This window comes from Scyliorhinus torazame, chromosome 1, assembly GCF_047496885.1.
Source record: "Scyliorhinus torazame isolate Kashiwa2021f chromosome 1, sScyTor2.1, whole genome shotgun sequence".
Lineage (NCBI taxonomy): Eukaryota > Metazoa > Chordata > Chondrichthyes > Carcharhiniformes > Scyliorhinidae > Scyliorhinus > Scyliorhinus torazame.
The window spans coordinates 225,496,241-225,640,419 of NC_092707.1; the positions used below are offsets into that span (position 1 = coordinate 225,496,241).

The following is a 144,179-nucleotide window of genomic DNA, read 5'->3' on the forward strand; positions in this document are numbered from 1 at the left end:
TATACATTCACTAACACCACCCGGGCCCCCTGCAGCTTGCCACTCACCATTATATACCTGCCCCCCCTTGTCCACCACGATGCTCCCCGCCTCAAACGCCACTCGTTTACTGACCAAAATAGCCACTCCTCTGATCTTTGAGTCTAAACCCGAGTGAAGCACCTGTCCCACCCATCCTTTCCTTAGCCTCGTCTGGTCCGCGAGCTTTAAGTGCGTCTCTTGCAACGTGGCCACGTCCGCCTTCAACCCCTTCAAATGCGAGAACACGCGGGACCGCTTGACCGGCCCATTCAGGCCCCTCACGTTCCACGTGATCAGCCTGGTCAGGGGGGTAACCACCCCCCCATCCCGCCGACTAGCCATCTCCCTTTCTCGGCCAGCCGCGTGCCCCCGCCTCCCTCCTCCAGCTCTCCCCCCAGCGGCCCCCTCGCCCGACTCTCCATCCATACCCGTCACCTGGCTCCCCTTCAGTCAGCAAAGCAGCATCCCTTCCCCCCCCCCCAACCCCCCGCATCCCCCCCTCCCCTGCCCCAAGCATCCGCTTAGCTCTGGTTTCCCCCCCATTGTGCTTCCGTGAGTCAGCTCACCCATGCTGACCCTGGCCGCTCCCGCCTCTATATATCAACCCTTAACTTGTTGCCTCATTCGGCTGCCCTCCCCCCTCCCCCGCAGGGTAGAGGGGCAAACGCCATCTGCGACCTCCCCGTGCACCGGACAGCCCGTCCCGGGCGTTTCCCACCCCCTAGCACCGCACGCCTGGAAAACAAAACACCTGGAAAACAAGCAAAACAAACAACAGAACCCCCAACCAAACTAGGGCAGACATGCCCATAAACTTATGCTTTACCTGCCGTCCTCCCCTCGGTCCCTCCCCACCCGCACATTTCACCCCCATACAACAGTCCCTTAGTTCAGGTCCAGCTTCCCCTGCCTGATGAACGACCACGCCTCGTCTGGGGTATCAAAATAGTGGTGCCTGTCCTGGTATGTTACCCACAGTCTCGCCGGGTGCAGGAGCCCAAACTTCACCCCTTTACTGTGGAGGACCGCCTTCTCCCGGTTAAAACCTGCACGCCTCCTCGCCAGCTCAGCTCCCAGGTCCTGGTAAATTCGGATCTCGCCGTTCTCCCACTTGCTGCTCCGCTCTTTCTTTGCCCACCGCAGGACTCGCTCCCGGTCTGCCAAGTGCTGAAACCGTACCACCATTGCCCTCGGTGGCTCGTTTACCCCCGGCATTCTGGTAAGAACCCTGTGCGCCCCATCCAGCTCCAAGGGCCGCGGGAAGGCCCCCGCGCCCATCAGCGTCCCCAACATTGTGGCCACGTACGTGCTCGCGTCCGCCCCCTCCGCTCCTTCAGGAAGGCCCAGGATCCGCAGATTGTGGCTCCGAGTCCTGCACTCAAGGTTAGCCAGCCTCTCATGCCATCTCTTATGGGGCGCCTCATGCGCCTCTACTTTCACTGCCGGACCCAGGACCTCGTCGTCGTTTTCCGCCACCTTCCTCCTCACCTCCTTGATCTCCTTCTCCTGCGCCTTCTGGGTCACCACAATTCTCTCCATGGAGGCCAGCATCTCCATTTTCTGCTCCATGAAGCAGTTTTTCAGGAGCTCCTGCTGTTCTCTGGCCCACTGGGCCCACACCTCCCAAATCCTCTCAGGCCGCCATTTTGCCCTCCCGGACCTTCTCGACCTTCTTCCCCGGGGTCGCGCGTCTGCCAGCTCCGCTCCTGATCCTCTCCATCCACCAGCGTGGGGGGGGGGGGCTCTCTCCCATGTCTGTTCCCACGCCGGTCCCGCCTGTTAACTGCCGCCACCCGCCGCTCCTTTTAGCGGCCCGAAACACCGATCCCGGTGGTAGCTGCCGTTCGCGTGATCTAGCAGGTCATGGCCGCTACCGGAAGTCGGATCTTGTCATTCTTGATCTTGCCCCTCTGTGTGTTATTAAACATGAGGGCAACCGACCCTCGGTCAGTGAGGAGAGTGAATCGTCTGCCGGCCAGGTAATGCCTCCAGTGTCGCACAGCTTCCACAATGGCTTGGGCTTCCATTTAGGCGGAGGAGTGTCGAATTTCAGAGGCCTGGAGGTACGGGAGAAGAAAGCCATGGGCCTGCCCCCTGGTTAAGGATAGCGGCTAGGGCAAAGTCAGATGCATCGCACTCTACCTGGAACGAGATGGACTCGTCTACTGTGTGCATTGCGGTTCGGCAATATCTGCCTTGATGCGGTTGAAGGCCAGGCGGGCCTCAGCCGTCAGGGGAAAAATGGTGGATTTAATGAGTGGGCGGGCCTTGTCCGCATAATTGGGTACCCACTGGGCATAATAGGAGAAGAACCCCAGGCATCTCTTCAGGGCCTTGGGGCAATGTGGGAGGAGAAGTTCCAGGAGGGGGCGCATGCGGTCAGGGTCGGGCCCTAGGACCCTGTTTTCCACCACATAGCCAAGGATGGCTAGGCGGGTTGTGCGGAAAACGCATTTCTCTTTATTATATCTGAGGTTAAGGAGCGTAGCGGTGTGGAGGAAATGTCGGAGGTTAGCGTCATGGTCCTGCTAGACATGGCCACAGATGGTGACATTATCCAGATACGGGAACGTACTGGTAAACCATTCAGTCCATCACTCGTTGGAAGACCGAGACCCCATTGGTGACGCCGAACGGGACCTTGAGGAAGTGGTAGAGGCGGCCATCTGCCTCGAAGACAGTGTATTGGCGGTCCTCTGGGCGGATAGGTAGCTGGTGGTACTGTTGACTTCAAGTCAACAGTGGAGAAGATTCGATACTGCGCAATCTGATTGACCATATCAGATATGCAGGGAAGGGGGTATGCATCGAGCCGCGTGTACCGGTTGATCGTCTTACTGTAGTCGATGACCATCCAGTGCTTCTCCCCAGTCTTGACGACCACTTGAGCTCTCCAGGGGCTGGTACTGGCCTCAATGATCCCTTCCCGCAGGAGTCGCTGGACCACTGACCTGATAAAGGCTTTGTCCCGGGCACTGTATCGTCTGCTCCTGGTGGCGACAGGCTTACAGTCCGGGGTGAGGTTAGCGAAGAGCGAGGGTGGAGCGACCTTAAGGGTCTACTGCGTGCATTGCGGTTCGGCAATATCTGCAAGGCTACAGACAGTGAGGGGGGGCAGGGGTCCACCGAACTTCAAGGTAAGGCTTTGGAGGCGGCACTGAAAATCAAGACCCAGTAATAGGGCAGCGCAGAGATGAGGGAGGACATAGAGCTTGAAATTAGCGTACTCTATGCCCTGTACCGAAAGGGTTGCGACACAGTACCCCCGGATCTCCACGGAATGTGATCGGGAAGCCAGGGAGATTTTCTGGGTCACAGGTAAAATTGGGAGGGAGCAGCGCCTTACCGTATCTGGGTGGATGAAGCTGTCAGTGCTCCCGGAGTCGAAGAGGCAGGTCGTCTTGTGTCCGTTGATCCGGACGGCCATCATGGATTTAGTGAGCTGATGAGGTTGAGACTGGTCGAGGGTGATGGAGGCGAGCTTCGGAAGGTGGGTGGGTTGGTTGAGAGTAGCAGAGGCCAGCGTATGACTGGGTGAGCAGGGGTTCCGGGAGGCGGCGGGGTGATTCCAAGATGGCGGTCCCCACAGGTTGCTCGTGCCGGGTGGCGGTGAAGATGGCGGCCCCCACGAGACGCACATGGTGGGTGGCGTCGAAGATGGTGGCCCCCACGGTTCGCACGTGGCGGGTGGCATCGAAGATGGTGGCCCCCACGGGTGGCACCTGGCGGGTGGCGTCGAAGATGGCGGCCCCCACGGGTCGCACGTGGCGGTTGGCATCAAAGATGGCAGCCCACACGGGATGCACGTGGCGGATGACGTGGTAGATGGGAGCAGTCCAAACAGGCAACACTGCTGCTGCTGGGTCTGGAAACTTTAGGAACAGGTCGGGCCTGGCAGACTTTGGCGAAGTGGCTCTTCCTTCCGCACCTGTTGCAGATCGCACTCCGTGCTGGGCAGCGTTGTCTGGGGTGTTTACCCAGGCCACAGAAGTAGCATCTCGGGCCTCCGGAGTTGGCGGATTGATGCGCGGCACAAGCTTGCGACGCACCCGGGTCGGGTGATGGCAGCGCCCACGACGTCCACGAGGGTGCCGCGTGATCGGAGGTGAAAGCATCCATGTTATGGAAGGTCACTTCCAGCAAATTCGAGAGCTGCACTGTCTCTTGGAGGCCGAGTGTACCCCCTTCTAGCAGGCGCTGGCGGATGTAGTTAGATTTTATGCCAGCGACATAGGCGTCCCTGATCAGCAGCTCCGTGTGCTGGACAGCCGATACCGCCTGACAAATACAGTTCCGGCCGAGTACCCGCCGGGATTCTGCCTGCGATTCTCCGGGGCGTTGACACCTCGTGACAAGGAGATGTCTAGCGTACACCTCATTTACTGCCTTTACATACTGCCCCTTCAGCAGCGTTATCGCCTCCGCGTACGAGGCAGCGTCCATGATAAGGAGGAAAACCTGTGGGCTTACCCGGGCGTTGAGGACTCGAAGCTTGTGGATGTCGGCGACGGCGTCGGTGGGAGATTCGAGGTAAGCTTCGAAGCATCTTAGCCAGTGCTCGAATGTCGCAGTGGCGTCGGCTGCTTGTGGGTTCAGTTCCAAGCGATCAGGCTTGCGTGATGCATCCATCTTAAGCGTTTAGCTTATTAAATTGATGTGCCATCAATTACAACAAAGACGAGTTGTGGAACGAAACTGTGGCTTTAATAAGCTAAACGAGAAACTGCTGGTAACTGATCCCGAACTGGGGCAGGGCCAGAGGTCGGCCACCTTTATACAGAGCCTGAGGGGAGGAGCCACAGGCGGAGCCAGCAGAGACAACAAACAATATATACAATACAGTAACAGTGGTTTACCACAATATATATAATACAGTAACAGTGGTTTACCACACAAGGCTTCCATAATTCCCCCTCCATTTTCCACAGACAGCTAGCTGCTGGTCTTTCCACATTCTCCCGCCCCGAATGCATCATTCAGTACGTAGAAGACCTGCTCCTGCAAACCGATAACAGAGAAGAGCACGCGGCTATATTGGCCGAATTACTGACCCTGCTCCAGTCCATCAGGTGTAAGGGAAACCCCAAAAAGGCACAGATATTGAGGGAAAAGGTACTTTATTTAGGCACCACTATTACCCACGGCAAACGTGAAATTGAACAAAAACGCATTGACTCCATTGTGAAATTGCTCCTGCCCCGTAATGTAAGTGCACTCCGCTCATTTCTAGGTTTAATGGGATACTGCAGAAATTATATCGATAGTTTTGCCACCAAGGCCGCCCCATTCTCAGAGCTTCTGAAAAAGAACACCCCATGGAATTGGCTTCCCCAGCACACAGACGCCATAAACAATTTAAAACACGCCCTAGGTGCAGCTCCCGCTTTACAAGTTCCCGACCCCGACTTGCCCTATGCCACAGAGGTAGCAACCACCGACCGAACCCTCTCAGCAGTGCTCCTACAGGAACGCCATGACCAATTAGGCCCGGTAGCCTATGCCTCTAGAGTTTTAGCCCCGTAGAACAAGGATTTTCTGCCTGTGAACGACACTTGCTTGCAGCCTTCTGGGCAGTCCAGTACTTTGCCTACATTACAGGCCTCAACCCAGTCATGATATTAACCGAGCACACCCCTGTCATGATATTCAAACACACACATCATGACAGACACACCAACAGACAAATCAGAACACACAACACCACAACCAATCACAGACAAAGACAGGGACAGTATAAAAGGACAAACATGACACCTGGTGGACGGTAGATCTGGGGACAAGGACAACGACAAGACCTGTTTTAACATCACAGACAGGGAGTCCCCACGTGCAGAGTATCAAGACAAAACTGTAGATAGTAAGTTTAAATAAAACAGCGTTGTACCAAATACAACTGTGTTGGCTCATCTGTGTGTCAGAACGCCCAACACCACATGGTACAGGAGTGGATCGATACCTGCCGACTAACCTGCCATTCTGGACATGGACCTCACCGATAAACCGCAGCCGCTGCAAGTCGCGGGGAACCTTGGTACCAATTGGAAGCTCTTCAAGCAGCGATTCGACCTGTACATCCGAGCCAATGAGAAACAGAGTGCCTCGGATGAAACAAAGATTGCACTGCTCCTCTTCTACGCAGGTCAGCACGCCGTCGATGTTTTCAACTCACTGGTGTTCGAAGAGGGTGAAAACCAATCCAAGTATGACACGGTCATCCTCAAACTGGACCAGCACTTTAATGTTGAAGTGAATGAAAGTTTTGAAAGATATCTCTTTCAGCAACGCCTGAAAGGTAAGGAGGAGCTTTTTGACGCACCTCCAAATTCTAGCGCAGTCCTGCGGTTACGGCAACACCTCAGAGTCCATGATCAGGGACCAGATTGTTTTGGGCGTTGCCTCCAGTGGCCTACGCCAGCAGCTTCTTATAATCAAAAGCCTCACCTTAGCGTCTGCAGTGGAAGCCTGTGTCCTCCACGAGAATGCAACCAGCCGTTTTGCCCGATTTCAGGCGTCCGAATTGGCACGGAGGGGGTCCCCAGCCGTCGAATCGGCAAGCCAGGCCGCCCACGACGCCGAACGCATCCAGGCCATCGATTATCTCCCGACCCGCGGCCCCGACGAGAGTGGCCGCTTCCCGCGCTTTTCGCGGTCTCCCGCGCTTGTGCGCGCCAAAACCAACGGCAACATCGAGGGACGCACCACGCAGGCGCGCCCAATGCAAGATCGCACTGCGCGTGCGCAGTGGCACAATGAACGCCGTGACGTCATGACGTGCGGCAACTGTGGAGCTGTACACTTAAAAGGGCAATGTCCTGCTAAAAACTGACAGTGCCTCTGATGTGGCAAGATGGGCCACTATGCTGCCTACTGTCGTGCGGCTCAACCCATGGATCTCCGACAACCTCGCAGACACGTCAGGACCGTCCAGCCCACGCATCAAGACTTCCAGCTAAATGATGCAGATGACCAGGATGCCTTCCGGGTTTCCGTCATCGATGTTAACAGGGTCAATGCCATCAATCCGGCCGATGAGTGGAGTGCCACCTTAACGGTCAACCGATCGCACGTCACCTTCCGTCTGGACACCAGCGCATCCGCCAACCTGATTGCATATTCTGAATTCCAGGCCATGAAGGTCAAACCACCCATCACGCCATCCCGGCTCAAGATGGTTGATTATAACGGGAACGTCATCCCGTCCATGGGTTCTTGCCAGCTACAGATAACTCACAAAACGCACACGGCCACACTCCCCTTCGAAGTCGTTGGCTCATCAAAAGATTCGTTACTGGGCGCACAGGCGTGTAAGGTCCTTCACCTGGTACAGCGCATTATGTCTCTCTCTCCAGATGAGATATCCGACTTCCCGGATGCTGAGTTCCACGCAAATCTCCATTCCCTCCTTGCTCACAACCAGGAGGTATTTGAAGGCATGGGGACATCGCCATACACTTACAAGATTCGCCTCAAACCGGACGCCATCCCGGTCGTTCACGCACCTCGCAGGGTTCCTGCGCCACTCAAAGACCGCCTCAAGTTGCAGCTGCAGGCTCTTCAGGACCAAGGGGTCCTATCCAGGGTCACGGAGCCCACGCCATGGGTCAGCTCCATGGTCTGTGTAAAAAAGCCCTCTGGCGAGCTCCGCATATGCATAGATCCTAAAGATCTAAATAACAACATTATGCGGGAACACTATCCCATCCCGAAACGAGAAGAAATCATCAGCGAGATGGCCCAAGCCAAAATATTTATCAAACTGGATGCGTCCAAAGGATTTTGGCAGATCCAATTGGACCCGGCCAGCCGAAGGCTGTGCACGTTTAACACCCCTTTTGGCAGATTCTGCTACAACCGGATGCCATTTGGCATCATCTCAGCATCTGAGGTTTTCCACCGAATCATGGAGCAGATGATGGAAGGCATCGAAGGGGTACGTGTATATGTGGACGATATCATCATTTGGTCCACCACTCCGCAGGAACACATGCATCGTCTACGACGCGTCTTCGCCCGCATACGACAAAATGGCCTGCGTCTCAACCGTGCCAAGTGTGCCTTTGGCCAGACTGAGCTGAAGTTCCTCAGGGACCACATCTCACAATCAGGGGTCCGTCCCGATGCAGACAAAATTAGCGCCATCACAGCCATGCCACGGCCGGCTGACAAGAAGGCTGTCCTAAGATTCTTGGGCATGGTCAACTTCCTTGGGAAGTTCATTCCCAACCTTGCTTCTCATACAACGGCTATGCGCCATCTCGTGAAGAAATCAACAGAATTCCAATGGCAACAATCGCACCAGCTGGAATGGGAGGAGCTCAAGCACAAACTGGTCACGGCACCAGTGTTGGCGTTCTTTGACACAGCTCGCCCCACAAAAATCTCAACGGATGCCAACCAATCTGGTATTGGAGCAGTACTCTTGCAGAAAGATAGCACGTCGTCATGGGCCCCGGTTGCATATGCCTCACGAGCCATGACCCCTACGGAACAGCGCTACGCGCAAATAGAAAAAGAATGCCTGGGCTTGTTAACTGGATTGGACAAGTTCCACGACCATGTGTATGGTCTTCCACGATTCACGGTCGAAACTGACCACCGCCCCCTGGTCAACATAATAAACATAATAAACGACATGACCCCTCGCCTCCAGCGCATCTTACTTAAACTCAGGAGGTATGATTTCGAACTGATCTACACTCCGGGGAAGGATCTCATCGTGGCGGACACGCTCTCCCGAGCAGTGAGCACACCACCAGATGCGGAGGGGTTCATGCGTCAAATTGAGGCACACGTTACTCTGACAGCAGCAAATCTGCCGGCTGACGACCCAAGTCTGGCCCGCATACGCGCAGAGACGGCGACTGACCCCCTTCTACAGCGAGTGATGCGCCACATGGCAGAAGGGTGGCTCAAAGGGCAGTGCCCGCAGTTTTATAATGTGCGAGATGACCTTACCAACATTGACGGGGTCCTTATGAAGTTAGACAGGATTGTCATTCCGCACAGCATGCGCCAGATGATTCTTAATCAACTACACGAAGGCCACTTGGGAGTCGAGAAATGCAGACAGAGGGCCTGAGAGGCGGTATATTGGCCGGGTATTAATGAAGACATAGCCAACATGGTGCTCAATTGCACAACCTGTCAGAAGTTTCAGCCGGCGCAACCTCCGGAGACGCTTCTACCACACAAGATGGTGGCGTCCCCCTGGGCGAAGGTGGGTGTTGACCTATTTCACGCGCTCAGCGTGAAATATCATCATTATTATAGATTACCTTTCCAACTACCCGGAAGTCATGCCTCTACATGATCTGACGTCGTCCGCAGTCATTGGAGCCTGCAAGGAAACATTTGCTCGCCATGGCATTCCAATGACTGTCATGTCGGACAATGGACCCTGTTTCGCCAACCATGAATGGTCGTCCTTTGCCGCAGCATATGGTTTCACTCATGTGACGTCCAGCCCTCTACATCCACAGTCGAATGGGAAGGCAGAGAAGGGCGTTCACATTGCCAAGCGGCTCCTCTGCAAGGCGGCTGCTGCCGGATCGGACTTTAACCTCGCCTTGCTGGCCTATCGATCGGCCCCGCTAGCCACGGGTCTCTCGCCAGCACAGCTCCTGATGGGTCGCTCCCTCAGGACGACGGTACCATCCATCCTGGCACCAACAACGGACCATGAGACGGTTCTTCGTAAGATGCAAATGCAGCGTGATCGCCAGAAGAGTCTGTACGACACACGGGCGACGGACCTTCCCCACCTGTCCTCCGGAGACAAAGTACGCATCCATCTACCGCATGGTGGCTGGTCAGCACCGGCCGAAGTTCTCCGACGTGTGGCTCCCCGCTCGTCCCTGATACGCATGCCGGATGGTTCAGTGCGTCGCCGCAATCGGCGCGCCCTTCGCCGACTTCCACGCTCGCAGCCACACTGTACACACACGCCGGATCTTCAACAGGCTTCCGAGGATGACTTCGTGGAGCTGCCGCAGATCACGCCCCTTCCATCGCCACCCATATCCAGGCTTGCACATCAGCCGGTGGTTCTTGACCCACCCTTGAGGCGGTCAACCCGAATTCGTCGCACACCCATTAGACTGGACTTATAACACTGTTCATACGTTAAAAAAAGTTAAACACTACTGTATTATAACCTGTTGTTGTTTATCGTTCCAGATATCGTTTGACCGGACCACTATTCAAAGTTTTTTTTTCGCATTCATGTTTTGTTATGGTACAACCTCGTTAGCGTGACGCACCCGACATCGCCCCATGTAAATAGTTACGTCATATGCACATGCTGTACACAACACACACACACACACTCTTAGATGCACTCACAACACGATTATATTTATAACCGCGTAGGCACATATCTTTGTAAAAAGGGGGGATGTCATGATATTCAAACACACACATCATGATAGACACACCAACAGACAAATCAGAACACACAACACCACAACCAATCACAGACAAAGACAGGGACTGTATAAAAGGACAAACACGACACCTGGTGGACGGTAGATCTGGGGACAAGGACAACGACAAGACCTGTTTTAACATCACAGACAGGGAGTCCCCACGTGCAGAGTATCAAGACAAAACTGTAGATAGTAAGTTTAAATAAAACAGCGTTGTACCAAATACAACTGTGTTGGCTCATCTGTGTGTCAGAACGCCCAACACCACAACCCCCACCCAACTGTTGTTAGACGGCAAACTAAAGGATGGTTCAGTTAGCCAGATCAGAGCAGCTCGCTGGACACTCTTGCTACAAGGCATAGACATTTCTGTGAAATGCACCAAGACCCACACGTTCTTAGCAGACAATTTACAATACGCAGGGACCCCACATGAATGCCAGATAATTGCAGCCAAACACCCCACAGGACCCATTGTTCCCAAATCGCTACAACCACAGTGAAACACAAAGTTCCCAAGGCACAGGGGACACAGTAAAGATCTATGTAAATGGCTCCTCCACTATTGAGGATGGAGTAAAGGGCAGCACGGTGGCGCAGTGGGTTAGCCCTGCAGCCCGGCGCTGAGGCCCCAGGTTCGATCCCAGCTCTGGGTCACTGTCCGCATGGAGTTTGCAAATTCTCCCCATGTTTGCGTGAGTTTCACCCCCACAACCCAAAGATGTGCAAGCTAGGTGGATTGGCCACGCTAAATTGGAAAAAAAAATTAATTGGGTACACTAAAAAAAAATTTTTTTTAATTTTTTAAAAAGAGAATGGAGTAAGAATCACTGGATGCGGGATTTACATGGAAGACTCACATGGTCACCCACTAGAAGAGGTATCTTTAAAATTACCCGGCCACTTGGCATCGCAGGCAGCCGAACTGGCAGCCAGAGCTTATGTAATTGATCACCCAGACTCCTTTCCAACGCCTGCGGACATACACTCAGACAGCTTGTTTGTCTGCAACAGTTGAACAGAATTCCTTCCCCTATGGGAATCTCGAAGTTTAGTATCCGCCGACGGAAAACCCCTACCCTCCACCCCTCTCCTGAAACATATTCTTTAAAAAGCCACCAGCCGCACATACGGCACCATTAAAGTAAAGAGCCATCACCGCACCTCCCCCCCGGGAATCGCAAGGCCGTCGCCTTAGCTAAAGCTGGGTCACGTACTGGTCACTTCTGTCAGCACCCCCCCCCCACCCCCCCCCCCCCCCCCCCCCCCCACCCCCCGCCGCCGAGTGTGAACAGATACATTCAATCCAGATCTCCAAAACCAATATTGAGGATTTATCTCAGGCACAGAAAGCAGACTGTCATGATATTCAGATAAACATCATGGTGCAGACATACATACACACTGATGGACAGATCAACGGACCAATCAATACACACACAACATCACAGCCAATCACAGGCAAGAACATACACACTATAAAACGGGGAATCCGCGGATTCCAGCAGGAGACAGCTCAGGACACAGAGCTCACAGCAAGCCACTCAGACATTCACCATGTGCTGAGTGCTTCTCCAAGATAGTGTTAGGGCTTGGTCCACAGGTTAGAGGGTAATGAACGAACCACAGTAACCAGTTTACAGATGTTAGTATTGTTAGTAATAAAACTGAGTTGTACCATCCGCAATCGTGTTCGTTCGTCTATGTAGCAGAGCACCCAACACGACATAGTACCAGGAGTTGAACCCAGTAACTGTGAGACCTACCTACGCATCTTAAGGTATCCGCCATCCTGCTCCATGGACACCATCAGCCCGCCGCAGCCGCTCCAAATCGCTGGTAACCTCGGCGTCAACTGGAAGCTGTTTAAACAGCGCTTCCAGTTCTTCCTAGAAGCCACAGAAAGGGAGGATGCTTCAGACACCAGGAACATTGCCCTCCTCCTCTCCACGGCAGGGCAACACGCCATCCACATCTATAACTCCCTGGTGTTCGTGGAAGGTGAGGACAAGACGAAGTAGAAGACGGTCCTTCTCAAACTCGAGCAACACTTCAGCGTCGAGGTAAATGAGAGTTTCGAGAGGTACCTCTTCCAGCAGCGCCTGCAGGGTAAGGATGAGCCCTTTCAATCTTTCCTAATACACCTCCGTATCGTTGCGCAGTCCTGCGGTTACGAGGCCACCTCCGATTCCATGATTAGGGACCAGATAGTTTTTGGGGTCACCTCGGGCACCCTACGTCAGCAGCTCCTCAAAATTAAAAGCCTCACCCTAGCCACCGCCATCGAAGCCTGCGTCCTCCATGAAAACGCGACCTGCTGCTACTCCTAATTCCAGGCGGCCGGATCGGCACGGCAGGGGTCCTACGCGGCTGAATCAGCAAGGCAGGGGTCCTACGAGGCTGAGCGGGTCCAGGCAATCGAGTTCCTCCCGGCCCGCGGCCCGACGAGGGCGGCCATTTCATGCTCTTTCCGCGGTCTCCCGTGCTTGTACGCGCCAAAAGAGACGTCGACGCAGAGAGACGTGACGCGCAGGCGCGCTCTACGCAGGACCGAACTGCGCATGTGCGATGGCGCAACGAACGCCATGATGTCACAACGTGCGGCAACTGCGGATCCGCACATTTAAAGCGGTAATGTCCGGCAAAGAACCGACAATGCCTCCACTGTGGCAAGATGGGCTACTACGCTGCCTGCTGTCGAGCAGCTCAACCTGCCAGCGCTCCCCAATTCCGACAGCCTCGCAGGGACGTGTGGACAATTCAGCCTCCGTACTCCAAGTCATACCCGGATGATATACAGACCGGTGATACAGACGACCGGGAATCCTTCCGTTGCGGTCTTTGACAGGAACCGGATGTCTCCAAGCAGGACCCACCTGCCGATGCCAGTGAACAGTGTCAATTCGGGTGATGAATGGTGTGCCACCCTAACGGTCAACCGATCACCAATCACATTCCGTTTGAACACTGGTGCCTCCGCCAACCTAATAGCATGGTCAGCCTTCTACGCCTTGAAGGTCAGACCACCAATTTGGCCATCCCGTTGTAAGATGGTCGACTACAACGGAAACGTTATCCCGGCCATGGGATCCTGCCAGCTCCAGGTGACACACAATACATACACGGCCACACTGTCCTTCGAGATAGTTGGATCATCGAAGGACTCCCTGCTAGGCACACAGGCATGCAAGGTTCTCCACCTCGTTCAGCGGGTACACGCTCTGTCTCCAGAAGGCACATCAGACTTCCCTGATGCAGAATTTAGGGCACAGCTCCACTTGCTCCTCGCCCACAACCAGGAGGCTTTCGAGGGCATGGGCACACTGCCGTATACCTACAGAATACGGCTCAAACCGGATGCCACCCCGGTCATTCATGCACCTCGCAGAGTCCCAGCTCCACTCAAAGACCGCCTCAAGCATCAGCTTCAGGAGCTCCAGGACAAGGGGTGCTATCCCGGGTCACGGAGCCCACGCCATGGGTCAGCTCAATGGTGTGCGTTAAGAAGCCCTCTGGCGAACTCCAGATCTGCATCGACCCGAAAGACCTGAATAACAATATCATGAGGGAACACTACCCCATACCCAAACGGGAAGAGATCACGAGTGAAGTGGCCCAGGCTAAAATTTTCACAAAGCTTGATGCCTCGAAGGGTTTTTGGCAGATCCAACTGGATCAGTCCAGCAGGAAGCTGTGCACCTTCAACACTCCTTTCGGCAGGTTCTGCTATAACAGAATGCCGTTTGGCATCATCTCGGCGTCCGAGGTATTCCACAGAATCATGGAACAGATGATGGAGGACATCGAAGGGGTGCGCGTCTATGTTGACGACACCCCTGACGTCATCATCTGGTCCACCACACCACAGGAGCACATCAATCGTCTCCAGCGTGTCTTTAACCGGATACAGGAACACGGCCTGCGCCTCAACCGAGCCAAGTGTTCTTTCGGCCAAACTGAGCTTAAGTTTCTGGGGGACTACACATCCCGGTCAGGGGTGCGTCCGGATGCGGACAAAGTGAACGCATTACAGCCATGCCGCAGCCAGCAGACAAGAAAGCAGTGCTACGCTTTCTAGACATGGTCAACTTCCTGGGGAAGTTCATTCCCAACCTTGCCTCCCACACAATGGCTCTTTGCCACCTGGTGAAGAAGACTACGGAGTTCCAGTGGCTGCCCGCACACCAGAAGGAATGGGAGGAGCTCAAAATTAAGCTCATCACAGCCCTGGTATTGGCGTTCTTCGACACCTCTCGTGATACGAAGATCTCGACTGATACCAGCCAGTCCGGCATTGGGGCGGTACTCCTGCAACGGGACGACACTGCATCATGGGCCCCGGTCGCCTATGCCTCGCGGGCCATGACCCCCACAGAACGGCACTATGCGCAGATCGAGAAGGAGTGCCTGGGTTTGTTAACCGGCATAGACAAGTTCCACGACTACGTGTATGGTCTCCCCCAGTTCACCGTGGAAACCGATCATCGCCCCCTGGTCAGCATCATACACAAGGACCTGAACGAGATGACCCCTCGCCTCCAGCGCATCTTGCTCAAGCTCCGGAGGTATGACTTCCAACTGGTCTACACCGCGGGAAAGGACCTCATCATTGCGGATGCCCTATCCAGAGCAGTGAGCAAACCACCCAATTCGGAGGGGTTCGTCTGTCAGGTCGAAGCGCAGGTGGCCTTCACATCGGCCAATCTGCCGGCTGATGACTCAAGTCTGGCCCGAATTCGCCAGGAGACTGCGGCTGACCCCCTTCTACAACGGGTGATGCGCCACATGATGGGAGGGTGGCTCAAAGGACAGTGCCCACAATTCTACAATGTCCGGGACGACTTGGCCGTCATTGACGGTGTCCTCCTAAAGCTGGACCGGATTGTGATTCCACACAGCATGCACAAGCTGGTCCTCGACCAACTACACGAAGGACATCTGAGGGTTGAGAAGTGCAGGCGGAGGGCCCGAGATGCTGTGTACTGGCCGGGCATCAGCGACGACATCGCCAACATGGTGCTCAACTGCCCCACCTGCCAAAGGTTTCAGCCGGCGCAACCCCCTGAGACACTTCAGCCCCATGAGTTGGTAACGTCCCCCTGGGCAAAGGTGGGTGTGGACCTTTTTCATGCGCTTGGCAGGGACTGCGTCATCATCATAGATTACTTTTCGAATTTTCCAGAAGTCATACGCCTACACGATTTGACATCATCCGCTGTCATCAGGGCATGTAAGGAAACCTTCATTCGCCATGGCATGCCGCTTACCGTCATGTCGGACAATGGGCCCTGTTTTGCAAACCAAGAATGGTCTTCTTTTGCTGCTTTGTATGGCTTCACACACGTGACGTCCAGCCCTCTGCATCCCCAGTCAAATGGCAAGGCGGAAAAGGGCGTTCACATCATCAAGCGGCTCCTCTGCAAGGCTGCTGATGTCGGTTCGGATTTCTGCTTAGCCCTGCTGGCCTATCGCTCGGCCCCACTAGCCACTGGCCTCTCACCAGCCCAGCTATTGATGGGTCGTGCCCTCAGGACCACTGTGCCATCCATTTTGGTCCCTACACCCAACTATGCTCCACTACTGTAACGGATGCGACAGCAGCGTGCTCAGCAGAAGGTGGCACATGACACTCGGGCAACTGATCTTCCTGCCCTGGCGCCTGGAGACAACGTCCGCATCCACCTACCAGAGGGTGGCTGGTTGGCAACTGCTGAGGTTCTCCGACGCGTGGCTCCCCGCTCGTTCCTGGTTCGCATGCCTGATGGCTCCATTCGCAGGCGCAATCGCCGGGCTCTTCGCCTGCTTCCGCGCTCGCTATGTGATTATACACCGGTGCCACGCCCTCCTGTTGTTCCTGATGTCGACTTTGTGGAGCTTCCTGCCACCATGCCTATTCCTCTGTCGCCTGTGGCCTGGCCCATTCCTCAGCTGGTGAATCCTGACCCACCCTTGAGGGGGTCAACCCAAAGTCATCGCCCACCTACTAGGCTGGACTTATGAGCCTGTTTGAACATTGGACTCACTGAAGTATTATGCCACAATGTTAATATGTTTCTCTTTTTGTCGTTACAGGAGTTCGTTTTGATGCTTGATGTTTACACTTGTTTTGTTTATGGTACAACCTCGTTGCTATGTTGCACCTGACACCTTCCTATGTACATAGTTTAGCCTCATGTACATGTTGTAGATATTGCGCACACACACACATTCAGCTGCACTCAGTACACATCCATATTTATTACCACATAGGCACATATTCTTGTAAAAAAGGGGGGGTGTCATGATATTCAGATAAACATCATGGTGCAAGCATACATACACACTGATGGACAGATCAACGGACCAATCAATACACACACAACATCACAGCTAATCACAGGCAAGAGCATACACACTATAAAATGGGGAACACAACACTTCCCGTGGATTCCAGCAGGAGACAGCTCAGGGCACAGAGCTCACAGCAAGCCACTCAGACATTCACCATGTGCTGCGTGCTTCGCCAAGATAGTGTTAGGGCTAGGTCCACAGGTTAGAGGGTAATGAATGAACCACAGTAACCAGTTTACAGATGTTAATATTGTTAGTAATAAAACTGAGTTGTACCATCTGCAACCGTGTTGGTTCGTCTGTGTAGCAGAGCATCCAACACGACACAGACTACTCCCTTAAACAGGTACTGAACGGCACCTACCCAGCCCCCTATGATAAATGGAAGGACACACTCACAATACAGGACAGAATAGTGTTGAAGGACAGAATTTATGTGGTCCCCACCCAAGACAGAAACCAGTTAATCTACCAATTCCATGACGGACACGGACATCAGGGAATAGACACATCCATTGCCCGTTTAAGACCCTTGTGCTGGTGGCCCGAATTAAAAAGCGATGTCACACATTATGTCGACAATTGCCTCATTTGCTCCCAGAACAATCCAGAGCATTATGCAAATGTGTTACCCTCAATAACGACGCTTAGAGTGTAAACGGTAAAGAAGGCTTTAATAAGCTAAGAGCTAGTCTGGTGCCGAGACGTGTGCTAACAGAGGCGCCGCCCACAAGGCGGCCCCTTATATACGACTCCCAGATGGACGGAGCCGGAGGCAGAGCCCCCAGGGTACCAAGCCCGGTCTTAAAGGGGACATCACCTTCCATGATGACAAGGGTACAATGTTATAATAACCGTTCATCACATTCACCCCCTGTTTAAAAAAAGAATCCGGCGGGGGTGAAGTGCCATCATAAGTCCATTCGTCTCGGTGGCCGGATCATCCTCATCGACCTCCTCAGCTCGGGTGGTGGTGCGGCGGACACGGACGTCTTGTTGAGGGTACGTCCGGGAGCACGGCGGTCGGAGCCTTGGTCCGGGTCGGGGCAGGGGAACGGGGCGCAGGGAGAATAGGCGGGGCTGGGGGTAGCGGTGCCGGCGCTGGCGGGGTGTGTAGAGGGGGAGCGCAAGGGGGCGCGCACGGTAGGTGCTCACCAACGGGGAGTGGGGCCGGGAGGGGGTGTGGTGTAGGGGGTGCCGGGTCCTACAGGGGAGTGGCGCGGGAAGGGGCGTCTGTAGTGGGGGATCCAGCGGGTGCCAGGTCCCGGAGGGAAACCGTATCTTGCCTGCCGTCAGGGTAATCGACGTAGGCGTAACTGGGGTTGGCGTGGAGTAATCGGACCTTCTCGACCAGGGGGTCCGTTTTATGGCTCCTCGTGTGCCTCCGGAGAAGAACAGGTCCCGGAGCCGTCAGCCAAGGTGGAAGCGAGACCCCGGAGGTAGACTTCCTGGGGAAGACAAACAATCGGTTGTGAGGGGTCTCATTTGTGGCATTGCAGAGGAGCAACCTAATGGAGTGGAGGGCATCGGGTAAGACCTCCTGCCAGCTGGTAGTTGGGAGACGTCTCGACCGTAGGGCCAGAAGGACAGCCTTCCACACTGTCGCTTTCTCCCTCTCCACCTGCCTGTTTCCCCGCGGGTTGTAACTGGTCATTCTGCTCGAGGCGAAGCCTTTGCTGAGCAGATACTGACGCAGTTCAAAGAACAAGCAAAGAACAAAGAAATGTACAGCCCGGGAACAGGCCCTTCGGCCCTCCAAGCCCGTGCCGACCATGCTGCCTGACTAAACTACAATCTTCTACACTTCCTGGGTCCGTATCCCTCTATTCCCATCCTATTCATATATTTGTCAAGGTGCCCCTTAAATGTCACTATCGTCCCTGCTTCCACCACCTCCTCCGGTAGCGAGTTCCAGGCACCCACTACCCTCTGCGTAAAAAACTTGCCTCGTACATCTACTCTAAACCTTGCCCCTCTCACCTTAAACCTGTGCCCCCTAGTAATTGACCCCTCTACCCCGGGGAAAAGCCTCTGACTATCCACTCTGTCTATGCCCCATATAATTTTGTAGACCTCTATCAGGTCTCCCCTCAACCTCCTTCGTTCCAGTGAGAACAAACCGAGTTTATTCAACCGCTCCTCATAGCCAATGCCCTCCATACCAGGCAACATTCTGGTAAATCTCTTCTGCACCCTCTCTAAAGCCTCCACATCCTTCTGGTAGTGTGGCGACCAGAATTGAACACTATACTCCAAATGTGGCCTAACTAAGGTTCTATACAGCTGCAACATGACTTGCCAATTCTTATACTCAATGCCCCGGCCAATAAAGGCAAGCATGCCATATGCCTTCTTGACTACCTTCTCCACCTGTGTTGCCCCTTACAGTGACCTGTGGACCTGAACTCCTAGATCGTTCTGACTTTCAATACTCTTGAGGGTTCTACCATTCACTGTATATTCCCTACCTGCATTAGACCTTCCAAAATGCATTACCTCACATTTGTCCGGATTAAACTCCATCTGCCATCTCTCCGCCCAAGTCTCCAAACAATCTACATCCTGCTGTATCCTCTGACAGTCCTCATCGCTATCCGCAATTCCACCAATCTTTGTGTCGTCTGCAAACTTACCAATCAGACCAGTTACATTTTCCTCCAAATCATTTATATATACTACAAACAGCAAAGGTCCCAGCATTGATCCCTGTGGAACACCACTGGTCACAGCCCTCCAATTAGAAAAGCATCCTTCCATTGCTACTCTCTGCCTTCCATGACCTAGCCAGTTCTGTATCCACCTTGCCAGCTCACCCCTGATCCCGTGTGACTTCACCTTTTGTACTAGTCTACCATGAGGGACCTTGTCAAAGGCCTTACTGAAGTCCATATAGACAACATCCAGTGCCCTACCTGCATCAATCATCTTTATGATCTCCTCGAAAAACTCTATCAAGTTAGTGAGACACGACCTCCCCTTCACAAAACCATGCTGCCTCTCACTAATACGTCCATTTGCTTCCAAATGGGAGTAGATCCTGTCTCGAAGAATTCTCTCCAGTAATTTCCCTACCACTGAAGTAAGGCTCACCGGCCTGTAGTTCCCTGGATTATCCTTGCTACCCTTCTTAAACAGAGGAACAACATTGGCTATTCGTCGCTCATGAACGATGTACCCCAGTCGCTGTGGATATAAGCGGGGAAACCGAACAGGGTGAAAATGCTGTGCAGTGCCTTAATCACGGTGGCTGAGGTCATGTCGGGGCAGGGAATGGGAAGCGGGAGAACTCATCGATAATGGTGAGGAAGAGACTTCCGGGTGTGGCGATGACCAGCTGAGTCGCACGTTTCGGCAGCTCCCGGTGAAACGGACTTTTGGGCTCTTGATCGGAGCCCCAATGGCAATTTTGACGGCTAAAAACACTGTGCGGTAAACCAGAAGGGAATCCCCCCTGGATACGGATGAAAAAAGGAGGAGAAAGTGGCCGGATTGCAGTGGATCCTTTAGAACAGCGGCAAGGAAGGCAAGCAAAAACCAAAATGGCGTCGGAAGGTGGCAGTTTAACATGGGGCCCTGAACAACAAGAGTTCTTGAAATGCTGTGTGGAAGAGCTCAAAAAGGAAATGAAGAAAGAGCTGTTGGCCCCGATACTACAGGCGATCGAAAGGCTAAAGGAGGAACAAAAGACCCAGGAGCGGGAGCTTTGGATCGTGAAGACAAAGGCAGCCGAGAATGAGGACGACATACAGGGCCTGGTGGTGAAGACGGAGACGCATGAGGCACATCAGAAACGATGTGTGGAAAGGTTGGAGGCACTGGAGAACAACGCAAGGAGGAACAACCTGAGGATTCTTGGTCTTCCTGAAGGTGCGGAGGGAGCGGACGTCGGGGCATATGTGAGCACGATGCTGCACTCGTTAATGGGAGCGGAGGCCCCGGCGGGTCCGTTGGAGGTGGAGGGAGCATACCGAGTGATGGCGCGAGGACCGAGAGCAGGAGAAATTCCCAGAGCCATAGTAGTGAGATTCCTCCGTTTTAAGGATAGAGAAATGGTCCTTAGATGGGCAAAGAAAACTCGGAGCAGTAAATGGGAGAACGCGGTGATCCGCGTTTATCAAGACTGGAGTGCGGAGGTGGCGAGAAGGAGGGCGAGCTTTAATCGGGCCAAGGCGGTGCTTCATAAAAAGAAGATAAAATTTGGAATGCTGCAGCCGGCAAGACTGTGGGTCACATATCGAGGGAGGCACCACTACTTTGAGACGGCGGATGAAGCGTGGACTTTTATTGTGGAAGAAAAACTGGAATGAGCGGGTTATTAAAAAGAATGTTTGAACAAAGTGGTGGGGCGAATGTGGGGGGCGAAGAGGGGGGTTAAAAAGGGGGGAAAGAGGAGTTTTATGTACTAATCCTGCGATGTGGTAACTTTTCTCTCTTCCACAGGTGGTGATGGGGGGAGGAGGGGAGGTGGAGGAGATGGGGCGTTGGCCATTGGGGGCGGGGCCAAGGGAGAACGGGCTTGGTTCCCGCGCTATGATAATCATGGCGGGAATAGAGAAGCAGGAAGGAGGGGGCGTCGCACGGTGCGAGCCGTGGTCACGGGGGGTAGCCGAGGTCGGCCAGAGTTTGCTGACTTCTGGGAGCAACATGGGGGGAGTAATTACGCTAGCGGGGGATCTAGCGGGGGGTGGGGGGGGGGGGGGGGGGAGGGGGGAATTACTGGGTTGCTGCTGCTGGGGAGAGGGGGGTGCTGGTATGGGAGGGGATGGGCGGGGGGGCACCGCCTGGGGGAGATACAGCTGCGTGGGAACCGGGTGAGGAGCTGGAAAAAGGGGATGGCTAATCGACAAGGGGGGGGGGTAGGAAGCCCCCCAACCCGGCTGATCACGTGGAACGTGAGAGGGCTGAACGGGCCGATAAAGAGGGCACGGGTACTCGCACACCTTAAGAAACTTAAGGCAGATGTGGTTATGTTACAGGAAACGCACCTGAAACTGATAGACCAGGTTAGGCTACGCAAAGGATGGGTGGGGCAGGTGTTCCATTCGGGGCTAGATGCGAAAAACAGGGGGGTGGCTATATTAGTGGGGAAGCGGGTAATGTTCGAGGCAAAGACTATAGTGGCGGATAACGGGGGCAGATACGTGATGGTGAGTGGCAAACTACAGGGGGAGACGGTGGTTTTGGTAAACGTATATGCCCCGAACTGGGATGATGCCAATTTTATGAGGCGGATGCTAGGACGCATTCCGGACCTAGAGATGGGAAAGCTGATAATGGGGGGAGATTTTAATACGTAGTTGGAACCAGGGCTGGATAGGTCAAAGTCCAGGACTGGAAGGAGGCCGGCAGCAGCCAAGGTACTTAAAGATTTTATGGAGCAGATGGGAGGTGTAGACCCGTGGAGATTTAGCAGACCTAGGAGTAAGGAGTTCTCGTTTTTCTCCTATGTCCATAAAGTCTACTCGCGAATAGACTTTTTTGTGCTGGGAAGGGCGTTGATCCCGAAGGTGAGGGGAATGGAGTATACGGCTATAGCCATTTCGGATCACGCTCCACACTGGGTGGACTTGGAGATAGGGGAGGAAACAGGAGGGCGCCCACCCTGGAGAATGGACATGGGACTAATGGCAGATGAGGGGGTGTGTCTAAGGGTGAGGGGGTGCATTGAAAAGTACTTGGAACTCAATGATAATGGGGAGGTCCAGGTGGGAGTGGTCTGGGAGGCGCTGAAGGCGGTGGTTAGAGGGGAGCTGATATCAATAAGGGCACATAAAGGGAAGCAGGAGAGTAAGGAACGGGAGCGGTTGCTGCAAGAACTTTTGAGGGTGGACAGACAATATGCGGAAGCACCGGAGGAGGGACTGTACTGGGAAAGGCAAAGGCTACATGTAGAATTTGACTTGCTGACTACGGGCACTGCAGAGGCACAATGGAGGAAGGCACAGGGTGTACAGTACGAATATGGGGAGAAGGCGAGCAGGTTGCTGGCACACCAATTGAGGAAAAGGGGAGCAGCGAGCGAAATATGGGGAGTGAGGGATGAGGAAGGAGAGATGGAGTGGGGAGTGGAGAGAGTGAATGGAGTATTCAAGACATTTTATAAAAAATTATATGAAGCTCAATCCCCGGATGGGAGGGAGAGAATGATGGGCTTCTTGGATCGGCTAGAATTTCCCAAGGTGAAAGAGCAGTAAAGGGTGGGACTGGGAGCACAGATCGAGGAAGAAGAAGTGGTGAAAGGAATTAGGAGCATGCAGGCGGGAAAGGCCCCAGGACCGGATGGATTCCCAGTCGAATTCTATAGAAAATATGTGGACTTGCTCGCCCCGGTATTGACGAGGACCTTTAATGAGGCAAAGGAAAGGGGACAACTGCCCCCGACTATGTCTGAAGCAACGATATCGCTTCTCTTAAAGAAGGAAAAGGACCCGCTACAATGCGGGTCCTATAGACCTATTTCCCTCCTAAATGTAGATGCCAAGATCCTGGCCAAGGTAATGGCAATGAGAATAGAGGAATGTGTCCCGGGGGTGGTCCACGAGGACCAAACTGGGTTTGTGAAGGGGAGACAGCTGAACACGAATATACGGAGGCTGTTAGGGGTAATGATGATGGCCCCACCAGAGGGGGAAACGGAGATAGTAGTGGCGATGGATGCCGAGAAAGCATTTGATAGAGTGGAGTGGGATTATTTGTGGGAGGTGTTGAGGAGATTTGGTTTTGGAGAGGGGTATGTTAGATGGGTGCAGCTGTTGTATAGGGCCCCGATGGTAAGTGTGGTCACGAATGGAAGGGGATCTGCATATTTTCAGCTCCATAGAGGGACAAGGCAGGGATGCCCTCTGTCCCCATTATTGTTTGCACTGGCGATTGAGCCCCTGGCGATAGCGTTGAGGGGTTCCAAGAGGTGGAGGGGAGTACTTAGAGGAGGAGAAGAACACCGGGTATCTTTGTATGCGGACGATTTGCTACTATACGTGGCAGACCCGGCGGAGGGGATGCCAGAAATAATGCGGATACTTGGGGAGTTTGGGGATTTTTCAGGGTATAAATTGAACATGGGGAAAAGTGAGTTGTTTGTGGTGCATCCAGGGGAGCAGAGTAGAGAAATAGAGGACCTACCGTTGAGGAAGGTAACAAGGGACTTTCGTTACCTGGGGATCCAGATAGCCAAGAATTGGGGCACATTGCATAGGTTAAATTTAACGCGGTTGGTGGAACAAATGGAGGAGAATTTCAAGAGATGGGATATGGTATCCCTGTCACTGGCAGGGAGGGTGCAGGCGGTTAAGATGGTGGTCCTCCCGAGATTCCTCTTTGTGTTTCAGTGCCTCCCGGTGGTGATCACGAAGGCTTTTTTTAAAAGGATTGAAAAGAGCATCATGGGTTTTGTGTGGGCCGGGAAGACCCCGAGAGTGAGGAAGGGATTCTTACAGCGTAGCAGGGATAGGGGGGGGCTGGCACTACCGAACCTAAGTGAGTATTATTGGGCCGCTAATATTTCAATGGTGAGTAAGTGGATGGGAGAGGAGGAGGGAGCGGCGTGGAAGAGATTAGAGAGGGCGTCCTGTAGGGGGACTAGCCGACAGGCTATGGTGACAGCCCCATTGCCGTGAAGGTATTACACAGGGCGCATATGACTGGAGCACGGCTCAGTACATTTTTTGGGGTGGAGGATAGGTGTGCGAGGTGCTCGAGAAGCCCAGCGAATCATACCCATATGTTTTGGTCATGCCCGGCACTACAGGGGTTTTGGATGGGGGTGACAAAGGTGCTTTCAAAAGTAGTGGGGGTCCGGGTCGAACCAAGCTGGGGGTTGGCTATATTTGGGGTTGCACAAGAGCCGGGAGTGCAGGAGGCGAGAGAGGCCGATGTTTTGGCCTTTGCGTCCCTAGTAGCCCGGCGCAGGATATTGTTAATGTGGAAAGAAGCCAAGCCCCCAGGGGTGGAGACCTGGATAAATGACATGGCAGGGTTTATAAAGCTAGAGCGGATTAAGTTCGTTCTAAGGGGGTCGGCTCAAGGGTTCACCAGGCGGTGGCAACCGTTCGTCGAATACCTCGCAGAAAGATAGATGGAATGGAAAAAAGAAGGCAGCAGCAGCAGCCCAGGATCGGGGGTGGGGGGTGGGGGGGGGGGGGGGTGAGGAGGAACCAGGACTCTCAGGGTTGTTAATATATACTGTATAATATGTATAGGTCGTTGCGACAGATAATTATATATTGGACTGTTAAATTATATTTTTGGAGAGTGTTACTTGTGATAAGGCAGTTGCCAATTAGGGTTAGTTTTCATTTTTGTTATTTATTATTTATTCATTTTTTGTTTATAAAATAGGTCATTGTTATTTGTGTTGTTATAATACTGTGTAAAGGATGCACAGTGTACTGTGTTGGTTGACCAAAAATTTTCAATAAAATATTTATATTAAAAAAAAGATAATGGTGAGGAAATAGGCATTACGATTGGTGGACGGGAGGGGCACCTTGAAGTCCACGCTCAGTCGCTCAAAGGGCCCCGAGGCCTTCACGAGCCGAACCTTGTCTGGCCGGTAGAAGTGCGGTTTGCACTCCGCACAGATCTGGCAGGCCCTGGTCATGGCCTTGACCTCCTTGGTTGAGTAAGGTAGGTTGCGGGACTTGATAAAGTGGACGAGCCGGGTAACCCCCGGGTGGCAGAGGTCATTGTGAATGGCTTGCAGGCGGCAGTCCTGCGCATTGCGCATGTGCCGTGGGATAGGACATCTGGGGGCTCGTGAGCTCCCCTGGATGACACTTGATATCGTGCGTGTAGGTGGAGAGTTCAATCCTCCACCTCAAAATTTTATTGTTTTTATTTTGCCCCGTTGCGTGTTATCGAACATATAGGCGACCGACCATTGGTCGGTGACAAGGGTGAACCTCCTACTGGCTAGGTAGTGCCTCCAGTGCCGTACAGCCTCCACAATGGCTTGTGCCTCCTTCTCGACTGCAGAGTGTCGAACCTCAGAGGCGGTGAGGGTCCGGGAGAAGAACGCGACTGGTCTGCCTGCCTGTTTGAGGGTAGCAGCCAGGGCGATGTCTGACGCATTGCTCTCTACCTGGAAGAGAATAGTTTCGTCCACTGCGCGCATAGCGGCCTTGATGATATCGGCCTTTCTGCGTTTGAAAGCCAATCGAGCCTCAGCCGAGAGGGGAAATGTGGTGGTCTTTATGAGTGGGCGAGCTTTGTCCGCATATTTGGGGACCCAATGGGCGTAGTAGGAGAAGAGCCCAAGCACCGTTTGAGGGCCTTGAGGCTGCGGGGGAGGGAAAGTTCCTTAAGGGGGCGCATGCGGTCGGGGACAGGACCTAGGACCCCGTTTTCCACGACATAGCCGAGGATGGCTAGCCGGGTTGTGTGGAAAACACATTTTTCCACATTATAGGTCAGGTTAAGGGCTCGGGCGGTCTGGAGGAACTTTGAGGTTTGCGTCATGGTCCTGCTGGTCATGGCCGCAGATGGTGACATTGTCCAAGTACGGGCATGTAGCCCGCAAACCGTACTGGTCCACCATTTGATCCATTGCCCTTTGAAAGACGGAGACCTCATTTGTGATGCCGAAGGGAACCCTGAGGAAGTGGAAGAACCGGCTGGCTGCTTCGAAGGCAGTCTTTTGGTCGGATGGGGACCTGTTGGTAGGCAAATCTGAGGTCGACTGTGGAAAAGACTCGGTATTGGGCGATCCGATTGACCATTTCTGCGATGCGAGGAAGTGGGTACGCATCAAGCTGCGTGAATCGGTTTATGGTCTGGCTATAATCCACGACCATCCGTTTCTTATCCCCAGACCGGACTACCACCACTTGTGCTCTCCAAGGGCTGTTGCTAGTCTCGATGACCCCCTCTCCCAGTAAACGCTGGACCCCTGACTTGATAAATGTCATATCTTGGGCACTGTACCGCCGGCTCCTGGTGACGACGGGCTTACAGCCGGGAGTGAGGTTCGCGAATAGCGAGGGGGGTGCGACTTTCAGTGTCGCAAGGCTGCATACCGTGAGGGGGGGGCAAGCGTCTGCCGAACTTCAGTGTCCAGGCTTCGGTGGCTGCACTGGAAATCCAGTCTTAGCAGCAGGGGGGCACAGAGGTGGGGAAGGATATAAATTTGAAACGGGTGCACTTGGCGCCCTGGATTGAGAGATCCGCAATACAGTACCCCTTGATTTGTACCGAGTGGGACCCGGATGCAAGGGCTATGATTTGGGACGCGGGATGGGTGCGCAGGGAGCAGCGCCTTACCGTTTCAGAATGGATAAAGCTCTCCGTGCTCCCAGAGTCGAAGAGGCATGCAGTGTCGCGCCCTTTGACTTGGACCTTCATCATCAGATTTTGCACATGTTTTGGCCGAGTTTGGTCAAGGTTGATCGCTCCCACTCGCGGGTAGTCCGAGTCCTCAGCCGAGTCGGACTTGTAAAATGGCCGCCGCCATCGGTTGCACGTGTCGGGTCGAGAAGATGGCCGCTGACAAGATGGCCGCTGCCATGATTCGCACGAGGCTGATGACGCGTCAGAAGGGGGCGTGTCGGGTCGGTGCGCAGCCGCATTGCGAGGCCTGCGGGCCTGAGGGCCTGATTTTCGGGCTGGCTGTTCTTTGTTTTCCTGGCCCCTGAGCCTGGCCAGGCAGACCCTCGCAAAATGCCCCTTTCTTCCCACAGTCGCTGCAGATCGCGGAGCGGGCTGGGCAGCGTGGGTGTGGGTGCTGGCCCTGCCCGCAGAAGTAGCACGGTGTGCCCCCATGATGAGCAGGTCACCGCGTGGCGCAGGCCTGTGACATGGCTGAGTTGAGGAAGTCCGGGGGGGGGCTCGCAGAGTCCGCGGGGTACATACCCAAATTATGTCGGGCCACCTCCAGCGAGGAGGCGAGCGTTAGCATATCCTGAAGGTCTTTTGCCCCGTTTTCGAGCAGCCGCTGCCGGATGTAGGTCGAGCGGATGCCAGACACGAAAGCGTCTCTGATGTGAGGTTCATATGGACTTCCACTGTTACATCCTGGTGGTCACAGTCCCTGGCAAGCCTGGTGAGTTTTTCGACAAATTTGTCTAGAGATTCCCCCGAGCGCTGCCGGCAGGTAGAGAGCAGATGCCTGGCGTGCAACTCGTTGATGGGTTTGACGAACTGCTTGCGGAGTAGCTTGACTGCCTCTTTATAAGTCGTCGCCTTTTCGAGCGTGGCGGAGATTCTGTGACTCACCCGGTCGTGGAGTAGACGCAGCTTGCGTGGCCTGAGAATGGGAGTCTCTGAAGAGTCCAGGTAGGCCTCGAAGCATCGGAGCCAGTATTTAAACATTTCCTTTGCCTCCGGTGTCCGTGCTTCCAGGTTGAGTTTCTCTGCTTTTAGGCCTGCGTCCATCCTGATGTAGTTTAGCTTATTAAATTGTGGTACCCTCAATAACGACGCTTAGAGTGTAAACGATAAAGAAGGCTTTAATAAGCTAAGAGCTAGTCTGGTGCCGAGACGTGTGCTAACTGAGGCGCCGCCCATAAGGCGGCTTCTTATATACGGCTCCCAGATGGGCGGAGCCGGAGGCAGAGTCCCCCAGGATTCCAAGCCAGGTCTTAAAGGGGACATCACCTTACATGATGACAACGGTACAGTGTTACAGTAACTGTTCATCACAGCAAAAAGGGACAATTAGGACACACCCGACCTGTAGAAGGCCCCTGGACATATCTGCAAATTGATTACATTGGTCCCCTCTCCCCCTGCAGAAAAGGTTTCAAGTATGTGCTGGTCGTCATAGACACATTTACAAAATGGGTCGAAGCATTCCCCACACATTCAAACACAGCAAAGGCCACCGCTAAAATTTTGACCCATCAGATATTTACGCGTTGGTGTCTTCCACGCAGCATTGAGTCAGATCAAGGTTACCACTTCACCGGTAGAGTTACGCAAAACATTATGACCATTTTCAGTATCAAACAGAAATTCTACATAGCCTATCGCCCCTAGTCCAGAGCGCATGAACTGCACTTTAAATACGACCATTAGGAAAACGGTACAGCAGAACAATTCCACTCAGGACACAGTACAACCCTTTGCTCTCATGATTATCAGGAACACAGTTTCCAGTTCCACAGGTTTCACCCCCCACAACGATTTGGCAAATCCCGCAGTAATTCGCTCACCCACGAAAAAGCAGTGCATCAGGTCACAGAAAACATTAAAGCGGCACAACTTTCTGCTGTCCGACTAGGCGCTAGGAAAAAGCAGAGTAAAGCCAGCTTTGGCAAAAAGGTTTACCACATAGAGTATACAGTCGGCCAGCAAGTTATGATCTTGTTGTACAACCCCAGCTCCTTCCTAGACCCTAAATTCGCAGGCCCCTACTCCATCTCTGACAAAGTAAGCCCCTCTGTGTACAAGATAGCGTATCCCAACGGTAAGACTGGTTGGTTCCACATCAACCAACTCAAACTCTACGGATCACAATGTAGCCATGCCCACCACTTAGCCTTGGTAATGGGAGAGGATGACGCTCCGCTCACTGACGACTCAGCCTGACGCCCACTCCAACCCCCCCCCCCTCCGGACGACACTCTCCCCTCGACTCCGCCCATAATCACAGGTTTCAACCTCAAACTTGACTGTGATGAAAGCCTCCCGGATTTGACTACCTAGCGACTTCCCCACCATCAGCTACCCTAGCCCTCGGAACAACGCCTTGGATTTTTCCGACCCCTTATACGACCGTCCCCGCCCAATGACTTTTCCTACGCCCACTCCCAGCAACATTGCTTCCACTTCCAGTACATCAGTTCCCGACTACCCTTCGTCACACGACAACCCCGATACTCCTTTTTGGCACCTTGACTATTCCTACAGGTTGGTAAGACATGACGAATCAGACCACCTACAGGCCTACGCGGCTACAGCCCGGAATCTGCAGACACGAGTCTGGCGACCAGGAGAAGGTGATGATTTAAGCGATGAACCCCTTCTGGGAAATGATGCACGCAAATATTTGAGGTGTCCAGATGATGCGAAAGGGACACTACCTAAGAATTAAGGTGTCCAAATTTCTGATGGGGCCTGCCCGTCTTCTTGTTTTAACCTCCTCTTCTCTCTAAAACATGGTTTTAATCTATGTCGGCCCGAATTTCGGTTATACAGTCATAACTACTTTTCTGATTGAACCGTCAGACGCGGTCTACTGACCAATGGCAGTTGAATGCACTACAATACGACTACAAATTCTTCCAGTTCATCCCGGTCACCCAGGTAGGGAGTCACGGCACTGATCCCCGCCCTACCCGAGGGCCCCAAATTATCCGGTCAATCCATGCTCGGGTAGTGGAGTAACGGCACTAATCCCCGCCCTACCTGGGGATCCCACCCATTCTTCTCCCGTAGCGGCCCAGACGCACCCCACATTGCTCATCATGCTCTCTGGAATGGTTTGCTGCTTTGTGCAGGTCTTGAATCTTCCTTTCCGCTCCAAATCTAAACCCTTGTTTCTTCCACTATTCTTCGAGTCACTTCCAAATACTATTTACACTTAAAACACAATTGTTGCTGATCACTGCTGCTACCTCTGAGCCCCTGGGACGAAACGCTATAAAACTGGCCGCCCTGAAATTCGGCTGGTTAAGCAAAGCCTCAACCTCCCATAATTGCTAGTAAAGATGGAGAATGGTCGAAGAAAGCATCCGCCCACTCCTCACATCAACCACACAAGCTGTGAGACACTTGAATACTTGAATTGAGACACTTGGATCAGTACCTCTCCAAATTTTTTTTAAAAACAAAATGGGGGAGTCACACATAGTGATAATCATAAAGGGAAATTGGAACTAAGAGAGAGAGACTAACACACACAGATATTAACCAACGATACTGGCATAATACTATGCTTGATTCCCTAGGATTATATGGAAAGCAGATACCGCAGAATGAACCCAGCACCCGGCAGTCTGTGGTACCATCCCCCAGATGCAGGGGAATGTGAGAGTGGCACTCTATGGTGCGTAAGAACACAAGCGTCATATTTGGGTGCAATAACCAATGGACAATTTACAGAAAGCCCAACGGGTCCACATCAGAATGTTACATTCGAACAACTGGAACAGAAGATTGGTGGGAACTTACTAATGAAGGATGCCCCGAAATTGGATGTTTAAATAAAATTGCAGGGAACACAATAAGAATCGGACAAAATTGCCCCGGGACACCCACTAAAGGTAATTTGGCAATACGCGTAATTAGAGTAGGACATAAGCCAGCCCCGGGCGACACCATCCCACAGACCAGCTCCAGTCAGGATACCACACAACAACTGTTAGAGAGTGTAGAGATCTACCATGCGGATCTAGTGGCAGTTGCGAACACTAAAACTCAGTAGAAATTTGAGTTAACACTTCTCGGATGCAAATAAGAATTGTTTTATTTGTCTCTATCGATTACAATTGAGAACCATTTAAATCTTATTCTCTAATAAGTCCGGCATGCAAAAGGACTCAAAGAGAAGCAATTTCGTAGACAATTCAACTTTCAAATAATCCAGAAATGATTTTCTTGCTTACAGCAAAACAGCTTGCATTTACTTCAAGAGTCAGAGTTGGAAAGTGAAAGTATGAAAGATAGAGAGACAGCGAGTAAGTTAGATCAAAGTATAGATGATTCATGAATGGAAAATGGCCGTCCGAACCATCACGGTTATACTAAATCATATCAGTCTTTAGCCATCTAGCTATACCACTATGTAATCGTAATTGGTTTGGGTTAGAATCAAATAAGTTTGATTCAATGTTTAGCTGTCTGTCTGTAATGTGCAACATTAACTTGAAATGTTTCATAAATGAATTCTTGTATGTGTTCTGGAATGCGATTCTGTGCCATTATCGCAAGCTGCTTGAATTGGATTCTTGCTGAGGACAATAACACCTTTAGGTTAGAACATAGAACATAGAAAATACAGCACAGAACAGGCCCTTCGGCCCACGATGTTGTGCCGAACCTTTGTCCTAGATTAATCATAGATTATCATTGAATTTACAGTGCAGAAGGAGGCCATTCGGCCCTTTGAGTCTGCACCGGCTCTTGGAAAGAGCACCCTACCCAAACTCAACACCTTCACCCAACACCAAGGGCAATTTGGACATTAAGGGCAATTTATCATTGGCCAATTCACCTAACCCGCACATCTTTGGATTGTGGGAGGAAACCGGAGCACCCGAAGGAAACCCACGCAGACACGGGGAGGACGTACAGACTCCGCACAGTCAGTGACCCAAGCCGGAATCGAACCTGGGACCCTGGAGCTGTGAAGCAATTGTGCTATCCACAATGCTATCGTGCTGCCCTTGAGAACAAATAAATCTACACTATATCATTTAACCGTAATCTATGTACCTATCCAATAGCTGCTTGAAGGTCCCTAATGTTTCCGACTCAACTACTTCCACAGGCAGTGCATTCCATGCCCCCACTACTCTCTGGGTAAAGAACCTACCTCTGATATCCCTCCTATATCTTCCACCTTTCACCTTAAATTTATGTCCCCTTGTAATGGTTTGTTCCACCCGGGGAAAAAGTCTCTGACTGTCTACTCTATCTATTCCCCTGATCATCTTATAAACCTCTATCAAGTCGCCCCTCATCCTTCTCCGTTCTAGAGAAAAGGCCTAGCACCCTCAACCTTTCCTCGTAAGACCTACTCTCCATTCCAGGCAACATCCTGGTAAATCTTCTTTGCACCTTTTCCAAAGCTTCCACATCGTTCCTAAAATGAGGCGACCAGAACTGTACACAATACTCCAAATGTGGCCTTACCAAAGTTTTGTACAGCTGCATCATCACCTCACGGCTCTTAAATTCAATCCCTCTGTTAATGAACGCGAGCACACCATAGGCCTTCTTCACAGCTCTATCCACTTGAGTGGCAACTTTCAAAGATGTATGAACATAGACCCCAAGATCTCTCTGCTCCTCCACATTGCCAAGAACTCTACCGTTAACCCTGTATTCCGCATTCATATTTGTCCTTCCAAAATGGACAACCTCACACTTTTCAGGGTTAAACTCCATCTGCCACTTCTCAGCCCAGCTCTGCATCCTATCTATGTCTCTTTGCAGCCGACAACAGCCCTCCTTACTATCCACAACTCCACCAATCTTCGTATCATCTGCAAATTGACTGACCCACCCTTCAACTCCCTCATCCAAGTCATTAATGAAAATCACAAACAGCAGAGGACCCAGAACTGATCCCTGCGGTACGCCACTGGTAACTGGGATCCAGGCTGAATATTTACCATCCACCACCACTCTCTGACTTCTATCGGTTAGCCAGTTCGTTATCCAACTGGCCAAATTTTCCACTATCCCATGCCTCCTTACTTTCTGCATAAGCCTACCATGGGGAACTTTATCAAATGCCTTACTAAAATCCATGTACACTACATCCACTGCTTTACCTTCATCCACATGCTTGGTCACCTCCTCAAAGAATTCAATAAGATTTGTAAGGCAAGACCTACTCTCACAAATCCGTGCTGACTATCCCAAATCAAGCAGTGTCTTTCCAGATGCTCAGAAATCCTATCCTTCAGTACCCTTTCCATTACTTTGCCTACCACCGAAGTAAGACTAACTGGCCTGTAATTCCCAGGGTTATCCCTAGTCCCTTTTTTGAACAGGGGCACGACATTCACCACTCTCCAATCCCCTGGTACCACCCCTGTTGACAGTGAGGACGAAAAGATCATTGCCAACGGCTCTGCAATTTCATCTCTTGCTTCCCATAGAATCCTTGGATATATCCTCTGGTTGGACAATCTACATATTGCGTTAGAAAAGCTTCCTGGACACACTGCACAAACACCACCCCAGGTTACTGTGCCGTTGCCATGGAGCCTACCCTGTCCTTGGACACTGTCTTCAGAAATGGATTTATTAGTTTAGTGAAAAGTGTTTGTTTTATCATGGTTTTTGTGTTTCTGTTAAATTGTGTATCTTAATGTTGTACTGTCTTGAAATGAATGATGCTGTGTCATGCTGAATAGGTGTTTACAAATGACTTTGAAATGACTAGACTAGGGGCTTAATGCTAAATAGCTATCTTTTACCTATCACTTTTACCTATAGAAAATAGCTGGCTTCTACAGAGAGAGACCGAAACCCCCACCTGGTGGGAAGGCAGGAATGGAACCCACTCTCATACATAATAGAGACCCTCCTCCTGATTGCAGTAATCTATAGTGTAGTCCTCACATTCAAACTCGTAAATGGAAGGCAAAAGCCTCCCGGCTCCCTATATACACAGTTTGAGCCCCCCTCTTTGGAATCCAATAGAACTCTATTAAGAATGTTCAACTTACAAAACAACGGTGATAACCACTGCTAAACGGACCCTTGTGTGCTTCTGTACTGATGAAATGTGATAAGGAAGAATGTGGTGCTGCTGTTTAAGTTTTGTAGATTTTGTGTTGTAGATAAGTTCTTTAGGTAAAAACAGCAGCATGAGTGTAGCATAGAAAGTTTAGTTAGCAACCAACCATTGAGTATGAATTTAAGTTCAATTAATTTATATGAATTTAATTTAGATATAAAATAGCCAGTTGCAGTGAATTGTTTAAATGAATGTATGTGATAAGGTATTAGGTAAAATTGTACAATGTAGTCAAGGACAGAGTAGAGTAGGACCTGAACTGACTGACCAGTGGCTGGCTTGATAAGGTAGACTAGGGGATCAAGACTGTGATCCACCACGCTTCGCGGTCAGGATCAAGAGGACGGAATGTAGCCATGTAAAATGACCACCTGCAAAGGACCATGGGAATTGTGGTCAATTTGGGACACAGAGGTACACAGCCTCTGTGTATTGTGCAAAGAAACCAGACTTGGCTGAAACTTGCATCCATTGAGAATCAATTATCATTTTCCCCAAAACAATAGCATTCGCATTAAGGACCATCAGCAATAGCAGACTAACCGGTGCCACCCCCCCTTATTTGGAAAGGCCTACGTGCCTTAGACAATGATAGCTAGGACCTGCCCAGCCATCGAGGTATCTGCTCCCTAATTGGCTAAGATTGAGGAGGGTGATCGAAAACCCTATCGATCCATTGGACCTGGAGTAAGGACCACCAAAAAGGGCGCGAAAGAGACGATGGATTAAAAAGCCCTGCGCACTAGAGATCTGCCTCTTTTGGGACTGACCTGTGCGCAACCAACTGCAGCAGAACAACCAAGTTCAAGGAGCCGCAACTATCCTGAAGGACGAGCCCAGCTGAGACGAACCCAACAACTTCCAACCGACCACGTGGAACCGGATCTCGCAGAGTGCCGGTCACTCGAAGTTAAGTAAAGGTCATCTTAGTTGTTAAGTGTAGTTTAGTACAGAGCTGTGTGTATTATTGCATAGAGATACAAGTCTTGCGTTATTAATAAACTGTGTTTTTGAGCTAACATTCTGGTTGTGTGGTCATTTGGTCAATATAAGAAACAGCTTGTGGTTCACATAAAGGGTAAAAAGGCAACAATAGACGAGAGTTGGGGATAAAACTGGGAGACATCGGGAGCAAAGACCTCTGAGCAGAGAATGGGACATAAAACAGTGAGAATCCAGTACAGAGAGAGGGGCATTAAGCAGTGAGACTCCAGTACAGAGAGAGGGCATGAAGCAGTGAGACTCCAGTACAGAGAGAGAGGCATTAAGCAGTGAGACCCCAGTACAGAGAAAGGGCATTAAGCTGTGAGACTCCAGTACAGAGAGCGGGGCATTAAGCAGTGAGACCCCAGTACAGAGAGAGGCGCATTAAGCTGTGAGACTCCAGTACAGAGAGAGAGGCATTAAGCAGTGAGACCCCAGTACAGAGAAAGGGCATTAAGCTGTGAGACTCCAGTACAGAGAGCGGGGCATTAAGCAGTGAGACCGCAGTACAGAGAAAGGGCATTAAGCAGTGAGACCCCAGTACAGAGAAAGGGCATTAAGCTGTGAGACTCCAGTACTGAGAGAGGGGCATTAAGCAGTGAGACTCCAGTACAGAGAGGGGCATTAAGCAGTGAGACTCCAGTACAGAGAGAGGGGCATTAAGCAGTGAGACCCCAGTACAGAGAAACGGCGTTAAGCTGTGAGACCCCAGTAGAAAGAGAGAGAGGGGCATTAAGCTGTGAGACACCAGTAGACAGAGGGGCATTAATCAGTGAGAATCCAGTACAGAGAGAGGGGCATTAAGCAGTGAGACTCCAGTAGAGAGAGGACATTAAGCAGTGAGACCCCAGTACAGAGAAAGGGCATTAAGCTGTGAGACTCCAGTACAGAGAAAGGGCATTAAGCAGTAAGACTCCAGTACCGAGAGAGGGGCATTAAGCAGTGACACTCCAATACAGAGAGAGGGGCATTAAGCAGTGAGACCCCAGAACAGAGAAAGGGCATTAAGCTGTGAGACTCCAGTACAGAGAAAGGGCATTAAGCAATGAGACTCCAGTACAGAGAGAGGGGCATTGAGCTGTGAGACTCCAGTACAGAGAAAGGGCATTAAGCAGTGAGACCCCAGTACAGAGAAAGGGCATTAAGCTGTGAGGCTCCAGTACAGAGAAAGGCCATTAAGCAGTGAGACCCCAGTACAGAGAAAGCGCATTAAGCTGTGAGACTCCAGGACAGAGTGAGGGGCATTAAACAGTGAGACTCCAGTACAGAGAGGGACATTAAGCCCTCTATCATAAGGTCAGAAGTGGGGATGTTCACTGATAAGTGAACAATATTCAGCAACCTTTGTGACTCCTTAGATACATAAGAAATGCATGACCTGGACAATATCCAGGCTTGGACTGACAAGTGACAAGTAACTTTTGCACCACACAAGTTCCAGGCAATGACCATCTCTCCATTCACTGGCATGACCATCACTGAATTTTCACTGTCCACATCCTGGAGGCAAGATTTAGCATTGTCCAGAAAGTGAACTAGAGCAGCCATAGAAATACTGTGGTTACAAGAGAAGGTCAGAAGCGAGGAATTCTGCCGAGATCAACTCAGCTCCTGATGCCCCAAAGTCTGTCCAGCATCCGCAAGTCAGGAATATGACAATATGATGGAATACTTTCCATTTGCCTGGTTGAGTGCAGCTCCATCACTCAAGAAGCTAGACACCATCCAGGACAAAGCAGCCATCTTGATTAACACCCAATCCACCACCTTAACAATGCATCCCACTATCACTGACGCACAGTGGCAGCCGTGTGTACCATTTACATGATGCACCGCAGCAACTCACCAATGCTCCTTCCACAGCACCTTCCAAAACCGCAACTCTATCACCTAGACGTACAAGGGCAGCAGACACATGGGACACCACCATCTTTAAGTTCCCCTCTCTGCCACATTCCATCCTGACTTGGAAATATATCGCTTTCCTTCACTGTCACTGGGTCAAAATCCTGCAACTTCCTCCTTAAGAGTACTGTGGGTGTAACTACACCACATGGACTGTAAGGTTTTAAGGCAGTTAAGGACGTGCAATAAATACTGGCCGACATATCCTGCAAAAGAATAAAATTACAATTCTGATGCTGTTGGGCTAAAGCAGCTCATGTGTTCAATGTTGTAGTGCCAGATCGGGTCTTAAATCTATCCTATTTAGCATAGTGATAGTGATGTATGGAGGGCATCTTCTATGTAAATGTTTGACTTCATCTCTGCATGGGCTGTACAGTGGTCACTCCTATCGATGCGGTCATCTCCACAAGGGCTGCACAGTGGTCACTCCTATCAATGCAGTCATCTCCACAAGGGCTGTACAGTGGTCACTCCTATCAATGTGGCCATCTCCACAAGGGCTGTACAGTGGTCACTCCTATCAATACGGCCATCTCCATAAGGGCTCTGCAGTGATCACTCCTATCCATGCAGTCATCTCCACAAGGGCTCCACAGTGGTCATCCCTATCAATGCAGTCATGGAAAATAGAGATAAAATGCTGGAAAAACTCAGGTGTCCAGGCAGCATTTGTTAACATTTCTGGTCAATGACCTTTCATCAGATGGTGAGGACAAGGTACAGCAGATTATTTTTAAACAAATATTGACTCTCACCACCTGCCCCAGGTCCAAGGCTCTGCCAGCTTGATCTGTACTGCAGTGAGTGATAGACCTTGAAGTCTCTTACCCAAGTGCAAGCTATGCCCTTGCTACCCTGCTTCCTTCAAGTGGTGGGTAAAACTATTACAGAAACTAGAAGGGGTGATAAACAGACCTTTGAGCTGCTTTGTTCTCAGATACCACCATAAGATCCAAAATGAAGGGGACAGCATGGTGGTGCAATGGTTAGAATTGCAGCCTCTCAGTGCCGAGGACCCGGGTTCCATCCCAGCCCTGGGTCACTGTCCGCGTGGTTTGCATATTGGAGTTTGCACATTCTTCCCATGTCTGCATGGGTATCACTCCACACCCCAAAACGATGTGGAGGGTAGGTGAATTGGCACATTAAATTGCCCCTTAATTGGAAAAAAAGAATTGGGTACTTATTTTTAAAAAGAATCCAAAATGAAAACTTGCAAAATAACCAAGGACATCAATAGTCTTTGAGTCCAATGTTAATGACAAGCTTTTCAGGAGAATAACATGTATTAATGGATAACAGGTAGTTGAAAAATGTGAATTACCTATTTGTATTAGAAATATCCTTATTATGACTCCTTGCCAAGACATGACAGTAGTTAGGCCCAAGCATTCGCCCCGTGCCTGCATGGGTTTCCTCCAGGTGCTCGTTTCCTCCCACAAGTCCCGAAAGATGTGCTTCTTGGACATTCTGAATTCAGTGTACCCGAACAGGAGGGGCAGCACGATGACGGTAGCACAATTGCTTACAATGCTTAAGTTCCGGGTTTGATCACGGCCCCGAGTCACTGTCCATGTGGAATTTGCATTCTCCCCTTGTCTGCGTGGGTCTCACCCCAAAGATGTGCAGTTTAGGTGGATTGGCCACGCTAAATTGCCCCTTAATTGGGGAAAAAAAAAAAATTGGGTCCTCCAAATTAAAAAAAAAGGGGTGGGCTGGATTCTCTGGCTATGTCTGGAGGATGCATCTGGTCTTCCGGCCAAAAAGTCAGTGCCGCCCCTGCACCAATGCTATGTCCGGTGAGGGTCTAGCAGCTATGCTACATATAGCCCCCAGCTTTACCCGCCGTTACGGACGCAGACGCATATTGCCCGATGGTGCCCCCATCATCACCAGTGCCCACCAAAACACCCTATGCCAGCAGAATCCCCCCCCCCCCCCCCCCCCCGACTGTGGCGGCACTGGACACAGTCCGCAGCCACCATGCTATTACTAAAGTTGAGGGGACAAGCGACCGACGCAGTCGGCCCATGGGGGGGGGGGGGGGCCTCAGGTGAAGTCCTAAGGCGGTCCCAATGGCGTGCCGTTTGAGGGGGTGGAGCATGCACTGGACACAGTCCGCAGCCACCACGCTATTACTAAAGTTGAGGGGACACGCGACCGACGCAGTCGGCCCATGGGGGGGGGGGGGGGGGAGAAAGAGGAGGGCCTCAGGTGAAGTCCTAAGGCGGCCCCAATGGCGTGCCGTTTGAGGGGGTGGAGCATTAGACAAACAACGGCACCCCCGATTTCGCCATCAGCCAATCGCGATTCTGGATTCGACCATCCGGGAATTCCGCCCAAGGTACCGGAACAGGCACCATAGTATGGCAACTTGCCGATTTTTTACAGTAACTTCACTGCAGTGCTCATGTAAGCCTACTTGTGACACTAAAAGATTTAGATGCCTTCTAGAAGTGCTAAAACAGATCTCTGAAGGTATCAGAAAGCAAAGATAAGAAAGCACTGGCTTGTTTGTTGAATATAAAGTACACCAAGTGAGGGACTTAGCTGGGTAACAGTGAGTAGCTGTGCCACATACACAAAACTGGCCTCAAACTAGATTTCCAAGCTGTGGTAAATTAGCTAATCTGAGCCACAGAAGCAATAAACTTGGCATTTATAATCACACCGTCAGAAGGTAGGAGGGAACCAGATGAGAAAAAAGGTTTTTTATTCAAGTAGGATTTTACTTAACTTTATTTATCAATGCTAAATGAACTAGACTAGTTTTAATTCAGATAGTTTACTAAAAAATTAGTCAAATTACCTTAGAATCCCACCAGTAAATTCTGTTAACAGAATCATCCACTGAAACCACGTTTGGGGGGTAAAGCAGAATGAATGCTGCACTCAATGAACAGCTTATGGAAGAGAGAATGGCACAATATATATCAAATCTACTTTTTGGGAGTATCAAATTCTGCACTGGTTGAATCTTGTGTATGAAAATTAATTTTCAAAGCTTACAGGTTACCGAATCATGCTGCACCTACACAATTACTCATTAAAAAAAAAATCAGGAATTCTCCTGCCATGATATACTATATACAAGCTCTTGAATATTTTTTTCTTAAATCCTTTATGCACCAGTCATCCAAGGGAAGATTACAAACATAGGAATCCAAACAGATGGAAGGCTCTTCACCCAATAAGTCTGTGAATAGACATTTTACCATGCACACTTCATGATTTCTGAAGCACCAATTTATGCTGGGGTAGTTCATCATGCACTTAAATTCCTAATGTTTCATGCATCAACATAGAACAGAGACCAGCCCTGTGGATTCCAATCCGTATGATTGGAAACTACATCTAGTCAATGAATAACAAACACAGGAACAAGCTTTCATAAGAGAACCTGGTCATTGAGCAGCCAGTGTCCAACACATGTGGCCATCCAGTGTGCAACTATGCAGTTATTGAGAAAATCCCTTCCAAGTGGCTTTACGGACAATTCATAAAATCCATGTTCAATCTTCTGCATTGCATTAGCTAGAGCATCCCAATATTTTTGGACAATGGTTCTGGGTGGGGTGGAGACATTGTGGTGAGATAAAAAGGCCAAGTCCTTCCTTAGTCAAGGTGCACATACACAAGTTTGGTCTGGCAACTACTGAATGTGTTCACAGAATCTGATGCCCATTATTCAGCCTGTCACCAGGAACCAATGTAGGAACGTTAATAACGGCTATGGTATGTTTTAACAGGCCTTAGTTCCAAATAGATTAAAAGGAAATTCCATATGCCCAGTTAACTGATCCAGTGATGCAAAAAGTAAATTTCCAAATTTAATCCTAGTTCCTGACAAGCTTCCAGGTCAGGAAGAAAAATGTTAAACCCGATTACTGGGGAACTCGATGAACACATGCAGAAGAAATTTAGAACAGCAGACAACTACAATACCTGCAGCCTCACAAAAATAATGGCCACTTGAAAATCCAGTTACTTCTGGAAATAAAAAAAAGCTATCCATCAGACGTGCAACAATTGTAATATTTTCTTGCATTTGAAAATAACATTCCAAAGCAAAGGACAATACCAGAGAAGCCAACATAATTCTATGTTGCCTTTTTGTTACTACACTGTCAGAGGATCTCAGTTTTGCTGAAGCTTTACAAGCCAGAAGTACAATCAGTTTAATTTTTAGACATTGTACATCTTTTGAGCACTTGAACTGTGCATACTCAAAAGAAAATCTCCATTTGTAAAGACGTAGTTAAAAATCAAAATCTTTATTACAAAAATAAGTTACACTCACCTCCAGCTTACAGTATAAAACAATGTTTATCTGCAGGAATGAAACAATGATGGTCAATGCCAATGAAATCTTGTTGTTTAGCAGTAAAGTCCTTAAAGGACGAGTAACATCTCCAGTTTCCACGGGTGGATAAAAGCAATGATTGATCAGGTAGTTTTAAAATGAAATCAGACTATACAGAAAACCAAGCAACTTTTTCTCAAGTTTTATTGAGTCGCATCCAGATTTTAACCTTTCATCTATTTTGAAGCAAAAACTACAATATCCCTTTTTAACAGAAGAGATTTAAATTTTAAAAAGAAACCTTCACATATCTGAGTCTTCTATTACTCAATTTTTACCTAGACTTTTTTTGTTCAATTTTCTTGGCCCCTACTCATCTACTCAGGCCAGATCTACACTAAGTTTACAGGAACCTTGGTGAAACATTCAAGGTAGGAAATCATGTTTAAATGATCATGCAGGTACTGACACACCCGTGCAGGTGCATAGTAAAAACAATGACACCGGCATTAAATCCACAATGTCCATTGTTTATACACTGTGCATTGTTTATACACTGTGACAGTGTAACATGATTATAGCAAGTTTCATTTACAGGGAATACAGCATTTGATTTTGAAACAGAATCGAACCAAGGGTATTGCTCAAGATGAAATGCAACAGTATAAAAGACTGATTTTACAGACATGGTAGGACCAATGTCAAATAGCCATTCACAAAATCTGATGCCTCAATAATTGGAAAGTTTTTCAGCAATAAGTATTTATTTTTCAAATATGTACGGCAACTTTTTCCCATCCTCTTGTGTTCAGCTATGCAACCTCTTATCATCCGACAACACAAATCTCAGTGATAATGCTAACATGCTATTCAATGGTAAGAACTGTGTGCACTTACAGCAATGAATTCTGGAGTGACAACAGGAGCATTTACAATCCCTAACCTAGGCACGGGCAATTGCATGCCCAATTGAAATCAGCTGGTTCGGAACAGAACAGATCAAGCTGGAACCTTTTACGCGGCCCAGCAGCTGTGGATAAACTGTTGGTACAATCTATGAGAAATAATAATAAAGTATCAACTGTTAAGCAGTCAATTCAGAAATCAGAAAAGGGCACCAGAAAGCTGGAGTACTCCTTAGGTATTCAAAACCATATCCTTAATTTTAACCTGGATTTTATCCGTTGCTCACCCCAAAAGCCTTGACTTTTGCATGTTGTCAACCCAGCCATCCAAACTAAAACATCCTATGGTGCAATCTTTTGCATATCTTTAAAAACAAATGGGTTAAGGAAATTATTTACAAGGTGTCGTACTATGGGAATTATGAACTCCGATTTCTCAATTCCAAAGCATTATATTGCAATACCCCAAGTCTTTCAAGTTGGTGACCCCCTTTAATATGCAAACACTCCCAACTGAACCCTAGATAACCTTCCATGACTAGTAAAACTTTCTAATTTGGTTTTCAAATTCAATTGTAGTTTGCAGCTGGTCACTGAAAACAGCAAGATTATATGCTGTTGACAATACATGGTGGCACTATACAACTTTAGGGACCAAGGAATATGAATTGAAAATCTCTAGGTAAAAAAAGATCAGACATTTTGAAAGGCATTTACAAAGGCAGAAATGTGCCACTGAGTCAGCAGGGCAACTTCTGAACAAAGTTGCTTAGTTCAGAGTTTACATCAAATCCAAACAAACTGGATTGAGAACGTGATTTATATCAACTTCATTAGAACACAAAGATATGTGCAATTTTATACATTGGTAGGTAACCTATACAAAACCATCAAAAGGGATATTGTACTTTATTTCAGAATGTATGGTTTGCAGTCAAATTGAATTTTCAATTTCCAACATTTCAGTACTTACAAAAGTAACATCTCCTTCAACTATCATACAATCTAAGGCTAACTATAATATCTGAAAAAGCAAGACAGCAATTTCAGTTTAGTAGAGACAAAAGCAAGGTTTGTTTCTGATCATTTGTAAAAATTAACCTTATATATCCCACTTTAGCCATAACTAATTTGAAGGACTGAATGAAAGAAAATCCAGACTAGCCGTAAAATACAATAGGTGTCCTTTGTGGGCAAATAAAACAAAACAAGCTTTGCTCTTGTCTTACAGTTCTCTATTTACAGTACACACAGGGCAGTTTAATCCTCGGTGACTGAGGTAGTTAACCAACCCTTTTTACAAAAAAAAAAAGACGGGTTCAGAAAAGAACCATTTTTCTGGAATGCTCGACTACCTGAAATTTTGGCGATTACACTTTGATCTGCAAGCAGTTCTCTTCAGGAATAATGACTTACAGAACTGTTGTGTGAGGTAGTGATGAGCAATAACAATAGTACTATATCAATCAGTTGAACTTGAATGTGATTGTGCACAGTTTTAAGTCTTCCGAGAGGTCTAGCATTATATGAATCGTGTGAACATTATGAAATCTCTTGACAAACTTCAAGGTCATCACCCACCACTACCTCTGTACATTACAAAAAAAGGTACATTTGTTATACAAAGTTTAAAAATTATAGTCCATATATGTTTAAATCTGAAGCTCTTCATTTCCTTGGCTGTTCCCGGTCTCCATTTGGCAGCATGGTCTGGAATTTTACCATCATCTCCATTAGCAGCTTCAAGTGTAACCTCCACATAGCAAGTCAGTCGTCATCAAAACAGGTCAGGACCGGCCTCGACCTCGTTTTCCTGCTAGCCAGGCAACAAAAGGAAGCCATTAAATTAGGATCCAAAACTAAACGAGTTTTAGAAAAAATGGTTAATAAAACATACTGCTTTCAAAACACTTGTCCCCATTAATACAAAATTACTGCTTGAATATTCCTGTATTTCAGGATCAAAATTTAATATGGCAAATCAAGCAATCATTACACTTAACTGAGCGCAACTTAAAACTAAGGAGTGTATCATTTAACTTAATTAGTGTCCAAATTTTTCAAAACACCTCTTAAGAAATCAGTGTTCACTTTTCAATAGAATTCACTTACAGCAATGCACATATACAGCAAGCAGAAGATCCACAACATTTAATTTATTCAAAGTAATTGTTAGTTTAAAGTAACAAAAACAATTAAGCAGAGCTCTATTTAAAGCAATTCCAAAGTACAAAAATTCATCGAGATTGCAGAACTTCATTTAGTATTGATCTAAGAAATGGTACACTCCTATTTAAGAATTTAGAATCAAAATTTTAAATTATAGTGACAATACATTTGAGCAGCTCAGTTAAACAAATTTCAATTATTTCATTATGCAAATATTAAGCATCTTTAGTGATTAAGCAAAGAACATACACTGAGCATTTAATGCCAAAAATTAGGAGCAGTTAATTTGTGATTTGAATTTTAGAAATGCATTTTTAGAGCAGTTTCTTCATAAATACATTCTTATGAAGAAACGTTTAATTTCACTGGAAAAATAGTTACATCAGTGAAATGGTACTAATTCTATTTGCAGATAACAAACCACAAAGAACATCTTTATTTAACTCGATATTATCTGTTGTCACCCCAGAGTATTTTCATGGCACAACAGAGCGGTGCATATTAGATTCACGTTAAAGGACTCAACACAGCAATGAAGCAAGTGAGACAGAAATAACTAAAATTCAAAGATTCACTCATTGATTTACACGTCATTGCTAATCATTCTGAGCTACACTGCAAGGAAATTGGAAATCTTGCAGAATAAAGCCTGCCTTAGAAAAGTATCACTTTTGCATTTTTAAAAAGCTAATGTTCTTTAAATATCAAATAAGTAATCCATATCATTAACTAAATTGTGCAGACATTAACACGTTCCTAGTTTTTCTTTCAGTAATTGAACCACTCGGTTTACACTATAAATTCTTTGGAGAATTTGGATGAGTTTTTGTAAGGTTGGAAAAAATTTGTCAAAAGGAAAATTTATGCAACAAAACGGAATTTTGTTAAAATTCATGCGGTTTGGTAGAATTTTGAAATTTTATTGAAATAGACATTGACAGTAGATAGAGAATACAAGAATGAACTTGACAAAATGTCACTTCTGGAATAGCCAAACCAAATAACTGGTAGTAATTTGAAATATCAGTCAACAACAAACAAATTTATTTAGGTCAACTTGCCTACTCCTGGTAATGCAAGTTAGTAACATACAGCTTCTTCAGTTACTGCAATACAAGAAATTCAGGAAAAAAAAGCAACAAGCTAATTTTGTAAATTACGCATTTAACTTTAAAAGCCACGGAAACAGAACTACCAGTAATGTACATACATGAAAGCCAAATATTAGATTATGTTTAGTGAGCCAGATTTCTAAAAACTTTTTTTGTGGCAAAATCATGATGAATTATGTCCATCCTCTGCTAAATTAGATGGAATGCCTTTATCCAAACAGCCGAATTTCAAAAAACAAAAGAAAGCCTTTCCCACAGTCAAGTGGAATCATTGCAGACTATGCAGTAAAGTCCAAGTGATTTTTTTTTTGTAAAAATATATATACACATCTGCAAACAGGGATTCTTGCCAGATGTCACCAATTAGCAAGCGGCAGCCAATCAGATTAAAGGCCAATCTGCATTTCAAAGTCAGTTCGGACAACCTATCAGTCATATTTTACTGAACCCCTAATGGTCTATTTCCACTGTTGCCCATAAGTATCCTGATAAAACTCCTGGTTGTTCTCAGATTTGTAACCATAGTTACCAGAATAATCACCACCTTGGAGCGGTTGCTGAGCAATAGGTTGGGAGCCCCAGTTCTGATTATTGGTCTGGCGCCGCTTCGAATCTGGCTGGTTGTACCCATCAGCTTTTCGTTTGCCTCCTACATTTCCACCGCGGCCACCCCTCACACCACGTACCCCGCGGCCTCTTTGCTGCGCCTGGGGACCCCCTCTTGCACCACGAGCACCTCTGCCTGCCATTTGACCACGCAGTGTGAATCCAGATCTTCCACGTGGTTGGGGAACTCCACGACCTCTAGAAAGAGGGGCACCTCTTCCACTTCTGCCACCTCTTCCTCTAGTAGTTGTCTGATAATCATCATAGCCATAGTATGGGTCTTCATATCCTCCACGATAATCATGGTAATCATAGCCATAATAATCATAATCTTCATAACTATAATAATCTAAAGGGTAGCTGTAACCTCCTCTGGCTCCACGTCCTCTGCCTCGTGTTGGAGGGGGCATGCGGGGAGGAGGGTAGTAATAATAATCCTCATACCTGGAATTAAAAAAAGATTATATTTTGAACCATCAAAAATATAAGCTCATTATAATTCAGTTACACTGTTAAGCAAACTGTGTTAATTAAAACCACCAGAAGAGTGTTTCTCCTCAAAATAAGTGAAAGCCAAGCAAGAACTGGAATTTTTGAGTCAGATGTTTCAGTGGCATATTCACTTTTTTGTGCTCAGTGCTTGAATAATTCTCTCCACCCTCTACTTGATGCACGAGAAACAGGAAAAATGTCAATTTTTTTACTTGGCTTAGTAAGAACAAACCGAATCCGGAGCAGTTTTCGAAATCTAAGAACATTTTTTAAAAAAAGAATTAATTAAGAAAATCAAATTATGCAGAACGCCCTGGTTTACAGAAGTAAGAAGCTATGAAGGGGCCACACAAGTGTGCAAAAGGAGCTCAAGCATAACATTTTCTTAATAGAGACCAATAGATGTGGAGGAGCAACAAAATAAAAGTGGATACAAAAAAACTAATGTAATGCTTTATCTCAACAGGGTTAAAATACAGAATAAAGCAATGCTCATGTCACATCTGGAGCCTTGCACAGATCCCGCTTTGGTACTGCATTGTTTTGACAACCATACCCGAATTAAGACATACAGGTCTCAGTAGGCAGTACGTAGTAGACTATTTAACCCATCGAGCTTGCCCCGCCATTCAGCAAGATAATGGCTGATCGGACTGTGACCTCAGCGCCACTTTTTTGCTTATAGACCGACTCCAGTTAGTCAAGAATAGACCTCTGCCTTAACCCAATAACCCCTCCTAACCTTTTTGGTCACTAATGGCAATTTATCATGGCCATTCCACCTAACCTGCACATCTTTGGACTGTGGGAGGAAACCGAAGCACCCGGAGGAAACCCACGCAGACACAGGGAGAACGCGCAGACTCCGCAGACAGTGACCCAGCGGGGAATCAAACCCGGGACCCTGGCGCTGTGAAGCCACAGTGCTATCCACTTGTGCTACCGTGCGACCCTCAAAACAAATCTCTCCTCATCTGAACCATGAACTGGAGACTCCTTATTTTCAACCGTCTGAGTTTTGTTCTCCTCCACACAAAAAAAAACCCCATCAACATCCACCGTCTCATCCCCTCAGGAACTTGCATCTTGTGTTTCAATGAGATCACCTCTCGTTCTTCTAAACTCCAATGGATATAGGGCCAGCATATCTAGCCTTTCCTCAAGACGACGCCTCATCCCAGGATCAGTCAAGTAAACCTTTGAACTGCTTCTAATGCATATACGCCCCTTAGGGGAGACCAAAACTGTACATAGTATTCTAGATAAGGTCTCATGAACACCTTATACAACGGAGCAAAACTTCAGACTTCTATATTACATTTCCCTTGCAACAAACATTCCATTTACCTTCCTAATCACTTATTGTACCTCCGTGAATCCTTTTCATTCATGTACAAGAACCAGATCCCATTGTACCTCAAAAGTTCTGCAGTCTCTCTCTACGTAAATAATATGCTGCTTTTCTTCCTGCCAAAGTAGACAAGTTAACACTTTCCCACAAAATGTGATAAATGTTTGCCCATTCACTGAAGCTATAGCCCTTGCAGGCTCCTTGTGTCCACTGTTTTTTTAAATATAAAATGGAACAATTTCTTGGAAGGGGCCGTTTGCCACATCTTGCGTCCAGATTGCAAATAAGATTTAAATGACAAACATCTGAAAAGTCAGATATACTCACGGCTGAGATCTGGCAGCTTGTCTCTGAGCCTGCCGTTCCTTTTTCTTCTTGTCTGGTGGCTTAGCAAGAACAATTTCAATATTTTCGCCTTCTAAATATTTCCCATTCATTTCATCCATAGCCTGCCAAATAAACAAGCAGATAATGAGATATAAGTCATGTTAAAAGATAAAAGTCAGAGTTAGAAAGTCCAACCTCTCTCAGATGCTAGTGTGTCACAACATTTTATTTTACCAGTTCAATTGAATTTCAACAGAAACTTAAAAAAAAAATATGAGTACCCAATTCTTTTTTTCAAATTAAGGGACAATTTAGCATGGCCAATCAACCTACACTGCACATCTTTGGGTTGTGGGGGTGAGAACCAAGCAGACACTGGGAGAATGTGCAAACTCCACATGGACAGTGACCCGGGCCCTCAGCGCTGAGATAGCTGTGCTAACCATTGCACCACCCCCTCAACAGAAGATTTTTAATAGGTATGCTAAATTAGTTATCAAATAGGCAAATGATGGAACATCCAACAACGAAGCCGGAAGCGAAACATGTGATTGTTGAAGGAGAATTAGGATGGATGTTTTAAAGGTTTTACAAGTAGCCACTTTAAATTAACCAATAAATATTGGCACATGAATTAAAAATATGTAGAGGTGCACTGACAGATTGTTATTGTAAGATTACATTACATGATATAATAGAAGCGGAGTGATCTCAGCAAGTCAATTATCCATCACTTTTTTTAATCAGCCGAAAGATGGTAAAAAATAATTTACATCACAGCAGAGTCCCGAATAGAAACTTCATGTGAAGTTGCATATGTAATACTATACCCCATTTCAAAACCGCAAACCAGAATACTTCAACAGCCTTTACCTTTACTGCGCCATCTCGTTCATCAAAGTGAATGAAAGCATAATCTTTCAACTTCTTCACCCGTTCCAACTTGCCAAATTGGCTAAAAGTCTTTTCTAGTAATTCTTCTGTTACTGTACTAGCCAAGTTACGAACAAATAGTACCTTCACCTGCAAGTGAGAAAATATATTCAAGTGTTATGCCCAACTAATGACATTCTTAAATATCAGCCTCAGTATTAAAGCTGTTAGAAGCGGTCTACAGCTCAGTGGAAAAATGTGAAACTCAGTGTAGAACTGTGCCATTGGACACCCAAGTTCCAAATTCAACTCTGGCAGCTTTGCAAGTACGATTTTTAAAATTATTCACACCTGGATATTGCCATACATACCCAAATTGATTACCATTGGGAGGTGCTGGCAACCACCCACTGAATGTTCTTTTATTCTTTCATGGGATTTGGACATCGCTGCTTAGGCCATAATTTTTATTGGCCACCCGAATTGTGCTCAGGAGGGCACTGGTGAACTGCCACCTTCAGAATCTTTGCAGTGCAGGGTGGTCATTCAGCCCATCGAGTCTGCACCGACCCTCTGAAAGAGCACCCCATCTAGGCCCACTCCCCTGCCCTATCCATGTAACTCCATCTAACCTTCACACTAAGGGGCATTTTTCTATCATGGCCAATCCACCTAACCTGCACGTCTTTGGACTGCGGGAGGAAACCGGAGCACCCGGAGGAAACCCACGCAGACACGGGCATAAAGTGGAAACCCCAGTCACCCAAGGCTGGAATTGAACCCGGGTCCCTGGTGCTGTGATGCAGCAGTGCTAACCATTGTGCACCCTTTGAACTGCTGCAGTTTTGTAGTGCTTTTAGAAGAGTTGCTGGATTTTTCAAAGCAACATTGTAGCCAGAATGAAAAAGTGCATTTCCAAACTTGACATTGACATAACAAATTGTAACATACTTAAGACCATAAGACATAGGAGCGGAAGTAAGGCCATTCGGCCCATCGAGTCCACTCCACCATTCAATCATGGCTGATTTCAACTCCATTTACCCGCTCTCTCTCCATAGCCCTTAATTCCTCGAGAAATCAAGAATTTATCAACTTCTGTCTTAAAGACACTCAACGTCCCGGCCTCCACCGCCCTCTGTGGCAATGAATTCCACATACCCACCACTCTCTGGCTGAAGAAATTTCTCCTCATCTCTGTTCTAAAGTGACTCCCTTTTATTCTAAGGCTGTGCCCCCGGGTCCTAGTCTCCCCTGCTAATGGAAACAACTTCTCTACGTCCACCCTATCTAACCCATTCATTATCTTGTAAGTTTCTATTACATCTCCCCTCAACCTCCTAAACTCCAATGAATACAATCCCAGGATCCTCAGACGTTCATCGTATGTTAGGCCTACCATTCCTGGGATCATCAGTGTCAATCTCCGCTGGACCCGCTCCAGTGCCAGTATGTCCTTCCTGAGGTGTGGCCCAAAATTGCTCACAGTATTCTAAATGGGGCCTAAATAATGCTTTATAAAGCTTCAGAAGTACATCCCTGCTTTTATATTCCAAGCCTCTTGAGATAAATGACAACATTGCATTTGCTTTCTTAATTATGGACTCAACCTGCAAGTTTACCTTTAGAGAATCCTGGACTAGGACTCCCAAGTCCCTTTGCACTTCAGCATTATGAATTTTGTCACCGTTTAGAAAATAGTCCATGTCTCTATTCTTTTGTCCAAAGTGCAAGACCTCACACTTGCCCACGTTGAATTTCATCAGCCATTTCTTGGACCACTCTCCTAAACTGTCTAAATCTTTCTGCAGCCTCCCCACCTCCTCAATACTACCTGCCCCTCCACCGATCTTTGTATCATCGGCAAACTTAGCCAGAATGCCCCCAGTCCCGTCATCTAGATCGTTAATATATAAAGAGAACAGCTGTGGCTCCAACACTGAACCCTGTGGGACACCACTCGTCACCAGTTGCCATTCCGAAAAAGAACCTTTTATCCCAACTCTCTGCCTTCTGCCTGACAGCCAATCATCAATCCACGTTAGTACCTTGCCTCGAATACCATGGGCCCTTATTTTACTCAGCAGTCTCCCGTGAGGCACCTTATCAAAGGCCTTTTGGAAGTCAAGATAGATAACATCCATTGGCTCTCCTTGGTCTAACCTCTTCAAAGAACTCCAACAGGTTTGTCAGGCACGACCTCCCCATGCTAAATCCATGCTGACTTGTCCTAATCCGACCCTGCACTTCCAAGAATTTAGAAATCTCATCCTTAATAATGGATTCTAGAATCTTGCCAACAACCGAGGTTAGGCTAATTGGCCTATAATTTTCCATCTTTTTCCTTGTTCCCTTCTTGAACAGGGGGGTTACAACAGCGATTTTCCAATCCTCTGGGACTTTCCCTGACTCCAGTGACTTTTGAAAGCTCATAACTAACGCCTCCACTATTTCTTCAGCTATCTCCTTTAGAACTCTAGGATGTAGCCCATCTGGGCCCGGAGATTTATCAATTTTTAGACCTCTTAGTTTCTCTAGCACTTTCTCCTGTGTGATGGCTATCATATTCAACTCTGCCCCATGACTCTCCTGAATTGTTGGGATATTACTCATGTCTTCTACTGTGAAGACTGACGCAAAGTACTTATTTAGTTCCTCAGCTATTTCCTGGTCTCCCATCACTAGATTACCAGTGTCATTTTGGAGCGGCCCAATGTCTACTTTTGCCTCCAGTTTGTTTTTAATGTATTTAAAGAAACTTTTACTATCATTCCTAACGTTATTGGCTACCCTACCTTCATATTTGATCCTCTCTTTCCTTATTTCTCTCTTTGTTATCCTCGGTTTGTTTTTGTAGCCTTCCCAATCTTCTGACTTCCCACTACTCTTTGCCACATTATAGGCTTTCTCTTTTGCTTTGATGCATTCCCTAACTTCCTTTGTCAGCCATGGCTGCCTAATCCCCCCTCTGATAACCTTTCTTTTCTTTGGGATGAACCTCTGTACTGTGTCCTCAATTACTCCCAGAAACTCCTGCCATTGCTGTTCTACTGACTTTCCCACTAGGCTCTGCTCCCAGTCAATTTTCGTCAGTTCCTCCCTCATGCCTCTGTCGTTACCTTTATTTAACCATAACACCTTTACATCTGATTCTACCTTCTTTCTTTCAAATTGGAGATTGAATGATGATCACTGCCTCCTAAGTGCTCCCTTACTTTAAGATCTTTAATCAAGTCTGGCTCATTACATAACACTAAGTCCAGAATGGCCTGTTCCCTCGTGGGCTCCATCACATGCTGTTCCAAAAAGCCCTCCTGTAAACATTCAATGAATTCCCTTTCCTTGGGTTCACTGGCAGCATTATTTACCCAGTCCACCTGCATATTGAAGTCCCCCATGATCACGATGACCTTGCCTTTCTGACATGCACTTTCTATTTCGTGGTGCATTTTGTGCCCCTGGTCCTGACCACTGTTGAGGCCTGTACATAACTCCCATTATGGTTTTTTTGCCTTTGTGGTTCCTCAACTCTACCCACACAGACTCCACATCATCTGACCCTATGTCGTTTAGTGCTATTGATTTAATTTCATTCCTAATTAACAAGGCAACCCCACCCCCTCTGCCCACCTCTGTCTTTTCGATAGGTTGTGAATCCCTAGATGTTTAAATGCCAGTCCTGAACCCCCTGCAACCATGTCTCTGTGATGCCTACCACATCATACCTGCCAGTCACAATCTGGGCCACAAGCTCATCTACCTTGTTCCGTACACTGCACGCATTTAAATATAGCACCTTTAATTCTCTATTGACCGCCCCTTTTTGTTTTCTTAGTGTGGTGGTCCTTGGTTTACTGAGCCTTTCCATACACTGTCATATTTTGTGGGATGGGGACTATCGTAACCTCTCCAGAGTTCTGTCTTTTCGTGCTTTTTTGTATTACTAAGCAGCTAAGCTTCCCACTGATTACTTCACCTTTTGGTTCCCTGACTTTCCCTTCCCCCCCAATCTCTAGTTTAAAGACCTATTGACCACCCTACTTACTCTTTTCGCCAGAACACTGGTCCCAGCTCGGTTCAGGTGGAGACCATCCCAACGGTATAGGTCCCACCTGTCCCAAAACTGATGCCAGTGTCCCATGAAAAGGAACCCCCATTTCCCACACCACTCTTTCAGCCACGTGTTAACTTCCCTTATTCTTGCCTCCCTATGCCAATTTACACGTGGCTCGGGTAGTAATCCAGAGATTCTGACCGTTGAGGAACTGTTTTTTTTAAATTTGAATCCTAGCTCTTTATAATCTCTAAACAGGTCCTCTTTCCTAGACTTGCCTATGTTGTTGGTACCGACATGGACCACAACAACTGGATCCTCCCCCTCCAGTATCCTTTCAAGCCGGTTAGAGATGTCCAGCATCCTAGCACCGGGCAGGCAACATACCATGCGGGACTCTTTATCCTGCTCACAAAGGATACTATCTATCCCCCTGATAATAGAATCCCCTACAACTTGCCTATTTACTCCCTCCCCTTGAATGGCCTGCAGTCCGAATTTAACCATATTTATATTTTATATATAAAGCAGTGTCACCCTGCCCCACACCGTTGAATTTCCATGTTTATTTTATCACATTTAAAATAATGTTCAAGGATTCATACCTTTGACATGACTTCTGGATCTGGATCCTCTATAGGATCTGCCCATTCCACTGTAACAACATTGCCCCAAACCTTCACTTTTCCACTCATAAGCCGGCGTCTGGCCTGGGCAGCAGATTTATGATCTTCAAACTCCAAGAAACAGAAACCTCTATTCTTCTTCTTGTCATCTGGCTGGTGGTAAAGGATCACATCTGTGAGTCCCTCTGCCAAAATAAACAAAATTAGGATACAACAATCACTACAAAAACCTCCATTAGCTTTTCTCGCTACATTTAACTAGTTTCTGGCCAAGTAGTTTTTATCTTTCTGTAAAGTACGTATACCTATGAAAAACATTTGTAGAAAAAAGGGTTTCCAACATGAAAGACCACAAGTCACAAAATCCTGCCCTCCCTCACTCAGAAAAATGAATAAAATAATTTTCCTACAATTTGACGGGTAGTAGGGAGATGAAGGAGAAGTGGATAGGATAGAGAGGATTGTTGAATCTTAGTATTTCTCAACAAGGAACAAATTTCATTCAAATTCAACTGCATACCCCACAGAGTCTGTAGTGGACTGTCTATGGAAGGAGGCCATTTTCTCCGAAGATTGGTGCAGTGAGTCGATGAGCTAAATTCCCACTGGGGGAAAATGGAAACCATTTTAGCAATACCATCCAAATAACTGTGGGTCTTCATCCTTTGACATGCTCGATCCAGATGATCTTTTGTGATGAGTGGGAAAGATAAAAGCCACTGAGAATAGGTTTTTCTCAAAATCTTATGGTTTCAATAGCGAAAGCAAGCACCGGGAAGCAATTTTAACAACGCCTCCAAGTTTTCAGATCAACTTCTCCAAAAGTTAGAGAAGCAAAGATTGAAAGTGAAAGTGTAGAAGGAAATGTAGATGCCAGGGTTCTGGTTACACTACAATTCATGTAGGCTGGGGCTTGAGCCGAGTTTCTAAATGGTATCAACCAGGACAAGACAGGTTTTACGACTGGCATCCCTGTGCTTGAGGGGAAACATGGGCTGGGTTTTCATATTGAGGGTGGAAAATGACCACTTGGCACACCACATGTCACCCATCCATAACACAAGAGAAATTGGGAGTAGTTTGGGAGGGGCTGGAGAAAGAGTCAGAAACTCCTGGAACCGAACACCTCATATACCCCGGGAAAGTTGAAAAAAATATAACCTCGGACTCGTTTAAACTAACAGCCGGAAAATTAAAATCTTCAATCTGGGCAAGAAACAACACATTACCAGAGTACAGATATGATGAGCGTGTAAGGGAATTAGACATGGAAATTCAATGGTGTGGGGCAGGGTGACACTGCTTTATATATAAATATGGTTAAATTAGAACTGCAGACTAAGTTACAGTATAGACCCAAAGCACATAATGACATGTAATAAATTTAAATGGTTCCTAACAAGGTTAAAAGCTAATATTTCAAGACTTGAAAACCTGGTTAGTTAAATGGCAGGGAAGGTGAGATGTTGCAGGTGATGTACACCAATAACTTGGTAGATATAGGGATCCAGAAGGCAGCACAAGAGGAGCTTCAGACCTACACTTGTCAAACTAGTTTGAGGTTTTGCAGTCTATGCTGTCAAGAACAGAGATGATGAGCCAACTGATTGTACCACTGAGCACCATGGTACAGGGGGTGCCTTCAAATGGGCGGAGTAAAAAGGAATGCAGTGGTAGAGGACGGTAGTTAAGTTTTGCTACGGGAGAGTGAACATAGGTCAGTCAGCCATTGTGCCTCCAGTAATTCAATACGACCACGGGCGATCATCCACTTCAATATATTTTTCCAACATTATCCCCATATCCCTCTCACTGGTATTTAGAAATCTGTCTATCTCTGCTTTAAATACTGAGCTTACACACCTCGCAGGGGGAAGAGAATTCAAAAAATTCACAAACCCGAGGCGAAATCCTTTTTATTCAGCTCCCCCTTTATTTTGAAGTTGTGTCCCTTGGTTCTAGACTCACCAACAAGGGAAACACCTTCCCTGCACCCATCCTGTCGATCCCTTTTAAGTATTTTGTAGGTTTCAAGATCGCCTCTCAAGCTTTAAAACTCTAGAAAATAAAGCTCATCTAATCTCTCTTGATAGGACAGACCCGCCATCCCAGGAACAAGTCTGGTGAACCTTCGATGGCAACAGGATACTTCCTGCGGTATAGGGGCCAAAACTGCACACTACTCAAATCCTCTTGCGATAAAAGCCTACATACCATTAGCCTTCCTAATAGCACACCGCACCTGCTTATTAGCTTCCAGTGACTTATTGACAAAGACACCCTGGTCCGTTTCTAATTTCTTACCATTTAACATCGGTTTCTCCTACCGTGGATAACCTCACGTTTTATCCCACCTGCTACATTCGTGCCCACTCACCAAGCCTGCCCGAAACCCCTTGAAACCACTTTGCATCTTCATCATAACATATTCCCACCTAGTTTTGTGTCATCCACGAACTTGAAAATATTACATTGTCTCCAAATCACTGAAATATATTGTGAACAGCTGGGGCACAAGTGCTGATCTTTGCCGTAGTCCACTAGTCACACCCATTTATTCCTTCTGTTTCCTGCCTGTTAACCAATCCTTAATCAATGCCAATACATTATCTCCTAAACTACCTCCTGGCACCAATGCTGGAGAAAGAGGAATAGGTTCCACTCAGATGCACTTCACTCCAAGTGATTGAATAACTGGAGCCATAAAATATTCAAGAAAGGACGAAACAATAGACCAATTAACTTAACTGTATCGTTGGGAAAATGTTGGGATCCATTATAAGTAGGAGCAGGATATTTAGAAAATCTGAGAACAATCTGCTTGATTGGAGAAAAGGAAAGCATGTCTGACAAATGGATTAGTTTTCTGCTGATGCACTTTCTCCACCCAGTTTGTTACAAGTAATATATTTGGATTTCCAAAAGGTATTCTCTGTAAGGTGTGAACCTAAAAAACTATTGCACAAGACAGGAGCTCATGATGTTGGGAGGTGATATATTAAGATGGATAGGGGATTGGCTAGTTAACAGAAAAGAGCAAGGATAAAAGGGGCATTTTCAGGTTGCCAAATTAACTAAGGAGGCTCCGAGGGCCTCATCCATTTACAATCTTAAAGAGACATTACAAGTGAGGTCAATCAGGACCAAGAGCCTTTGCACCGAGGTTTGCAAATCAAGTTCACAGGATCTTGTACCAAAGGGAGTCATATTTCACCACAGGGTGGAAAGAGAGAAAGCATCAGGAAAATCCTTCACTAAATTCATGATTGCGGGTTCTCCCAATATCCAATGACAAGCTTGCATAATTAGGCTAACGGTGACAGAATTAATTACAAGCCCAAATCAAATTACAAGATATTTTATATTTCTGGAACAAAGCAGTGAAACATCAATTACAAACAAAGAAATGTACAGCACAGGAACAGGCCCTTCGGCCCTCCAAGCCCGTGCCGACCATGCTGCCCGACTAAACTACAATCTTCTACACTTCCTGGGTCCGTATCCCTCTATTCCCATCCTATTCATGTATTTGTCAAGATGCCCCTTAAATGTCACGATCGTCCCTGCTTCCACCACCTCCTCCGGTAGCGAGTTCCAGGCACCCATTACCCTCTGCGTAAAAAACTTGCCTCGTACATCTACTCTAAACCTTGCCCCTCTCGCCTTAAACCTATGCCCCCTAGTAATTACATCGTTAAAGGAAAGAGTTAAACCTAGTGTCTAGGTTTTGTGGGAATTTGATTAGTCATTGCTTATCTTGCGCTATAACCCAAAAGTAGATATTTATCAAAGCCAGAGAAATATTTTGCCACAGTGCAACCACACTTTAGATTCTTCAGTCCACAATTCAAATTGAAGATTTTGGAAACAAGCTGTAATTTGCAACAGAAGATTTCAAATTTATCCCATTGATCTAAGGTTTGGGCTAGCTGTCTGCTAGAATCAAGCTGTGAAGTGCAGTGATAACTGCTGTTTTTGCTCCTATTCATGTGGCTATCAAATAATTAGTGTGCATAGATTGTGATAATGCGACAAGGGAAGTGATGCAACTGTACCTGTAACTTTACCAAATTCTTCCATAATCTGTTCCTTTGTCTTGCTTTTTGGAATGGATCCAACGAAAAGTCTGTTATTCGCCACAGAAATGCAAACACCAATGTGTTTACCAGGCCGAATTTCATGGTTATCACACTGACAAAATTGATAACAGAGTTAGTTTACGAATCCTAATTAGAAGAATAGATATACAGTGCATACACATCACAATCTTACCAATTTGACTGCTTCCTGTGCTGCTTCTTTGGAGCAAAAGGTGACAAAAGCATACCCCCGATTTAAGCCAGTCAGCGGATCCATCATCAGGCGCAAATCCCATATTGGCCCAGCTTTTTCAAACAAAGGGACAAGTTCGTCTTCAAAGAGATCCCTTGGTATTTTGCCTACAAATATCTGACAAAATTGGACCAATGTTAATAAGGTATTCATAAGACGTGGCTTTCATTGATGAAAGAAAGTGGATTTAAAAAAATGATTTTGTATTTACCAACGTGTTCGGTCATAGGTTAACATTTCAAATGTCTGATTGCACAGACATCAACTTTCAAAAGCTGGCATGTTAATCAATTTTCAGTTCAAATTTCATAACATCCCCATAATTGAGTGCAACAACACTTTAAATGCTCTCATCAGGCTATCCTAACAAAATAATCCCCAATCAGTGTTACTCACCTCAGTACCAATGTTAGGTTGAGGACCCGAATGTATCGTAGGTGGAGGAGGCCCACCATACTTCCTTTGTCCTGTAGTGACGTCAAGTGTATATCCTGTTCTTTCTAAGAGGGCCTAAGAAAGTAGAAACAAAGTTTAACCATCTGAAACCAGCAATCAATTTTCTCAGTTGATGCGGATAGTTCACAAAGCTGATTCCTGGGATGAAGCGGGTCTCTTAAGAAGGTCAAACAGGTTGGGTTTATACTCATGCGAGTTCAGAATGAGAGGTGACTTATTGAATCACTAGATCCAGAGGGGGTTCGACAGGGTACATGCTGAGAGGATGTTTCTCCTTGTGGGGGAAAATGAGAGGTCTCCCATTTAAGACGAATACGAGGAAGAATTTATCTCACTGGGTGGTGAGACTTTGGTATTCTCTTCCAGAGAGCAGTGGAGGTTGGGTCATTGGACCTATTAAAGGCTGAGGTTTGAGATTTGTAAGTTAATTAAAGGTTATGAGGGACAGGCAGGAAAGTGGAATTGAGACCATCGTCAGGTCAGCCACTGAATGACAGAACAGGCTCGATGGGTCAAATGGACGACTCCTTATAACCTTGAACAGCATGCTGACAACTTGCCATCTAGGTATGTGAATGGAGCAACATAAAGTAACCGATGTCCATAGAACCCAATCCCATTTGATGGTGTATCGATTGGCTTGTGAAATAGTTAAGACATGTGACAGCCAAAATTTAACTCTGAATAAAAGTGATACAAACTAAAGTGGTTTAAAAGGTATCCAGTCATGAGCTTTAGAAATAGAGCATAAAAGAAAGTTAGTGAGCCAGTGAAGAACACTGGTTTGGCCTCAACCAGAAAGTGTCCAATTTTGGCAACCACACTTCAGGAAGGAACTGAAGACTTGAGGGGTGCAGGGAAGAATGACAAGAAACGGCTCCAGGAGTGAGTGACTTTAATTATGTGGATAGTTTGGAGAAGCTTGGATTGTTCTCCTCGAACAGAAAATGGAAGACACATTGACAGAGGTATAATGAGGGAGCTGGACAGGGTAAATTGAGAAATTGCTCCTATTTAGAGAAGAACCAAGAGCTTGAGGACATCAAATTCTTTTAAATATTTTTATTCAAATATTACCCCAAAATAACCTCAACACAACTATTTTATACCAAAACTACCCCTTCCCCACACAAAGACAACCCTATTGCATTGAACCCCCCACCCCCAACTTCAATGAGTTCCCCGAAAAAGGCAATGAACGGCAGCCACCGTGAGTAAAACCCATCCAGCGATCACCTCATTGCATACCTGATCATTTCCAATACAGAAATTACATCAGGTCCCCCAATCAGGCCGAAACCTTAGGTGGCACCGGCAGCCTCCACCACAGCAAGACTTGCCTCTGGGCTATTAGCGAGGCAAGGGCCGATACCCTGCCTGCAGAACCAGCAAGTCAGACATCCTAAAAAGGCCACCAATGTGCATGACTCCAGCTTAACTCTCGGAATAGTTTAACTCCCTGACATAGTTTTGAAAAAGGAGACCCAAAACCGAACAAACTTGGGACAGGTCAAGAATATGAGTGTGGGGTTCGCCAGCCCTCCAGAGCAACGCTCATACCTGTCCTCCACCTCCAAGCACCCACTCATACAGCTCAAGGTGGTGACCAGGGAGTGTATCAGACGTAACCTTGCACACAAGAGGGGCAGCACGGTAGCTCTGCAGTCTCACGGCACCAAAGGCACAGGTTCGGTCCCGGCTCTGGGTCACTGCCGTGTGGAGTTTGCACATTCTCCCCGTGTTTGCGTGGGCTTTGCCCAACCCAAAGATGTGCAAGGTAGGTGGATTGAACACACTAAATTGCCCCTTAATTGGAAAAATTAATTGGGTATTCTAAATTTTAAAAAAACCTTGCACACAATTCAATTCCATGAAGTGCCTCACGCCAGCCTTCACCCCACCAGACTGGCCAAGTGATATTTATTGAGCGAGGCCCAATCATGGGCCACCCAAATACCGGAAACTAGTCCTGGTTGGATGAAATGATAACCTCCCTAGTTCGGCACCCCTCCCACTTTTACGCAAGTTTAGCTTATACTCTGAGAAAGGAGCCAAACTCCCGGAATTCCTCCATTATCTCCCCCGCATTGGAGTGTAGGTCCACAATGTACAACAGCAAATCGTCCACATATAAGGACACCCTATGGTCCCTCCCGCCGCACCCTATCCCCTCCTACTGGTAGGTGACTTCAGCGAAATAGCTTGGGGCTCAATCGTTAAGGCAAACAACATTTGAGATAATTAGAACCCCTGCCGTGTAGCCTGTTCAGTCATAAGTACCCAGAGCTCAGTGCATTAATACAGACACTTGCAGTGGGGGCCCTGTAGAAACGTTGAATCCAAGGTATAAATTTTGGCCCAAAGCCCCCCCCCCCGAATATCTCAAAGAGATACCCACACTCAAGTGCATAGGAGCAAGGCTAATTAAATTGCTCTTAGAGAGCCAACACTGATTTGACAGGTGGATTGTGCAGTAATCATTCGATCGTGCTGTAATGTCAATGTTTCACATGCCTTAGAAAAACAATAAATGACAACATTTAAAAAGAGGCCGTCCTCCCCGCATCCCAACGAATTTGGAAATTCTGTTATGATTTTAATATTTCCAGACCAGCCCACATGGTTGGAAGCCTCGAGTTAAAATTAGAAATATTTACAAGTGCAAAGCAATTTAATTAACCTTCTGAGAAACATTTGTCAGATACACCAAGCAGCATGATCCTGAGCCACAAAGAAGGGCCCTCTCTTAATCTGTCAATTTCTCCACAGGCAGAGGCCTGTAACCTGCAGCTGAATGAGGGCTCCTGACCTTGATCGATCAAAACAGATTTTGATGACAATTAAAGGGCTTGCTTTCTTTAAACTTTAACATTTCACTTGAGAATATATTACGTTTTTTGTAAAGAAAACAAAAATGTCAATTGCCCTATTTTGCATTATTATTGGCATTTGAGTAACAGCATTAAGATTTTAACTAAATTTTAAAAAGGCTCTTCCCATTAAGATTGCCAACCCTTAATCTAGGACATTAGCTTGGGCATTACCATGTCCCTCAGCACTCCGAAGAGTTGGTGGTGTGGTGGTATTGTCACCGGACTGGTAATCGAGAAACCCATGGGGACCAAGGTTCAAATCCCATCACAACAGATGGTGTCAGGTCAGATTTAAAAAAAAAATCCAGAACTGCCATAGTAGATTGTCAGAAAAATCCATTTGGTTCATTAGGCCTGATCTATAGCAATGTGGTTGCCTCTTTAATGCCCTCTGAAATGACCAACAAGCCACTCAGTTGCATCAAACTGTCAGAAAGTCACTTAGGGAGGAAGAACAGAAAATGCTGGCAAAACCCAGGTCTGGCCGCAACTGTGGGGAGAGAAACAAGTTAATGTTACAGATCTCTGAAGAGTCATATGACTCAAAATGTTAACTCGGCTTCTTTCAGATTTCCAATATTTAGCTTTTACTAAGATGGAGCACACGGCATCAACCTAGGCACCGGAATAGACAATGGCAAACTCAACCCAGTCGCACTTTGGGCGTACCTTCACCACATGGATTGCAGCGGTTCAAAGTCAATTGGGGATGTGCAATAAATCATAGATTATCATAGAATTTACAGTGCAGAAGGAGGCCATTCGGCCCATCGAGTCTGCACCAGCTCTTGGAAAGAGCACCCTATCCAAGGTCAACACCTCCACCCTATCCCCATAACCCAGCAACCCCACCCAACACCAAGGGCAATTTGGACACTAAGGGCAATTTATCATGGCCAATCCACCTAACCTGCACATCTTTGGACCGTGGGAGGAAACCGGAGCACCCAGAGGAAACCCACGCACACACGGGGAGGATGTGCAGACTCCGCACAGACAGTGAACCAAGCCGGAATAGAACCTGGAGCTGTGAAGCAATTGTGCTATCTACAATGCTGGCTGAGCCAGCAATGCCCACATCCCATGAATGAATAAAAAAGGGAAAGTCCTTTCCCAGTTGCTATCTGGCTTTCCCTGCTGCAAGCATTACATGGATTAGACTGAGGTTCAAACGGTCAACCCTGGCTAGCAAAGAACTGGTATCTATAAATCCATAATCCACTTTTGCTAAGCATGCAGACAAAATAAGTTCGTAGTAGTTTTTCTCAGTTAAAGAAAGAAGCACCAAGGCAGAAATATTTGCTACAAAATGTCAGATAACAAGCGAGGCCTATTACATGAATGTAAGTATTGCACCTTAATTTTTGTCTCATCTGGACCTTTATTAGCATCTGTCACTTTAGATCCTTGCTTTTCCCTCTGTCTGTAAGTCTTCATTACTCCACATAGAAAGGCACTTTTATTCTATACATGGAAGAAATATCAATGGATTAAATCAATGCCTTTAAAACAACAAGTCTCAATAACTACTAACGATGGAACTAATTATTTTTCCCTGTTCCTGCTCCTGAAGTACAAGATTTACCTTTTCATGAAAACATTCAAGAGTTTCATTGGATTGGAAAGACTGTTTTCTCTCATGACAAAGGATCCAACAAGTAATGGAACATGAAATTCCATTGTTGTTAATCATATCACAGCACAAATATCATCAGTAATCAGCAATATATCAGAAAGAGAATTCACAAAAGATAATGTACATCCAACCATTTTGACCTTGATATTAAACTATATCGCACTATGCACAACAAATCCTACACTACATGCGGAACAAAATTCCCATTTATTTTAGCATTAAAAACAAATTTGTCACTTTAGCCAGAAAAACGGTGGCATTTGCTAGCTCCAAGAATGGCACTCATACCCCAGTCAGTATCCCAAAGCTATCCAAGATAAATGAAAGCAATTGTAAAATGTTAAATATGATCGTTAAAAATTATGACGCACCACACAAAAAGTGCACCAACTTAAAATCAATTTTAGGGTTTAAATGTTTATGGGAGGTTTTATTCACAATCAAAAGTGCTTTTTATTTAGATTTCTCATAATCTTCATACAATTTGTTTAATTATAATGAATAGAACAATCCTTACCTGAACATGGGAAAGATCACTTTCCTTAAATTGCTGTAGTACTGACAATGCACCTTCTTCATTGAATTCCCTCAAGGCATCAATTGCTCTCTCGTCTAAATCACTATGAGAAACCAAACCTGAAGAAAAATCCAGGGCATAAATAACAGCAGAAATCTGGCAGTACAACTCAAAATATGCAATAAAATCTGATTTTTCTCTTTAATAATTAAAATTAAATATACATACTAGCTAAAATGTGACTCCTTTCCAGAATCCCCGTACCAGCAATCTGTCCTAGTACCAAAGCTGCAGGGTGAAAATAGGCCCAACTCTCCTGGTACAATTGGCATGGTAAGCTTGAGCCCCCAAATCGAGACTCTCCATTCTCCAAGTACCAGTTAATACATAACCTTGGTACCATCAATAACATTAGGATTTGTCTGTTTGAACTTGCTCGACTTGGGCTCAGTTCCACTCAATCAGCGACAAATGTCAGAATAACTTTCCCTGTACCTGCTCAAAAAGGTAGTGAGCTTTGATCCACTCAATCCAATTTAGATCATGGTAGGTGACTTGAAATGCCTTGCTGTCAAGTCCAGATTCTGAATCTCAACCAAATGTTGATATTTTACACACCTGCACTTTCCAGCAGTCACTATTTGTCCCCATGATTTCAGGAAAGGAAATATAGCAGGAAGAATGAATACATCTGCACTCAATATACGGTACTACAAAAACAAACATTTATATAGCGTTTTAACAGCAAAACATTTCCAGTTGCTTCACAGGAATGCTAAAATTTGAAACCAAATTACTTAGGAGTGGTCGGCCAAATGCTTGGTCAGATACAGATTTTATGGAAAGGCTTAAACTAGAAGAGGAAAGTAGAGGTTTAGAGCTCGAGGCCTATGCTGCAACAGCGGAGGAATGAAAATCAGGAAATTGCCAGAAAGACTTGGAAGATCAGAGATGAGAGTTGTTTGGCTACAGGTTAGAGGTAGGGATGAGTGTGGAACAGGGTTGTGAAAACCAGGATATAGAATTTCAGCTGTCAATGGATCAGGAGCGAATGTAAGCCAGCAGTGTTTTTATAAATTCAGGTTTCTACAGATTGCAAGGCAAGCTGCCGAGCCAATAAGCAACTGGATTAGAAAAGCAAAATGTTATTCAATGAAAAGGCTATAAAACGCAGTAGAGATCTGGGTGCCCTCATACATGAATCACAAGAAGTTAGTATGCAAGTATTTAGGAAGGCAAATGGAATGATGGCCTTCATTGCAAGAGAGGTGGAGGATAAAAATATGGCAGGCTTGCGACAGCCATAAAGAGCATTGGTGAGACAGCACCCGAAGTACTGTGAACAGTTATGGTCTCGTCATTTAAGGATGGATATACTTGCATTGGAGGTGGTTCACAAGCAAATTCCTGGGGTGAAGGGTTGTCGTCGCAGGTTGCGCCCAAATTGAAGTTTAGAAGGAGGGGTGAAATATATCAGACAGCGTAGATGCTGAGAGAATATTTAACCTCCCACTCCCAGTATAATCCAGAAGTTGGTAATTGGTCCAGAATAAGTGATTCTAAAGTAAAGGGCCCAACGTGCTACCAGGCGCATTATAAAACAAGGTACGACACCTATAATCAGATAAGGAGGTATTAGTTAGGTGATCAAAAACCTGGTCAGAGGTAGGTTTTAAGAAGCGTGAAGAAAAGAGATAAAAAGGAGATCTGGGACAGGAACCCAGAGCTTGGGACATGAGGCAGAGCAATTGTAATTGGCAATGTACAAGAATGCCAGAATGGAGGACTGCAGATATCTTGGGGTTGTGGAGTTGATTACAGAGACAGGGAAGGGCATAACTGCAGTTATTTGTAAACAAATGAGAATTTTAAAGTCAAGTCATTGTGGAGCAGCACGGTAGCATAGTGGTTAGCACAGTCGCCTCACAGCTCCAGGGTCAATTCCCGGCTTGGATGCGGAGTCTGCACGTTCGCCCCGTGCCTGCATGGCTTTCCTCCGGGTGCTCCGGTTTCTTCCCACTGTCCAAAGACGTGCAGGTTAGGTGGAATGGTCATGATAAATTCCCCGTAGTGTCCAAAAATGGTTAGCTGGGGTTACGGGGAAGCGTGGACTTAAGAAGGGTGCTCTTTCCCAGAGCCGGTGCAAATTCGGTGGGCTGAATGACCTACCTCTGCACTGTAAATTCTATGAAATCATTGCTTGATCATGAGCCAATGAGTTAAGACACAGGCAGCAGAGTTTTGGATGACCTCAAGTTTACAAATGGTGGGAGATCAACCAGCAGTGCATTGGAATAGTCAAGTGTAAAGGCGAGAAAGGCATGGATGAGGCCTGACGTCAAGTCGGATGCAAGGAGGCCCAAGCTAAGCGGGTAAGAGTTTTGGAGCATATCCCATTGTTGCCTGAGTAAAAGCAGTTTTAATTCTTCTATCTTTTTCTGGCTAACTACTGATGTATTGATTTCAGCCAATTTTAGGAACTCGCCCCCCCCCTTTACACTGCCCTGAAGCTCAGTATATTATTGGAGGAAGTTTCTGTTCATCCAATACTGGATGCCAGATAAGCAGTCTGATAATTTTTGCAACAGTGGAGGAGTGAAGAAAGGTGGTACCGAGATGTAGCTGGATGCCATCATGTTGATGTGAAAAACAACCACGTGTCTTTGGATGATGTTGCCCAGGGACAACATGTACAAGGAGAAATAGGAGGTCACCAAGGATAGATCCTTGTGGGGCACTAGAGATTATGATGCAGGAGGTGCAAGAGAAGCCACTGCAAGCAATTCTCTGGGCTACTTTTCGAAACAAAACAATGGAACCACGTGAAAGCATTCCCACTCAACAAAACGACAGTGGGGAGGTATTGACAGGAGAATGAAGGAAAGTTTTCTTTTGTCAGAGAATGTAATTTGTGACTTTGATAAGATCCATTTTGGCTGTGGCTGGAGCAAGAACCCGATTGAAGGGATTCAAACAACTTCAGGGGAAATAGGAACAGATTTGGGACAAGACATTCCTTAAGAGGAAAAAGACGCTAGAGGTGGGGCATGTTTGCAAGGATGGTGGGATCAAGGGTTGACCTTTTTGGGGAAGGGGTACAGTTAAAAGACAGAGGGGTAACACCTGAAGACACAATACCTGGTTACAATATTGGCAAACATGTGGCCAGGTTGGGTGCGTTTGCTGATCAGCACCGATGAGCTGAGACAGGGTCAGATGGATAAAATAAAGCACTCAGGGTTATACCCACAGCGAGTTCCAATTTTTAATGAGCAGCTGAAGTAGATTCTCACAAAAGGGTGGGGAAGAACAATTACCAGAACACCTTACCTCCAAAGGACATTCCTTTGCTTTCTACTGTTTGCATTCTTGTGTAAAGATTCCCAAACAGGTAGAGCAATAGGCCTACAATATTCACAATAATGCTAAAAGGTTTTGCAGCTTATTCTATGCATGAAATTTTGTCAACACGATGACAAAAACACTTGTTTCTCACCACTTTCCACCTCCAGATGCAGGTGCCAAAAAAGCAGTGTGAACATTTTCAAAGAATTGAGCATCGGATTCAGTCTGTATCTCAGAAATGCAACTTCTTCTCAGGTGTGCATTACAAATCCCATGGCACTATTTTAACAGGCTAATTCACATGCCCAATATTAATTTCAAATGCCAAGAGGAGTCTTCCAACACTGTCGGGAGTGACTACACCAGAAAAGTATTTCACTCACACCTTGGATTGTCCAAAGATAGTGAACCAATCCGTATAAATGCAGATTCCCTCCAAACTTATTTTGACCAAGTGACAAACGTCAGAAGTGTAATTGACAAGAGCAATAGGGATAGGAGTCTTGGTTTTTTATGCTAACTGTTATGACTCACTCTGGCTGACTAACCAACTTTTAGACTGGCATCAAAACGATCCTGCTGGTCTGCATGGCTGAACAATGTTTTTGGCCCTATAATACACCAAATGGGGAATTTCAATCTTCTCTCAAGTATCAATGTTTTCCTCTCAGTGATAACTGATCCTGAATGAGATTAACCCTGCAGATAGACACAACTGATCTAGCTAATGAATACATATTTTCTGTCTATAAATAGGTGCACTTCATTTGTAGATGAGCCAATCCAAGTCACACTCTGCCATCCATGCAAAAACTATATTTAACGTCAGATTTTGATTACACTGAGATTGGACCAGTACAGAATGAAGATAGTGTAAGGGACGTTGCAATAGGTAAAGATTCATTGTCTTGAACTGATAACAAATTTAGCTTTGGTAGTGTACACGTAGTTTACAATCCATACCTGCTAAATAAATTTCATCTAGCTTGTCTGCTACTTTTTTTGGTAAACCAGCGCTTAATAAAGTTTTATAGTGTTCTGATCGAACAACGGCAGTGGTAGTCTCCATCTGTTCTTCTGTACCATTTCCATTCATATGTTCGGTAGCCATTTCGTCAGTGGACATCTGTACACGTGTACAATTGGAAGCAAAAACATGCGCGGTAATGTCTTCAATCAGAAATGGATAGTAATAAATTGAGAGCAGTACAATTAATAAAAGACAAAGAGTAGAAAGTGATCATAGGCTGACTAGGAAATCATATTGCCAGCTCGGTGTTCTCAGCTTTAGTAGTCATCGTCCACATCCCATGAGACAGCGTTGGGTTTAGATCAGTTAACATGTTGAAGTTAAAAAATGAATAGTAGGCGATAAAATGAAGACTTCCCGCCCTTTTCAACACTCCTCGGGTGGTGGTGCACGCCAGCAACCACCGGCATTTTCATACATGTCTGGGCTGTTTCCCCTCCCGCCTGGACTGCAAGTGGGAACTTAAACCGTCCCCACCCCAACCAGCCATACCGCAGGGCCGATCACCAGTGGGGAGGGACGAGGTCAGGTCGGCATCTATACTGGAGAAGAGATCGGCATCTATACTGGGAAAGAGATCGGCATCTATACTGGGAAAGAGATCGGCATCTATACTGGGAAAGAGATCGGCATCTATACTGGGTAGCCGGTTCTCTCCCCCCCCCCCCCCCCCCTCGTTCCCCAGCTTTTTCGCACCCCCCAGGCTCCCTCTGAACTCCTCCCGGCTCCCCCCACCCCCAACTCTTCCAGGTCCCTCTCTCCGGCTTCTCCCCCATCCCTCTCTCCGGCTTCTCCCCCATCCCTCTCTCCGGCTTCTCTCCCCCCCCCCCCCCCCCCCCGCCGAAACCAAGCAGGTCCATTCCGTCTCTCCCCCACCCCTCTCCCGACCCCCTCCACGATCCAGCGCTTTCTTCCCTCCACGCCGCCGCCATGTGACACAAAGGCCGCATTCCAGCTTCTCAGCCGCCATTTATCCTCAAGCCACTGAATCCTTCTCCCGGCCTGCGGCGAGCAGGCTCTGCTTCCTCCCTCTGCCCCCTCCCCAGGTCAATGCCGAGTGGGGGCTCCGGCACTGCCTGCGGCCCTGGGCCCCGCTCGATTTTCGGGCAGGGCACCGGCGCTCCCGCCCCCATCTAATCCCATTCCCCATCCGCGAGTCAGCAGCAGGCAGGGTAGCAACACCGAGGCTGCTGCGAGCAGAGCGGGCCGGCAGCGGGGTGTGAATGCGGCTGCTGCCCTCTCGCCGAGCTCTCTTACCTTGCCCTCCGCTCTCTCACACTCGGCTTTACAAAATGGCGGCTGAGTTGAGCACGGCGCGCGGCTCTCCAAGCCCCCGAGCTGCACTCACGCGCTCGCATGGCGGGGTCTCCCGCCCTGCCCCGCAAGGACACCGGCGACGCTGGGCGGGGCCTGGGCCCGGACCCCGCCCCTTCCGCCTCCCATTGGGCAGTGGCGGCCGGGGCCCCGCCCATTCTGCCAGCCCGGATTGAGGGCCGGCCCGCTCCGTTATCTGGAAAGCCTTCAGCCTGCACTGTCCCAATGCAACCATCCTGCACTGCGCCCCCTCCATGACCATACAGCGGATGGTTCCGGCACAGAGGGAAGCCGTTCGGCCCATCGTCTCCATGCCGGCTCTCTGCCCATTCCCCAGCCTTCTCCCCGTTTATCTCTTCAGATGATTATCCAATTCCCCTTTGAGTGTCAGAATTGGATCTACCCCCACCACGCACAGGCACTTGCCACATAAAACGTTTCCTTCATGTCATCGTTGGCTCCTTTGCCATTCGCCTCAAATCCTCTGCTTCTCAACCCTTCTCCAATTGAGAAAAGGTTTCTTCCTACCAACATCTGTATGAAATCTCTGCTCAGCCTTCTCCGAGGGGCCAGCGTTCTCCAATCTATACATATCAGCCACAACATCGGCCCCCTTCCCCTCCAGCAGCTCCGGCATTTCCGATACTCCAAAGATCACCACCATTGGGACCCGCCTGACCTCCAACCCCACAATTTTAGATAACATCCAAAACACCCCTTCCCAGTAACTCTCCAGCTTCTCGCAACCCCAGAGCATGTGCATGATTCGCCGGACCTCGCTCACACTTATCGGCCACCCCTTGGAGGAATCCACTCATCCTTGCCCGGGTCATATGTACCCTATGCACCACCTTAAACTGAATCCTGCACGAGGACGAGTTTGAATTCATCCTATGCATCGCCTCGCACCACAGTCCCCAGCCTATTTCCCTGCCAAACTCCTCCCATTTGTTCTTGATCCTCACTACTTGTTCCCCAACCACCCATATATAGCCCCAATCCTACCCTCTCCCGACTCATCCGGGAGCGGCAGTTGCTCTAATAGGGTGTACTCCGGCAACCTGGGTTATGTCCTCCACTCCTTTCATGCAAAGTTTCTCACCTGCATATATCTAAATTCACTCCCTTCGGCAACTCAAACCTCTCCCACAATACATCTAGACCTGCAAACGTCCCTTCCAAATATAAGTCCCTCAACAGTCCCGCCTCCCTGCATTTACCATACATCGCATTCATCTCCCCCGGCTTAAACCTGTGGATCCCGCACAGTGTTGTCAACACCGACATCCCCTCCAACTTAAAAGTGTGTTTGCAGCTGATTCCACACCCTAACCGTTGACTGTCCAACCGGGTTCCCCATATACTTCCCCGGAGCCAGTTGCAGTGGAGGCGTCACCAAAGCCCTCAGACTGGATCCCCTACAGGATACCTCCGTCATCTTGGCCCACTTCGTCCCACCACCATCGCCTCACCTTCTCCACATTGCCCAATAATAGTGCAGCAAGTTCGGGAATGCCAACTCCCCTTTCTGCCTCTGTAGCAGGGCCCTCTTTACCATATAAACTCTGAAATCACTATCTCCAATTTCCAGAAGAAGGCCTCAGGGAGAAAGATTGGGACGGTCTGGAAAACAAACAAGAACCTTGGCAGCACATTCATTTTTACCACCTGCACCGTCCCTGTCAGTGTCAGGTGTAATGTATCCAATCTCTTCCACCCATATCTCCTCCACCAATGTCAAATTCCACCTGTGCATCGTAGCCCATTCCCTCGTCACCTGACTCCCCAAGTACCTGAACTTTTCCCTAGCTACCTTATATGGAAACATCCCCAAGTTGGCCCTCCGCCCCGTTGCATTCACCAGAAACACCTCACTCTTCCTGAGATTTAACTTCTACCCAGAGAAGGCCCCAAACCTCTCCATATTCCCAAGATCCTACTCATAATCTCTAGTGGGTCCGACACGAACAACCGGTCGTCCATGTACAGTGACACCTGGTGCTCCCTGCACCTCCTCACAATCCCCTGCCACTCCATAGACCCCCTAAAGGCCATTGCCAGGGGCTCAATCGCTAGCGCGAACAACAACGGCGATAGCAGACCTCGATCTCATTCCCCTAGTTCGTCCCATTCGTAACTACACCTGCCATCGGAGCTACATGCAACAAGCGCACCCGCGCCGCATCCATGCCACGAACCTCGGTCCAAACCAAAACCTACCCAAGATCTCAAATAAATACCTCCACGCCACCCGATCAAAGGCCTTCTCTGCATCCATAGAAGCAGTGACCTCCGGCATCCGCCCCACTGATGGAGTCATAACCACATTTAACAGCTTCCTGATGTTACTGGAGAGCTGCCTGCCCTTTACAAAACCCGTTTGATCTTCAGAGACCACCCCTGGCACACATCTCTCCATCCTCCCTGCCAACATCTTAGCCAGCACTTTCATGTCTTTGTTTAACAATAAAGTAGGCCTATATGACCCACACTCCAACGGATCCTTCCCCTTCTTTGGGATTAGCGTGATTGATGCCTGTGTCAGTGTCTCTGGCTGCTCAAATGCCTCATTAAACATCCCTAACAAATGCGGTGCTAACTCTGTCGCAAATGCTTTATAAAACTCCGCTGGACAGCCGTCCGGCCCTAGAGCGTTCCTCAACTTCATCCCCTAATTCTGTAAGTCACCTCCCTCAGCCCAGCGGGTCCTCCAATACCTGCCTCTTCTTTTCATCCTACCTTGGAAACTCCAACCCATCACGAAATCGTCCCATATCCCCTTCCTCTCCACCCGGCTCGGCCCTATACAGTTTCTCACAGTACCCCCTGAACAACTCATTTATCCTCCCCGACTCTGACGTTACCTTCCCCTTCTCTGTTTGCACCCTTAAAATATCCATAGATGCAGCCTGCCTCTGCAGCTAGTGGGCCAGCATACGTCTCCCATTAACCCCACATTCACATTGCAGCCCCCTCGCCTTCCGTAGCTGCCTCACTGCCCTTCCCTTCGTAAACCTATCGAACTGTCCCTGCAACTTCTTCCTCTCTGCCAACAACTCTTTAGTGGGGCCCCCGTGTATCTCCTATCCACCTCGACTATCTCGTCCTACAACTGTCCATGCTCCTCCCTCCTCCTCCTGTCCCTGTGCGCCTTGAAAGAGATAATCTCCCCTCGGACCGCCGCCTTCAATGCCTCCCAGAACGTGGCCACCGACAACTCCCTGTTCTGGTTAGTCTCCACATAATCCCCAATCGCCGACCTCACCTTTTCACAAAACCCCTTATCCGCCAAAAGACCCAAATCCAGCCTCCATCCCGGCCTCTCCACCTGCCTCCGCATACTCCGCCCCAACCGCCCCCATCAACACCGCTCGACTCACCACAAAGAAATCAATTCTTGAGTACACCTTGTACACGTGTGAGAAGAAGGAATACTCCCTCCCCCCCCTCAAGGTTCTTAAATCTCCACGGACCAACCATTTCCATATGCTCCATAAACCCTCCCAGCTCCTTCGCCATCCTCACCCTTCCCATTGACTTTGGGCTTGACCTCATTTTCATCACAAAATTAAAATCTCCACCCATAATCAACTGGTGAATATGCATGTGGTATTATAGGTATTACGGTACCTGATAGGCTGGAGCACCATTGATGGAAACTGTATGCTTTCTGTTGGTTAGGATGTATTGTAGCTCCGCCCTGCTAGGCGGGGTATAAGAACCCGTGCCGCCCCAGTAGCCTTCATTCTGTACCTGAGTCGCTGGGGGAAACATCCAGCTTATTAAAGCCTTCAGTTGGACTACAACCTCGTTTTAGTGGTCATTGATCGTGCATCAATTTAATAAGCTAGTTTTTAAGAAGAAAGGATGGAGATCCGAATCAAGCCGGAGTGTCTGCAACTCAGCCCCCACGCGGCGAACTCAGCACTGGCTGGCGTGCTTTAAAGGGTATCTCGGGACGGCCGAAAACACACCCACGCGAGAGCAGAAACTGCAAGCCCTGCACTCAAGGATGAGCCCGGAGATTTACACCCTCATCGAGGCAGCGGAAGACTTCGATGCAGCAATAGAGCTGCTAAAAGGACACTATATTCGCCCGGTAAACCAGGTCTACGCCCGGCACCTGCTTGCAAAAAGCGACAAAGCCCTGGGGAATCGCTGGAAGAATTCTACCGTGCACTCCTGGTTTTGGGGAGAAGCTGCAGCTCCCCGCAAGTTTCGGCGAGCGAACACACTGAACTCTTAGTCCGGAACGCTTTCGTGGCAGGTATGCTATCCTCACAAATCCGCCAGCGCCTGTTAGAAGAAGACACTCTGAGTCTCAGGTGCATCAATTTAATAAGCTAGTTTTTAAGAAGAAAGGATGGAGATCCGAATCAAGCCGGAGTGTCTGCAACTCAGCCCCCACGCGGCGAACTCAGCACTGGCTGGCGTGCTTTAAAGGGTATCTCGGGACGGCCGAAAACACACCCACGCGAGAGCAGAAACTGCAAGCCCTGCACTCAAGGATGAGCCCTTGCAGGTTCCCTGGACGTGGCCTTCAGGAACGCCCGCGCTTACGTTCCCGACCGCGCGGCAGCCCCCTGGGCAGCATGGAACCCCCCTGCGGCCGACCCCGAGACTTCCCCCATCCCCCCACAGGCCTGCCCTGCAAGGCGGCCTGGCAACCCCGGGGGCTCCGCTGCCACTTTTACGGGCCGGCCAAGCACCCCCACCAGCGCTGCCTGGCCCACGCATCCACCTGCAAGGATGCGACAAAAAGGGCCATTTCGTGGGGGTATGTCAGGCCCGTGCGGTTGCCGCGGTCTCCGGTGGCGAATGCGGACCGCAGCCACAAACTTCTCCACGGTCCCCGTGCGGCCAGCGGTCGCCGCCATCTTCCTATTCCAGGGCTATGTGCGGACCCCGGGCGCCGCCATCTTGTTCCGCGGACGCCACGTTGGAGGTATGGGCGCCGCCATTTTGTGCATCCCCAGCCATGTGCGACCAATGGGAGCCGCCAACTTGGATGAACCCCCAGGACCCCAGCTCGGCTGACCACGCACTGCCCGAAGAGAACTCTCAACTTCTGTGATTAGCCTCGGTGACCCTGGATCAGTCCCGGCCTCGAACACTCTCAACTGCTCCAACGACCGTATTCATCAACGGGCACGCAACGTCCTGCCTAATCGACTCTGGGAGCACGGAGAGCATCATACACCCTGACACGGTAAGGCACTGTTCACTCCTCATCCTCCCCGTTAATCAAAAAATCTCCCTGGCCTCCGGTTCAGTGGAGATAAAGGGGTTTTGTGCAGCAAACCTCACAGACCAGGGAAGGGAGTTCAGAAATTTCCGTCTCTACGTCCTTCCCCACCTCTGCGCGGCTACACTCCTGGGTTTAGACTTCCAGTGTAACCTCCAAAGTCTAACCTTCAAATTCGGCGGCCCTATACCCCCCCTTGCTGTCTGCGGCCTCGCAACCCTTAAGGTCGACCCGCCTTCCCTGTTTGCGAACCTCACCCCGGATTGCAAACCCGTCACCACCAGGAGCAGACGATACAGTGCCCAGGACCGGATCTTTATTAGGTCAGAGGTCCAAAGGCTACTAAGGGAAGGGGTCATTGAAGCCAGTAACAGCCCCTGGAGAGCTCAAGTAGTGGTGGTAAAGACCGGGGAGAAGCATAGGATGGTCATCGACTACAGTCAGACCATCAACAGGTTTACGCAGCTGGACGCGTACCCTCTCCCCCGCATATCCGACCTGGTAAACAGGATCGCGCATTATAAGGTCTTCTCCACGGTGGATCTCAAGTCCGCCTACCACCAGCTCCCCATCCGCACTAGTGACCGCAAATACACTGCCTTCGAGGCAGATGGGCGGCTCTACCACTTCTTAAGGGTTCCCTTGGGTGTCACCAACGGGGTCTCGGTCTTCCAGCGCGAGATGGGCCGAATGGTTGACCGGTACGATTTACGGGCAACATTTCCGTATCTCGATAATGTCACCATCTGCGGCCACGAACGGCAGGTCCACGACGCCAACCTCCGAAAATTCCTCCAGACCGCAAAAATCCTTAACCTTACATTCAACAAGGATAAATGCGTGTTTAGCACCGACCGCCTAGCCATCCTCGGCTACATAGTGCTAAATGGAGTCATAGGCCCCGACCCTGAACGCATGCGCCCCCTTATGGAGTTCCCCCTCCCTCACTGCTCCAAGGCCCTGAAGCGTTGCCTCGGGTTTTTCAGCTACTACGCCCAGTGGGTCCCCAACTATGCAGACAAGGCACGTCCCCTGATCCAATCCACAGCTTTTCCCCTGTCGATAGAGGCCCGCCAGGCCTTCAGCCGCATCAAAGCAGACATTGCAAAGGTCACGATGCACGCCATCGACGAGTCCCTCCCCTTCCAGGTCGAGAGCGATGCGTCCGACGTAGCTCTGGCGGCCACCCTCAACCAAGCGGGCAGACCGGTGGCCTTCTTCTCTTGTACCCTCCATGCTTCCGAAATCCGCCACTCCTCAGGCAAAAAGGAGGCTCAGGCCATAGTAGAAAAGTGCGACATTGGAGGCATTACCTGGCCGGCAAGAGATTTACTCTCCTCACGGACCAACGGTCGGTTGCTTTCATGTTTGATAATGCACAGAGGGGCAAGATAAAAAACGACAAGATCTTGCGGTGGAGGATCGAATTCTCCACCTACAACTACGAGATCTTGTATCGTCCCGGGAAGCTAAATGAGCCTCCTGACGCCTTGTCCCGCGCACATGAGCCACCGCACAAGTGGACCGCCTCCGAGCCCTCCACGAGGACCTCTGCCACTCAGGGGGTCACTTGCTTTTTCCATTTTGTCAAGACCCGCAACCTGCCCTACTCCATCGAGGAGGTCAGAACAGCCACCAGGGACTGCCAAATCTGCGCGGAGTGCAAACCGCACTTCTACCGACCAGAGAAAGCACATCTGATAAAGGCTTCCCGTCCCTTTGAATGCCTCAGCATGGACTTCAAAGGCCCCCTCCCCTCCACTGACTGCAACACCTACTTCCTGAACGTGATTGATGAGTACTCCCGGTTCCCATTCGCCATCCCCTGCCCCGACATGACCGCAACCACCATCATCAAGGCCCTCCGTAGCATCTTTGCACTGTTCGGGTTCCCCGCTTACATACATAGTGATAGGGGGTCGTCCTTTATGAGCGACGAACTGCGTCAATTCCTGCTCAGCAAGGGCATCGCCTCGAGCAGGATGACCAGTTACAACCCCCGGGGTGACGGACAGGTGAGAGGGAGAATGGAATGGTCTGGAAGACCATCCTACTGGCTCTACGGTCCAGGAACCTCCCAGTCTCCCGCTGGCAGGAAGTCCTCCCGGATGCCCTCCACTCCATCCGGTCACTGCTTTGTACGACCACCAACCAGACACCTCACGAACGTCTCCTTGTCTTCCCCAGGAAGTCCTCCTCTGGGACCTCGCTCCCGACCTGGCTGGCAGCACCCGGACCCAACCTGCTTCGAAAACATGTGCGGGCGCACAAGTCGGACCCGTTGGTCGAGAGGGTCCATCTGCTCCATGCTAACCCCCAGTACGCCTACGTGGTGTACCCCAACGGCCGACAAGATACGGTCTCCCTACGAGACCTGGCGCCCGCCGGAACCGCATGCACACCCCAGCCACCAGTCCTACACTCCCCTCCACCGCAGCGCCTTACAGGAGGATCAGTCCATCCGCCAGCCCCGTCTAGGCCTCCTCACCCACCGACGCTCCCCGCAGGCACTCCCTTCCCAGGTCAACTGTTTTCCTCACCAGCGCCGTCTAGGGGTGCCGAAGCTGCCATGGAGATCAAAGCCATGCTCCCGGAGTCACAGACGCCCGCGCCTCCACCGGAGTCACCGCCGAAGCTCCGACGATCACAGAGGACGACCAGGGCCCCGATCGACTGATTGCTTCATTTTAAATTGTGGACTGTGAACTGTAAACTGATTGCTCCATTTTAAATTGTAAACTGTAAACTGTACATGTAAACCATCAAATGTACATAGCTATCAGAATTGTAAATAGTTACAAAACACTGTGCCGAGGTATTACAGTACCTCCATAACTAATTCTACCACGTTGCCATGTTTGTAGTATCAGGCCACCCCCCCCGCCGGACTCTTTTTTAACAGGGGGTGAATGTGGTATTATAGGTATTACGGTACCTGATAGGCTGGAGCGCCATTGGTGGAAACTATATGCTTTCTATTGGTTAGGATGTATAGTAGCTCCGCCCTGCTAGGCGGGATATAAGAACCCGTGCCGCCCCAGCAGCCTTCATTCTGTACCTGAGCTGCTGGGGGAAACATCTAGCTTATTAAAGCCTTCAGTTGGACTACAACCTCGCTTTAGTGGTCATTGATCGTGCATCAATGCACATCCGGGATCGCTCCCAGTAAACCCTCACAAACCCCACATCATCCCAATTCGACGCATATTCGCTAACTAGCACTACTGGTGTCCCATCCAGCACCCCATTCACTAACACATACTTCCGCCCCACAGGATCTGCACTTCCATGGCCTCCACAAACCCCATTCGTTTCAGCAAAATGCCTACCCTGCGACTTCGAGTCAAACTCCCAGTGAAATACTTGGCCCACCATCCCTTCCTCAACCTAACCTGATCCTTCATCTAGAGATACATCTCCTGAAAAAGATCACCTCCAATTTCAAACTTCTCAGGTGCAAGAAAACCCGAGACCTGCTAATCAGCCCATTCAATCCACAGACATTCCACGGTACAATTACTTTTTAAAAAACTTTTTTAAAAATTTAGAGTACCCAATATTTTTTTTCCAATTAAGGGGCAACTAAGCGTGATCAATCCACCTACCCTGTACATCTTTCGGCTGTGGGGGTGAGACCCACGCAGACATGGGGAGAATGTGTAAACTCCACATGGACAGTGACCTGGGCCTGGGATCGAACCCGGGTCCTTGGCGCTGTGAGGCAGCAGTGCTAACCACTGTGTCACCATGTCACCCCTCCACATTACAATTCTTACTCCCGGAGGCTTGCACCTGCACTCCCCTCTACTTTCCAAGGGAATCTATGTGTGGAGCCAGAGGAAATGGGCGAGGTACTAAATGAATACTTTGCATCAGTATTCACCAAAGAGAAGGAATTGGTAGATGTTGAGTCTGGAGAAGGGTGTGTAGATAGCCTGGGTCACATTGAGATCCAAAAAGACGAGGTGTTGGGCGTCTTGAAAAATATTACGGTAGATAAGTCTCCAGGGCCTGATGGGATCTACCCCAGAATACTGAAGGAGGCTAGAGAGGAAATTGCTGAGGCCTTGACAGAAATCTTTGGATCCTCACTGTCTTCAGGTGATGTCCCGAAGGACTGGAGAATAGCCAATGTTGTTCCTCTGTTTAAGAAGGGTAGCAAGGATAATCCAGGGAATTACAGGCCGGTGAGCCTTACGTCAATGGTAGGGAAATTACTGGAGAGAATTCTTCAAGACAGGATCTACTCCCATTTGGAAGCAAATGGACGTATTAGTGAGAGGCAGCATGGTTTTGTGAAGGGGAGATCGTGTCTCACTAACTTGATAGAGTTTTTCGAGGAGGTCACAAAGTTGATTGATGCAGGTAGGGCAGTGGATGTTGTCTATATGGACTTCAGTAAGGCCTTTGACAAGGTCCCTCATGGCAGACTAGTACAAAAGGTGAAATCACACGGGATCAGGGGTGAGCTGGCAAGGTGGATACAGAACTGGCTAGGTCATGGAAGGCAGAGAGTAGCAATGGAAGGATGCTTTTCTAATTGGAGGGCTGTGACTAGTGGTGTTCCGCAGGGATCAGTGCTGGGACCTTTGCTGTTTGTAGTATACATAAATGATTTGGAGGAAAATGTAACTGGTCTGATTAGTAAGTTTGCAGACGACACAAAGGTTGGTGGAATTGTGGAAAGCGATGAGGACTGTCAGAGGATACAGCAGGATTTAGATTGTTTGGAGACTTGGGCGGAGAGATGGCAGATGGAGTTTAATCTGGACAAATGTGAGGTAATACATTTTGGAATGTCTAATGCAGGTAGGGAATATACAGTGAATGGTAAAACCCTCAAGAGTATTGAAAGTCAGAGAGATCTAGGTGTACAGGTCCACAGGTCACTTCCATGAGATGTGGCTGTCGCTGGCTAGGCCATCAATTATTTCTCATCCCTAGTTGGTGGTGGTGAGCTGCCTTCAGCAATTCATGCTTTTGTATTGTTTTGTACTATACTGTGTCTGTATAGTATAAGGACCGTTCCTGTTGATTCCCTTATTTCCCGATTCTTTTACTTTATTGTTATCATTCTTGATCCATGGATATTTAACGGACATTTACCTTTAAGTTGAGTAAATGAAGTGGGGATCTCAAAAGTTGCAAAATAGTACTGTTTTCCACAAAAATTTAGATTTTGAACAGAAGAACTCAGACTTTCTGGCACCTGAGAGATTGGAGAGATTTGGTTCGATTGGTTAGCTGATGGCCAATAAATTGGCCAAGGACCATATTTTGCCCAACAACAGACAGTGATTGGCTTCAGTCAGGTGGGAGGTTTCCAGACGACCCTGGAAGGAAACAGAACTCTCCTGGATGCTGAGAGAAGATGCTGTGAGTTGCTCTCTTTCTCCAAATCGTTTCTTTCCTGCTGATTCTGAAACTGCAGAGAAGGTTTGAGATCCTGATGAATCTCTGGTCTCTGGGGGGCCTCCTATCCCGCTATCGGACCGCCATTTGAAATGGGCATCCGGATAGCGCATCACAAATTAGCCCATACCCTGGATTTTCGAGGCCCCCCTTCCCCTAGGCATGGGGTTACCGGACTCACCCCCAGACACCCCCTGAATAGGGAAGACTCCTTAAATAGGAGGCCCCCCAGAGACCCACTAAATAGGGGGACTCCCCACAGAAATGAGATCCCTGTCAGGAAGCCCCCCAGAAATGAGACCCCTGCCAGGAAACTCCCAGAAGAGAGACCCCTGCCTGGGAGCTAGAAAACAGTCCAGACAGAGGCAGTGAAAGAAATCACTGTTGTAAGACTCACCTGGGCATCCACCTGCTAGCTCAGGCCGAGGAAACACCACATGTGAATTTATGGAAAGAGAAAGCAGTGAACCCCTCAGATCTTTGAGCTGCAAACCATTCATTCATTTCCCTTAGTGGGCTGTGATTGACAGCTTCCACACACACACAGCTGCGAGCCTGGCTTCATTCATCTTCCTTCATGGTTCAGTAACTCTGAATTCTTCTGACCACATTGTTTACAAACATCAACCACTTCAAAGAATGTTCAGTGCATTCAAATCATCCCCCTTCATACTTGAGTGATTTTGAAGTGCTCAGCTGAAAATTGACAGCACTGAACCATGAAGGAGGATGAACTATGAAGGGGTTACTCCCTTGGCTCACCGCGGGATCCACCATGTCAGAGCCATGCTGGGAGTAAATCCCGTCCCCATGATTCCTGGCCCAGAGGACCGGAGTATCCCGCATGCCCAGAGAATATGGTTCCTGGCCTGCTAAGTGCAAAGAACTTTGATTCTGCTGGCAGCGGGGTGCTGGAGGGCGCCAAACCCATTTCCCCCCCAACATCCAATTCTCTGCCTCATTGGGAATCCCGTGACTAGCAGTGGGTGGCGAAGAATTTGGCCAATGGTGTTGGGGAAATTGATGGATTGAAGGCTGAAAATCCCCAGGGCCTGATAATCTACATCCCAGAGTACTTAGGGAAGTGGCCCTGGAAATAGTGGATGCATTGATGGTCATTTACCAGCATTCTATAGACTCTGGAACCATTCCTACAGATTAGATGGTAGCTAATTCAACTATTTAAAAAGGGTAGTAGAGGGCAGCATGATGGCGCAGTGGTTAGCACTGCTACCTAATGACTCCGAGGTCCCAGGTTCGATCCAGGCTCTGGGTCACTGTCTGTGTGGTGTTTGCACTATCTCCCTGTGTTTGTGCGGGTTCGCCCCACAATCCAAAGTTGTGCAGGGTAGGTGGATTGGCCACGCTAAATTGACCCTGAATTGGAAAAAACAAATTAGGTATTATAAATTTTCTTTTAAAAGGGCAGTAGAGAGAAAACAGGGAATTATTGACCAGTCAACATGACATCGGTAGAGGGCAGCACGATGGCGCAGTGGGTTAGCACTGCGGCCTCACAGAGCCGAGGTCCCAGGTTTGATCCCGGCTGTGGGTCCATGTGGAGTTTGCATATTCTCCCCGTGTTTGCGTGGGTTTCGCCCCCACAACCCAAGAGATGTGCAGGGTAGGTGGATTGGCCACGCTAAATTGCCCCTTAATTGGAAAAAATGAATTGGGTACTCTAAATTTATAAAAGAAAACATGACATCGGTAGTGGGGAAAATTCTAGAGTCCATTATAAAAGATTTAATAGAGGGGCACATGGAAAACAATGGCAGGATCGGACAGAGTCTGCATGGATTTTTAAGGGGAAATCATGCTTGACAAATTTACTGGAATTCTTTGAGGTCGTAACTAGTAGTTGATGAGGGGAATCACGCAGTGAATGTGGTATATTTGGACTTTCAGAGGGCTTTCCTCAAGGTCCCGCATAAGAGATTAGTGTGCAAAATTAAAGGGATTGAGGTAGTGTATTGAGATGGATAGAAAACTGGTTGGCACATATGTAAAGTTATGTGTAACTTTATTACTAAACGTTAAGAGTACCAATAAGAACACCTCTAAAAAACTATACGATACACACTAATGTAAAAAACACAGGGAAAAGATAGAACTGGAACCACTGTCACAGTGGCGGTGACAGCTTGTGATATCTGCATTGGTGTTGGTATTGTGTTGGTTATTATTGTTGTTTCTGTATTGTTCTGCAAATTTGGATTTTTAAAAAAAATTTAGAGTACCCAATTATTTTGTATTCCACATGGACAGTGTGGACCCCCAGGGTCTTCAGCACCGTAGGCAGTGCAAAGTTTGGATGTTAAGTGCAAAAATGCCAGTAAAATATTTTATATAAAAGAAAACTGGTTGGTAGAAAGGAAACAAAGAGTAGGAATGAACAAGTGTTTTTCCAAGTGACATGCAGTGACTAGTGGGGTACCACAGAGATCAGTGCTATAAAACCAGCAGTTCACCATGCATATTGTTATAGCCCACATGAGATCTATGGGATGGGCCGATTAACCTTCCCATGAGCCTCATGGAATACAAGCTTCTCTAAAGAGAGATGGGGCCCTATCAATAAAGTAATAGACTCTAATATAAAAGGCCCAGATGTGAGCAGAGCTATGGTAGTCCCAGCTGGGACCTTAATGTTGTGTGTATATAGTTTGCTTAAACCAGTGTTTTTCAACCTTTTTTGTCCGGGACCCATTTTTACCAACATTGACCCACACTGGCGAACCTTCACCAGCCTATCTACGCGGCACGAACTTCGCAATCCATTATTTTCACTTTCCTTTAATGTGACAGGTGAGTCTGCTCGGTCCTCACGATCTCACTTGCTTTGTTATTCAATGTTACATTTCTTTTTTAAAATAAATTTAGAGTATCCAATTATTTTTTTTCTAATTAAGGGACAATTTAACATGGCCAATCCACCTACCCTGCACATCTTTTGCATTGTGGGGGTGAGACCCACGCAGCATGGGAAGAATGTGCAAACTCCACACAGACAGTGACCCAGGGCCGGGATCGAACCTGGGATCTTGCCGCCATGAGGCAGCAATGCTAACCACTGCGCCACCGTGCTGCCCATTCAATGTTACATTTCTGATAATGACTTCAGCTGATGATTTAAGATCTCACCTCATCCGTTGAAAAAATAAAGAGGTTTGTCCTATAACGTACCATGCTTAGTCTTCAAATGTCTTGAAAGTTTTGAAGATTTTAAACTTTTATTTGCCAGTGCTTTCCTGCATATAATGCACATGAACTTTGATCCCTGATTTGCATAAGCACAATTAATAACCTGATGCGACCATCAATTTACACGAGACGGAGAATTGAAGTGAACAGTGGTTTTAATCAGCTAGAACTGTGCCTGCCTGCGACTGCTCTGTACTGAGAGCCGCCGACATCTATATACCTCCCCGAAGGGGCGGAGCCAGAGGCGGAGCCCACAAGGGCACTAACATAATACAATGTAATGTAATACAATGGTGGGCCATAGGCGGAGCCCACAAGGGCATCAACATAATACAATGTAATGTAATGTAATACAATGGTGAATGGTAGCAGTAATACATTCACCACATAACCCACACCTCAAGTAATCATCTTTATGCTGCTTTGTCCCTGTTTTCAGCTTCTTCTTCATGGATTGTTGACCAGAGTCCCAGAAGTCCTCACCAGCACTGATGGCAACTGCAAAATGGAGGACTCTCTCTCGCGCCCAGAACACATGACGTCAGTATATGGGGTGCATGACCTGCTCTCTGCCGTCGCTCCAGGCAGGAAGACTCCAGCGGTTTAAAAAAATAAATCTGCTTCTGGGTCAGCGCGCTGATGTCAGGAGGAGGCGTTCTGCCCGCTGGGCTCTGGGTCCGCGCACTGCTGGAGGGGCACGCATTCACGAACAGCCAGAATTCTGAAAGCCGGTCGTGGCCGGCATTTTTAAAAGGCGGTCGTGCCATTGGGCACTATCCACAATCAGGAATGCCGCAGCGCATGGTCTCGCGATCGGGAACACCGTGATGCATGGCCCCGCGACCCTCCTGACACCCGCCTGCGACTCACCTGCAGGTCGCGACCCTGGGTTTGAAAATGTCTGGCTTAAACAAGGAACAGTTTATCTTCATGTTCTCGAACCGGACATCTCTGTGACCATTAAATTGGCAACACGGGTAAATGTAGAACTACAACGGCGTGGTTGCCTATCAAAAGCACAGCCTACTCCTTTCATAGTAGCCATCACGGAGATGTGGTTGAGGAAGGGGCAGGATTGGCAACTCAGCATCCCGGGATATAGAATATTCAGGTGAGAGAGAGGAGGGGGTAAAAGAGGAGGAGGCGTTGCATTATTAGTTAAGGAGTCAATTACTGCAGTAAGGAGAGATGATGTCTTGTAGGGGGCATCAAATGAAGCTTTGTTGGTAGAACTTAGCAATAAAGAAGGGACAGCCACATTGCAAGGTGTTTATTATAGAGCCCCAGACAGTCAGAGGGAAATTGAGGAGCAGATATGTGCGCCATTCGCGGAGTGGTGTAAAAATAATAATAGGGTAATTCTCTTAGGTGATTTCAACTTTTCCAATATTAATTGTGATAGTCATCCTGTTAGATGGAGTAGAGTTCTTAAAATGTATACAGGAAAACATTTTAGCTCAATATGTAGAGTGTCCAACAAGGAACGGCGCAGTGCTGGACCTAATTCTGAGGAATAAAGCCGGACAGGTGGTTGATGTGTTGGTGCGGGAGCATTTTGGTGATAGCGACCACAACATGGTACAATTTAAGTTTGTTATAGGCAAAGAAATAGACAAGTTTCAAAAAAAGGTTTTGGATTGGGGGAGAGCGAATGTTAGTAAAATAAGGCAGGATCTGGCCAAGGTAGACTGGAAAGATGTTTTGTGGGGAAATCTACAGAAGAGCAGTGGGGAGCGTTGTAAAAGGTAATGGGGAGGGTACAGACCCAACATGTTCCCTCTAGGGTAATAGGAAGGAGTAACAAGTCCAGAGAACCATGGATGGCCAGAGACATTCAGGATACGACGAGAAGGAAAAGAGAGGCATTTTGCAAGTACAAGGGGAGCAAATCAACGGAGGCATTAGTGGACTACAGAAAGTGCAGGGTGCAGCTTAAGAGAGCAAAGAGGGGATATGAGCAAGCTCTGGCTGATAAAAGTAAGGAAAATCCCAAGATACTCTCTCTATAAGTATATTAATGGGAAGAGGATAACCAGGGAAAGAGTAGGGCCCATTAGGGACCAACAAGGAAATCTGTGGGTGGAGCCAGAGGACATTGGTAGGGTGTTGAACGAATACTTCACATCTCTCTTCACCCAAGAGAATGAGGAGGTAGATATAGAACTCACCAAGAGAGACTGTGAGGTTCTTGAGCAAATTGTCAAAGGAAGTGACAAGGTATTGGAGGTGCTGGCAGGCTTAAAGTGGACAAGTCTCCAGGTCCGGATGAATTGTGTCCCCGGCTGCTGTGGGAGGTGAGGGAGGAGGCTGGGGCTCTGACCCTAATCTTTAATTCCTCTCTGGCCACAGGGGAGGTACCAGAGGACTGGAAAACAGCTAATGTGGTCCCACTGTTTGAGAAAGGTTGTAGAGATAAGCCAGGGAACTACAGACCAGTGAGTCTCACGTTAGTGGTAGGGAAACCTCAGGAGGAAATTCTGAAGGGGAGATTCCATCTCCACTTGGAGAGGCAAGGTTTGATCAGGAATAGTCGGCATGGCTTTGTCAGAGGGAGGACATGATTGACTTTTTTGAGCGTGTGACCAGGTATATAGATGAGGATAGCGCATTGAAATAGTTTACATGGATTTCAGCAAAGCCTTTGACACGGTCCCACATGGGAGACTTATAAAGAAAGCAAATGCACATGGGATACAGAGTAACTTGATAAGGTGGGTTCAAAATTGGCTTAGGTGTAGGAGACAGAGGGTGATGATAGACGGCTGCTTCATTGCAGTGTTAATGTAAGCTTACTTGTGACACGAATAAAGATTGTTATTATTTACTGACTGGAAGCCAGTGTCCAGTGGCGTACCACAGGTGCTGGGTCCCCTATTATTTGTCATTTATAAATGACATAGATGACCAAGTGGGGGGACGTTTGCATGGTCAGTATGTTTGCGGGTGACACAAAGATTAGCCAGGTGGTTAACAGTGAGGCTGACCATCTTGAGTTACAGGAAGATATAGACGGGATGGTCAAATGGGTAGAAAAGTGGCAGATAGAATTTAATCCTGAAAAGTGTGAGCTGATACACTTTGGAAGGAGTAATGTGACAAGGAAATATTCAATGAATGGCCTGACACTGGGAAGTTCTGAGGAACAAAGGGACCTCGGCGTGTTTCTCCATAGATCTCTGAAGGCAGAAGGGCAGGTTAATAGGGTGGTGAAGGGCAGCACGGTGGTGCAGTGGGTTAGCCCTGTTGCCTCACGGCGCCGAGGTCCCAGGTTCGATCCCGGCTCTGGGTCACTGTCCATGTGGAGTTTGCACATTCTCCCCGTGTTTGCGTGTGTTTCACCCCCACAACCCAAAGATGTGCAGGATACGGTATCTGTGCCCCTGGCCAGTATACCCCCCCCCCCCGGTCGGTGAACCTGGAGGCAATCAGAGCATCCCGTGCGCATTGGCCCTGGCGCGCACATTGTGCGGCCTCCTGTGCCTGCCCGGGTCCCATGTCCTGTCCATCCTTGCCCTCCCCCTCAGTTGCATGATGTTGTGGAGGACACAGCAGGATGCCACAATGTGGATGACCCTCTCAGCATCAGACTGGAGGCCCCTCCAGAGTGTTCCAGGCATCTGAAGCGAATCTTCAGGAGGCCGAAGCACTGCTCGATCACGCTCCCGGTCGATGCATGGGCCTTGTTGTAGCGGGTCTCCGCATTGGTCTGTGGTCTCCGGATAGGTGTCATCCTCACCGGCTGCCTCCTGTTCCTCTGGGACGGCTCCGCTGGTGCAGCTTCCTCCTCCTCGAGCAACTCCAGCTCATACAGCCACAGAGCATCCCCCAGAGCTGTGGCGACCAGCAGGAAGGCCACCATTGCTGGTTGTATTCCAATATCCATTGACTGCAGGGGGTGAAAGGCTGACATGTCAGCATGGTGCGTATCCCCATGCCCAACCAGTTCCAACGGGCTATACAGTTTCCCAGGTTGGCACTGCTGCCTCACAGCGCCAGGGACCCAAGTTCAATTCCGGCCTTGGGTGACTGTCTGTGTGGAGTTTTCACATTCTCCCCTTGTCTGCGTGGGTTTCCTCCGGGTGCTCCGGTTTCCTCCCACAGCCCAAAAGATGTGCAGGTTAGGTGGATTGGCCGTGATAAATTTCCCCAGAGTGTCCAAACTTTAGATGGGGTTATGGGGATAGGGCAGGGGAGTGGGTGTAGGTAGGATGCTCTTTCAGAGGGTCGGTGCAGACTCCCTGGGCCAAATGGCCTCCTTCTGCACTGTAGCGATTCTATGATTCTATTTGCCAGACATTCCATCTGCCAATGCTTGGCTTCATCTTACTCATGGTGATGAAACACAGGATTTTCAGCTCCTTCGTGGCTACTTTTCCTCCACTTCAGGCGGTCTTGGGACAGCGATTCCAGATGTCGGTGTGAATGTTGCACTTTTTCAAGGAGGCTTTGAGGGTGCCCTTGAAGGGTTTCCTCTGCCCCCCGAGGCTCGCTTGCAGCGCGAAGTTCCCAAGTGGAGCACTTGTTTCGGGAGTCTCATGTCAGGCATGCGGACGGTGGCTCACCCACAGTAAGCGGAGCTGCTCAATCAAGCTCAATGCTTTATTTCTGAGGATGTTGCCCTGAGTGACAACACTGGCGTTGGTACGCCTATCCTGCCAATGGATTTGCAGGATCTTGTGGAGGCAGGGCTGGTGGTACTACTCCAGGATTTTGAGGTGCCCGCTGTACATAGTCCATGTCTCTGAGCCATGTCGGAGGGCAGGTATCATTACTCTCTGTAGACCATGAGCTGGGTCTGAGGTCCTGGTCTTCAAACATTCTCATCCTCCGGCGACCAAAGGCTGAGCTGGCAAACTGAAGGCATGTTGAACCTCGTCATTGATGTCTGCTCCTTTTGACAGTAGGCTCCCAAGGTATGGAAAGTGGTCCACATTGTCCAAGGCCTTGCCATGGATTTGGGTAACTTGAGGGGGGGGAGCAGTGCTGTGTGGTGGGGGCAGGTTGGCCGAGGACATTTGTCTTATGGATGTTTAGTGTAAGGCCCGTGCTCTCGTACACCTCAGTGAAGGTGCTGACGATAGCTTGGAATCTGATCTCCTAGTGTGCACAGATGCAAGCATTGCCTGCACCCTGTAGGTCAATGACAGAAGATGGGATGATCTTGGATCTAACCTGCAGGTGGCAGAGGTTGAACAGATTCCCATTTGTCCTGTAGTTTAGCTCCACTCCAGCGGGGAGCTTCTTGAGGGTGAGATGGAGCACTGCAGCAAGTAAGATCGAGACGAATACCAATGTTATGATGCAGCCTTGCTTGACCCCTGTCTGAACGTGAATTGGGTCTGTGGTTATTCATTGATTAGGGTCACAGCTTGTATGTTATCATGGAGCAGGTGGAGGATGGTGACAAACACTTGGGGCAGTTGAAATGGAGGAAGACACACAATAATCCCTCATGGTTGACAGTATTGAAGGCTTTTGTGAGGTCAAAGAGGGCCACCTACAAGGGTTGCTGCTGGTCCTGGCATTTCCCGTAATTGTCATGGGATGAAGATCATGTCCATTGTGCCCCTTAGTGGGCAGAATCTGCATTGGGACTCTGGAAGGTGCTCTTCAGCCTCAGGGAGAAGTTGATTAAAGGGACCCTTGCGATGACCTTCATCGGGGTGGCATGGTAGCACAGTGGTTAGCACTGTTGCTTCACAGCTCCAGGGTCCCAGGTTTGATTCCCGGCTTGGGTCACTGTCTGTGTGGAGTCTGCACGTTCGCCCCGTGTCGGCATGGGGTCTTCCCGCAGTCCAAAGATGTGCTGGTTAGGTGGATTGGCCATGCTAAATTGCCCTTAGTGTCCAAAAAGGATAGGTAAGGTTACTGGGTTGCGGAGATGGGGTGGAGGTGTGGTCTTGGGCGGGGTGCTCTTTCCAAGGGCCGGTGCAGACTCGATGGGCAGAATTGCCTCCTTCTGCACTGTAAATTCTCTGATTCTGTTGCCGACAGCAGGGAAATTCCTCTGTAGATAATGCAGTCGGATCTGTCACCTTTCCTGAAGATGGTCAGAATTAAGTCATCTCTCAAATCTCGTGGCATATTCTCCTCCTTCCAGATATAGGAAATTAGGCCATGCATTAGCACCAACAGTGCTTCTCTGCCATGTTTTAGAACAGGAATTCGGCAGGAATTCCATCTGGTCCAGATGCTTTTTGTTCTTCAGCTGACCGATGGCCTTTTCTACCTTGTGCCAGGTTGGGGCTGTGCTGAGATAGTGTTGAGTAGTATGCTGTGGGATGGAGTGGAGGACACTCATCTTGAAGACACAGTCTCTGTTAAGGAGGTCTTCAAAGTGCTGCTTCCAGCAGTGCTGACTGCCTCTTTGTTCTTGATGAGCACCTTTCCATTCTTGGCCAGCAGTGGAGTGAGGTCTTGGATGTTTGGGCTATAAGTGGTCTTGATTGAGCTAAAGAAAACTCATGCATCATGGTTGTTAGCTAACTGCTGGATCTCTCACGCTTTTTCCACCCTACATCTGTTCTTTAGGTCACAGGTTTTCTGCTGGACCTCAGTCTTCAACCATCTGTAGAGCTGCTTTCTTGCTCTCAAGTTAGGTTGCTGTTTTAGGTTCAGAAAAGCATTCCGCTTGTGTCTAATCAGCTCCAGGATTTCCTAGTCGTTCTTATCAAGTCAGTCGCCAAGTCCCCAAGTGTCTCTTCGTAGATGCTAATAATGGAAGCTTTGAGGGCAGACCAGGCACTGTGGACACTCCATTTCTGGATCACAGGGTATCATCAGGTTGGCAGTGAGGTGCTGGTTGAATGGGCTCTCTTATCAGGGTCTTTCAGTGTCTCAGAGTTGATATTCCTGTGGCATTGTTTCTGTTGTCATCGCTGCTTTGGGGTTACATTGATGATGATCACAGAGCAGATTGGACGGTGGTCTGTCCAGCAGTCATCAGCTCCCGTCAAGGATGCACGTCCTTGCAGTCTCTCATTTGGATGATGTTTGCTCTCTGCCGCATTTGGAGTATTGCGTGCAATTCTGGTCGCCGCATTATCGGAAGGATGTGGAAGCATTGGAAAGGATGCAGAGGAGATTTACCAGAATGTTGCCTGGTATGGAGGGAAGATCTTATGAGGAAAGGCTGAGGGACTTGAGGCTATTTTCGTTAGAGAGAAGAAGGTTAAGAGGTGACTTAATTGAGGCATACAAGATGATCAGAGGATTGGATAGGGTGGACAGTGAGAGCCTTTTTCCTCAGATGGAGATGCCTAGCACGAGGGGATATAGCTTTAAATTGCGGGGAGATAGATATAGGACAGATGTCAGAGGTAGGTTCTTTACTCAGAGAGTAGTAAGGGCGTGGAATGCCCTGCCTGCAACAGCAGTGGACTCGCCAACACTAAGGGCATTCAAATGGTCATTGGATAGACATATGGACGATAAGGGAATAGTGTAGATGGGCTTTAGAGTGGTTTCACAGGTCGGCGCAACATCGAGGGCCGAAGGGCCTGTACTGCGCTGTAATGTTCTATATTTGATAAGGTTTGATAAAGTTCCCCACGGTAGGCTATTGCAGAAAATACGGAGGCTGGGGATTGAGGGTGATTTAGAGATGTGGATCAGAAATTGGCTAGCTGAAAGAAGACAGAGGGTGGTGGTGTTGAATCCCAAATTTCTTTATCCGTCAGTCTGGCCTCAATAAAAGTCGAGATGGATTTGCAAGTATAACAATAGTTATTTTATTCAGCTTGCAAGCTACCTAGTCCACAGTGATACAGATAACATGTTGCTCTCTGCAGCCCCGGGAACTAAGTGAATGTCCCAGACAAAGAGATCAGTACTCATACATTCAAATGGCATCAAGTTTCACATACTCGACACCCATAGGTCATCCTATATCCCTCCTGACTTGTTTGATCTATTCTGATTGGCTCACTTCCAATCCCTTTCTCCGGCCCCTATCAATTCAGCATCACTCTCATAGACACACCTCTTCCTGCTTTTTTCCATGCGGTCTAAAATCCTTTGTCTCTACTTGCCAGAATCAAAGTGGCTTATTTCTACATTACATTAACTAATATCTCTAAAGTAACTATTTTATATCACATTCGTCATTCCCTCCTTTTATCATTCCATGATAACCAAACTATCCGATCCATAGCTACGGTTCCTCATCTAAAAAGATCCTTTGCTGCATTTCCAATTCCTGGCTTAGCCCCCCTTCATCTGCTTCACCCTCATGAATTTTGACAGCTAAGATTTAAGGGGCGTTGATCTGTTCCAGTGCACCCCGCATTCTACCCATCACACATTTAAGGATGGCTGGGCCCACAAAGATGCAGCCGATAGCCACCACTAAATACATGGCCATATTTATCAACCAGTCCTTCCAACCTCCAAATCCCCAGTTACCCCAAGAGCCAGGATCCTGCATTCTGTCCAGGTGATCCCGTATGTGATCCATAAATTTAGTGATGTTATCCTGAACTCCCATGATACACTTGCCCTGCACTATGGCGCATACCCCACCCTCACGGGCCAGAAGATAGTCAAGAGTATACCGGTTCTGCATTGCAAACAACCGTAGCTGAGACAATTCCTTGGTTATTGCCCCGAGGGCTCCCAAGGTTTACTACCCGGGTTTTCCTCAGTTTGGCCTTTAACTAACTTAAGTGTATCTCCCGGTAACCTACGTTCTAGCTGTACTTCCCTTCTCATACGCCCTATCCTCTCTAGTCCCTTTCACTTTCTCATAGCCTCTTCCTACGCTCTTCTGACAGCCTGATTTTACCTTTATTGTTATTGTACCACTCTTAACACATCCAAAATCAAATTTACATGTATTCCAAAAACAAGGCAATGTCCATATAATGTTCCCTTCCCATCGCCGGGACCGGTGCAACTGCTTCGTGACTCCTGCATTCTCCTTAACTTTGATGACCTTCCATGAGTCGATACCATGTCCTCGTATATGGGGACAGCGAAGAACATCACCTTTGCAGAGGTGATGTAACCTTGTAGATTGGTTGGGGCTACACAGATACATAATATTCCCCTTTTCCATGTCCATCGCCAATAACACGCCAAGCGAAGTGAGGCCAAATATCACACAGACGGTGCGTAGCCACCCCATCATGCTCCACACCTGTAAAATAGCACTGGAGAAGTGAGGCAGGTTAGTATCCGACCTTTTACAGTAGTGGAGGTGGACTCAATTTACAGTGATATAGGTGGACCCAAGCACTTCGCCCCTCCACTTTAACTGCTGTGGGGGTGGTAAGGAGAACTTGGAAGGGCCCGTCCCATCGCGGCTCCGACCCCTTCCTAGTGCAATTTTTGACCATGACATAACTACCGGGCTGGACTGAAAGTGAGCTAGGTACTGGGGGCGATGGCTGGTGAGCCGCGCGGACCTGGCCATGGAGTTCCTTGAGCACTTGCGTGAGGGCTAGAACATAGGTGGTCATCTCTTCAGTCATCTGATGAAACTGAACCAGTCTGGGAACCTGCAGGCTCCAGGGAGTTCTAAGAGGCCTGCCATAAAGAATCTTGGCGGGAGAGAGCTGGGCCAGTCCCGCAGGTGTAACCCGCAGCTGGAAGAGGGCAACGGGGAGCAACTTAAGCCATGTCAGCCCCGTGTCTGATCTTAATTTAGCCAATTTAGTTTTGAGGGTCTGATTGTGTCTCTCAACCAACCCGGCCGCCTGCGGTCTGTAAGCACAGTGTAACTGCTGGCGTATGCCCAACTGGGAGCAAAACTCCTTGTTAATTTGTCCAATAAAATGAGGCCCATTATCAGAACTTAACTGAGCTGGTATACCGTACCTGGAATGATTTCCCTCATCAAGACTTTAACCACAGTAGCAGCTTTATTATCGATAGTCGGATACGCCTCGACCCATCTGCTGAACACATCCACAATGACCAAAACATATTTATAACATTGACACCTTTCCAACTCAATGTAATCCATTTAGAGCGTCTCAAAGGGACCACTGGGCAACGGGGTTTGCCCCATCCCACAAGGGATACCTTTTCTGGTGTTATATTGCTGACAAATCAAACACCGATTACTGATACTTTGGGCCAACCCCTGCATTTTAGGGTGCCACCAAGTGTCCAGCAACAAATCACTAGTCCCTCGAGCCCCACAATGTGTTGCAAAGTGTACACATTCAATGACCCATAAAGCCAGCACATCAGACATACAAGTCTGATGTGCAGGCGTGGTCCATAAAGAGGAAACAGAATCATATGTACAACCTAACCGTTTCCACATTTGTTTATCACTCTCAGAAGCGTCCTCCTGTAACCTTATGACGTCTTGGATGGTTGGCATTGACTTGTCAGAAGCAGACATATTTATAGTAGATCGTTTAGTCTCACTTGCTGAATTTGCGCGGCTGTTCGCGCTGCACAATCTGCTCGTTCATTACCAACGGCAACTGGGGTTGTACCATTCGTGTGGGCAGCGCATTTAATAACGGAAATCTGTGCGGGCATAAGGAGGGCCTGCAGTAGGTCATTAACTAAACCCCGGTGGGATATTTGACCACACATAATCATGTCAGGTTGTTCTGACGAAATGTCACTCAAATCACCCCTTATTGTGGTAGTTTCCTGAATCAAGGCTAAACAGTCGTGGCCAGGTGCGTCTTCATGGACAGGGGGACCACTAAGAAAACAGGCTGGATTGATAGTGTTACAGTGGTTAAATGTCAGACGTGGATTGTTCAAAAGGTATATCTCATACCTATTCTGACGAGCTGCGGTAAGATGCTGAGTCTGCAGTTGCCTCAGTAGTGCGATGACCGAGTGGGAGCTATACACCATAATATCCTGTTGGAGGGTGAGAGCATGTAACGGCTATGCGATGGCATTGATTGAACGTAAATCCTGTACTAATCGATACTGGTCTGGTTTGGCTGGTTTAGGCACAGCAAGTATGGGGGTGTTACATTCTGATTGGCAAGGGACCAAAATACCCTGTGTCAACAGCTCTTGAATTAATTTATCTATTGATGGAGCAGCTTGAGATTTCAGGGGGTATTGTCGAATGGAAGGTAGCTTTACATGATCCTTAATCATCACCTTAATAGGTGTAACATTTGTCTTTCCCACTTGTGATGGGTATTCCGCCCAGACCTGTGGATTGACATATTCCAACACATCATGTCCCCTGTGATGCTGCAGTCGAGTGTTAATTGTTTCAGGGACCTCAAAATTTTTTTATGGTAGTGCCGTCCGGCATGACTTGAAGTGCGTACTCTGTTGGATCCGAATGATCCACTGCCCTCCTGACCATTCGCCCCATATCCCTGGCATGGTGCTGGTCATGGACCTGACGTGTAATATGAGGGCTTACTGAAGCTGACTGTGGCCATAAATGTGGTGATATTGTAACAAAATCGGCTGTACCTTCTTTTCCCATGACTGTGGCTGTAACCTTGACTGGCCATTCGGTCTCAAGTAATGGCCGGTATTTGTCCTCCAACTCCCTGTTTCGTCCAGTTCTGTCACAGGCCAGGGTAACGTGATGCAGTGACTGTTCAACGTCTAACATCCACCACTGGGGGGTGATAGAAATATAGCACTGTTGTCTCATCCTCCATGATGTAACCGTTACCCCCTCATCTCCGCACTCTAGCTGTAGCTGGAAGATACACAGTAAATCTCGGGCCAACAAGTTACAGTCCAATCCAGTAGTCACTACAAACTGATGCTCTGCAGACTTATTCTCGTAAGTGACTGTCACAGGTTCAGAAATAGGATACTCACACACCTGTCCTTGGAACCCTGACAATTGCTGCGTGTGGTTGGATAATGGTAATTTAAGTGCTGATTGCACAGAAGACATGGCTGCCCCGGTGTCGATTACAAATGAGTGATGTTGATCTCCTATCTGCAGAGAGATAATAGGTTCCCTGTCCGATTGGAGAGTCCTTATGGCTAAATTAGCTAGTCAATCCTGTGTTGGGAAAGGGTTTTCCTGGGAGAAGTCAGTGTATCTCGTCTGTCCTCCCCTTGGTGGGTACCCTCTCCTTCTGCTGCCTGTCTTTTAAAGGGGCATTCCTGTTGCCAGTGATCTGCACGGCAGCAATTAAAACATGCATTGTTCTCTCTATATCTGCCCCGTCCTCTTCTTACAGTAGACCAATGGCCCCTCAGAGGGGGCTGCAGTTGTAGAGCTGTTGATTCGTTCGGTGGGCCATAAAAAGGAGCTGAGGGTCCCTTTGGGTGGGTTTGATATCCTCCCCCTCGCTGATCCACCTACCCAAAGTCACAATATTGGGGCTCCTGCTGGTAAACTACCATTTCTGCCACTTGTTGGGGTCGCAGATCATCCTTTTTCATTACATACTCAGTCTTAACCTTTGTAACTGAGCCTCCTTCCTGGCCTACACCCTCCTTCCAATAAAATCTGACTGCCCTTGCCATCTGGGAAGTGTCGTTCTCTGTCCAATTCATGTTATTACATTTCACAGCAGTAACCACAGAAGGTGGTAGGCAATGCATTAACATAGCACAATATTGAGGGGAATTCTGACCATTTTGATGTGGCAAGTCGCCTGACTGCCCACAGTAGATTTCATTAAAAGGCTCCAGAAATTCCTCTGGCTCTTCAGTCTTCTTAGGTTTTAGGTCTAAGATAACAGAAAGATTTATGGGCCTTTGAAATGTGCTATTCAACGCATTCAGGATCTGTGTCCTTCTATCGTCGTCTAACGCATAGGCCTACTGAAGTGTGGCATGACTAGCATAATTCAGGTGGTTAAGATAATTGCGGTACTCTGCTGGGGTTAAAATCTGCTGGACTAGGGCCCAGAGGTCCCTTGAATCAGCTTGATAAATTGAGATGGTAGTTCTCAAGGAATCCACGAAGGCAGCAGGAGATTTTTTTCTATCTGGGATTGTAGCCATAATAGCCATCATCTCACTGGGTGTCCATGGGAAGTAAACGTCTATCATGGGGTTCGCTCCCGCAGTCACTGCCTCAAGGTTTCGCATCTTCCTAATCGGTAACTGTCTCCGAATGTCACCAGGGGGCACTCTAGCTATTTCCCCTGGTTGTTCCAGGACTTCAACATCTCTCCCTGTCACTAGGGGGAGTTCTTTCTCTTCAAAAGAACTTGTTTCAGCTTCCTTTGTTCCGGAACCTTGTGGTTTCTGCTTAGTTTGGAGAGACTTAGGTGATATGCTTACTTTTCCAAATTATTGAATTTTTCTTTTTCTGTCAATTCAAGGCCAGCCATTGAACTACGTAGCTCATCTCTTGTTTGACCCGCGTCTTTCCTGTCTCTACTTGCGCTTTTTTTTAAAACTTAAAAATGTTTGAAAATTCAAATTGAATTACTGCAACTTGCAAGCTTAGCTCTGATCGCAACTCAGAACCAAATTTACAATTTGCTTAACACAAACTTGTATAACATTTACAACTTAATTATTTCTTTATCTTAACAATTTTTCTTTTAACAAGTTTTTTTTTCTTTTACATTCACATAAGTGTTGGCAAAATCAACTATCATCTCCAGATTTACACTTTTAAAAAAAAAATGCTGTCCGTGACCCCCTTTAAGTTTCTATTAATCTCCTGATAAAATGAGATAAATATTATTTCAAGTTAGTAAAACTTAAGATTCTGGCAATTTTAATCAATTGCTTTCGAAAATAATAACTTTTATCAAAGAGGTGGAGAAACTCACTGGTTTCCTTTAATTAATTCAAAACGTAATTTTGCTGGTGTTCACTGACTCAAAGGAAAGGTATCCGATTACACTACGGCTGCTGCTGTTATCTCAAAGCCTGAGTGAGAAGCACTGTCTGTCTTTTGATGTTGCCTGCTGCTGTTAACCCTTTGAGAGACTTCTGCTTCAACCAATATGCAGCATTCCCCACAATCTCAACTAGTCCTCGGAACTGCGTTTTTCGCCAATACAGTCCAAGGAGACAATTTTAGCTTAATCAACTATATATTTAAAACACTCACACATAGAGTTGAACCATCTTCAGATTTAAAAACAGTTATACTGGACCGGAACTTCATTACTGAAGTCGCATCAGCCCCTGAATCCATATAATAGACTGAACCTTCATTACTGAAGTCCCATCAGCCTCTGAACCCTTATACTTGGAATTGAATCATCATTTGAGATGTCACATCAACCCAAAACCCTAACCCAAGCCGAATCAACAATATGAAATCCCATCAATTAAATTGCTAATCCCCAGACTGACCTGTGATTTCGTCGAGGCGGTCTTTCTGTGCCAACCGCGAGTGACCAGACTAATCAGATGATAAGAAGAGGGGAACAATCAATGCGCTGTCATTTTCAAGTTCTACATTGAGGGCCCTCGTTCCCCATCCTCCTGTTCATAATCAGTCTAATTCTGATTTCGCAGTTGGACCAGGATCGCCCTGAGAAATCCCGGTTTTCGGCACCAAATGTTGAATCCCAAATTTCTTTATCCGTCAGTCTGGCCTCAATAAAAGCCGAGATGGATTTGCAAGTATAACAATAGTTATTTTATTAAGCTTGCAAGCTACCTAGTCCACAGTGATACAGATAACATGTTGCTCTCTGCAGCCCCGGGAACTAAGTGAATGTCCCAGACAAAGAGATCAGTACTGATACATTCAAATGGCATCAAGTTTCACATACTCGACACCCATAGGTCATCCTATATCCCTCCTGACTTGTTTGATCTATTCTGATTGGCTCACTTCCAATCCCTTTCTCCGGCCCCTATCAATTCAGCATCACTCTCATAGACACACCTCTTCCTGCTTTTTTCCATGCGGTCTAAAATCCTTTGTCTCTACTTGCCAGAATCAAAGTGGCTTATTTCTACATTACATTAACTAATATCTCTAAAGTAACTATTTTATATCACATTCGTCAGTGGTTGATGGGAAATGTTCAGAATGGAGCTCAGTTACAAGTGGCGTACCACAAGGATCTGTTCTGGGGCCGTTGCTGTTTGTCATTTTTATAAACGACCTAGAGGAAGGGTGGGTGAGTAAATTTGCAGACGACACTAAAGTCGGTGGTGTTGTCGACAGTGCGGAAGGATGTTGCAGGTTACAGAGGGACATAGATAAGCTGCAGAGCTGGGCTGAGAGGTGGCAAATGGAGTTTAATGTAGAGAAGTGTGAGGTGATTCACTTTGGAAGGAATAACAGGAATGCGGAATATTTGGCTAATGGTAAAATTCTTGGAAGTGTGGATGAGCAGAGGGATCTCGATGTCCATGTACATAGATCCCTGAAAGTTGCCACCCAGGTTGATAGGGTTGTGAAGAAGGCCTATGGTGTGTTGGCCTTTATTGGTAGAGGGATTGAGTTCTGGAGTCCTGAGGTCATGTTGCAGCTGTACAAAACTCTGGTACGGCCGCATTTGGAGTATTGCGTGCAGTTCTGGTCACCTCATTATAGGAAGGACGTGGAAGCTTTGGAACGGGTGCAGAGGAGATTTACCAGGATGTTGCCTGGTATGGAGGGAAAATCTTATGAGGAAAGGCTGATGGACGTGAGGTTGTTTTCGTTAGAGAGAAGAAGGTTAAGAGGAGACTTAATAGAGGCATACAAAATGATCAGAGGGTTAGATAGGGTGGACAGTGAGAGCCTTCTCCCGCGGATGGAAATGGCTAGCACGAGGGGACATAGCCTTAAACTGAGGGGTAATAGATATAGGACAGAGGTCAGAGGTAGATTCTTTACGCAAAGAGTGGTGAGGCCGTGGAATGCCCTACCTGCAATAGTAGTGAAGTCGCCAACATTGAGGGCATTTAAAAGTTTATTGGATAAGCATATGGATGATAATGGCATAGTGTAGGTTAGATGGCTTTTGTTTTTTGACTTCCCAAGTCGGTGCAACATAGTGGGCCGAAGGGCCTGTACTGCACTGTATCGTTCTATATCTATATCATTCTATGTTCTATGATTGCACCTCCCAAGAGGTCTGTGACCTTTCCAACTCTGGCACTGAAGCAACCAGGGGTTAAACTGGGCCTTCAACTCAAATGTCCCCTTTTAAGTTTACTTCATGCTTAAGACTGTTTGTCCCACATCAAGCCCAGCTTCCAGCCCTAGTTTTTTAAAATTTCAATCCTTTGCAGTCTCTGTAAAATGACATACAGCCTTACTGGGGAGACAAAAGAGTTCTAACACTGGATTTCTAGAGTGAATTCATCACATCTTTCAGAGAGTGCGTTAGTGAGAGAGAGAGCGAGACAGACAGAAAGAGAGAGATAAAGCTCCTCCATCCAGGCTTCAGAATTTTTTAAAATAGAAATTTAGTGTGCCCAATTCATTTTTTCCAATTAAGGGACAATTTAGCATGGTCAATCCACCCCCTGCACATCTTTGGGTTGTGGGGGTGAAACCCACTCAAACACGGGGAGAATGTGCAAACTCCACACGGACAGTGACCCAGAGCCGGGATCAAACCTGGGAACTCGGTGCCGTGAGGCAGCGATGCTAACCACTGCACCTCCGTGCTGCCCGCAGGCTTCAGAATTGAAAGTAAAAAAGAGAAAACTCGTTTGACTCAAAAGCACCTCAGAGGAAAAATGTCCAATCACCCAGCATTTTGTTATTTTTTTCAAATAGTTTCCATTTCTTTTTTCTACAATTAAAGGGCAATTTAGCCTGGCCAGTTCACCTACCCTGCACATCTTTTTGGGTTGTGGGGGTGAGACATGGGGAGAATGGGCAAACTCCACACGGACAGTGACCCAGGGACAGGGATCGAACCCAGGTCCTCAGTGCCGTGAGGCAGCAATGCTAACCACTGTGCCATTGTGCTGCCCTTAAAGCCCAGCATTTTCAGCCAGTCCATTGGCCGCCAGCGAAGTCAGTCAAACTGAGTTATCACTGATCACTTCTCCCTGAATTAAAGGCAAAGGCTTCTTTACAGTCACAGGTCCATTAAATCACCCATGGATCAATATTTTAACAGCAAGGAAAAGAGATGAATAAGAAAATTAACAAGGTTTAAATAGGACGATCCTTACACTGCAAAGTCTTTTCAACGAGGGACAGGTGGTATGGTGAGGTCCAACCACTTTGGGCGTTCCGCTGCAGTATGGCCAGACCCATCCTTCACAACACCGGGGACAGGTCGAACCGCAGTACGTAGTGACATTTGGTGTTGCGTACCAAGGATCCACGCACAGCTTGATGCAGCTACACACAAAGGTGTTCATTAGGATGAGGGGAATGTTGGGCACGCTTTTGTTCTTTTTTAGTCCATTCTGCTAGGTGGTTGTGTTACGACACCCTGGGCGAGTGCGCAGTCAATTCCAGCCCCATAGACCCCGGAGTCCCAATATAAGTGAATTAGCCAATAATTCGTATATTTTCCTGAGATCTTTGATCCTTGACTACTTAAATGACTACAGGCACCAGATTTGTAAGTAAACACAAAAGAACTGTTTATTTACAATAAGAGAAGAGTTAAATATGTAATGGAAATCATAGAATAATGGTCTACTATTCAAACTATTCCCCAAATCCCATCCCACTCTCCACCCAGACACACATTAAACAGGCACACAGTGGTTAGGTAGGAAAGATTCAAAATAACAGGGATTAAACTGGGAATGAGAGGTGGGTATCTTAGCTGCTGAGGTTGTGGTCGTTGTAGACAATGGTCTTCTCTGGACACAAAGTGTTGAAAACCATCTGTGGTTTGGATCATTTAGTATCTGCCTTCAATTAGAACTCTCAGGCTGTAAGGCTTCCTCTGGGAAGTTACCTTTACTTCCACTGACTTGGGCATTCACAGAGAAGATTCCCTCAGGTCTGTGCAATTTTAGCTTGCGTCCACCAGGTGGACTATCTGTCTCACTGAGCTAAATCTACAGTTCTCAACATGAGGGTTTTAAATGGGGTTTTCAAACAGCCCCTCTCTTTATCCTAAACCCTCAGGAAGAATCCAAGAGGTGAGAGAGAATTCAGAGCTCTGGTCTCACAGTTGCCTAACCAGAACAGAAATGACTACTTGCCCACGGCTCCCAGGTTGTGCAGAAAGAGGAAGGTATTTGGTCACAAGCGTCAGCTGAAAGAGGTCTGCTTTAGCTTTCCGGGGAACAGGCGCCGGAATGTGGCGACTAGGGGCTTTTCACAGTAACTTCATTTGAAGCCTACTTGTGACAATAAGCAATTTTCATTTTTAATTTACAGGCTGGCTGGAAGCACTTTAAATTGTTAGGCAGAGAGGTAATCGAGTCCAGAGTTGCTGTGTGCTGCCTTCTAGTCTAAGCAGTGACTGAAAGCCCAAATCAACCCTGCCGTGCTTTCCAGAAACCTTCCAGAAGATTGAAGGACTCCATCAATCACAATCGGGAATTGTAAAAGACCCAAAATCCCAGAAGAGCCGATTGGCTGCCGTCCAAGTCCATCAAAATGACACCATGGGACCCTGCCACACAACACACTGTACAGAGAGGAATCCTCTTGGGCCAGCTCAACTAGCATATTAGATCAGGTGCGGTTTCAGATTAAGTCTGAATTATGCAGTTTGAACTCAAAATTTGCAATGTTGCAGCACCCAGCAAGACAGTAATTAAAAGGGGCACAAGAATCACACAGGATTTAAAAGTGGTTCCATACAGTGGTTACTGCCTCTGGATCCTCCTTTTGTCCATTCCTATCAGCACTGTGGGATGGGAAGCTTAACGTTTCCTACTTCCCCTCTTCCCACTCAGTACCTGGTACGCTGTCTGAATCCTGATGCGGAGTCTGCCCCTGCTTAGTTACAGGTGGAGCAGTCTTTAGCTCCAAATTGTAGAAGGTGTTGGCCAAGATAAGCTCAACAACCAGAGTGGGGGTATGAGCAGCCTGTCCAGTAGTGGATTTACCATGAAATAAAGCATGCAGTGGCATGAACTCAATAAGCGTTGCAAGAGCTGACGCAGCCCAGGTATTTCACATTCTCCAAATTATTCAATGAACTGTGCTCAAAATGTGTTTTTTTTGTTAAAGTCTAACAAGAATTTTGCTTTGCCGTTTCTTTTTTAAAAAAATTATTTTTATTGAAGTATTTGCAAAATTTTATAACAATAACAAAAAAAGAACAGTAAACATTAACATGGTGAAAAAACTAGACATTTCCCCAAAAGGCTCTATCTTCACAGACCACATGAAATAACATAAAACAACACTTCCCCCCCCCGCCCCTGCCACCCCTCCACCCCGCCCCCCACCCCCCCACCCCCCCTGCCCCCCGCCCCCGCCCGCCCCGCCCCCCACCCGCCCGCCCGCCCCCCCTGGCCCCCCCCGCCCCCTGCCCCCCCCGCCCGCCCCCCTGCCCCCCCCCCGCCCCCCCGCCCCCCCCCCCGGCAGAGTCTAAAGTTCTTGTTCCTTTTCACCAAACACCATTTATTTCACTTCACAGCCTCTACACAAAACTCTTAACAATACACCACCTGACAGAGGCCACCTGAAGCCCCTTTACATATCAGTGTCAATTAATGGATACTTAACATAAATGAGACAACTAATTGCAATGTCTCTTCACCCATTACTTAACACGGCAGAGGTGCCGTTACCAGCGCTCCCAAACTGGTGCCTTTACATGACGCCGCCTCCAAACTCTCCCATGCCGACCCCTCCCCCAATACCCACTTCCTAATCATGGCTATATTGGCCACCCAGTAGTAGTTGCAAACGTTCGGCAACGCCAGCCCACCCTCCCCCACGACTGCGTTCCAGCAGCACTCTCTTTACTCGCGGGGCCTTATTCGCCCACACAAATCCCGAGATGATCTTATTCACCCGCTTAAAAAAGGCCTTAGGGATGAAGATGGGAAGATGCTGGAATACAAATAGAAATCTGGGGAGGACCGTCATTTTCACGGTCTGTATCCTCCCTGCCAGTGACAGCGGGAGCATGTCCCATCTTTTAAAGTCCCCGTCCATTTGTTCCACCAGCCGGGTCAAATTAAGCTTATGCAACAAATCCCACTTCCGAGCCACCTGTATTCCCAGGTAGCGAAACCTCTCTCTACCCTCCTCAGCGGCAGCTCACTATGTCTCTTCTCCTGCCCTTAGCCTGGATCACAAACAACTCACTCTTCCCCACGTTCAGTTTATACCCCGAAAAACTGCCAAATTCCCTCAAGATCCGCATGACCTCGCCCATCCCCTCAAATGGGTCCGAAATATACAGGAGGAGATCATCCGCGTAGAGCGAGACCCGGTGCTCCACCCCCCCCCCCCCCCCCCCCACCCCGGACCAGTCCCTGCCAGTTCATTGAAACTCTCAACGCCATGGCCAGCGGCTCAATGGCTAGAGCAAATAATAACGGGGAGAGGGGACACCCTTGCCTCAGCCTCCGGTGCAATTTAAAATACCCCGACCTAAGCCGGTTCATATGCACGCTTGCCACAGGCAATCGCACCCACCGAATAAAGTCCTCACCAAACCCAAACCTACCTAGCACCTCCCACAGGTACTCCCACTCCACCCGATCAAAACCTTTCTCTGCATCTATCGCTGCCATCACCTCTGCTTCCTCTCTTTCCGAGGGCATCATAACAATATTTAAAAGCCTCCGCACATTGGCATTAAGTTGCCTGCCCTTAACAAATCCAGTCTGGTCTTCCCCTATCACCCCCGGGACACAATCCTCTATCCTTGTGGCCAAGATCTTCACCAATAGTTTGGCATCAACATTTAGTAACGAGATTGGCCTGTAAGACCCACACTGTTCAGGGTCCTTCTCCCATTTAAGGATGAGTGAGATTGAGGCCTGCGACATTGTAGGGGGGAGGATTCCCTTCTCTCTCGCCTCATTAAAGGTCCTCATCAGTAGTGGGCTCAAAATCTCTGAAAATTTCTTTAAAAGTTCCACCGGAAAGCCATCCGGCCCCGGAGCTTTGCCCGACTGCATGCCCTCCATCCCCTTAATGATCTCTTCTATCTCGATCGGGGCCCCCAGCCCCTCCACCAGGCCCTCCTCCACCCTCGGGAACCTCAACTGGTCCAGAAATTGCCTCATCCCTTCCGCTCCCACCGGGGCTTCCGACTCATATAATTTGCTATAGAATTCCTTCAAAACTTCATTCACCCCCTCAGGGTCCAAGACCAAGTTACCCTCCTTATTCTTTATTCCACCAATCTCCCTGGACGCCTCTCTCTTCCTAAGCTGGTGCGCCAGCATCCTGCTCGCCTTCTCCCCATATTTATAGACCGCCACCTTAGCCTTTCTCAGCTGTTCGACCGCTTTCCCTGTGTTCAACAATTCAAACTCCGTCTGTAGCTTGTGCCGCTCCCTCAGGAGTCCCGCGTCCGGGGCCTCCGCATACCTCCTATCCACCCGAAGTATCTCCTCCACCAATCTCTCCCTCTCCGCCCGTTCCCTCTTTTCTCTATTAGACCGGATTGATATTAGTTCCCCTCGAGCAACTGCCTTCAGGGCTTCCCAGACCATCGCTGCCGATACCTCTCCCGTGTCGTTTGTTTCCAGGTAGTTCTGGATACTCTTATTTACCCGCCCGCAAACTACCTCATCCGCTAACAACCCCACATCCAGTCTCCACAGCGGACGCTGCCCCCTCGCCTCCCTAATCCGCAAATCCACCCGGTCCGGGGCATGGTCCGAGACTGTAATCGCCGAGTATTCCGTCCCCGTCAACTTTGAGATCAACACCGTGCCCAGAACAAAAAATTCAATACGGGAATAAATTTTGTGGACGTGGGAGAAAAAGGAAAACTCCTTTACCCTCAGCCGTGTAAACCTCCAGGGGTCTTCCCCCCGCACCCCCCCCCCCCCCCCCCAACCTGCTCCATAAAGCCCTTCAACTCCTTTTCTGCTGCCGGCCTCTTCCCTGTCCTGGATTTTGAGCAGTCCAATTCAGGTTCAATAACTGTATTGATCAAGTTGTGTGACTCAAAGTCCGGGATTTTGTCTAACACACGCCTCATGAAATCCACGTCGTCCCAGTTCGGGGCGTAGACATTCACGAGCACCACTCGGACCCCCCTCCAGCTTCCCACTTACCATTATATACCTACCCCCTTTATCAGCCACAATTCTCCCAGCCTCAAATGCCACTCGCTTACTGATCAAAATTTCTATTCCCCTGGTCTTCGAGTCCAGTCCTGAGTGGAACACCTGATTAACCCAACCCTTCCTTAATCTCATCTGGTCTGTGACCTTCAGATGTGTCTCCTGGAGCATTGCCACGTCTGCCTTTAGTCTCTTTAAATGCGCGAACACGCGTGCTCTCTTCACTGGCCCATTCATATCTCTCACGTTCCACATAATCAGCCTGGACGGGGGGGGGGGGGGGGGGGGGCTACCACCCCCTCCCCCCCGCCCGACTAGCCATAACCCTTTTTAGCCAGCCCTGAGCCCACGCCCCCCACTTCCCCGAGCACCCCCTTAAGCAGCAGTCGCCCCCGACCTCCCATTTATTCCCTGAAAATAATTTCTCCCTTGCCATAGTACCAGAAACCTAGTCTCCCAAAACAAACACCAACCCAACATTAGCTCACCCCCCCACCATGCTTCCAAGAGTCAGCTGATCCATGCTGACCCCGATAACCCCCGCCCCTGGCGCCGATTAGACTATCACCTTATTGTTCGGACCCCTCTCCCCACATAGAAAAAAATCCCATTTACAAGATCACATTACCCAGTAAGTAAACAACAGCTCTCAAGAAGACATTAACATAACCATAAAGCAGAACAGACACATTCACTTAAAACAAAACCCAGTCTCCTGAAGGATAATGCTAACTTCAGGCCCCCCCCCCCATATCAACTCCCTGCTAAACAAAGCGCCCTCCAATCAACCCTCCAGCCCACTCTCGCGCGCAAGACTAAATACAATCTTGTTTAAAACAGAACACAATTACAAACCACCGCCACATCCCATCTTCGAAGCTTAAGTATCTTTTAACTCGAGTCCAATTTCTTCTCTTTAATAAAATTCCAAACATCATCTGGCGACTTGAAATAGTAGTGTCGATCTTCATGCGTTACCCACAGCCTCGCTGGGTATAACACCCCAAACTTCACCCCCTTCTTAAAGAGGGTCGCCTTTGTTGCTTTGCCATTTCATCGCTGTCTCAGAAAAGGCATAACACTAACTAAGGGAAATTGTAATTTGCCAATCAAAGTCTCTGTGCTTGACTAATTATTCAATTGAACAAAAGCACTCTCCTCCACACTTTGCAACAATGCCTGTGACTTGACAAGACCATAAGACATAGGAGCAGAATTAGGCCACTCGGCCCATCAAGTCTGCTCCTCCATTCAATCATGGCTGATATTTAAAAATATATTTTATTGAGGCATATATGGGGGCAGCACGGTGGCGCAGTGGTTTAGCCCTGCAGCCTCACGGCACCGAGGTCCCAGGTTCAATCCCGGTTCTGGGTCACTGTCCGTGTGGAGTTTGCACATTCTCCCCATGTCTGCATGGGTTTCACCCCCACAACCCAAAAGATGTGCAGGGTGGGTGGATTGGCCACACTAAATAGCTCCTTAACTTCAGTGTTAATGTAAGCACACTTGTGACAATAAAGATTATTATTTTTTTAAATGTGCAGGGTAGGTGAATTGGCCACACTAAATAGCTCCTTAATTGGCAAAAAGGAATTGGCTACTCTAAATTTATTATAAAATAAGTATAGTTGAGGAAACATCTGAATTATCTGATCACTTGCCAATTTCCACAGTTACCACAGGAAATGCAAAAGTTAAACAAATGGATCCTGAACTATAAAATATTGCTAATTTTGTTGAAGTAAGGGAAGAAACCTCTTCTGAACACATTGCATTTTGGACATATCTGTTTTACTGGATATGAAACAATATTTAGTAAATAAACTAAAAAATATAGGTCAAATGGAAATTTGAGAAAAGGGTAAGAGGTCAGAGGTTGAAAGTGGTTTAAAAGTCTTCATGAGTCCCATTTGCTGAGGGCGAAGAGAAATGGCATGACAGAAAAGAGAAATAGGTTGATTTTTTTCAGAAACACGTAAGACTGCTATGTTTGAAAATTATTCCCTGACTGGAGTGAAGAAAAACAATCATTTGTCATCAGGTACTCTAACTGGAGAAAAATTGGAAGAGATCTTGTTGATCATGAAACTTGCAAAGGTTGTATTTTTAAAAAATATAAATTTAGAGAATCCAATTCTTTTTTCCAATTAAGGGGCAATTTAGCATGACCAATCCACCTAGCCTGCACATCTTTTTGGGCTGTGGGAGTGAGAACCACACACACAGGGGGAATGTGCAAACTCCAAACGGACAGTAACCCAGATGCGAGATCGAACCCGGGTCCTCGGCGCTGTGAGGCAGCAGTGCCAACCACTGCACCACTGTGCCTCCCCTTTGCAAAGGTCGTATTAAAGCGATGTGTGCGTTTGTTCAAAGATGTAAATTATCTGCAGGATTGATTCTGCATTATCGACTCAGTTTGAGAAGGAGTGTTTTTACTGGAGGAAGGTGCTGAGACATGTTGTTGCCACAGTCACACTGCTGTCTCCTTTGGGACTACCTCTAAGAGGGCATGATGAGTAATCAGTATCAACTTGAAGAGGGCAATTTAAAAAAAAATAATTTATTGATTTATCTAATTTAGAGTACCCAATTCATTTTTTCCAATTAAGGGGCAATTTAGCATGGCCAATCCACCTACCCTGCACATCTTTGGGTTGTGGGAGGGCAGCACGGTGGTGCAGTGGATAGTACTGGGACTAAGGTGCTTGAGGACCCGGGTTCAAATCCCGACCATGGGTCACTGTCCGTGTGGAGTTTGCACATTCTCCCTCTGTCTGCGTGGGTTTCACCCCCACAACACAAAAGATGTGCAGGTTAGGTAGACTGGCTACACTAAATTGACCCTTAATTGGGAAAAAAAATAATAATTGGGTCACTCTAAATTTAAAAAAAAAAAATCTTTGGGTTGTGGTGGTGAAACCCAATCAAACATGAGGCAGCAGTGCTAACCACTGCGCCACCATGGTGCCCCAGGTAAATTTTAAAAACTGCCTTGAATATTTCAGTGAATTTGATGATTTTCTGAGCATTTCAGAAGCTATCAGCATTCTGACTTCATCACTATAATGGAAGAGTGGCTCAGAAAGCAATTCACTAATGAAGTCAAAGATGCCAAATACTGTTCCATAATAGTTGATTCAACACCAGAAAGTGAATCAAGTGGATCCATTAACATTAATTTTAAGATGCACTTGGAATATAGTGTTCAATTCTGGTTGCCATACTATCAAAAGGATGTGGAGGCTTTGGAGAGGGTACAGAGAAGATTTACCAGGATGTTGCCTGGTATGGAGGGCATTAGCTATGAGGAGAGGTTGGAGGAACTTGGTTTGTTCTCACTGGAACGAGGGAGGGTGAGGGGCGACCTGAACGAAGTCTACAAGATTATGAGGTGCATGGACAGAATGGATAGTCAGAAGCTTTTTCCCAGGATGGAAGAGTCAATTACGAGGGGGCATTGGTTTAAGGTGCGAGGGGCACGGTTCAAAGGAGATTTACGAGGGGGGTACGTTTTTTACACAGAGGGTGGTGGGAACCTGGAACTCGGTGCGGGGGGATGTAGTGGAAGCAGATACGGTAGTGACTTTTATGGGGCGTCTTGACAAACACATGAATAGTATGGGAATAGAGGGTATGGTCCCCGGAAGGGTAGGGGGTTTTAGTTCTGACGGTCGGTGCAGGCTTGGAGGGCCGAAGGGCCTGTTCCTGTGCTGTAATTTTCTTTTTTCTTTGTATATGTGACCAGCGAAGGTGAAGTAGTAGAGTGATTTCTTTGTTTTGTCCAGCTGCAATCCCACATCTCTGAATGTTTTGGAAACCATTGGAAATTTAGATGTGGACATCAAAAATTGGCAAGGGCATAGTTTCAAAAATACTGCAAATATGGCTGGAAAATATTCAGGTTTACAGGCAAGACTGAACAATGCAAACAATGCTTTATTCAAAGAACAAAGAACAAAGAAATGTACAGCACAGGAACAGGCCCTTCGGCCCTCCAAGCCCGTGCTGACCATGCTGCCCGACTAAACTACAATCTTCTACACTTCCTGGGTCCGTATCCCTCTATTCCCATCCTATTCATGTATTTGTCAAGATGCCCCTTAAATGTCCCTATCGTCCCTGCTTCCACCACCTCCTCCGGTAGCGAGTTCCAGGCACCCACTACCCTCTGCGTAAAAAACTTGCCTCGTACATCTACTCTAAACCTTGCCCCTCTCACCTTAAACCTATGCCCCCTAGTAATTGACCCATCTACCCTGGGGAAAAGCCTCTGACTATCCACTCGGTCTATGCCCCTCATAATTTTGTATACCTCTATCAGGTCTCCCCTCAACCTCCTTCGTTCCAGTGAGAACAAACCGAGTTTATTCAACCGCTCCTCATAGCTAATGCCCTCCATACCAGGCAACATTCTGGTAAATCTCTTCTGCACCCTCTCTAAAGCCTCCACATCCTTCTGGTAGTGTGGCGACCAGAATTGAAGACTATACTCCAAGTGTGGCCTAACTAAGGTTCTATACAGCTGCAACATGACTTGCCAATTCTTATACTCAATGCCCCGGCCAATGAAGGCAAGCATGCCGTATGCCTTCTTGACTACCTTCTCCACCTGTGTTGCCCCTTTCAATGACCTGTGGACCTGTACTCCTAGATCTCTTTGACTTTCAATACTCTTGAGGGTTCTACCATTCACTGTATATTCCCTACCTGCATTAGCCCTTCCAAAATGCATTACCTCACATTTGTCCGGATTAAACTCCATCTGCCATCTCTCCGCCCAAGTCTCCAGACAATCTAAATCCTGCTGTATCCTCAGACAGTCCTCATCGCTATCCGCAATTCCACCAACCTTTGTGTCGTCTGCAAACTTACTAATCAGACCAGTTACATTTTCCTCCAAATCATTTATATATACTACAAACAGCAAAGGTCCCAACACTGATCCCTGTGGAACACCACTGGTCACAGCCCTCCAATTAGAAAAGCATCCCTCCATTGCTACCCTCTGCCTTCTATGGCCTAGCCAGTTCTGTATCCACCTTGCCAGTTCACCCCTGATCCCGTGTGACTTCACCTTTTGTACTAGTCTACCATGAGGGACCTTGTCAAAGGCCTTACTGAAGTCCATATAGACAACATCTACTGCCCTACCTGCATCAATCATCTTAGTGACCTCCTCGAAAAACTCTATCAAGTTAGTGAGACACGACCTCCCCTTCACAAAACCGTGCTGCCTCTCACTAATACGTCCATTTGCTTCCAAATGGGAGTAGATCCTGTCTCGAAGAATTCTCTCCAGTAATTTCCCTACCACTGAAGTAAGGCTCACCGGCCTGTAGTTCCCGGGATTATCCTTGCTACCCTTCTTAAACAGAGGAACAACATTGGCTATTCTCCAGTCCTCCGGGACATCCCCTGAAGACAGCGAGGATCCAAAGATTTCTGTCAAGGCCTCAGCAATTTCCTCTCCAGCCTCCTTCAGTATTCTGGGGTAGATCCCATCAGGCCCTGGGGACTTATCTACCTTAATATTTTTTAAGACACCCAACACCTCGTCTTTTTGGATCACAATGTGACCCAGGCTATCTACACCCCCTTCTCCAGACTCAACATCTACCAATTCCTTCTCTTTGGTGAATACTGATGCAAAGTATTCATTTAGTACCTCGCCCATTTCCTCTGGCTCCACACATAGATTCCCTTGCCTATCCTTCAGTGGGCCAACCCTTTCCCTGGCTACCCTCTTGCTTTTTATGTACGTGTAAAAAGCCTTGGGATTTTCCTTAACCCTATTTGCCAATGACTTTTCATGACCCCTTCTAGCCCTCCTGACTCCTTGCTTAAGTTCCTTCCTACTTTCCTTATATGCCACACAGGCTTCGTCTGTTCCCAGCCTTTTAGCCCTGACAAATGCCTCCTTTTTCTTTTTGACGAGGCCTACAATATCACTCGTCATCCAAAGTTCCCGAAAATTGCCGTATTTATCTTTCTTCCTCACAGGAACATGCCTGTCCTGTATTCCTTTCAACTGACACTTGAAAGCCTCCCACATGTCAGATGTTGATTTGCCCTCAAACATCCGCCCCCAATCTATGTTCTTCAGTTCCCGCCTAATATTGTTATAATTAGCCTTCCCCCAATTTAGCACATTCATCCTCGGACCACCCTTATCCTTGTCCACCAGTACTTTAAAACTTACTGAATTGTGGTCACTGTTACCGAAATGCTCCCCTACTGAAACATCTACCACCTGGCCGGGCTCATTCCCCAATACCAGGTCCAGTACCGCCTCTTCCCTAGTTGGACTGTTTACATATTGTTTTAAGAAGCCCTCCTGGATGCTCCTTACAAACTCCGCCCCGTCTAAGCCCCTGGCACTAAGTGAGTCCCAGTCAATATTGGGGAAGTTGAAGTCTCCCATCACCACAACCCTGTTGTTTTTACTCTTTTCCAAAATCTGTCTACCTATCTGCTCCTTGTAGTTCCCGGGATTATCCTTGCTACCCTTCTTAAACAGAGGAACAACATTGGCTATTCTCCAGTCCTCCGGGACATCCCCCGAAGACAGCGAGGATCCAAAGATTTCCGTCAAGGCCTCAGCAATTTCCTCTCCAGCCTCCTTCAGTATTCTGGGGTAGATCCCATCAGGCCCTGGGGACTTATCTACCTTAATATTTTTTAAGACACCCAACACCACTTCTTTTTGGATCTCAATGTGACCCAGGCTGTCTACACACCCTTCTCCAGACTCAACATCTACCAATTCCTTCTCTTTGGTGAATACTGATGCAAAGTATTCATTTAGCACCTCGCCCATTTCCTCTGGCTCCACACATAGATTCCCTTGCCTATCCTTCAGTGGGCCAACCCTTTCCCTGGCTACCCTTTTGCTTTTTATGTACGTGTAAGAAGCCTTGGGATTTTCCTTAACCCTATTTGCCAATGACTTTTCGTGACCCCTTCTAGCCCTCCTGACTCCTTGCTTAAGTTCCTTCCTACTTTCCTTATATTCCACGCAGGCTTCGTCTGTTCCCAGCCTTTTAGCCCTGATAAATGCCTCCTTTTTCTTTTCATGTACAATATTCTAGAAAAATAAAGAATAAAAATGTGGAACTGCACGAAGGTAGGCACATGGTTGTGTTAAACATTATAATATTGTTAGGTTTCTGTTGTGCACTTGAAGCACATAAATATTATTTTTTGCATCGCTTTTCCATCTTGTACACCCTTGGTTGCTGGCTAACTTGTGACTTTTTCAGTCATTGGATGATGGCATAGAATCCCTACTATGCAGAAGGAAGCCATTCATTCCATCGGGCCTACACTGACTCTCCAAAAGAGCATTCTACCTTGGTGCACTGCCCCATCCTATTCCTGTAACCCCGCACATTGATCATGGCAAATCCACCTAACCTACATACCTTTGGACTGTGGGAGGAAACCGGATCACCCAGAAGAAACCCACTGACACACAGGGAGAAAGTGCAAACTCCACACATACAGTGAATCAAGGCCGCAATTGAAATCAGGAACCTGGCACTGTGAGGCAGCAGTGCTAACCACTGAGAATGGGAAGCCATAACTTGATGGTGTCCAATGAGATCTGGGAAAGGAATGCTTGGTTGTTTGCAAGCCTGCTTTGACGATGTCCGGAGAGGGGAAAGGGATAGTGTTTTTTTGGATGTGGTTGTTAGATGGGTGGGACAATAATTAGGTAATCTGGACATTTGAGACAGCAATGTGCGCTGCTGGTGTTGCATTGCCCACATCACCCTCCCCCACACCCTCGTCTTCTTCCTCCCTATGACGAATGTGATATAAAATAGTTACTTTAGAGATACTAGTTAATGTAATGTAGAAATAAGCCACTTTGATTCTGGCAGTTAGGGACAAAGGGGTTTGAGACCGCATGGAAAAAGCAGGAAGAGGTGTGTCTATGAGAGTGATGCTGCATTGATAGGGGCCAGAGAAAGGGATTGGAAGTGAGCCAATCAGAATAGATCGAACAGGTCAGGAGGGACATAGGCTGACCTATGTCCGTCGAGTATGTGAAACTTGATACCATTTGAATTGATTTGCAGAGATCCCTTTGTTTCTTTGTTCATTCGCTTTCTGGGATATAGGAAACTGGATGTCTCTTATATTTCTATGAAATGAATCAAGCTTGCAAGCTAAATAAATAACTTCCTTTTACGTGCGAATCCATCTCAACTTTTATTGAGGCCAGACTGACAGAGAAAGAAATTTGGGGATCCACATTTGGTGCCGAAAACCGGGATTTCTCAGGGCGATCCTGATCCAACTGCGAAATCAGAATTAGACTGATTATGAACAGGAGGATGGGGAACAAAGTGCCCTCAATGTAGAACTGGAAAACGACCGCGCATTGATTGTTCCCCTCTTCTTATCGTCTGATTTGTCTGGTCACTCGCGGTTGGCACAGAAAGACCGCCTCGACGAAATCACAGGTCAGCCTGGGGATTAGCACTTTAATTGATGGGATTTCATATTGTTGTTTTGGCTTGGGTTAGGGTTTTGGGCTGATGGGACTTTAGTAATGAAGGTTCAGTCTATTATATGGGTTCAGAGGCTGATGTGACTTCATTAATGAAGGTTCAGTCTATTATATGGGTTCAGAGGCTGATGTGACTTCATTAATGAAGGTTCAGTCTATTATATGGGTTCAGGGGCTGATGGGACTTCAACAGATGGAGGTTCAGTCCAGTATAACTGTTTTTAAATCTGAAGATGGTTCAACTCTATGTGTGAGTGTTTTAAATATATAGTTGATTAAGCTAAAATTGTCTCCTTGGACTGGAAAGTTCCGAGGTCTAGTTGAGATTGTGAGGAATGCTGCATATTGGTTGAAGCAGAAGTCTCTCAAAGGGTTAACAGCAGCAGGCGGAGTTGAAAACAGACAGTGCTTCTCACTCAGGCTTTGAGATAACAGCAGCAGCCGTAGTGTAATCGGATACCTTTCCTTTGAGTCAGTGAACACCAGCAAAGTTACGTTTTGAATTAATTAAAGGAAACCAGTGGGTTTCTCCACCTCTTTGATAAAAGTTATTATTTTCGAAAGCAATTGATTGAAATTGCCAGAATCTTAAGTTTTACTTACTTGAAATAAGGTTTATCTCATTTTATCTGGAGATTAATAGAAACTTAAAGAAGATCATGGGCACCATTTTAAAAAGTGTCAATCTGGAGATGATAGTTGATTTTGCTAATACTTATGTGTATGTAAAAGAAAAAAAAAACTTGTTAAAAGAAAAATTGTTAAGATAAAGAAATAATTAAGTTGTAAATGTTATACAAGTTTGTGTTAAGCAAATTGTAAATTTAGTTCTGAGTTGAGATCAGAGCTAAGCTTGCAAGTTGCAGTAATTCAATTTGAATTTTCAAACATTTTTAAGTTTAAAAAAAAAGAGAGCAAATAGAGAAAAGAAGGACACAGATCTTGAATGCGTTGAATAGCACATTTCAAAGGCCCATAAATCTTTCTGTTATCTTAGACCTAAAACCTAGGAAGATTGAAGAGCCAGAGGAATTTCTGGAGCATTTTAATGAAATCCACCGGGGGCAGTCAGGCGATTTGCTGTATCAAAATGGTCAGAATTCCCCTCAATACTGTGCTATGTTAATGCATTGCCTACCACCTTCTGTGGTTACTGCTGTGAAATGTAATAACTTGAATTGGACAGAGAACGACCCTTCCCAGATGGCAAGGGCAGTCAGATTTTACTGGAAGGAGGGTGTAGGCCAAGAAGGAGGCTCAGTTACAAAGGTTAAGACTGAGTATGTAATGAAAAAGGATGATCTGCGACCCCAACAAGCGGCAGAAATGGTAGTTTACCAGCAGGAGCCCCAATATAGTGACTTTGGGTGGGTGGATCAGCGAAGAGGAGGATGAGACAACAGTGCTATATTTCTATCACCCCCCAGTGGTGGACGTTAGACGTTGAACAGTCACTGCATAACGTTACCCTGGCCTATGACAGAACTGGACGAAACAGGGAGTTGGAGGACAAATACCGGCCATTACTTGAGACCGAATGGCCAGTCAAGGTTACAGCCACAGTCACGGGAAAAGAAGGTACAGCCGATTTTGTTACAATATCACCACATTTATGGCCACAGTCAGCTTCGGTAAGCCCTCATATTACACGTCAGGTCCATGACCAGTACCATGCCAGGGATATGGGGCGAATGGTCAGCATCTTACCGCAGCTCGTCAGAATAGGTATGAGATATACCTTTTGAACAATCCACGTCTGACATTTAAATACTGTACCGCTATCAATCCAGCCTGTTTTCTTAGTGGTCCCCCTGTCCATGAAGACGCACCTGACCACGACTGTTTAGCCTTGATTCAGGAAACTACCACAATAAGGGGCGATTTGAGTGACATTTCGTCAGAACAACCTGACATGATTATGTGTGGTCAAATATCCCACCGGGGTTTAGTTAATGACCTACTGCAGGCCCTCCTTATGCCCGCGCAGATTTCCGTTATTAAATGCGCTGCCCACACGAATGGTACAACCCCAGTTGACGTTGGTAATGAACGAGCAGATCGTGCAGCGCGCACAGCCGCACAAATTCAGCAAGTGATAGTGCCTAAAATGTTAAGTCAGACTAAACGATCTACTATGAATATGTCTGCTTCTGACAAGCCAATCCCAATCATCCAAGACGTCATAAGGTTACAGGAGGACGCTCCTGAGAGTGATAAACAAATGTGGAAACGGTTAGGTTGTACATATGATTCTGTTTTCTCTTTATGGACCACGCCTGCACATCAGACTTGTATGTCTGATGTGCTGGCTTTATGGGTCATTGAATGTGTACACTTTGCAACTCATTGTGGGGCTCGAGGGACTAGTGATTTGTTGCTGGACACTTGGTGGCACCCTAAAATGCAGGGGTTGGCCCAAAGTATCAGTAATCGGTGTTTGATTTGTCAGCAATATAACACCGGAAAAGGTATCCCTTGTGGGAAGGGGCAAACCCCGTTGCCCAGTGGTCCCTTTGAGACGCTCCAAATGGATTACATTGAGTTGGAAAGGTGTCAATGTTACAAATATGTTTTGGTCATTGTGGATGTGTTCAGCAGATGGGTTGAGGCGTATCCGACTATCTATAGTAAAGCTGCTCCTGTGGTTAAAGTCTTGATGAGGGAAATCATTCCAGGTACGGTATACCAGCTCAGTTAAGTTCTGATAATGGGCCTCATTTTATTGGACAAATTAACAAGGAGTTTTGCTCCCAGTTGGGCATACGCCAGCAGTTACACTGTGATTACAGACCGCAGGCGGCCGGGTTGGTTGAGAGACACAATCAGACCCTCAAAACTAAATTGGCTAAATTAAGAGCAGACACGGGACTGACATGGCTTAAGTTGCTCCCCGTTGCCCTCTTCCAGCTGCGGGTTACACCTGCGGGACCAGCCCGGCTCTCTCCCGCCGAGATTCTTTATGGCAGGCCTCTTAGAACTCCTTGGAGCCTGCAGGTTCCCAGACGGGTTCAGTTTCATCAGATGACTGAAGAAATGACCGCCTATGTTCTAGCCCTTACGCAAGTGCTCAAGGAGCTCCATGGCCAAGTCCGCGCGGCTCACCAGCCATTGCCCCAGTACCTAAATCACTTACAGTCCAGCCCAGTAGTTATGTCATGGTCAAAAATTGGACTAGGAAGGGGTCGAAGCCGCGATGGGACGGGCCCTTCCAAGTTCTCCTTACCACCCCCACAGCAGTTAAAGTGGAGGGGCGAAGTGCTTGGGTCCACCTACATCACTGTAAATTGAGTCCATCTCCACTACTGTAAAAGGTCGGATACTAACCTGCCTCCCTTCTCCAGTGCTATTTTACAGGTGTGGAGCATGATGGAGTGGCTACGCATCATCTGTCTGATATTTGGCCTCACTTCGCTTGGCGTGTTATTGGCAATGGACATGGAAAAGGGGAATATTATGTATCTGTGTAGCCCCAACCAATCTACAAGGATACATCACCTATGCAAAGGTGATGTTCTTCGCTGCCCCTATATACGAGGACATGGTATCGACTCATGGAAGGTCATCAAAGTTAAGGAGAATGCAGGAGTCATGAAGCAGCTGCACCGGTCCCGGCGATGGGAAGGGAACATTATATGGACATTGCCTTGTTTTTGGAATACATGTAAATTTGATTTTGGATGTGTTAAGAGTGGTACAATAAAGGTAAAATCAGGCTGTCAGAAGAGTGTAGGAAGAGACCATGAGAAAGGGACTAGAGAGAGGACGGGGCGTATGAGAAGGGAAGTACAGCTAGAACGTAGGTTACCGGGAGATACACTTAAGTTAGTTAAAGGCCAAACTGAGGAAAACCCGGGTAGTAAATCTTGGGAGCCCTCGGGGCAATAACCAAGGAGTTGTCTCAGCTACGGTTGTTTGCAATGCAGAACCGGTATGCTCTTGACTATCTTCTGGCCCGTGAGGGTGGGGTATGCGCCATAGTACAGGGCAAGTGTATCATGGGTGTTCAGGACTTGACCGCTAACATTACTAAATTTATGGATCGCATACGGGATCACTTGGACGGGATGCAGGATCCTGACTCTTGGGGTAACTGGGGATTTGGAGGATGGAAGGACTGGTTGATAAATATGGCCATGTATCTAGTGGTAGCTATCGGCTGCATCTTTGTGGGCCTGGCCATCCTTAAATGTGTGATGGGTAGAATGTGGGGTGCACTAGATCAGATCACCGCCCCAATCACCGGAAAATTGTTTTTAACTGTTAAAATCCATGAGGGTGAGGCAGATGAAGGGGGCTAAGACAGGAATTGGAAATGCAGCGACAGATCTTTTTAGATGAGGAACCGTAGCTATGGATTGGATAGTTCGGTTATCATGGAATGATAAAAGGAGGGAATGACGAATGTGATATAAAATAGTTACTTTAGAGATACTAGTTAATGTAATGTAGAAATAAGCCACTTTGATTCTGGCAGTTAGGGACAAAGGGGTTTGAGACCGCATGGAAAAAGCAGGAAGAGGTGTGTCTATGAGAGTGATGCTGCATTGGTAGGGGCCAGAGAAAGGGATTGGAAGTGAGCCAATCAGAATAGATCGAACAGGTCAGGATGGACATAGGCTGACCTATGTCCGTCGAGTATGTGAAACTTGATACCATTTGAATTGATTTGCAGAGATCCCTTTGTTTCTTTGTTCATTCGCTTTCTGGGATATAGGAAACTGGATGTCTCTTATATTTCTATGAAATGAATCAAGCTTGCAAGCTAAATAAATAACTTCTTTTTACGTGCGAATCCATCTCAACTTTTATTGAGGCCAGACTGACAGAGAAAGAAATTTGGGGATCCACACCTATTCCTGCTCTTTGGAATTCTTTTAAGTGGTCTGTGACCCGGCTATCCTGAGGTCCAAACTTCGCTGTTGTATGATGGCGTGGAGGCACAGCACACCATGATAATGCTGGTAACTCTGAGTGGTGCTTACAGAAGGGTGCCTTCAAATCTGTCCCAGCACCTAAAATGTGTTAATGACTTGTTTGATGATACAGCTGGCAATCATTTGGTATTTAATGTATTGCTCCAGGGGCTAATTTCTTGTATTTCTGAGAGATGTGATCAGCCTGGTTTTAAGTGGGCATCCTTTGTTTCTAAGCAGTTGGCTTGCTTCCAGGTACAAAGATGTTTGGGAAGTGGATTGATATTGCGTGAAAACATCACGGCAGCTGTCCATAAGTAGCTATTTTGTGGTTGCGTTTCAACTGCACATTGATGGAGTGGAAGCCCTTGTGGTTGATGAATACTCTGGGGTATTGCAGTCAGTGCCACTCAGTACCTCTTGGATGCCAGCCAGAACCTCAAACCTGAGCACCTGCTTAATCCAACTGGCGTCATCGCAGACAAAGCTAACATAATTGATGGCATTGGCAAACAGCCACCTGTCGTATTGTGTGCCATCTGTAAGATCCTGCAAAACTCTCCAGCAGAAGCCTAGAAGGATTCAGAAACCTAAAAAGAACATTCAGGACGGCGCCTTTAACAGCCACTAGTCAAGCATGGCTTTTATGTTCAGTGAGCAGTAGGTCGTGTTCCAGCAGACTGTCGGCCATCATCTATCATGACAACCTAAGTTGCCTGAGACATGAATGTTTAGACTTGTCAAGGAAGCTCACCTTCAGTGTGTAGACCCTGTGTGGTGGTGTAGCCTCCTGTGAACTGCATCTCTCTGCTGCTCCATTCTTTCATGTAGAGCTACATGTCTATAAGTAGCAGGGTATCTTTTGTGCTTCTGTAGTTGCTGTCCTGTTGTTGACCATCTTGGCCCTTGTGTGATGTCCTAGTTAATTCACCTGATGAAGGAGCTGCGCACCAAAAGCTAGTGATTCGAAACAAACCTGTTGGACTTTAACCTGGTGTTGTAAGACTTCTTGCTTTGCCCACCCAGTCCAACGCCGGCATCTCCACGTCCTAGTTAAGGCGGAGTAAGCGACACACACTGTTTTGATGAATAAAAGGTTCACTATGCAGATCAGACCTCCAAACATCCAAAGTGCAGATGACATGCCCAAAGCATTGGAAAAAATCTTCAGTATAAAGTAACCATTTAGCACAATTACTGTGAACAAACCTTTGCCCACAAACAGATAAATTAACAGCTTTGAGTCCTGAGACCTTATTAGCATTAATCTTTAACATGGCTTCAGCGTCAGCTGCTGCTGTGTACTTGCCTTGCTTTCACTGACAGTTTCAGTTAGCCTGGGAAACACCTGGACCCAAAGTTAAAGTTGTAAACCTATGTTAATATTGCTCTAATTGAACAATTAGTAGATGGTAAGTGACAACATACCTCACCCAAAGGGGATGGGGAGTTGGACACATGCAGCCTAACCCGCTGGAGTCAAATGTGCAAGTTGGTGGGATGTAGTTGGTTTACCAACGTGTTGTAAATGTTACCAGTTATAACCAGCGAACAGCTCCTGAACCCACAGGCTCCTGCTCATAAAAATAAAACCCATACTCCAGCTGGGGTTTAGCAGATTGAGCATAATTCCCCAGTTTTGTACTCCATGTATCTCTTTATATAATGGGTCACTGGCTGTGTGGAGTCTGCACGTTCTCCATGTGTGCGTGGGTTTCCTCCGGTTTCCTCCCACAAGTCCAGAAAGATGTGGTGTTGGGTAATTTGGATATTCTGAATTCTCCCTCTGTGTACCCGAACAGGTGCCGGAGTGTGGCAACTAGGGGCTTTTCACAGTAACTTCATTGCAGTGTTAATGTAAGCCTACTTGTGACAATAATATAGATTATTATTAAAGATTAAAAACGCTTTTAATGTCTTTAAAAAAAAATGTTTTTTAACATACATATCGGGTGGTTGGTTTCATGGTGAGCGGCAGCACAGCATCTAGTGGCAGCTTAATAAAACCAGAATCCTCCTAGTGTGAAAAGTTTGCAATTCTTCAGATGGCGGGTCGGGTATCCCGCTGACTAGTGGCATGAATGCCATTTGCATTCATTAGCATCTCATGAACGCTCATTAAATCTGCTGCTTGCTCATCACCTAGCACCATCGAATCTTGCCAGCCAATCAAACCAGCGGTAAATCAAGCCAGTCTGAATCACATTGGAAAAGAGTGGTGTGCAGTGGTTGGACTTCACTCCCAACTTTGAGATGAGGCGCTGCATTGCTGGCCTACCTGCCACAGTGCTGGGCTGGGCGCATTGCGATGCCAGTGGAACACTGCACTGTAGGGTTGTCTCCTCCAAGTGGGCGCCTTCGTGTCCTGAAGGTCAGCTGCACTCAGGCAAGACTGAACATTCAGGCAGAGAACAGCATTTCGAAAGTATTGAAAGGGGTTGGGGAATGCACAGGAGAAAGCCTTTGGGGGAGTGATGGAAGGAAGAGGCATAGGAAGGGTTTGCAAGGCGGTGGAAGAGGAGGGGGAACAATAGCAGACAGGGGGAAGCATCAAGGTGGAAAATTGGAGCCCTTCAAGGAAAACTGAGACACAGAGAAACAAGGATGTAGATGGGACATCACAAGTGTGAATGCGAGGAGATGCACACAGACTCTGGAGCAGGAAAGTGGGGAGGAATGTGTCAGTGTGACACAAGAGGGATGGGAAGCACTGAGACTCATGAAGGTGCTGCCGGGTGGGAAGGGAGATAGTGTTGTGTTCAGTCACTAGGGCGAAGGGGAGCTCATTGAAAGTCAAAGTCATTGGACTGGTGACAGCAGGTCAGAGATTAGAGACATTTCTGGGGCTCACAATCGGGAATGATGCTGTCCTTGGGCTCACATTCGGGAATGAGACTGTCCTTGGACTCAAGGTCGGGAATGAGGTTGCACTTGGGCCCTGAGTCGTGAGCGAGACTGTCCTTGCGCTCACAGTCGGGAATGAGACCGTCCTTGGCTCGCAGTCAGGACTGAGGCTGTACTTGGGCTCACAGTCGGGAATGAGACTGTCCTTCGGCTCACAGTGGCGAGCGACACTGTCCTTGGGCTCACAGTCAGGAATGAGACTGTCCTTGGGCTCACAGTCACGAGCAAGATTGTCCTTAGGCTCACAGCCGGGAATGTTGGGCTCACAGTCGGGAATGAGACTCTCCTTGGGCTCACAGTCGGGGGTGAGACTGTCCTTGGGCCCATAGTCGGGAATGAGACTGTCCTTGGGCTCAGAGTCGGGAATGAGACTGTCCTTGAGCTCACAGTCGGGAATGAGGCTGTACGTGGGCTCACAGTCGTGACGAGACTGTCCTTGGACTCCCAGTCGGGAATGAGACTATCCTTGGGCTCACAGTAGGGAATGGGACTGTCTTTGGGCTCACAGTCGGGAACGGGACTGTCGTTGGGCTCACAGTCGGGAATGAGACTGTCCCTAGGCTCACAGTCGGGGATGAGACTGTCCTTGGGCTCACAGTCGGGAATGAGACTGTCCTTGGGCTCACAGTCGGGAATGAGACTGTCCTTGGGCTCACAGTCGGGAGTGAGACTGTCCTTGGGCTCATAGTCGGGAATGAGACTGTCCATGGGCTCACAGACGGGAATGAGGCTGTACTTGGGCTCACAGTCGGGAATGAGACTGTCTTGGGCTCACAGCCGGGAATGAAACTGTCCTTGGGCTCACAGTCGGGAATGAGACTGTCCTTGGGCTCACAGTCGGGAATGAGACTGCCCTTGGGCTCACAGTCGGGAATGAGACGGCCCATGGGCTCAAAGCCGTGAGCGAGACTGTGCTTGCGCTCACAGTCGGGAATGAGACCGTCCTTGGGCTCGCAGACGTAACTGAGGCTGTACTTGTGCTCACAGTCGGGAATGAGACTGTCCTTCGGCTCACAGTGGCGAGCGACACTGTCCTAGGGCTCACAGTCAGGAATGAGACTGTCCTTGGGCTCACAGTCGTGAGCGAGACTGTCCTTGGGCTCAGTCGGGAATTAAACTGTCCTTGGGCTCACAGTCGGGAATGAGACTGTACTTGGGTTCACAGTCTGGAATGAGGCTATCCTTGGGTTCACAGTCGGGGATTAGACTGTCCTTGGGCTCACAGTCGGGAACGAAACAGACCTTGGGGTCACAGTCGCGAATGGGACTGTCGTTTGGGGCATAGCGGGAGTGAGACTGTCCTTGGTTTCACAGTCGTGACGAGACTGTCTTTGGACTCCCAGTCGGGAATGAGACTGTCCTTCGGCTCACAGTCGGGAATGGGACTGTCCTTGGGCTCACAGTCGGGAACGGGACTGTCCTTGGGCTCACAGTCGGGAACGAGACTATCCTTGGGCTCACAGTCAGGAACGAAACTGTCCTGGGGCTCACAGTCGGGAATGAGACTGTACTCGGGCTCACAGTCGGGAATGAGGCTGTACCTGGGCTCACAGTCGGGACTGAGACAGTCCTTGGCCTCACAGTCGGGGATGAGGCTGTCCTTGGGCTCACAGTCGGGAATGAGGCTCTACGTAGGCTCACAGTCGGGAATGAGATTGTCCTTGTGCTCACAGTCGGGAATTAACCTGTCCTTGGGCTCACAGTCGGCAATGAGACTGTCCTTGGGCTCACAGTCGGGAATGATACTCTCCTTTGGCTCATAGTCGGGAATGAGGCTCTACTTGGGCACACAGTCGGCAATGAGAATGTCCTTGGGCTCACAGTCGGGAATGAGTCTGTCTTGGATTTTAAAAGAGTCCTAGTTTCGGGAGACGTTCGGAGGAGGAGGAGCAGTCTCTGTCAGGGAGAGAACCTGAGAACATAAGAACATAAGAACTAGGAGCAGGAGTAGGCCATCTGACCCCTCGAGCCTGCTCCACCAGTCAATGAGATCATGGCTGATCTTTTGTGGACTCAGCTCCACTTTCCGCCCGAACACCATAACCCTTAATCCCTTTATTCTTCAAAAAACTATCTATCTTTATCTTAAAAACATTTAATGAAGGAGCCTCTACTGCTTCACTGGGCAAGGAATTCCATAGATTCCCACAACCCTTTGGGTGAAGAAGTTGCTCCTAAACTCAGTCCTAAATCTACTTCCCCTTATTTTGAGTCTATGACCCCTCGTTCTGCTTTCACCCACCAGTGGAAACAACCTGCCCGCATCTATCCTATCTATTCCCTTCATAATCTTATATGTTTCTATAAGATCCCCCCACATCCTTCTAAATTCCAACGAGTACAGTCCCAGTCTACTCAACCTCTCCTGGTAATACAACCCCTTCAGCTCTGGGATTAACCTAGTGAATCTCCTCTGCACACCCTACAGTGCCAGTACGTCCTTTCTCAAGTAAGGAGACCAAAACTGAACACAATACTCCAGGTGTGGCCTCACTACCACCTTATACAATTGCAGGAGAACCTCCCTAGTCTTAAACTCCATCCTTCTAGCAATGAAGGACAAAATTCAATTTGCCTTCTTAATCACCTGTTGCACCTGTAAACCAACTTTTTGGAACTCATACACTAGCACACCCAGGTCTCTCTTCCCAGCAGCATGTTTTAATATTTTATCATTTAAATAATAATCCCTTTTGCTGTTATTCCTACCAAAATGGATAACCTCACATTTGTCAACATTGTATTCCATCTGCCAGACCCTAGCCCATTCACTTAGCCTATCCAAATCCCTCTGCAGACTTCCAGTATCCTCTGCACTTTTTGCTTTACCACTTATCTTTGTGTCGTCTGCAAATTTGGACACATTGCCCTTGGTCCCCAACTCCAAATCATCTATGTAAACATCTAAGACACTCAGAAGGTAAGAAGGTAAGTAAGTGATTTTTACTCATTTCTACTTTTATACCTTTTTCAAATTGTGTGTGTCGGGGGGAAACTGAAGTGATATCACAGAAAAGCTGTGGCCTGAGTGGCTGGTTGGGAATCTACACTAAATTAAAAAAATTAAGCATTGGTAACTAATTAAACATAATTACTTAATTATAATTTAGAGGGGGTATCTAAGCCAGAGATCGGAGAGTACTATATTTAGCTTTCGCATTTATATTAGAAATCTAGTGCTGGAAAACAGATAGTTAACAGTAACTTAAAAAAAATAAAAAATAAAATATAATTTAAAAAAAAACTTTTAATTTTAATTTATTGACGCAATGTCAGTTAGAGCGGTGCAGTGCTCTGACTGTGAGATGTGGCAGGTCCGGGATACTTCCAGCGTCCCGGATGGCTTCATCTGCAGAAAGTGCACCCAAACTGGAGCATGGTTCGGTTGGAGCAGCAATTGGATGCACTTAGGAGCATGCAGGTGGCGGAAAGCGTCATAGGTCGCAGTTATATAAATGTGGTCACACCCAAGGTGCAGGCAGAGAAATGGGTGACCACCAGAAAGGACAGGCAGTCAGTGCAGGAATCCCCTGTGGTTGTCCCCCTCTCGAACAGGTATACCCCTTTGGATACTGTCGGGGGGGATAGCCTATCAGGGGAAAACAGCAGCAGCCAGAGCAGTGGCACCACGGCTGGCTCTGATGTTCAGAAGGGAGGGTCAAAGCGCAGAAGAGTAATAGTAATAGGGGACTCTATAGTCAGGGGCACAGATAGGCGCTTCTGTGGACGTGAAAGAGACTCCAGGATGGTATGTTGCCTCCCTGGTGCCAGGGTCCAGGATGTCTCCGAATGGGTAGAGGGAATCCTGAAGGGGGAGGGCAAACAGGCAGAGGTCGTTGTACATATTGGTACTAACGACATAGGCAGGAAGGGGCATGAGGTCGTGCAGCAGGGCTTCAGGGAGCTAGGCAGAAAGTTAAAAGACAGGACCTCTAGGGCTGTAATCTTGGGACTACTCCCTGTGCCACGTGCCAGTAAGGCTAGAAATAGGAAGATAGAGCAGCTAAACACGTGGCTAAACAGCTGGTGTAGGAGGGAGGGTTTCCATTATCTGGACCACTGGGAGCTCTTCCGGGACAGGTGTGACCGATATAAGAAGGACGGGTTGCATCTAAACTGGAGAGGCATAAATATCCTGGCCGCGAGGTTTGCTAGTGTCACACGGGAGGGTTTAAACTAGTATGGCAGGGGGGTGGGCACGGGAGCAATAGGTCAGAAGGTGAGAGCATTGAGGGAGAACTAGGGAATAGGGACAGTGGGGTTCTGAGGCAGAGTAGACAGGGAGAAGTTGCTGAACACAGCGGGTCTGGTGGCCTGAAGTGCATACGTTTTAATGCAAGTAGTATTACGGGTGAGGCAGATGAACTTAGAGCTTGGATTAGTACTTGGAACTATGATGTTGTTGGCATTACAGAGACCTGGTTGAGGGAAGGGCAGGATTGGCAGCTAAACGTTCCAGGATTTAGATGTTTCAGGCGGGATAGAGGGGGATGTAAAAGGGGTGACGGAGTTGCGCTACTGGTTAGGGAGAATATCACAGCTGTACTGCGGGAGGACACCTCAGAGGGCAGTGAGGCTATATGGGTAGAGATCAGGAAGAAGAAGGGTGCAGTCACAATGTTGGGGGTATACTACAGGCCTCCCAACAGCCAGCGGGAGATAGAGGAGCAGATAGGTAGACAGATTTTGGAAAAGAGTAAAAGCAACAGAGTTGTGGTGATGGGAGACTTCAACTTCCCCAATATTGACTGGGACTCACTTAGTGCCAGGGGCTTAGACGGGGCGGAGTTTGTAAGGAGCATCCAGGAGGGCTTCTTAAAACAATATGTAGACAGTCCAACTAGGGAAGGGGCGGTACTGGACCTGGTATTGGGGAATGAGCCCGGCCAGGTGGTAGATGTTTCAGTAGGGGAGCATTTCGGGAACAGTGACCACAATTCAGTAAGTTTTAAAGTGCTGGTGGACAAGGATAAGAGTGGTCCTAGGATGAATGTGCTAAATTGGGGGAAGGCTAATTATAACAGTATTAGGCGGGAACTGAAGAACATAGATTGGGGGCGGATGTTTGAGGGCAAATCAACATCTGACATGTGGGAGGCTTTCAAGTGCAATTGAAAGGAATTCAGGACCGGCGTGTTCCTGTGAGGAAGAAGGATAAATACGGCAATTTTCGGGAACCTTGGATAACGAGAGATATTGGAGGCCTCGTCAAAAAGAAAAAGGAGGCATTTGTCAGGGCTAAAAGGCTGGGAACAGACGAAGCCTGTGTGGAATATAAGGAAAATAGGAAGGAACTTAAGTCAGGAGGGCTAGAAGGGGTCACAAAAAGTCATTGGCAAATAGGGTTAAGGAAAATCCCAAGGCTTTTTACACGTACATAAAAAGCAAGAGGGTAGCCAGGGAACGGGTTGGCCCACTGAAGGATAGGCAAGGGAATCTATGTGTGGAGCCAGAGGAAATGGGCGAGGTTCGAAAGGAATACTTTGCATCAACATTCACGAAAGAGAAGAAATTGGTCGATGTTGAGTCTGGAGAAGGGTGTGTAGATAGCCTGGGTCACATTGAGATCCAAAAAGACGAGGTTATCATCATAGGTTATCATAGAATTTACAGTGCAGAAGGAGGCCATTCGGCCCATCGAGTCTGCACCGGCTCTTGGAAAGAGCACCCTACCCAAGGTCAACACCTCCACCCTATCCCCATAACCCAGTAACCCCACCCAACACTAAGGGCAATTTTGGAGACTAAGGGCAATTTATCATGGCCAATCCACCTAACCTGCACATCTTTGGACTGTTGGGTGTCTTAAAAAATATGAAGGTAGATAAGTCCCCAGGGCCGGATGGAATCTACCCCAGAATACTGAAGGAGGCTGGAGAGGAAATTGCTGAGGCCTTGACAGAAATCTTTGGATCCTCACTGTCTTCAGGTGATGTCCCGGAGGACTGGAGAATAGCCAATGTTGTTCCTCTGTTTAAGAAGGATAGCAAGGATAATCCAGGGAACTACAGGCCGGTGAGCCTTACTTCAGTGGTGGGGAAATTACTGGAGAGAATTCTTCGAGCCAGGATCTACTCCCATTTGGAAGCAAATGGACGTATTAGCGAGAGGCAGCATGGTTTTGTGAAGGGGGCGTCGTGTCTCACTAACTTGATAGAGTTTTTCGAGGAGGTCACTAAGATGATTGATGCAGGTAGGGCAGTGGATGTTGTCTATATGGACTTCAGTAAGTCCTTTGAAAAGGTCCCTCATGGTAGACTAGTACAAAAGGTGAAGCCACACGGGATCAGGGGTGAACTGGCAAGGTGGATACAGAACTGGCTAGGTCATAGAAGGCAGAGAGTAATAATGGAAGGATGCTTTTCTAATTGGAGGGCTGTGACCAGTGGTGTTCCACAGGGATCAGTTCTGGGACCTTTGCTGTTTGTAGTATATATAAATGATTTGGAGGAAAATGTAACTGGTCTGATTAGTAAGTTTGCAGGCGGCACAAAGCTTGGTGGAATTGCGGATAGCGATGAGGACTGTCAGAGGATACAGCAGGATTTAGATTGTCTGGAGACTTGGGTGGAGAGATGGCAGATGGCGTTTAATCCGGACAAATGTGAGGTAATGCAGTCTGGAAGGTCTAATGCAGGTAGGGAATATACAGTGAATGGTAGAACCCTCAAGAGTATTGAAAGTCAAAGAGATCTAGGAGTACAGGTCCACAGGTCACTGAAAGGGGCAACACTGGTGGAGAAGGTAGTCAAGAAGGCATACGGCATGCTTGCCTTCATTGGCCGGGGCATTGAGTATAAGAATTGGCAAGTCATGTTGCAGCTGTATAGAACCTTAGTTAGGCCACACTAGGAGTATAGTGTTCAATTCTGGTCGCCACACTACCAGAAGGATGTGGAGGCTTTATAGAGGGTGCAGAAGAGATTTACCAGAATGTTGCATGGTATGGAGGGCATTAGCTATGAGGAGCGGTTGAATAAACTCGGTTTGTTCTCACTGGAACGAAGGAGGTTGAGGGGCGGCCTGATAGAGGTCTACAAAATTATGAGGGGCATAGACAGAGTGGATAGTCAGAGGCTTTTCCCCTGGGTAGAGGGGTCAATTACTAGACGGCATAGGTTTAAGGTGAGAGGGGCAAGGTTTAGAGTTGATGTACGAGGCACGTTTTTTACGCAGAGGGTAGTGGGTGCCTGGAACTCGCTACCGGAGGAGGTGGTGGAAGCAGGGACAATAGTGACATTTAAGGGGCATCTTGACAAATACATGAATAGGATGGGAATAGAGGGATACGGACCCAGGAAGTGTAGAATATTGTAGTTTAGTCGGGCAGCATGGTCGGCACGGGCTTGGAGGGCCGAAGGGCCTGTTCCTGTGCTGTACATTTCATTGTTCTTTGTTTTGTTCTTTGTTCTATAGTCGGGAATGAGACTGCACTTGGGCTCACAGTCGGGAATGAGACTGCCCTTGGGCTCACAGTCGGGAATGAGACGTCCATTGGGCTGACAATCGGGAATGAGAATGTCCTTGCGCCAACGTCGGGAATGACGGTGCACTTGGGCCCACAGTCGGGAATGAGACGGACCTTGGGCTCACAGTCGGGAATGAGACTGTCCTTGCGCCTGCAGTCGGGAATTAGGATGTACTTGGGCTCACAGTCGGGAATCAGACTGTCCTTGGGCTCACAGTCGTGAGCGAGACAGTCCTTGGGCTCACAGTCGGGAATGAAACTGTCCTTGGGCTCACAGTCGGGAATGAGAATGTACTTGGGTTTACAGTCGGGAATGAGGCTGTCCTTGGGCTCTCAGTCAAGAATGAGACTGTCCTTGGGCTCACAGCCATGAGGGAGAATGTCCTTGGGCTCACAGTCGGGAACGAAACAGACCTTGTGCTCACAGTCGGGAATGAGACTGTCGTTTGGAGCACAGACGGCGGGAGACTGTCCTTGGGCTCACAGTCGTGCCGAGACTGTCCTTCGACTCACAGTCGGGAATGAGACTGTCCTTGGGTTCACAGTCGGGAATGGGACTGTCATTGGGCTCACAGCCGGGAACTGGGCTGTCCTTGGGCTCACAGTCGGGAACGAAACAGACCTTGTGCTCACAGTCGGGAATGAGACTGTCGTTTGGGGAACAGCGGGAGTGAGACTGTCCTTGGTCTCACAGTCGTGACGAGACTGTCCTTGGGCTCATAGTCGGGAACGAAACAGACCTTGTGCTCACAGTCGGGAATGAGACTATCGTTTGGGGCACAGCGCCAGTGAGACTGTCCTTGGGCTCACAGTCGTGACGAGACTGTCCTTGGACTCACAGTCGGGAATGAGACTGTCCTTGGGCTCACAGTCGGGAATGGGACTGTCCTTGGGCTCACAGTCGGGAACGGGACTGCCCTTGGGCTCACAGTCGGGTACGGGACTGTCGTTGGGCTCACAGTCGGGTACGGGACTGTCCTTGGGCTCACAGTCGGAATGAGACTGTCCGTGGGCTCACAGTCAGGAACTGAACTATCCTGGGGCTCACAGCCGGGAATGAACCAGTACTTGGGGTCACAGTCGGGAATGAGGCTGTACCTGGGCTCACAGTCGGGACTGAGGCTGTCCTTGGGCTCACGGTGGGGGATGAGACTGACCTTGGGCTCACGGTCGGGAATGAGACTGTCCTTCGGCTCACAGTCGGGAATGGGACTCTCCTTGGGCTCACAGTCGGGAATGAGACTGTCCTTGGGATCTCAGTCGGGAATATGACTGTCCTTGGCTGACAGTCTGGAATGCGGCTCCACCTGGGCTCACAGTCGGGAATGAAACTGTCCTTGTGCTCACATCGGGAATGAGGCTGTCCTTGGGCTCACAGTCGGGAGTGAGAATGTCCATGAGCTCACAGTCGGGAATGAGACTGTCGTTGTGCTCACTATCGGGAATGGGCTCTCCTTGGGCTCACAGTCGGGAATGAGGCTGTCCTTGGGCTCATAGGCGGAAATGAGGCTCTACGTGGGCTCACAGTCGGGAATGAGACTGTCCTTGTACTCACAGTCGAAATTAGACTTTCCTTGGACTCACCTTAGGGAGAGAGACGGTCCTTGGGATCACATTCGGGAATGAGACTGTAATTGGGCTCACAGTCACGAGCCTGTCCTTAGGCTCACAGTCCGGAAAGGGACTGTCTTTGGGTCCACAGTCGGGAATGGGACTGTCCTTGGGCTCACAGTCGGGAATGAGACTGTCCTTGGGCTCACAGTCAGGAATGAGGATGTACTGGGTCTCAAAGTCGGGAATGAGACTGTCTTGGGCTCACAGCCGGGAATGAAACTGTCCGTTATCTAAAAGTCGGGATTGAAGTTGCACTTGGGCTCACAGTCGTGACGAGACAGTCCTTGGACTCCCAGTCGGGAATGAGACTATCCTTGGGCTCACAGTCTGGAATGGGACTGTCCTTGGTCTCACAGTCGGGAATGGGACTTTCTTTGGGCTCACAGTCGGGAATGAGACTGCCCTTGGGCTCACAGCCAGGAACGAAACTGTCCTGGGGCTCACAGTCGGGAGTGAGACTGTCCTTGGGCTCACAGTCGGGAATGAGGCTCTACCTGGGCTAACAGTCGGGACTGAGACTGTCCTTGCGCTCTCAGTCGGAAATGAGACTGTCCTTCGCTCACAGTTGGGAATGAGGCTCTACTTGGGATCACAGTCGGGAATGAGACTGTCCTTGGGCTCAAAGTCGGTAATGAGTCTGTCCTTGGGCTCACAGTCGGGAACGAGACTGTCGTTTGGGGCACAGCGTGTGTGAGACTGTCCTTGGGTTCACAGTCGGTAATAAGTCTGTCCTTGTGCTCACAGTCGGGAATGAGGCTCTACTTGGGCTCACAGTTTGGAATGAGACTGTACTTGAGCTCCCAGTCGGGAATGAGGCTCTACGTGGGCTCAAAGTCGAGAGTGAGACTGTCCTAGGGCTCACAATCGGGAGTGAGGCTGCCCTTGGGCTCACAGTTGGGAATCAGGCTCTCCTTGGGCTCACAGTCGGCAATGAGATTGTCCTTGGACTCACAGCCGTGAATGAGACTGTCCTTGGGCTCAAAGTTGCGAGAGAGACTGTCCTTGCTATCACAGACGGGAATGAGACTGTCCTTCGGCTCACAGTGGCGAGCGACACTGTCCTTGGGCTCACAGTCGGGAATGAGACTGTCCTTGGGCTCACAGTCGTGAGCGAGACTGTCCTTGGGCTCACAGTCGGGAATGAGACTGTCCTTGGGCTCACAGTCAGGAATGAGACTGTCCTGGGGCTCACAGTCATGAGCGAGACTGTCCTTGGGCTCACAGTCGGGAACGAAACAGACCTTGTGCTCACAGTCGGGAATGAGACTGTCGTTTGCGGCACAGCGGGAGTGAGATTCTCCTTGGGCTCACAGTCGTGACGAAACAATCCTTGGACTCACAGTCGGGAATGAAACTGTCCTTGGGCTCACAGTCGGGAATGGGATTGTCCTTGGGCGCACAGTCGGGAATGGGATTGTCTTTGGTCTCACAGTCGGGAATGAGACTGTCCTTGGTCTCACAGTCAGGAACGAAACTGTCCTGGGGCTCTCAGTCGGGAATGAGACTGTACTTGGCTCACAGTCGGGAATGAGGCTCTACTTGGGCTCACAGTCGGGATTGAGACTGTACTTGGCTCACAGTCGGTAATGAGTCTGTCCTTGGACTCACAGTCGGGACTGAGGATCTACTTGGGCTCACAGTCGGGAATGAGGCTGTCCTTGGGCTCACAGTCAGGAATGAGGCTCTAATTGTGCTCACAGTCGGGAATGAGACTGTCCTTGGTCTCACAGTCAGGATCGAAATTTCCTGGGGCTCCCAGTCGGGAATGAGACTGTACTTGGGCTCACAGTCGGGTATGAGGCTCTACTTGGGCTCACAGTCGGGTCTGAGACTGTCCTTGACTCACAGTCGGTAATGAGACTGTCCTTGGACTCACAGTCGGGAATGAGGCTCTACTTGGGCTCACAGTCGGGAATGAGGCTGTCCTTGGGCTCACAGTCGGGAATGAGGCTCTAATTGGGCTCATAGTCGGGAATGAGTCTGTCCTTGGGCTCTCAGTCGGGAATGAGACTGTCCTTGGGCTCACAGTCGGGACTGGGGCTTTAATTGTGCTCACAGTCGGGAATGAGATTGTCCTTGGGCTCACAGTTGGGAATCAGACCGTTCTTGGGATCACAGTCGGCAAACAGACTGTCCTTGGGCTCACAGTCTGGAATGAGACTCTTCTTGGGCTCATAGTCGGGAATGAGACTGCCCTTGGGCTCACAGTCGGGAATACGACTGTCAATGTGCTCAAAGTCGTGAGCGAGACAGTCCCTCGGCTCACAGTTGGGAATGGGACTGTCCTTGGGCTCACAGTACCGAATGAAACTGTCCTTTGGCTCACAGTCGGGAATGAAACCCTCCTTGGGCTCACAGTCAGGAATGAGACTCTCCTGGAGCTCACAGTCATGAGCGAGACTGTCACTGGGCTCACAGTCGGGAACGAAACAGACTTTGGGCTCACAGTCGGGATTGAGACTGTCGCCTGGGGCACATCAGGAGCGAGACTGTACTTCGTGTCTCAGGGGGAGTGAGACTGTCCTTGGGCTCACAGTCGGGAATGAAACTGTCCTTGGGCCCACAGTCGGGAGTGAGAATGTCCATGAGCTCACAGTCGGGAATGAGACTGTCCTTGGGCTCACAGTCAGGAATGAGGCTGCACTGGGGCTCAAAGTCGGGAATGAGACTGTCTTGGGCTCACAGCCGGGTATGAAACTGTCCGTGGTCTCAAAGTCGGGATTGAAGTTGCACTTGGGCTCACAGTCGGGAAAGAAACTGTCCTGGGGCTCACAGTCGGGAATGAGACGGTCCTTGGGTTCACAATCGGGAATGAGACGGTCCTTGGGCTCACAGTCAGGAATGAAACCGTCCTGGGGCTCACAGTCATGAGCGAGACTGTCCTTGGGCTCACAGTCGAGAACGAAAGAAGCCTTGGGCTCACAGTCGGGAACGAGACTGTCGTTTGGGGCACAGCGTGTGTGAGACTGTCCTTGGGTTCACAGTCGTGACGAGACAGTCCTTTGACTCACAGTCGGGAATGAGACTGTCCTTGGGCTCACTGTCTGGAATGAAACTGTCCTTGGGCTCACAGTCAGGATTGAGACTCTCCTGGGGCTCACAGTCATGAGCGAGAATGTCATTGGGCTCACAGTCGGGAACGAAACAGACTTTGGGCTCACAGTCGGGATTGAGGCTGTCGTTTGGGGTACATCGGGAGCGAGACAGTACTTAGTGTCTCAGGGGGAGTGAGAATGTCCTTGGGCTCACAGTCAGGATTGAAACTGTCCTTGGGCTCACTGTCGGGAGTGAGAATGTCCCTGAGCTCACAGTCTGGAATGAGACGGTCCATGGGCTCTCAGTGGGGAATGAGACTGTCCTTGGGCTCACAGTCGGGAAACAGACTTTCCTTGGGCTCACAGGCGGGAATGAGACAGTCCTTGGGCTCACAGTCGTGAGCGAGACTGTCCTTGGGACACAGTCGGGAATGAGGCTCCACTTGGGCTCACAGTCGGGAATGAGGCTCCACTTGGGCTCAAAGTCGGGAATCAGGCTGTACTTGGGTTCACTGTCGCGAATGAGGCTGTCCCTGGGCTCACAGTCAGGATTGAGACTGTCCTTGGGCTCACAGTCTGGAAAGAGACTGTCCTTGGGCTCACAGGCGGGAATGAGGCTCTACTTGGGCTCACAGTCGGGAATGAGACTGTCCTGGGCTCACAGTCGGGAATGAGGCTGTCTTGGGCTCACAGTCGGGAATGAGACTCTCCTTGGCCTCACAGTCGGGAATGAGATTGTCCTTGGACTCACAGTCGGAAATTAGACTTTCCTTGGACTCACATTAGGGAGAGAGACTTTCCTTGGGCTCACTTTCCGGAGAGAGCCTGTCCTTGGGCTCACAGTCGGGAATGAGACTGTAATTGGGGTCACAGTCACGTGCGAGACTGTGCTTAGGCTCACAGTCGGGAATGGGACTGTCCTTGGGCTCACAGTCGGGAATGAACTGTCCTTGGGCTCACAGTCGGGAATGGGGCTGTCCTTGGTCTCACAGTCACGAATGAGACTGTCCGTGGGCTCACAGCCGGGAATGAGGTTCCACTTGGGCTCACAGTCATGAGCGAGACTGTCCTTGGGCTCACAGTCGGGAACGAAACAGGCCTTGTGCTCACAGTCGGGAATGAGACTGTCGTTTGCGGCACAGCGGGTGTGAGACTGTCCTTGGGCTCACAGTCGTGACGAAACTGTCCTTGGACTCCCAGTCGGGAATGAGACTGTACTTGGGTTCACAGTCGTGAATGAGGCTGTACTTGGGTTCACTGTCGCGAATGAGGCTGTCCCTGGGCTCACAGTCAGGATTGAGACTGTCCTTGGGCTCACAGTCGGGAAAGAGACTGTCCTTGGGCTCACAGGCGGGAATGAGGCTCTACTTGGGCTCACAGTCGGGAATGAGACTGTCCTGGGCTCACAGTCGGGAATGAGGCTGTCTTGGGCTCACAGTCGGGAATGAGACTCTCCTTGGCCTCACAGTCGGGAATGAGATTGTCCTTGGACTCACAGTCGGAAATTAGACTTTCCTTGGACTCACATTAGGGAGAGAGACTTTCCTTGGGCTCACTTTCCGGAGAGAGCCTGTCCTTGGGCTCACTGTCGGGAATGTGACTGTAATTGGGGTCACAGTCACGTGCCAGACTGTGCTTAGGCTCACAGTCGGGAATGGGACTGTCCTTGGGTCACAGTCGGGAATGAACTGTCCTTGGGCTCACAGTCGGGAATGGGACTGTCCTTGGTCTCACAGTCACGAATGAGACTGTCCGTGGGCTCACAGTCGGGAATGAGGTTCCACTTGGGCTCACAGTCGGGAATGAGACTGTCCTTTGGCTCACAGTCGGAAATGAGACTGTACTTGGGTTCACAGTCGCGAATGAGGCTGTCCTCGGGCTCACAGTCAGGAATAAGACTGTCCTGGGGCTCACAGTCGTGAGCGAGACTGTCCTTGGGCTCACAGTCGGGAATGAGACTGTCCTTGGGCTCACAGTCAGGAATGAGACTGTCCTGGGGCTCACAGTCATGAGCGAGACTGTCCTTGGGCTCACAATCGGGAACGAAACAGACCTTGTGCTCACAGTCGGGAATGAGACTGTCGTTTGCGGCACAGCGGGTGTGAGACTGTCCTTGGGCTCACAGTCGTGACGAAACTGTCCTTGGACTCCCAGTCGGGAATGAGACTGTACTTGGGTTCACAGTCGCGAATGAGGCTGTCCCTTGGCTCACAGTCAGGAATGGGACTGTCCTTGGGCTCAAAGTCGGGAATGAGACTGTACTTGGGTTCACAGTCGCGAATGAGGCTGTCCCTGGGCACACCTTAGGGGGAGAGACTGTCCTTGGGCTCACTTTCCGGAGAGAGACTGTCCTTGGGCTCACAGTCGGGAATGAGACTGTAATTGGGCTCACAGTCACGTGCGAGACCGTCCTTGGTCTCACAGTCGGGAATGGGACTGTCATTGGGCTTACAGTCGTGAGCGAGACTGTCCTTGGGCTCACAGTCGGGAATGAGACTGTCCTTGGGCTCACAGTCAGGCATGAGACCGGCCTGGGGCTGACAGTCATGAGCGCGACTGTCCTTGGGCTCACAGTCGTGACGAAACTGTCCTTGGACTCCCAGTCGGGAATGAGACTGTCCTTGGGCTCACAGTCGGGAATGGTACTGTCTTTGGGCTCACAGTCGGGAATGAGACTCTCCTTGGGCTCACAGCCAGGAATGAGACGGCCCTTGGGCAGTCAGTCTGGAATGAGACTGTACTTGGGCTCCCAGTCGGGAATGAGGCTCTACTTGGGCTCAAGGTCGGGAGTGAGACTGTCCTAGGGCTCACAATCAGGAGTGAGGCTGCCCTTGGGCTCACAGATGGGAATCAGACTGTCTTTGGGCTCACAGTCGGCAATGAGACTGTCCTTGGACTCGCAGCCGTGAATGAGACTGTCCTTGGGCTCAAAGTCGCGAGCGAGACTGTCCTTGCGCTCACAGTCGGGAATGCGACTGTCCTTCGGCTTACAGTGGCGAGCGACACTGTCCTTGGGCTCACAGTCGAGAATGAGACTGTCCTTGGGTCACAGTCGTGAGCGAGACTGTCCTTGGGCTCACAGTCGGGAATGAGAATGTCCTTGGGCTCACAGTCAGGAATGAGACTGTCCTGGGACTCACAGTCATGAGCGAGACTGTCGTTTGCGGCACAGCGGGAGTGAGACTGTCGTTGGGCTCACAGTCGTGAGGAAACTGTCCTTGGACTCACAGTCGGGAATGGGACTGTCCTTGGGCGCACAGTCGGGAATTGGACTGTCTTTGGACTCTCAGTCGGGAATGAGACTGTACTTGGGCTCTCAGTCGGAATGAGGCTCTTCTTGGATTCACAGTCGCGAATGAGGCTGTCCGTGGGCTCACCATAGGGAGAGAGACTGTCCTTGGGCTCACTTTCCGGAGAGAGACTGTCCTTGGGCTCACAGTCGGGAATGAGACGGTAATTGGGCTCACAGTCACGTGCGAGACTGTGCTTAGGCTCACTGTCGGGAATGGGACTGTCTTTGGGCTCACAGTCGGGAATGGGACTGTCCTTGGGCTCAAAGTCGGGAATGGGACTGTCCTTGGGCTCACAGTCGTGAGCGAGACTCTCCTTGGGCTCACAGTCGGTAATGAGACTGCCCTTGGCTCACAGTCGGGAATGAGGTTCCACTTGGGCTCACAGTCGGGAATGAGACTGTCCTTTGGCTCACAGTCGGTACTGAGACTGTACTTGGGTTCACAGTCGCGAATGAGGCTGTCCTCGGTCTCACAGTCAGCAATAAGACTGTCGTGGGGCTCACAGTCGTGAGCGAGACTGTCCTTGGGCTCACAGTCGGGAATGAGAATGTCCTTGCGCTCACAGTCATGAGCGAGACTGTCACTGGGCTCACAGTCGGGAACGAAACAGACTTTGGGCTCACAGTCGGGATTGAGACTGTCGCCTGGGGCACATCAGGAGCGAGACTGTACTTCGTGTCTCAGGGGGAGTGAGACTGTCCTTGGGCTCACAGTCGGGAATGAAACTGTCCTTGGGCCCACAGTCGGGAGTGAGAATGTCCATGAGCTCACAGTCGGGAATGAGACTGTCCTTGGGCTCACAGTCAGGAATGAGGCTGCACTGGGGCTCAAAGTCGGGAATGAGACTGTCTTGGGCTCACAGCCGGGTATGAAACTGTCCGTGGTCTCACAGTCGGGATTGAAGTTGCACTTGGGCTCACAGTCGGGAAAGAAACTGTCCTGGGGCTCACAGTCGGGAATGAGACGGTCCTTGGGTTCACAATCGGGAATGAGACGGTCCTTGGGCTCACAGTCAGGAATGAAACCGTCCTGGGGCTCACAGTCATGAGCGAGACTGTCCTTGGGCTCACAGTCGAGAACGAAAGAGGCCTTGGGCTCACAGTCGGGAACGAGACTGTCGTTTGGGGCACAGCGTGTGTGAGACTGTCCTTGGGTTCACAGTCGTGACGAGACAGTCCTTTGACTCACAGTCGGGAATGAGACTGTCCTTGGGCTCACTGTCTGGAATGAAACTGTCCTTGGGCTCACAGTCAGGATTGAGACTCTCCTGGGGCTCACAGTCATGAGCGAGAATGTCATTGGACTCACAGTCGGGAACGAAACAGACTTTGGGCTCACAGTCGGGATTGAGACTGTCGTTTGGGGTACATCGGGAGCGAGACAGTACTTAGTGTCTCAGGGGGAGTGAGAATGTCCTTGGGCTCACAGTCAGGATTGAAACTGTCCTTGGGTTCACTGTCGGGAGTGAGAATGTCCCTGAGCTCACAGTCTGGAATGAGACGGTCCATGGGCTCTCAGTCGGGAATGAGACTGTCCTTGGGCTCACAGTCGGGAAACAGACTTTCCTTGGGCTCACAGGCGGGAATGAGACAGTCCTTGGGCTCACAGTCGTGAGCGAGACTGTCCTTGGGACACAGTCGGGAATGAGGCTCCACTTGGGCTTACAGTCGGGAATGAGGCTCCACTTGGGCTCAAAGTCGGGAATCAGGCTGTACTTGGGTTCACTGTCGCGAATGAGGCTGTCCCTGGGCTCACAGTCAGGATTGAGACTGTCCTTGGGCTCACAGTCTGGAAAGAGACTGTCCTTGGGCTCACAGGCGGGAATGAGGCTCTACTTGGGCTCACAGTCGGGAATGAGACTGTCCTGGGCTCACAGTCGGGAATGAGGCTGTCTTGGGCTCACAGTCGGGAATGAGACTGTCCTTTGGCTCACAGTCGGAAATGAGACTGTACTTGGGTTCACAGTCGCGAATGAGGCTATCCTCGGGCTCACAGTCAGGAATAAGACTGTCCTGGGGCTCACAGTCGTGAGCGAGACTGTCCTTGGGCTCACAGTCGGGAACGAAACAGGCCTTGTGCGAACAGTCGGGAATGAGACTGTACTTGGGTTCACAGTCGTGAATGAGGCTGTCCCTTGGCTCACAGTCAGGAATGAGACTGTCCTTGGGCTCAATGTCGGGAATGAGGCTGTACTTGGGTTCACTGTCGCGAATGAGGCTGTCCCTGGGCTCACAGTCAGGATTGAGACTGTCCTTGGGCTCACAGTCGGGAACGAGACTGTCCTTGGGCTCACAGGCGGGAATGAGGCTCTACTTGGGCTCACAGTCGGGAATGAGACTGTCCTGGGCTCAAAGTCGGGAATGAGGCTGTCTTGGGCTCACAGTCGGGAATGAGACTCCCCTTGGGCTCACAGTCGGGAATGAGATTGTCCTTGGACTCACAGTCGGAAATTAGACTTTCCTTGGATTCACCTTAGGGAGAGAGACTTTCCTTGGGCTCACTTTCCGGAGAGAGCCTGTCCTTGGGCTCACTGTCGGGAATGTGACTGTAATTGGGGTCACAGTCACGTGCGAGACTGTGCTTAGGCTCACAGTCGGGAATGGGACTGTCCTTGGGTCACAGTCGGGAATGAACTGTCCTTGGGCTCACAGTCGGGAATGGAACTGTCCTTGGTCTCACAGTCACGAATGAGACTTTCCGTGGGCTCACAGTCGGGAATGAGGTTCCACTTGGGCTCACAGTCGGGAATGAGACTGTCCTTTGGCTCACAGTCGGAAATGAGACTGTACTTGGGTTCACAGTCGCGAATGAGGCTGTCCTCGGGCTCACAGTCAGGAATAAGACTGTCCTGGGGCTCACAGTCGTGAGCGAGACTGTCCTTGGGCTCACAGTCGGGAATGAGACTGTCCTTGGGCTCACAGTCAGTAATGAGACTGTCCTGGGGCTCACAGTCATGAGCGAGACTGTCCTTGGGCTCACAATCGGGAACGAAACAGACCTTGTGCTCACAGTCGGGAATGAGACTGTCGTTTGCGGCACAGCGGGTGTGAGACTGTCCTTGGGCTCACAGTCGTGACAAAACTGTCCTTGGACTCCCAGTTGGGAATGAGACTGTACTTGGGTTCACAGTCGCGAATGAGGCTGTCCCTTGGCTCACAGTCAGGAATGAGACTGTCCTTGGGCTCAAAGTCGGGAATGAGACTGTACTTGGGTTCACAGTCGCGAATGAGGCTGTCCCTGGGCACACCTTAGGGGGAGAGACTGTCCTTGGGCTCACTTTCCGGAGAGAGACTGTCCTTGGGCTCACAGTCGGGAATGAGACTGTAATTGGGCTCACAGTCACGTGCGAGACCGTCCTTGGTCTCACAGTCGGGAATGGGACTGTCATTGGGCTTACAGTCGTGAGCGAGACTGTCCTTGGGCTCACAGTCGGGAATGAGACTTTCCTTTGGCTCACAGTCGGGAATGAGTCTGTACTGGGCTTCACAGTCGCGAATGAGGCTGTCCTCGGTCTCACAGTCAGGAATAAGACTGTCGTGGGGCTCACAGTCGTCAGCGAGACTGTCCTTGGGCTCACAGTCGGGAATGAGACTGTCCTTGGGCTCACAGTCAGGCATGAGACCGGCCTGGGGCTGACAGTCATGAGCGCGACTGTCCTTGGGCTCACAGTCGTGTCGAAACTGTCCTTGGACTCCCAGTCGGGAATGAGACTGTCCTTGGGCTCACAGTCGGGAATGGTACTGTCTTTGGGCTCACAGTCGGGAATGAGACTGTCCTTGGGCTCACAGCCAGGAATGAGACGGCCCTTGGGCAGTCAGTCTGGAATGAGACTGTACTTGAGCTCCCAGTCGGGAATGAGGCTCTACTTGGGATCACAGTCGGGAATGAGACTGTACTTGGGCTCCATGTCGGGAATGAGGCTCTACTTGGGCTCAAGGTCGGGAGTGAGACTGTCCTAGGGCTCACAATCGGGAGTGAGGCTGCCCTTGGGCTCACAGTTGGGAATCAGACTGTCTTTGGGCTCACAGTCGGCAATGAGACTGTCCTTGGACTCGCAGCCGTGAATGAGACTGTCCTTGGGCTCAAAGTCGCGAGCGAGACTGTCCTTGCGCTCACAGTCGGGAATGCGACTGTTCTTCGGCTTACAGTGGCGAGCGACACTGTCCTTGGGCTCACAGTCGAGAATGAGACTGTCCTTGGGCTCACAGTCGTGAGCGAGACTGTCCTTGGGCTCACAGTCGGGAATGAGAATGTCCTTGGGCTCACAGTCAGGAATGAGACTGTCCTGGGACTCACAGTCATGAGCGAGACTGTCGTTTGCGGCACAGCGGGAGTGAGACTGTCGTTGGGCTCACAGTCGTGAGGAAACTGTCCTTGGACTCACAGTCGGGAATGGGACTGTCCTTGGGCGCACAGTCGGGAATTGGACTGTCTTTGGACTCTCAGTCGGGAATGAGACTGTACTTGGGCTCTCAGTCGGAATGAGGCTCTTCTTGGGTTCACAGTCGCGAATGAGGCTGTCCGTGGGCTCACCATAGGGAGAGAGACTGTCCTTGGGCTCACTTTCCGGAGAGAGACTGTCCTTGGGCTCACAGTCGGGAATGAGACGGTAATTGGGCTCACAGTCACGTGCGAGACTGTGCTTAGGCTCACGGTCGGGAATGGGACTGTCCTTGGGCTCACAGTCGGGAATGGGACTGTCCTTGGGCTCAAAGTCGGGAAAGGGACTGTCCTTGGGCTCACAGTCGTGAGCGAGACTCTCCTTGGGCTCACAGTCGGTAATGAGACTGCCCTTGGCTCACAGTCGGGAATGAGGTTCCACTTGGGCTCACAGTCGGGAATGAGACTGTCCTTTGGCTCACAGTCGGTAATGAGACTGTACTTGGGTTCACAGTCGCGAATGAGGCTGTCCTCGGTCTCACAGTCAGCAATAAGACTGTCGTGGGGCTCACAGTCGTGAGCGAGACTGTCCTTGGGCTCACAGTCGGGAATGGGACTGTCTTTGGGCTCACAGACGGGAATGGGACTGTCCTTGGGCTCACAGCCAAGAACGAAACTGTCCTAGGGCTCACAGTCAGGAGTGAGACTGTACGTGTGCTCGCAGTCGGGAATGAGGCTCTACTTGGGCTAACAGTCGGGACTGAGACTGTCCTTGGGCTCACAGTCGGGAATGAGGCTCTACTTGGGCTCACAGTGGGGAATGAGACTGTCCTTGCGCTCTCAGTCGGGAATGAGACTGTCCTTGGCTCACAGTTGGGAATGAGGCTCTACTTGGGGTCACAGTCGGGAATGAGACTCTCCTTGGACTCACAGTCAGGAATGAGGCTCTACGTGGGATCAAAGTCGGGAATGAGACTATCCTTGGGCTCAAAGTCGGGAATGAGTCTGTCCTAGGGCTCACAATCGGGTGTGAGGCTGCCCTTGGGCTCACAGTTGGGAATCAGACTGTCCTTGGGCTCAAAGTCGCGAGCGAGGCGGTCCTTGCGCTCACAGTCGGGAATGCGACTGTCCTTCGGTTTCCAGTGGCGAGCGACACTGTCCTTGGGCTCACAGTCGTGATTGAGACTGTCCTTGGCTCACAGTCGGTAATGAGACTGTCCTTGGACTCACAGTCGGGACTGAGGCTCTACTTGGGCTCAGAGTCGGGAATGAGACTGTCCTTGGGCTCATAGTCAGGAATGAGGCTCTAATTGGGCTCACAGTCGGGAATGAGACTGTGCTTGGTCTCACAGTCAGGAATGAAACTGTCCTGGGGCTCTCAGTCGGGAATGAGACTGTACTTGTGCTCACAGTCGGGTATGAGGCTCTACTTGGGCTCACAGTCGGGACTGAGACTGTCCTTGGCTCACAGTCGGTAATGAGACTGTCCTCGGACTCACAGTCAGGAATGTGGCTCTACTTGGGCTCACAGTCGGGAATGAGACTCTCCTTGGACTCACAGCCAGGAATGAGGCTCTACTTGCGATCACAGTCGGGAATGAGACTGTCCTTGGGCTCAAAGTCGGGAATGAGTCTGTCCTTGTGCTCGCAGTCGGCAATGAGGCTCTACTTGGGCTCACAGTCAGGAATGAGACGGCCCTTGGGCAGTCAGTCTGGAATGAGACTGTACTTGGGCTCCCAGTCGAGAATGAGGCTCTACTTGGGCTCAAAGTCGAGAGTGAGACTGTCCTGGGGCTCACAGTCATGAGCGAGACTGTCCTTGGGCTCACAGTCGGGAACGAAACAGACCTTGTGCTCACAGTCGGGAATGAGACTGTCGTTTGCGGCACAGCGGGAGTGAGACTGTCCTTGGCTCACAGTCGTGACGAAACTGTCCTTGGACTCCAAGTCGGGAATGAGACTGTACTTGGGTTCACAGTCGCGAATGAGGCTGTCCCTGGGCTCACAGTCGGGAATGAGACTGTCCTTGGGCTCACAGCCTGGAACTAAACTGTCCTGGGGCTCACAGTCGGGAGTGAGACTGAACTTGGGCTCACAGTCGGGAATGAGGCTCCACTTGGGCTAACAGTCGGGATTGAGACTGTCCTTGGGCTCACAGTCGGGAATGAGGCTCTACTTGGGCTCACAGTGCGGAATGAGACTGTCCTTGCGCTCTCAGTCGGGAATGAGACTGTCCTTGGGCTCAAAGTCGGGAATGAGACTGTACTTGGGTTCACAGTCGCGAATGAGGCTGTCCCTTAGCTCACCTTAGGGAGAGAGACTGTACTTGGGCTCACTTTCCGGAGTGAGACTGTCCTTGGGCTCACAGTCGGGAATGAGACTGTAATTGGGCTCACAGTCACGTGCGAGAACGTCCTTGGGCTCACAGTCGGGAATGGGACTGTCATTGGGCTCACAGTCGTGAGCGAGACTGTCCTTGGGCTCACAGTCGGGAATGAGACTGTCCTTTGGCTCACAGTCGGGATGGAGACTGTTCCTGGGTTCACAGTCGCGAATGAGGCTGTCCTCGGCCTCACAGTCAGGAGTAAGACTGTCGTGGGTCACAGTCGTGAGCGAGACTGTCCTTGGGCTCACAGTCGGGAATGAGACTGTCCTTGGTCTCACAGTCAGGCATGAGACTGTCCTGGGGCTGACAGTCATGAGCGCGACTGTCCTTGGGCTCACAGTCGTGACGAAACTGTCCTTGGACTCCCAGTCGGGAATGAAACTGTCCTTGGGCTCACAGTCGGG

At 48.5% G+C, this 144,179-nt stretch overlaps 1 protein-coding gene across 7 annotated transcripts; it reads right to left on the reverse strand.

Annotated features, from left to right (window-relative positions):
* Nucleotides 1-41,332: 41,332 nt before the first annotated feature.
* On the reverse strand, nt 41,333-69,504 carry LOC140419158 (heterogeneous nuclear ribonucleoprotein Q-like). 7 transcript variants are annotated; one of them, XM_072502964.1, is made up of 12 exons: nt 69,339-69,504; nt 68,015-68,177; nt 63,707-63,825; nt 62,910-63,017; nt 58,621-58,734; nt 58,165-58,341; nt 57,948-58,083; nt 53,872-54,077; nt 49,213-49,362; nt 48,340-48,461; nt 46,250-46,613; nt 41,333-44,095 (listed from the first exon to the last, which is right to left on the reverse strand). In XM_072502964.1, exons 2-12 carry the CDS (start codon nt 68,175-68,177, stop codon nt 44,060-44,062), a joined length of 1,695 nt encoding a protein of 564 aa, XP_072359065.1. In that variant the 5' UTR covers nt 69,339-69,504; the 3' UTR covers nt 41,333-44,059. The 7 variants fall into 7 exon arrangements, with proteins under 7 accessions (XP_072359065.1, XP_072359058.1, XP_072359051.1 ...); XM_072502957.1 differs by having other exon boundaries at nt 41,333-44,098; XM_072502950.1 differs by having other exon boundaries at nt 46,108-46,613.
* Between the last annotated feature and the right edge of the window lie 74,675 nt (nt 69,505-144,179).

Excerpts from the sequence above, each read along its gene's own strand:
- LOC140419158 (XM_072502926.1), bottom strand. The coding sequence starts at position 68,177 with ATGTCCACTGACGAAATGGCTACCGAACATATGAATGGAAATGGTACA. Across the intron at positions 58,342-58,620 it reads AACCTAACATTGGTACTGAG|ATATTTGTAGGCAAAATACC; the intron begins GTGAGTAACACT and ends CAATTTTGTCAG. Across the intron at positions 48,462-49,212 it reads AACGAGATGGCGCAGTAAAG|GCTATGGATGAAATGAATGG; the intron begins GTAAAGGCTGTT and ends TTTATTTGGCAG.